The sequence below is a fragment of the Pinus tabuliformis genome, chromosome 4_1 (genome assembly GCF_031772625.1).
Source record: "Pinus tabuliformis cultivar Carrire ecotype Pingquan chromosome 4_1, CPIR1, whole genome shotgun sequence".
Lineage (NCBI taxonomy): Eukaryota > Viridiplantae > Streptophyta > Pinopsida > Pinales > Pinaceae > Pinus > Pinus tabuliformis.
In genome coordinates this window covers 502,264,406-502,408,584 of record NC_142303.1, presented here as the reverse complement: position 1 = coordinate 502,408,584, position 144,179 = coordinate 502,264,406, and the positions used below count along the sequence as shown (strand labels likewise).

Below are 144,179 nucleotides of genomic sequence, written 5' to 3'. Positions count from 1 at the left end.
GTCGACACTCTTCTTCTTCCATTCTGTTTTGCCTATACAACTCCCAATACGCTCGTTTTTCCTGCCATAAACTCTCCTGCGTTTCCTCTTTCTCCTCTTTTTCCACTTGAATTATCTATATTTCTTATATTATTTCTAGCTTTCTTTTTTGTGCTTCTAATTGTTTGCTCCTTGCCCAATGTTTCAGCTCTTTCCTCAGGCCTTTAAGTTTAGATTCCCAGATATAACTAGGGGAGTTGATAATTTGATTTTCCCATACTTTTGCAATAATTTATTTGACTTCTTCACTTCCGTTCTAGGTGGAACTGAATCTGAAAGGTACTGGGCCAAAGTTCCCTAACGTCCCAAGTGAAAGTGCCACTGGTTTGTGATCAGATGCTATGTTATGTATGATTTTGGATTTTATCTCACTGAAGGAGGTGGCTATTTTGTCTTGAATTAGAAATCTGCCCAACCTTTCCTTTATATTATTTTTACCAATTCTTTTGTTGCTCCATGTATACTTCCCATTGCTAGGAAGTATGTCCATTAATCTGCATGTTTCCATAATAGATTCTACCATTTCCCTTGATGGATCAACATTATATTTCCCACCAAACTTTTCCTCTGTATTCAATACCAAGTTGAGATCTCCTCTTAAAATTATGCCTCTGTTTTGGACCTGCAAAAGATGATTTTTTAAGGTGGTCCAACATACTTCCTTATGCCTGTAGTGATTTGGGGCATAAATATTAACAATGCAATATATCTCTTTTGACTTTTTGTTTTCCAAATCTGTTTTTATCCAATGCAACTCTTTTTTTTGAATCATTGACCGGAGAATCCACAGTTTTAACATTTTTGTACCAACGTTTCAAATCCCAAATGGGATCCATCATCAGGATATGAGAATGATAATGACAGAAGAGCAACAAAGAAATAATAAATAGTGATGAGGATAAAACTTTTAGAATAACAAACTGTCGGCTGAAATAATTTTTAATTAATTTTATATAATTTAATATTAATTTGTTTTAAATTTTTTTAATATATTAATTTGTTTTATTAATATTATATATACAATATTAATTTGTTTTAATATTAATTTGTTTTATTAATTTTATACCTAGATCTAAATGAAATTAATATTAATATTAATTATAATATGAAATTAATTTTATACCCAGGGAAATATTAATTCTAATATATTAATTTGTTTTATTAATATAATATATATAATATTAATTAATTTGTTTTAATATTAATTTGATTTAATATATAGTATTAATTTGTTTTAATATTAATTTGTTTTATTAATTTGTTATAATATTAATTTGTATTATTAATTTTACCTAGATCTAAATGAAAAAATATTAATTCTAATAGGAAATTAATTTTATACTTAGGGAAATATTAATTCTAATATGAAAGGGATTTATACCTAGGGAATATTAATACTAAAATGAAATTAATTTTATATAATATTAATTCCTAAATAATTTAATTAAATTATTAATTATATTATATTAACCATTATAAATAATTAATATTTATAATAAATTAATATAATGATTAATATATTACTCAATAGCAATAAAGAAATTAATAAATCCTAGAATTTAATGGAAATTCTATACCTAGATCTAAATGAAAACAAAGACTGAAGACACAAGAAAGGAGAGGGATAACTTACCTGCTGAGGCCTTTACCAGGGGATGCGCTTGCGATTTTTATTTCCTTGATCAAGGGAAGCCAGCTCCCGCTAATCTCCACGCCATTATCTCTGTTCAGATTATGAGGATGTTTGATAATTTCAAGCGCTTCTCTGATCTTTCGTCTCTGATGTTGCTCTTCCCTAGCGATAATTGATGCGCTTTCCAGACAGATATGGTGTTTAGTTTTTAAGGAGTGCTCTGCCAGGGCTGAAGTACGAGATCTTCCGTTCTTAATATCCGCGCCATGTTCCTTGAGTCTTGTCTGGAGGGAGCGACCTGTTTCACCAATGTAGCTTTTTCCACAGGAACACTCTATTTTATAAACTCCTTTAAGCTGATGATTGTCGATATCATCTTTAACAGACTTCAAACTTTGTCTGATAGTACCTGGAGCTGAGAAATGAGTGATAATGTTTTTCTTTTTTAGGATTTTAGCGATTTTGTTCGTAATCCCATGGATATATGGTAGAAAAACAATACCACAATTAGGAAGAGCAGCAGATTTACATTTTCTCAAAAACTGTCGGGATAACAAGATCATGCCGACAGTTTGTTATTCTAATCCTCATCACTATTTATTATTTCTTTGTTGCTCTTCTGTCATCATCATTCTCATATCCTGATGATGGATCCCATTTGGGATTTGAAACGTTGCAAAAGATTCAAGCCACAGATCTCTGAAATCCACAACTCTTTTTTTTCTTAATCAACTCCCAATTCTCTGTTTTCCATAATGTACATATTCCTCTCGAAGCTTCGATCGCTGGAATTGATGTTCCTTGATAGCTTTTTATTTTTTGGGTCATTGTTTCAATTTCATTTTCAGTTATCTTTGTCTCCTGGATTATAAAAATATCAGGCTTCTTTGATGCTATTATGTCTTCCATTGCCTTAATTTTTGGCATACTTCCCATTCCTCTGCAATTGCCGGAGACTATATTCATTATCACTTAGTGTTGTGGGTAGAGGGACCTTTCTCGCTGTTGGGATGAGTGTTTTTATTCTTGCTGTTTTCTAAAAAAAGTGTCCAATGGTGGTTGGGTGCCCAAATCCATTTCCTTTGCCGCAAATTCACCTCTGATTTCTCTGTTGGATTTTTTTCCTTCCTGTTTAGGGTGGTCGAGGGAGGAGAGGAGATCTTTGGAGAGGGTTCGAGTGATTATTCAGTCGAAAGAGGAATGAGGAGGGCTATGGGAGAGTATGGGAGAGGAAGGGGAGGAATTAGAAGGGAAGGGAAGGAGAGGAGGAGGAAGGAGGGGAGGAAGGGAGATCAGAGTCCCCAAGAGAGCCAAAGGGGTTAGCTGCCAATAGATCCGAAGAGGGGGGGGTAGAAGAAGGAGGTAAAGATGAGGAGGGAGAGGGGAGATCTTTAGTAGGAATAGGAAAAGGAGGAGAGGAGGAGGGGGAGAGGAGAGGGAGGGTCAAAGAAGGGAGAAGGTTGACAGAAGAAGGATGGGAAGAGAATTTGGTTACTGACTTTTTCTTCTTGACTTGCTTCCATTTTGGTTCCTAGTTTTCTATTTCTTATGATTCTTGTTTTTTAGCACATCTATTAGCAAAATGACCATAGTGGTGACATACCTTTCATTTGAATGGAATTTGTTCATAATAAAACTATTGAATGTGAACCCAGTTATCAACTTTGTTCTTGACTGCTTCTGGTATTCCTTTCCCCAGGTCTACTTCCACACATATTCTTGTGCAGGCGTGCATGTTTTCCTTTGACTCACTTTTGTTGATATATTTCCCCACTGCATTTCCTATTTCTTTAATAGATTCATTTCCCCAACAGTGTATAGGAAGATGGGGAAACCTCACCCACATTGGCATTGCATTTGGCACATCCAACTTTGGATCGAAGTTCGGAGTCCATCTATTGAGATAAATCCCTCTTAAATCCATTAAATATGGTATGTTTCTTAAGATTAAATCTATGTCCTCTTTCGTTTCGAAATGGAAGGTGAAGTAACCTCTTCCACAAAAACTGATGGAGATTTGCCCCATGGTAGAGGAGGCCTAGTTTCGTTCCACCCATTTGAGAACCGAACAGGGAGAGGGCTAGAGTCTAGTAAACTACCCAATCAATCCTTTTTCAGAGAGAGATAGAGCAGCACGACGAGGAAGGGAAGGAGGGAGGATTATTTCAGGTATTTCATCGATCTTCTTAACAAACTTCGATATTGATGGCCTAGGTTGTGACGGTCCAAGGGGGGAGACCAGGAAGGCAAACGCTTCTGCATTTTCTCCCAGTTGAGCTGAAGTTTCAGAAATAGAGGCAGGAATTGATACACCCATAGGAGGGGGCTCCAAATTGGCCATCGCTGGTCAGCCATAGGGTAGCAAGCCCCGGGAGCAATGTTGGCATTATGGCTACAGTGTTGTCCTTGATGGCAACCCATTCAGGTGACAGGTCACTGTACTTCAAGTCAGCAGCAGAGGTTGATGATCAGCTATCAAATATTGAAGGAAATAAGGAGGACGCAGGTATACCTTACAGAAAGTGCGTACCCGCAGGTAAACCATGCAGGGACCGCGTCCAGAGACGCAGGCCAGCCGTTCAGGAGGTGCGTCCACCCAGTGCACACATTTTAAGGCAGATAAAAGCACACGTGGGGGTTTCTTGTGTTTTACTCTTGGTATCTAGCCGACGGTATTGTGTTACTATGGTGTCGGCTCGTGGTATTGTTCCATGATTTGAGGAGGAGCTTGCCTATATAAAGCAAAGGAGATCATTTGGTTTATGTATGTCTTTGGTTGAATATCTTATGAGGCTAATTCTGGTCTAGATCTAAAAAGGCGAATCTTCTGAAAGACTGAGATCTCTTTGGCGCATGATCAGATCTGTAGATCTGACTGTTTGGGTTACTCTTGAAGTCTTGAAATCATCTATGCCCGAAGGGACGCAGGCGCAGAAGGGTTCAGGTGCATCGGGACACAGGCGCAGAAGGGTTCAGGTGCGTTCGGGACGCAGAGCAGTAACAGGAGATCTGCGTGGGGACGCAGAGCGACGAAGGTTCAGGTGCGTCCCTGGAGCAAAAGGACGCGGCGCGATAGCATTTATGAGTACGTCTCTGCAGCAAAGTACGCGGCGCGATAGTGTTTCTGGGTGCGTCCCTGCAGCAACAGGATGCAGTGCAGTTCAAGTAACAGTGCGTGGGCACGCAGTACAGCAGAAGGATCTCTGTGCGTGGACGCAGGGGAGCAGAAGGTTAGCTGCGTCGGGTCGCAGGACACAGAAGGGAAAACTGCGTCTCTGTCTTAAGATGTTCTGTTGATTGAATTTCTCTGTTGATAAGGTGTTTTGGGTTAGCTCTGTTATTACTGATCTGATAACTGTAGTGGACCGTAACTGTTATGTACTTAATGATCATTTGATGCTTTATGAAAAGAAGTAGGGGGTTGTAGCTCCCTTCCAGGAGAAGACTGGAAAACGAGAGAGAGTTGTAGCTCTCTGCAGGTTGCAGCCTGCGTACTGGTAAAGGACTGCACCAGTACAAAATCATTGTAAAAGGAGTTTCTAATTTGAAAGAAGATAGAGACATATTGCAGCAGGTGGTTTTCACCCACATTGGGTTTCCACCTTACATCTTGTGTTCTTTGGTGTGACTATCTGTTTTCTTTGTTCATGCTCATTATTTTATGGTACTGACATGCAAAAATAATTCAAAGATCAAATAAGGAAGATTTATTAAATTGCTAGATAATACTGATTCACCCCCCCTCTCAGTATTATTTCCAACAATTGGTATCAGAGCAGGTCCTTCAGAGAAGCTTGATCGCTTGAAGGTAGATCGTTCATCATGAGCAACTACGAGAGAGAAGCATCAATCAGGCCACCGGTTTTTGATGGGACAAACTTCAATTATTGGAAGGTAAGAGTTACTGCATATCTTCAATCTCTTGGTACAGAAGTTTGGGACATTGTAGAAACAGGCTATGCTTTTCCTTCAGCTACTCCTACAGATCCAGCTGAGAAAAAGAAGTATGAAACAAATGCAAAAGCAGTCAGTACTCTGTTAGGATGTATATCCCAAACGGAATTCATGAAGGTAATGCACTACAAATCCGCAAAAGAAATATGGGACAAAATTGTCACAAGCTATGAAGGAGATGAACAGGTAAAGCGTGCTAAACTTCAAACTCTCAGGATTCAATATGAGACTCTCAAGATGTATAATGATGAAAGTGTGGCTAACTATTTTCTTCGGGTAGATGAGATTGTTAATTGTATGAAAAATTTGGGTGAAGAAATAAGAGAGGCTATAGTGGTTGAAAAGGTTCTAAGATCTTTGTCTCCCAAGTTTGAATCTAAAGTATCTGCTATAGAAGAAAAAGAAAATCTACGAATTCTTACTATGTCTCAGCTACATGGAATTCTAACTGCTTATGAAATGAGAAAGGGAGGTCCTTCAGACAGAAGAGAAGCTGCTTTCAAGGCATCAGGCAAAGGAGATTATTATGAAGCAAGCCACGTCCCAGAAGAAGAGGAAGAAGAATCAAATTTTGTCAGAAATATTCAAAGGGGTTCTGGAAGGTTCAGAGGTAAGTTACCTTTTAAATGCTTTGCTTGTGGAAGAGTAGGTCATTATGCTGCAAAATGCTCTTATAAGGATAAAGGAAAGGAACCTGCTAGATGGAACAAGAAACAGAACGCAAATAAGAAAAGCTACTACACTCATGAAGATAGTGATGGTCTATCAAACAGTGATGAAGATGAAAAAGGTAATGAATATAAGTTGTTAATGGAATTTGAAGATGATGATTATATGGATGCTGTAGATGTGGATAACCTTTATGATGAAATTACTAGACTCAAGAGATGTATAGAAGAAAAGAACATGATCATTGATACTCTACAATTTCAAATTGATGAAAAGGAAAAACATCTTGAAAAATTAGAAGGTGAAATTGTTGGTCTTAGAAAAGAGATTGAGAAAACAAAAGCTATTAATCTCAAGTTTGTCAAAGGATCTGAAACTTTGGATGAGATTATCAATGTGCACCGATCTCCTCTAAACAAGACAGGTCTGGGCTATAATGGAGAAACTTCTCAAGCATCCACCTCAAAAAGTTATCTTGATGCAGCAAGAAGAAATGAGCAAAAGCAAAATGAAGATCATCAGGTAAAGCAGGGACGAATTACAAACAGAAACTATCAGGGGCAATCCATCTTAAGGGTGAACAAAAGCTACAACCAGCCACAGGTAAAATCTTCTCAATTTGGTTCAAGAATGGATGACAATAGAAATTACAATCATTTGGCCGGTAGATCTGATAACCGCAGAAGTTTCTTCAATGGACAATGCTTTTCTTGCCATAACTTTGGTCACAAAGTAGCTCAATGTGTTGCATATAAAACAATCATGACTAGGGAAGCTCAAAAACGAAGAAGTATGACAGGGATTACAAAAAGGACCTATAACAACTTTTCGGTTCTTGAAAATGAAGTTGAATGTTCTATTTGCAATAACTTTGGTCATGAAGACTCTGAATGCAGGAGCAGGTTCCAGCAGAAAAAGGAACAAGCCTCAAGCACCAAAACATGGAGAATAAAGGAACCTCAAACAGAAAGATGTGGGATAGCATTTTATGCAGAGGGACAGGAAAATCTATGGTACATTGACAGTGGATGTTCGAAGCATATGACAGGTGATAAAGAAAAACTTGAATCTTATTCTGCTCTAGAAAAGGGAAAGAAAGTCTCTTTTGGAAATGATACTCCTGCGACTATAAAAGGAAAAGGCATTGCTCAGTTAAAAGAAAAGGTCAAGGCTGGAAATGTTTTGTATGTTGATGGATTGAAGCATAATCTTCTAAGTGTCAGTCAGATGTGTGATCAAAGAACCGAGGTTATATTCAGATCGAATGGATGTCTTGTTCGTGATCTTGATACAGGTAAAACAATGCTCAAAGGCAAAAGAACTCCAAATAAACTGTACATATTTGAAGAAGGACAACAACAATGCTATCTGAGCAAGGATGAAGAGCACTGGTTATGGCATCGGAGGTTGGGACATCTAAGCTTCTCATAAATAAGGAAAGCATGCAAATATCAGGCAGTTCGCGATCTTCCAGATATTAAAATTCCTGACAACACCATATGCAAATCATGTCAGTTTGGAAAACAAACCAGAACTAACTTTCCAGAGAAAGAAGGATCAGCTAGCATGCCTCTTGAGCTAGTACATACAGATACATGCGGTCCCTTCAGAAAAAGGACACCTCGAGGAGAAGAATACTTGATATTATTCATTGACGATTTCTCCAGGTTTGTCTGGTTAGGACTTATGAAGCACAAAGATGAAGCATTCGAAAAATTCAAATCCTTCAAAGCCTTGGTTGAAAATGAATCAGGTCACAAAATCAAGTGCCTCAGATCCGACAGAGGTGGGGAATTTACTTCAAATGAATTTTTCGATTTCTGTGATGAACATGGGATAAGGAGAGAATTCTCTACAGCTAGAACTCCTCAGCAAAATGGAGTTGTGGAAAGAATGAACAGAACAATCCAACAAATGGCTCGTGCTATGCTTGATGAATCAGGAACTCCCGCAACTTTCTGGGGTGAAGCTGCACATGCTGCGGTTGTTATTCTCAACAAAACAAATGTCCGGGTGAACAGCACTCAAACTCCTCATGAGCTTTGGAGTGGTAGGACTCCTTCGGTAAAGCACTTCAAAATCTTTGGGAGCAAATGTTATATCAAGAATACTGATGAGCAGCTTGGCAAACTTGAACCCAGGGCAGATGAAGGCATTCTTCTTGGTTACTCTCCATATAGCAAAGCATACAAGTGCTACAATAAAAGACTTGGCAGAATTGTTGACAGTATTGATGTAGTGGTTGATGAGAAGGGATACATTCCTAGGCAAGTACATCATGAAGACATAGAAGAAGATGAAGGCTACCCTCAAAGACAGAATGATGAAGAAGAAGAACCTCAAGCAGAACCTCAAGAAGAACCAGAGGAGCAGACAAGAATAGAAGAGAAAACCCCATCCAGATATGTTCAGAAGAATCATCCAGAATCTCAGATTGTAGGGCAGAAAGAAGCAGGTGTACAAACAAGAAGAACAGTTGCAGAAGCCTCAAGCTATTTGGCATTACTCTCCTCTACTGAACCACAAAATGTGAAAGAAGCATGCAAAGATGAATGTTGGGTGAAAGCAATGGATGAAGAACTTGAGCAAATCGAAAAGAACAACACTTGGGAGCTGGTTCCTAGACCAAAGGATAAGAATGTAATCGGAACAAAATGGGTCTTCAAAAATAAATTGAATGAAAATGGAGAAGTAATTAGAAACAAAGCCAGACTTGTTTGTAAAGGATATGCGCAGCAAGAAGGAATAGACTTTGAAGAAACCTTTGCTCCTGTTGCAAGACTTGAGGCCATCCGAATGCTCCTTGCTCTCTCAAGTTTTCAAAACTTCAAAGTATTTCAAATGGACGTGAAATCAGCCTTTCTGAATGGAGACTTGGAAGAAGAAGTGTACATTGAACAGCCAGATGGGTTCATTCTTGGAAATGATCCAAATCTTGTATGCAGATTGAAAAAGGCTCTCTATGGTCTCAAACAAGCTCCAAGGGCTTGGTACTACCGTTTGGACAAATATCTTCATCAACAAGGTTTTTCAAAAGGATCAGCAGATAGCAATCTTTATATAAAAGTTGAAAAGGACAAATTGCTAATACTTGTTGTGTATGTAGATGACATTATTTTTGGGAGCAATGAAGAAGCTATGAGTCAAAGCTTTGCCTCGGTCATATAGAAAGAATTTGAAATGTCTTTACTAGGAGAACTGACATATTTTCTTGGTTTGCGAATCCAACAAAAAGAAGGAGGAATCTTTTTATCTCAAACCAAGTATCTCAAACAGATTTTGAAGAAATATGGTATGGAAGATGCAAAACCAGTATGTACACCCATGGTCACAGGATGTAGCCTTAGTGCAAATGATGAATCTGCAGCAGTACATCAACCAACCTACAGATCTATGATTGGAAGTTTACTTTATTTGACAGGTACCCGACCGGACATCATGCATGCAGTTGGAATAGTTGGAAGATTTAAGGCAAATCCGAAGGAGACTCATCTTCAGGCAGTGAAGAGAATTTTCAAATATCTTCAAGGGACTCAAAATTATGGCTTATGGTATCCTAGAGATACAGATCTTACTCTTCATGCTTATACAGATGCAGATTGGGCCGGAAGCGTGGATGACAGGAAAAGCACAAGTGGTGGTGCGTTCTTTATGGGTTCCAGACTGGTATCTTGGTTCAGCAAGAAACAGAGTTCGATTGCCTTGTCTACAGCTGAAGCGGAATATGTTGCTGCTGCATCTTGTTGCACCCAACTTCTTTGGATGATGCAGACTTTGCAGGATTTTCAAATCACTTGTACACCACCTATCCCCATCTTATGTGATAACACAAGTGCAATCAGCATCTCAAAGAATCCGGTTATGCATTCAAAAACCAAGCACATACCAATCAAGTATCATTTTCTCCGGGAACAAGTGCTTGAATATAAGGTCAAGTTGGAGTATGTTCCTTCTAAGGAACAAGTTGTTGATATTTTCACCAAACCTTTGCCCAGGGACACTTTTGAATACCTCAGGCAAAAGCTGGGGGTTGTTGATGCATCATCTTATTGTTGAATCTTTTCTGATTGATGGTACAGGTTCAGGGGGAGCATATAATGCATTGTTGGCATTATGGAGGATGGTCAGAAGGAGATCTTGGAAATAGCTGCAATATGTCTCTATCTCTTTCATGGTGGATTATGGTTCTTTGTTGCAGATCTGGTTCATATTCAGGGGGAGCATGTCCTTAGGGGGAGCATACCCCTTTGCCCTTGATGTCAAAGGGGGAGAATGAAGCTGAAGTTTGTGAGGTTGCCATCAAGTCCAAAGGGGGAGATTGTTGGCATTATGGCTACAGTGTTGTCCTTGATGGCAACCCATTCAGGTGACAGGTCACTGTACTTCAAGTCAGCAGCAGAGGTTGATGATCAGCTATCAAATATTGAAGGAAATAAGGAGGACGCAGGTATACCTTACAGAAAGTGCGTACCCGCAGGTAAACCATGCAGGGACCGCGTCCAGAGACGCAGGCCAGCCGTTCAGGAGGTGCGTCCACCCAGTGCACACATTTTAAGGCAGATAAAAGCACACGTGGGGGTTTCTTGTGTTTTACTCTTGGTATCTAGCCGACGGTATTGTGTTACTATGGTGTCGGCTCGTGGTATTGTTCCATGATTTGAGGAGGAGCTTGCCTATATAAAGCAAAGGAGATCATTTGGTTTATGTATGTCTTTGGTTGAATATCTTATGAGGCTAATTCTGGTCTAGATATAAAAAGGCGAATCTTCTGAAAGACTGAGATCTCTTTGGCGCATGATCAGATCTGTAGATCTGACTGTTTGGGTTATTCTTGAAGTCTTGAAATCATCTATGCCCGAAGGGACGTAGGCGCAGAAGGGTTCAGGTGCGTCGGGACGCAGGCGCAGAAGGGTTCAGGTGCGTCCGGGACGCAGCGCAGTAACAGGAGATCTGCGTGGGGACGCAGAGCGACGAAGGTTCAGGTGCGTCCCTGGAGCAAAAGGACGCGGCACGATAGCATTTCTGAGTGCGTCTCTGCAGCAAAGTACGCGGCGCGATAGTGTTTCTGGGTGCGTCCCTGCAGCAACAGGACGCAGTGCAGTTCAAGTAACAGTGCATGGGCACGCAGTACAGCAGAAGGATCTCTGCGCGTGGACGCAGGGGAGCAGAAGGTTAACTGCGTCTGGTCGCAGGACACAGAAGGGAAAACTGCGTCTCTGTCTTAAGATGTTCTGTTGATTGAATTTCTCTGTTGATAAGGTGTTCTGGGTTAGCTCTGTTATTACTGATCTGATAACTGTAGTGGACCGTAACTGTTATGTACTTAATGATCATTTGATGCTTTATGAAAAGAAGTAGGGGGTTGTAGCTCCCTTCCAGGAGAAGACTGGAAAACAAGAGAGAGTTGTAGCTCTCTGCAGGTTGCAGCCTGCGTACTGGTAAAGGACTGCACCAGTACAAAATCATTGTAAAAGGAGTTTCTAATTTGAAAGAAGATAGAGACATATTGCAGCAGGTGGTTTTCACCCACATTGGGTTTCCACCTTACATCTTGTGTTCTTTGGTGTGACTATCTGTTTTCTTTGTTCATGCTCATTATTTTATGGTACTGACATGCAAAAATAATTCAAAGATCAAATAAGGAAGATTTATTAAATTGCTAGATAATACTGATTCACCCCCCCTCTCAGTATTATTTCCAACAGAGGCCTCGGTATCCAAGGGAGGAAGGCACACTCAGTGTTTGAAATCGCCAAGGTAGGAGCAATGTAACACTTCAACTCGTATATTCGGCCAGGATAAAGTTCTATGTAGCCTTTTTATTATCGGTTGTTTATGCCCTTTTGTGTGAGAGCATAGTAAAGACAGTATATAATTATGGTTTAATTAATTTTTATTAGTAATGTCCCATTGTAACAAGTTATTATTCCTCTCGTCCTTAGGGTCTTATTAGTATATTTTCTTCTCATTTTTACATTCAATATTCTACTTATGTTAATTATTCTTAATTAAAATAGTATAGTGAGTATTTAAATTTTACTGTACAAGAAGAAGGGTATGCGAAAATTTTAACCAAAACATGTTCAGGTGATTTATCTTCCTCCATTAATTTTATAGTAATATTTTAACACCCTTGGTGTTTTTCTTTAATCATCATTTACCAATTTTTTCTAACACATGAATGCATTCATTTTATTTTTACAGGTATGAGCTTCACTCAAGAAGGCATAATCTTACAAATGTCATAAGAGTAAATGTGTTTCTTGTTTATCGACTTGTGTCTCTTTTTAACAGGTTGGGGTTCCCAATTCTTGATCCCATCTCCTATTTGGGTGAGATTTTCCTATGCTTGAAGGCCAGAGTTATGAGTGTTTTTTATTCGAGACTTTATATCATAAATGCTTTATGCCTCTAATGACATATACTGTCCTTTGACAACTTGTTTTTAGATTTTTAATGTTAGAAATAGGCTATAAGCCTATTTCTGTATTGGATTGTTTAAGTACTAGACAATAAGATTCTTTTTATTCTACATAAGTATTATTATATTTTCTAAGGATACAAAAGGGTTTTGAATTCTAAATCTTTCTTTTTTAAGTTCTTAAGTTTTTACTACCAGTTCTTTCTCAATAACAATCTGATGTTTTTCTTTTGTAAAACAAAAATTCTACTGGAACATTTCTAAAGATGTTACAATTTTATTCTAGTATGGTTTACCATTTAACTCATATCTATATAATTTTAAGTTCAAAGCTCTGTATACTAAGAAGGTACTTATATAAAATAACTTGTGTGCATAGTTCTATTTTCAAGTTTGTTATATAAATTTTAGTATGTATAAGACAAATATTCTTTTCGTTTGCCTTTATGTACACATATATTAGTATTTCACATACACTAGACTTTTACATTATAATTATGTTTTGTAAATATTCTAAAAACAACCCTGCTACAAAGTAAATCTATTTGTTCTTGTATCTATAACAGTATATACATATCTATTCAAAATCTATCTCATACTTAACATTTATTCTACAAACAATCTTTTTGAATAAGTTTCTTTCTCTAGCCAAAATAGTGAACGAATGAATTTTGATAATGAGAAAACATTTGACAACATAATCGATATTCCTTGATTCAATGATTTTTTCTGTAGAAAATATCAAATATTTGTAACAAGATATTTCTCTTCCATTTATGTTTATATACAAAGCATAAATAGAATAAGACAATGCAAAATTCATAAACCAAATATAATATATAACCAGGTCCTTCCCTCTTCATATTAAATAAGTAAATAGAAAGTTAGAGATACAGACTTGATATAAGTTTTCTTTTTCTTTTCTGGAAAATTAATAGTTGGATATTTGGCTCCTCCCAACCATGACACTGCTACACAACCAATGTCCCCCGAGCAACCAAGTCTGCAATTCTTTTATCTTTTCTCTATTTTTTTCTACTTGCTTCTCTTTAGTCTCTCTATTCCACTCTCTGAATAATGAGACAAAAATATTTAAAACAACATATATTATCCATCTACCACTCTTTTTAGTGGTTAATAACTGCCTCCACCTCACCAACATGTGGCAGGTAGTTTTCTGCTCATTAATGAGCTCCTGTTTCCCACTCTTGAGGACAATTGCATATCTTCTAGGAAACATTTAATTGACCAATATCATAATTCCTTAATTAAATCTAATCACCCATATTAGATGCCTAGGACTTGTTGATGGACAATAATAATTTTCCATAATTAAATTGCAGTGTTTTTTCTCTTTCAACCATTTGTAGCCAACCACTAATTTCCCATATATATTTTTTATTTACAAAAAAAAACAACATTACAATAAATTATTATCGGCATTAAATATCGTTGATAATTTTAATTTTTTCCAATGTCTTTCAGTTTAGCTCACATAACCAGAAATAAACTTATGCACATTTAAATACAAGAACATTTAAGCCAAGGGATACCATAGGCACTTGAAACCTTTTGTTTAATTTGTAACATGGGTTGGAAGTGATATAAGAAGATCTTCAATCATCATTAAATGAGTTAATAATCATGTTGAGGGTCGAGAATTATTGTGGCTAATTCATATTCATTGGACATGAAACTTGTTAATAAGTAATAACCCTAGTTACACCGAATTAAAAGTGTGATATGGAACAATCATTTGAGTTGAGCTTTAAATGAAAACCCCATGATATTATTTGATTAATTTTTTATTGATATGAAATAGAGTTTGCATAATTAATTTTTTTGGTTGTTCAATTAACCAAGCTTGCACATTTAATCATTTTTGTTGATTCGATTCATAAAGCCTATATATCTAATCATTTGAAACAGTGATTTATATTTATGTGAAGACTGCACTTATAACGTTTGATGGATAATGATTGCAGAAAGGAATATTGTAAGAAGGAGACATTAATTATTTGAACTATACATATGTAGCTTTGTTTTGAATAGTTGTTTGTAGGTTATTCATTTGCATCTCTAGGGTTATAGAGTACTCTTCCTTTGGTGTCTTCTTTGCATGAGCATTGGTAATATAGAGCTTCCAACATTTATGCTTGATTGAAGTAGGACATTTATTGGACTATGTATGTAAGTTTGTGAGATTATTAGACTAGTAAGAGGTTATTAGACTATTTCTAGTTAATGCATTTGGTTGAGTTAACAATTCCTTAGGCAGATTTGAATCCATTCTTGAATCTGTTTTGGTTTTACACAGAGTTGAGTGGTGATAGAACAAGAATATAAGATTAAAATTAGAGTTTATCATTCATCTTGATTTGAGTGCTTTGTATGACATAGAAAGTGCTTGGATTGTCCAGGGTTTTCATTCTTAAATTTTGAAGTTTTTCAAGACAATCTTTATGTTTGGTTTGCTTAGTTAGTCTAGAGGTTAATGATCAGATTTATTGTTGATTGCAACTTAGGGTTTGTTTCTAATATATTTCCATTTTGAGTGATTTGTAGGAACTAGATCAAGAGTTTGAGAGTGTTTGCAAGAACTTAAAAGGGTGTTGATGAACAAGTTAGAGTAGGGATTTTATTTGTAGGTTCTTAAGGTCTTTCTCAGGCATTTCTAGTGTTGCACCTCGAATTATATGGACCCCAAATTCATATTAAATGTTGGGTTACTAATAAAACAAATACTAAAACTAACAGAGTCATCTAGCCCAAATAAATGTTATTCATTTGTAGTTGTTTTAACATTTCCATGAACATTTTCTCTGCATCCTTCTCACTTGATGGCAATGGATGATAATTTTCCAACCATTATTTCTTCCTAATTTTCTAGGTTATGGCCCTCTTTAGGTTATGTTCTAAGTTATGAACACCCAAACAAGCTGTGAAGTCTTGTAGCACAGATACCATTATAATATCCCCAAATAGAGATACTAGAAAAACAACAATATTTTTTAAACAAAGGCACAACAAAATATGAAATTTTATTTTCATATAAAATGAGGAACCACAACTATGAAAATTACTTTTTTAAGTAAAATCAAATATGAAACCAACCTTTGAATTTTATCTCTAAATTGACCTCCAATCTTGATGAATGATTGCGTCGTAGAAAATACAATTTGCTAGGATCTCAAAAACTGAAGCTCTTCCATCAAAATACACTCTTTTGACTAGGGGGAGCCCATATGTCTCTCCAAAACCATGGATACTCAAGGTTTTTAGACTTTAAGCCAAAATTTACAATAGGGTAGAACAGAAAAGTGATAATATATATCTTACCCAACTATAAAAGCAACCTTTTCCTTTTATCAATTATGGAAGTCAAATTATCCATGCAAGAGTCTGCCTTCAACTTCTATGAATTTCAGTTAACTGATGGTGAACTAGGATGAGATGGCCATGCACATGGTTAAGGGAGTATAATTGAGTTCAATTGAAGTAGAAGTGGAGAGAAGAAGCATGTCCTTAGTCTAGTGGAGAGACTCTTATGGAAAACTGTTGTGAAATGGGAGATAAAAAGGCATGCACCTAGTTAACTGGACCACATGCCCAATTATTTCCCCATGCAAACACATGTTGTAGTTAAGTCCAAGAAAAGTTCCAAATCATCCCTAAATTAGTACATGTGTCCCAATGGTCTCTATTTCACTCATGCATGCACTCCAAATAACTCCCACTCACACTCAAACTTATCCATGTGCATTAATCCTCAGTTCATCCAAATAGACAATAAAAAATGAATCTATAGAAGGCACAATATATCATTCATTAATCTGATAAACATAGTTGGTGCATGTGGATAGGCCAAATGGCATGACTATCCACTCATACGAACCTTGCTTGGTTTTGAAGGTAGTGTTATAGATATATTCTTCTATGAGTTGAACCTAGTGATATATGAACTTTAAGTCTAGCTTGGTGAAGTACTTCAATTGCTACAAATGATTTGTTAGATCATCTATGTTGGGCAGGGGGTACTTGTTCTTGAGAAAAAAAAACAATTCCCTATAATCTATACACATTTGCCAAGTCCCATCCTTCTTTGGCACAATGATGATGGGTGACCCACATGGTGATGTACTTGGTTGAATGACACCTTGTTCCAATAAATGGTACAACTATTTCTACACCTCACTTGATTTTATAACACATTGCTTGTATAAACTAATGTTTGGAAATGGGGAGTCCAATGATAGTTGGATCATGTGACCCACTTCCCTCTTGGGTGGTATCCCTTTAGGCTCCTAGAACACATCCTTGTATGGCTGTAGAAATTATTCTAATTGGTGTTTATGTTTATTATTCTATGAGTTGAACCTAGTGATATATGAACTTTAAGTCTAGCTTGGTGAAGTACTTCAATTGCTACAAATGATTTGTTAGATCATCTATGTTGGGCAGGGGGTACTTTTTCTTGAGAAAAAAAAACAATTCCCTATAATCTATACACATTTGCCAAGTCCCATCCTTCTTTGGCACAATGATGATGGGTGACCCACATGGTGATGTACTTGGTTGAATGACACCTTGTTCCAATAAATGGTACAACTATTTCTACACCTCACTTGATTTTATAACACATTGCTTGTATAAACTAATGTTTGGAAATGGGGAGTCCAATGATAGTTGGATCATGTGACCCACTTCCCTCTTGGGTGGTATCCCTTTAGGCTCCTAGAACACATCCTTGTATGGCTGTAGAAATTATTCTAATTGGTGTTTATGTTTATTATTACACACCTCCAAGGATGCCTTTTCTCTCATTGACTCTTATACAATTTGGTTTTTCTTTAAAATAGTAAAACATACTTCTTTCTTGAAATGATAAATTTCTTTGCTTAGTTAGCACTTACTAGTGAAAGTTTTTAATTTCCTTTGTGCATGTTCATGGTGAATGATTCTCCATCCTTGACGAGAAGATATTGGTTGGAGCTCCGCATGAATATTTCATATTGTGTGTACATATAGGAACTTTCGAACACCACTCCACATACATCAAGGGGAACTACATCTATTTCTACTTCGTCAATAAAACCAACACTAATAGAAAATATAGTTTTGCACTATTTTGTTACTTTTATCTCTGCATCCTTATTTAACCATCTTAGTGGATATGGGCTTGGATGATCACAAATTTCCAATATTAATTTGTTGACCAAATTTTCTATAATTAGATTCACCTATAATCCTAATTCAAACAAAGTATCAATATTTGTATCCTTGACCTTCATCTTTATTTGGAAGAGTTTGGCCATTTCCTTCTCTTTCTGTTGCCAAATGATACTCAAATTCACCTCCTTTTGCATTAATGTACAGGAGATATTCTCACCCATGTTGAAGTTAATTTCAACCTAGTTGCTTGAATCAATGGCCATGATATTCATCTTCTTATTACCTTTCTCTTTTCTCTTTGGGTTAAGCTCTAGATGCAACTTCCAACACTTCTCCTCTATATGATCATCAATGCTATAGTGATTGCAGTGGTTGCTAGGATCTTTGCACTAGTGTGATGTGGCTACTGTATTTTTATCTTTCCCCCCCTTTTCCACTTGTTCTTCCCCTCCTTAGAAGCATCCCAATGCTCCTTTCTCTTGATCCACTTGATTTCCCTTTCTTCAATCCTATGTTCTCCAAATATTGTGTCTATATAGTTAGCTCTGCTACAGTTTGCATCATTTGATGGATAAAATCAGGTCAGGCAGTGATGGTTTGGGTTGCAAAGGGTTTGCAGCTGTTTATTTTATCCTTCCCTTTCATTTGCCTTATTCCCTTATAACTCCCGCCACCTCCGTTTCCACCTCCTCTACCATTCTCCTATTTCTCCCCTAACCCATTATTTCCATGTTACTCTATAGTCCTTTGTAAACCCCGCCTAAACCCTTTTTCAGGCTCCCGGGCTTCTTTTTGTTTAAAAACTATAAAAACCAAATAACTAGTTTAAACCCCGAATAAACTCATTTTTCTTTAGCCCCAGGCACTGAGGATTTAACACATATAACTACGTGCCATTGCCAAACCACATAACCCACGAGGTCTTTTCACCCATCACATCAATCCAAAGCGCGCTTTTAACCTTGGTCGTCCGATCATCCCGCGAAGATCCAACGGTGTTCGCAGCTCCCACCCACGCAATCTGCATGCATGTTAGTCCACGGAGAAGGCGGTTTCTCGCTGGACCTACCTGCCACGTGTCGCATTTTTGTTGGATCGCATGGTCGCATACGAAAACTGCCCGCCTCCGATAAGCGGTGCGGGGAAACCGCTTACCACCACCGTACCCTCCCCCGCTTGTTATCATCCGTGCAGTTCTCGCTCCCGATAGTCGTCCGATCGTCCATCCTGTGATCTGACGGCCCATGATCCTCCTTTTCGCGTTCCCTCCCGATAGCCTCCATAAACTGTTCTCCACCGTCCGATTATACGATCCAATGGCTGATGTTGTCCTAGTGTTATCTATGCCTCCCGCCATGAGATCACAGCCGTTCGCCAGTCCCATCTGACGGCTAGCATTCGTTCCTAGCTCATTGTTCGTTTTCAAAGCAATTTTCATGTTTTCGGCCTGCCCCGCGCTTCCAAGGGATGAAGGTGATCGTCCTCCAGCACTCTGTAGTTAATACTTCACCCACTGCATTCAAAGAATAGCACGACCAAGGATGAGAAGGACGATCCTCGAGCAGTTCAATGACTGCAGCATTTATTGAAATTCATTCAAATAATACTTCATCTGTTCAGGAAGGACAACAAAGTACCAGTAAATGTCAAATTGATCCATTAAAACACTCAGTTTGCAATAGAGACCATATCTAATTGTAAATGTGGTTGGTGGTCCATTATGACCCCTCCACGCATACATAGCAGAGCAATTTTGTAATCAACCTCTATATATATCCAGGAGACAGAATGTAATAGGTTGATGAATGTTATCTTGTTGTAAGCTTAAACTTCTGGAGACTGTAACTACTGTGAGACCTGCAACTTCTGGTCTTCATTTTCAGCTAATGCAAGCTTTTTTTGCTGTCAATTACTCATTTTCCACTTCTTCTTTGTTCCAAGCTGTGCCTGTTATGCATTTTTCATCTGCTCTTGATGTTTAGCATTAGAGGGGCTGTCATCCCACCTCTGTGTTAGAATCTAGTTGGTATTACTGAATGTGTATGCAGTTTTTTGTTGTTTTAATGCCAGAGAGTTGTCATCCTGTCTGTGCATTAGGAAATAGATTTACAGACCTCTTTACTGGTTGCAGTTGGCCATCACAGGGTCCTGTGCATCTGCTGGTGTGATTAGTATTCTCCATCATCACATTTTCCTTAAACTGTGAGTAATTGGTGGTCTAAAGCCTTGTAGTCTGGGGGTGCTCATCCATGTCTGGGGTTAAGCATAGTAGAAGTGGTTATCTGGCTTGAATATGCAACATTTCTCTCATTCATCCACCATTTACCAACATTTTTGTTGAGTTGTAATGTTCTCGAGCATCTCTGATATACAACCTAGGAGAGTTTCTTGGGGTGATAACATATACACAATCCTAGTCATCTAATTTGGGCTTGAATGGCATCACTTGCTTCTACATATGGTTTTGTAGACCCCACATATACTTGAGGAGTACATATATGTTCTTTAGGGAGGCACCCAACATTATGACCATATTTCTAAATTTTTTGGTGCATTGATGCAAGAGCATCAACCCCTAGGAAATTGTTTTGCCTAGACCCTATGGGGGTCATGATATTTTCCCAAAGGGGAGATATTCCCTTAAATAAAATTTGTATAAAAATTTAGAAATAGTAAATTTCCATGTAAGTACAAGTGACTTAGTTAGGTTTTTAGGGAATTTTGGTGAGAAAATAGTCTTAGCCATGTGGCACATAGTAAGAGTGACAAATGATAGGCTAAGGTGTTAGGCAATTTTCTAGAAATTAGGACATATGCCCAAATAACCACCATTCAATTATTAGATATTCTATCTAGTAGGAAGCGATATATGTATGTATACATGGATCAACTAAAACAAATTTGAGAGTGAAAATGAATGAGGAACATGAGATCCCCTACAAAGTGTGAATGTAGACTGTATCCCCTGTCAATATATTATTCTATGTAATAAAATGAATCGAGTTTAGGCTTACATTTATGGTGTGTGTGTTTGTATGTGTTTTAATTTCCTATAGAGTATGTGTTAATGCTCTATGAATATCTATGCCTATGCAATGAAGTGATAGTCTTTGTGCCAAGTACGAATGGTAGCCTTAAAATTTCAAGGATTTTTGTGTGTGTGTTTCCTGTAATTGAGTATGGAATTAGATGACTACATGGCTCCTAGTTAATCACTATAGGATATACAAATTCTTGTAGAAGGGTTTAAATTCCTTCGTAGGTCCACAAACAATGTGTATTTTTATGAGTCAAATGCCTCTCTATTGTGTTGTTATATTGAATCTTAACAAGGTGTATTGAATCAGGGAGTTGAATTGAGGAAGTCTTGTAGAAAGTATACCTTAAAGGAGAGCATTGATGCCAAATCAAGACCTTTGCAATTTGCATGTACATTCTTACCGAACGATAAATGGGTTTGAATAAGAGTGTTTTATCTTGTCATTCAAACCTGGATGTTGATCTGGGACAACATTGGAAGTGTAGCAACAGAGGCTCAATTAAGGACCAAAGTCCATTCAAAGACTAAGAGAAATAGTTAGCAATAAATAGAGGAAGACCCACAGAGTGTCGACAACCAAGTGTTCAGTGGTGCACTAAGGATAATCAGACCCATCAGAGTAGAAACCATCGATAACATCCTTGAAACATCGTTATTGATCCTTGGCCTAAGTCGCGAAGGCTTCCACCATTGGGACCTAGTAGCCCCGATACCCGTGCACAAAATCAATGATAATTGTATGGGCCAAAATGAATTCTTATGGAGCTGAATTTGAAAGACAAAATTGGACTGAAGGGAATTGTAGGGATATTGTAACCCTTGGCGGGGGGACCAAGAGAAACCCAAGGTTGGCTGTGTCAATTGTTATCAAAGCCCAATATTCAATTTTGATCGAGAAGTAAATAATGTTTGTGTTACAGGAGATTTGTAGCTAGCATAGGAAATTGAAGAGGCTACTCATGGAGGATAATATCAAAGCAAGTCAAATAACTAATGACAGTTGGTGGCAGAAGCAATAGAGAAATTAGTGGAAGAAAATACTGAGAGATATTTTAGGAAAGAGACCAGATCAAGAACACAAAGAAAAAGGATGAAGATAGATGGCAGCAGAGATAACAAAACATTTCCGGAAGACAAGGGATCAAGCCATACAATCATCTAATTCCATATTCAATTGCAGTAAACACGTGCACTCAAATACACACAGAAGGGTTTAAATCTTTTGGAGCTTTGCAAATAATTTGTATTTCCATGATTCAAATGCCTCTGCATTGTGTTATTGGATCGAATCCTGAAAAGTTGTATTGAATTAGGGAGTTGAATTGAGGAAGGCTTGTTGAAGGTCTACCTTAAAGGGAGAGGATCGATTTAAAATCAATCCCTCTACACCGTGCCTGAAAATTCCCATTAAAAGGTAAAGGGTTTTTAATAAGAGTGTTTTATCTCATCATTCAAATTATGGATGTTGATCTGAGACAACACTTGAAGTGTAGCAGAGGACACTCGATTCCTTTGAGGAACAAAGTCCATTCAGAGACCAAGTCAGAAAGTTAGCAATTGACAGAGGAAGACCCATAGAGTTCCAAAATCCAAGTGTTCAATGATGCACTAAGGACCATTAGAGCCATCAGAGCCAACAAACCCAATAACATCCCTCAACACATCACTATCAGCCTATGGCCTAAGTTGCGAAGAATTCCACCATCATCCCTCGATAGCCCCAATACTCCTACACAAAAGCCTCGATAATTCTATGGGTCGAAAGAGATTCTTATGGAGCCAAATTTGAGTGAGAAAATAGGACCGAAGAAATTATAGGTATATTGTAACCCTAGGGTAGAGGACTGAGAGTGGCTGAAGGCTAGTTGCATCAAGTGGTATCAGAGCCTAATATTTCACTTGTGATCAAGAGGTAAATAAAGTGTTTGTGTTATAGGATATATGTAGCCGGAAAAGGAAATTGAAGAGGCTACTCATAGGGGAGAAGATCACAATGAGTCAAAGAACCAAGGATAGTTGGTGGTATAGATAATAAATAATTTAGTGGCATAAAAGACTGAGAGATATTTCAAGCAAGAGATGAGAGCAAGAACATAGAGAAAAAGGACGAGGATAGTTGATGGTAGAGATAACAGAACATTACGAGTATACAAGGGATCAAAACTTCCAGAGCTAGAGGATTTGGAGTAGATTGAATAGATTTAAATCTAGTAAAGAAGTAAAAATAGAGGATTGACAGTCCAAGCACATTGAAACAAAGAATGCAATATATTATGGAGATCTCAATGTTTATGAGACTTGGTAGGTAATATGGTCTTTGAGTTTTATTCTAATCTAGAAAAAGAAATTGTTACTTGCAGGTAGTAGCATATAGAAGAAGGTTGTGAGAGAGAACCTTTGTAACAAAGAAGTTATTTCAATCGCAGTTGGAAAGTGAAGAGGACAGAGGAAGTCCTCAAGATGACTTAAGAGACAGGAGGAGTTCTCAAGAGAGGTGAGTAGAGTGAAAAAGCCAGAAGAGCAGAGGAATATCAAGGGTTTCCATATGAGAGAACTTGTGATACCAAAATACCATGTCTAAAGGAGAGAAACTTGGTGAGGTGTCTTTTGAAGGATTCTTTGCAACTCATAGTGAGCATGGAAGAGTTCATGGAGAAGGAGATGACTAAAAATAGTTGTGTTAAGGGTTTAGAGAGAAGTCACAACAAGATAGTGATGAGGAATTTGAAAGAGAAACCATTGAGTTAAAATAAAGACTCAGTATGGTGAATATGCTCTACAAGAAATGGAGAATGAAGATCAAAGATATGGATGGGATCTGGAAAAAAAAATTAAGTGCCTTGTTAAAAGGATGTATGCCAAGAAGTTGAGAAAGAAGATGAGGCACATGCTAAGCTCCCAGTTAAGGGATGAGGAATTCATGATAACTAAGTATGAGTGTAAATAAGAGAGTGTTCACTATTGTGAACCAGAGGAAGGAGGATTCCTGGTATAAGAAGATATCATATATTATGGAAAAAGGTTGATTAAGAGTCTCATGGATTATGTGAAGAATGGGAGTTTGAAAGAAGAGACATCAAGTGAGGCTAGAAATCCTTATGATTTTAAAATTGATATTTTGTGTATGGTTGTAGGTCACAGGAATGATGAAGGTGGAAAATCATCTATAACTATCATAATGATAGAGGGAAATGAAGGAGTTCCTTTTCAAAGCCTTTAAAAAGAACAAAATCTAACAAATATTATAATGGGAGATGAGGCAACACTATCTCATAAAGGAAATAAAAGGGAGATCGATAAATTGTAGGAGGAATTGATGATGGAGATACCAAAAGAGGCTAGAAATCTTCATGTTTTTAAAACTACCAAATTTTGTGTAAGATTTGTAGGTCATGAGCATGGAAAGAGTGCCCCAAAGGAGGGAGAAAGTGCAGAAATAACTTCACTGAAGAAAAAGTACGAGGAACTAAGATTCTCCTATGAGAGCAATCAAAAGAAATCTTGCAAACCACTGACAAAGGTAGCCATGATAGTCAAATACCTTTGCATTTCATTATTGGATTAAAGTGTGACAAGTGTATTGAATAAGGAGGAAGGCTTGTTGAAAGTCTACATTAAACGGAGAGCTTCAATGCAAAATCAAGCCCATTTCATTGTGCATGTAAATTCCCACTGAAAGGTAAAGGAGTTTCAATAAAAGTGTTTTACCTTGTCAGTCAAACTTTGGATGTTGATCTGAGACAACACTAGAAGTGTAGCAGAGGAGGCTCGATTCCTTTAAGGAAAAAATTGCATTTAGAGACCAAGTCAGATAGTTAGTGATAAGCAGAGGAAGACCCACAAAGTGCCAATAACTAAGTGTTATGTGGTGCACTAATGACCATTGAACTCATTGGAGCCAACTCCCTCAATAACATCCATTGGTACATCACTATCATTCCTCGGCCTAAGTCGTGAAGACTTCCACCATTGGGCCCCGATAGCCCTGATACCCCTGCATGAAAGCCTTGATAATTCTATGGGACAAAATGAATTCTTGTGGAGCCAAATTTGAGTGAAAATGGGACTGAAGGGAATTGTAGGGATATTGTAACCCTAAGGGGGATCGAGAGTAGCCCAAGGATGGTTGCATCAAGTGTCATCGTAGCCTAGTATTCACTTTTGATTGAGAGGTAAATAAAGTGTTTATGTTACGGGAGATTTGCATCCAAAAAAGGGAATTTAAGAGACTAATTGTGGAGGAGAATATCATAATGAGTCAAAGAACCAAGGATAGTTAGTGGTAGATACAACAAAGAATATAGTGACCTATAAAATATTGATACATGTTTCAAGTAAGAGACCAGAGAAAAATATAGAGAAGGAGGACGAGGATAGGTGGTGGTAGAGATAGTATAACATTGTAGGAAGACAAGGGACTAGGCCATTCAATCATCTGATTCCATACTCGATTACATGAAAAAAACACACATAAATCCTTGTAGAAGGGTTTAAATGCCTTTGGAGGTCTGCAAACAATGTGTATTGTCACTAGTTAAATGCCTTTGCATTGTGTTGTTGGATCAAAGCTTGAAAAGCTGTATTGAATAGGGGAGTCGAATTGAAAAAGGATTTCTAAAATTTTTCCTTAAAGGGAGAGCATCGATGCTAAATCAAGCGCTCGACATTGTGCATGTAAATTCTCGATGAAAGGTAAAGAGGTTTGAATAAGAGTGTTTTATCTTGTCAATTGAACTCCAGAGGTCGATCTAAGACAATGTTGGAAGCATAGTAGAGGAGGCTTGATTCCTTTGAGTAACGAAGTCCATTGAAAGATGAAGTCAGATAGTTAGCAATTGACAGAGGAATATATGCCAAGTGCCAAAAACCAAGTGTTTGGTGGTGCACTAAGGACCATCATAGCTCACACCCTAGATAAAATCCCTCAACACGTCACTATCGGTCCTTGGCCTAAGTTGTGAAGACTTCATCAGGCCCTGATAGCCCTGATACCCTTGCACGAAAACCATGATAATTCTATGGGCCAAAACTTATTCCTGTGGAGCCGAATGTGAATGAGAAATGAGACTAAAGGGGACTGCAGGGATACTATAACCCTATGGGGTGGGGGGACCAAGAGTATCCCAAGGTTGGATGCATCATGTCCTTCGATACACTCCGCCCCTACTTCTCCCTTAAGTAGTGCCACCAAATCCACTAGTCCTCTACATAATTGATAGGGTAAAATTGTGACTTTATGAGGGTTTAAAGTCCTCTCACTTAGTCACTAGAGAATCTATCTATAAACTTAAGGTCTCTGTGTGGATTTCCTACCAAATCAAGGAACGACCCTCTATTTTTTATTGCACAAATGAAATACTATGTTCTTCCTCTGTATGATGAAAAATGAAATAAGCTTACAATTTGTACATTTTAACCTTGTAAAAAAATTACCTACAAACAAATTCTTAAAGTAGAAAAATAAACAATGGCGAGAACAGAAAATATACACATATTTTCTCCTAGAACCCAAACCAGGAAAACCAAATTGATTTTTCATTCTATTCCTTTCAATGTTACAATCCTTTATATACATGGTGAAGCATTCATAAACCCCAATCCATTAACACTGGATTATAACATAATATAGTTCCCTTGATTAGATCTACAAATACCATGGGAAAAAGACCATCATTCCTAAAACCATGTGTGAAAACCATGGGTGGGTCCGTACACCATCCTTGGGTCCACGCTTGGGACTAGTCATGGAAGGAATATAACACATACCTAACATACTTGCTGCAACAAGTGATTTAGTTTTAGATCCTCAAGCTCACCTTGATATGACTTGATATCAATCTTTGCTTCCATTTTGAATAGGGAATGTTGTTGGCATTGTAGTGTTGGCATTGATGTCAACAAGCTCTTTGTGTTGCTTATCATGTGTATGGTGATGCATGTTTGGTGATGGTCTTGTTTAGTTGGAATTGATGTCAACATACTTATGACTAGACCTAGTAGTTGTAATGAGTTGTGGTTGTTGACTTGGAGATGGATCCACATGTTGTGGTTGGAGATGTTGTTGTAGGATGATGGATTGCTACTCTAGGTGCTACATATGTCTCTACATATGTTGGAGACATTAGAATGCTGCTATATGTGTTCAATTGTGGCTACTTGTTTTGAAGGTGCTTCCACCAGTATTGGAGGAAGTTGTATGGCATGTTTTTGATGTTGCAGGAGTTGGTGATGCTACTACAGATGTTGGAGATGATGTTGTAGGTGTTAGAGTTGATGAGGTTTCTTCTTGAGGAGCTGGAGGTGTTGGTCTTGGTCCTAAAGTTGGCAGAATAGGTCTAGCATGTCATAGAGTTGTTACTTTCTTATTCATCAATTTCAAACCTATTGCAGAGGCTTGGAGGAGTGTACAAGAGCAAAGGAAGATGATGGATCAGGTGGCAGAGGTTTTGGACTAAATAACAAATGTTTTACTTGAGTTTTAGGCCCAATTGTTGAGTACGATGTTTGGATATAAGTGGAATTTTTAGCTTCGATTTTCTGGGAAAATGAAGATGAATATCAAAATTCCAAGACATGGGTTTTGTGCAGAACAGACCAAATTAGTTTCCCATTGAACATTTTTTTTTTTAAATCCGGTCTAGATTGAGAGAAAAGGAAGGTTCTTTTCCTAGACGCATGCACAAAAGGCTCTGGGAGCATCTCGAAGTCTCTAGATGCATGCATGACTAGCTCAAGGGAGTGTCCAAAGCCTTAGACACATGCACAATGTGTTATGGGAGCGTACAGGGAATTTTTCAAGTTTAGCTCCACATTCCTCGCGTTGTTGAGCTAATTTTTAGCTTGTGACGACTTCCTTAATTAGAAATTTTCGGTTTATGGTTGGAAAAGTTTGTGGGACCTCTAGTAAGTGATCAAAGTTGAAAAGATCAAAAGGACTAGTGGAGTTAATGGCTGATTGGGTCAATGAGCTAAAATCTAGTCTGAATCAACCACGTGAACATGATTGTTGAGCTCAGTAGTTCTGAGTAATTATTGAATTGAGCACTTGAGTTCATATACATATTGGAGGAAGCTCATTTCGAGTTGATTATTTGTCTAGTTGAGTGGTGTGTGTGAGAGCTTGGAGAAGAGCCTACAAGTTGTATGTTTTCCTAGTGCAAAATTTCTAAAGTAGTTTGCAACAGTAGCAACAATGAGTTGAAGTATGTTTCAACCATAACATTATGCAGTGAGCAAGTTGTTGATGTGTGGTTTGGAGAAGTGATTGAGGAGATTTCTTTGCTGTTTGTGTGGAGATTTTGTATGGAGGTTTTGATGGAAGCTAGAGTTGCAAATTTATTAGAGATTTGATGTTATGTTGCTGCCGTGCTCAAGTTGAGAAAGTTTTCAGTGTCCAATTCGAAAATAGATTAAAGGAGGCTCGCATGGAAGTAGTGAAGACATGGAGGCTTTAAGTATACAGTGAGTTGGAGAATTCAGTAGATGGAAGAGATTTCTCCATCTAATGGTGGTTGGATAGTTCGACATAAATTGGGTGAGGCTCATTGGGCATGGTGGTGATCAGGAAATTGGAGCCTATAGTGTCAAATGTTTAGTTCAGGAGAAACCGGGCAAGGATTGTTGATTGTGGTGGCTTTCAATGGATGGTAGTCTGTAGATCTATGAGACAAACAATTTCCTGCCTGATAGTGCTAACATATTGTGAAAGAAGCAAGTCTTCAAGGCTCATGGGAGTGAGTTGATCCATGTATAATTTGCTTGACTATTAATGAAAGAATTGAGCAATGCAGTAACAACGGGGTGGTTTTTTTCCCGAGATGGGTGAGTGTTTCTGGAGGGTTATTCATAGATTCATCGACAATGACTAGGGTTTTATGAATTTTGGCTTAGCCGATCTAACTCCCTTGCAAATATCCACAATATACTCAAAGAAACCTTCTTCTAATACCAATATGATCTGCAAAATGATGTGGATATTCCACTAGATAGTTCGTCCCAACGAATTTACTAAAATATATTAGAAAATTAAAAAACTACATTATGAGGATTTATTTCTCCTTAGGTTTTCATATTTGTTAATTATTGTTTATTTCATATGCATGCAAATTATAAACATGCAAAAAAAAGAATACTGAAATAAGAACTCACAAACCATAATTGACACAAGATATATAATGGGAAAACCTTTTGCGAGAAAACCCAACTGGAAGGTGAGGTCGTTATTCTCTCTTTATACGAATAGAAAAAGGCTACAAGCACACATAAGTAAGGTTTGTGTCTTGTGGTCTACTATAGTGCACAAATCTTCTCTGTGTGCTCTATCCCTATCCCTCCCAACTACTTTGCTCGTCCATGCAAGAAAATGCACTCGAAAAGAATGGAACCCTTCTTCCTCCTAGTGGCTTGGTTACAAGGGGGCTTCACTAGGGGAGCAATACCATACCACATGTGTTCATATTGGGGGATATATATTGAGGAAAAAATGACATAATATATTAAGCATATAATAGGCGGTAAAGGGTTTTTATTTTGGAAGGTATAAAAAAAGGAGCTCAAAGTTAATGAAAAAATATAAAGGGGTATAGAAAATGTTAATGAAAAAATGGATACCTACAATATCTAGTGAAAGTATGGGGTTTTTAAATTGGGAAGGTGTATTTGGTTCATATTGGTAAGGGGTTAAATAATGTGTTTTTTAGTGGTATTTTCCAATATGTAGTCAAATGAAGGGTATTGTTTAGTATGCCATGAATGCACGTGATATGTCAGAGATTCATTACGTGAAGCCCTTGTGCTTGATTATAACACAAATTGATAGCCTACTAGTGGTTAGGTTTGACCTCTTTAAATCTTAACTAGAATGACAATATTGGCTCTTCTAGAGCCTTCTTCATCATGATTAGATGACTAGCCCTTTTCCATTAATAACGGGGGCTGACATGGCATCCTCTTAAATGGTGGTTAAAATAGGAAGGCCAAAGTTTGAGTGGCATAGCTTTTTCATATAGACTCCAATTAAAGTAATTATTTGTCAATTGGAAAGGTTTATGTGTGTAGAATAGCAAAAAAAATTGCGGCGCTAACGCAACAAAGTTTTACCCAAAAAAATGTCGTTTAATGCCTCAAACATCTCTTGAAAGGTTTTAGACACCAATTTTCTAAACTAGGTCTCATCGGTAAAAATGGTCCTGTGAAGTGTTGCCTCCACTTTTTCCATTTTGAAGGCATCGAGATAGATGGAAATAATATAATGATCCAATGTAGATCAATCATTTCCCTTTCCCTACCTTTTCTTGTGGCTTTTACCCTCATAGTGAACCTAAATCTGAGGCTTACTTCGAGGTTGCTTGAATGAGATATGAACGCAATAGTTATTTTGTGTAATAAGATTGTCTCATAAAATCCCTCCAACCATCTTTCTTAAGTTTATTGTCCAGAGAACAAGTTCCCTACGAGTTTACTTTTAGTTGGCTTTGTTTGCCATGTTATCAACAAGTGATAGGGTAGAAGTCCATCAATAATTTAACCTATGTGCATACAATGTAGTATCTGGAAGTTTACGAACATCCTGTTTGATAATTTAATGTCAAATACTTTAAGAAATTAAACCGATCGACAAAGTGTTTTCAACTATGTGTGATTTAAAAAAAAATGCATGATATACATAGTGGTAGTGGTATAAAATATTCTCCACTCATATGTATAATTTTTTTATTTTTTCAATTGGGTTTATTTTTGTGTGTAAGAGAAATGATTGTTATTCTTTCCACCCAAGTTCAGTTCCTACAATAGAGTGATAGTGGTGTAGAATGCTTTTGCTCATATGGATAAACATTGTCAAGACTTTTTCAATTGCATTTATTTTTTGAGATTCAATTCCCACATATGACATTTTAAACTCATATCAAATATATTATTGCAATAACTTCAAGCCTTATTGTTAAACTACCTTAAATATTAACGTTATTCCTACTTATAAATATAAAAAATTTACAATTCTATACTTTAACTATATAAACATAAATACAAAATAATTAAAATAAATTTAAAATAATTGTTTTTATAAATATTTTATTTTCAAATTTAATAAATTAAAACAACTTTCTTCTTCCACCATCTTAGTTTTAAATCAAATCACCCAAAATTTCCCCTTGTTTAGGGAAAAAAAGTTTAAGAATCCACTAACTTTCCCTTATATCCAAATACCCACCGTGTTGTCATCAAATAGGGGTTTACATTGTTCCTACTCATGGTCTTAGATAAGTGTCAAGTCACCCTATGTTTTAATGGGTAGGTGATAGGTTAGGAGTCTCAAAGTTTTCATTTTTCATATCCAAATAAAGTCTAACATCTTTTTTCCATGTTTCATGAGTCTTACATTCTTTTTAGAAACTCATAGCTTAAGCCATTTTGAAAATTTTTGGAATTAGCCCCGAAACCACGTTTTCGTAGCGCAGACAGTGTAAAATGTCTGTTTTGCGCTACAAAAACGCTGCTCTTTTCGTAGCGCTTTTCCTTGTGCACTACAAAAGCGCAGATTCGTAGAACAATCTTGTCAAACATCAATCCGTTAATATTCCGTTAAAATTTTCATTATTAGGTGTCAGCTAGGAGTCAGTCCTTAAGCATGCCGCCATCCAAACTCATCATTTCGAATTTAGGGCTCATTATGAAATATAATTTCAAATTCGAAAGGGTTGGCTAGTCTCATTATTTTAGTTTGCATGCAAACCCTCAAATAGAATTATTTTCGAACAATAAGCTTTTGTAATTTTTCACCAAGGTCTTCCTCATCCATAAGTCAGGCGAGGCTAACCACCATTGGCAAGCGAGGCTGATTAACAGATTTCAAGCAAGGCCGGTTTTGTTACAGGAATTCAAAAGGAAAGATGACAAAGGAGAAGAAATGTCATAGGTCTGGTTATTGTTTAAGGACAAATCCTGAAAGTACCGAGGTCTTAGTCAGAGACAAATTAGTTGTAGAAGCCTTCAAGAAAGCAGGATGCTGGAAGTTTTGTAAGAAATTGCAGGGAGGACATACTCAGGTGACAAAGGAGTTTGCACTACATTTCACTAGCTCAAGCACAAAGGTTGGAATGCTGAAATTGCAAATTTCTCCATAGGTCATATCTTTGGTTACAGAAATTCCTAAGGGGCAAGATACATGGTTTAGATTCGACATGGAACCATGTAAGGTGTTTCTAAAGCCAGAGTTTGTAGAAACCGACTTAACCAAGGCAGTTCCCAGAGACTACATCAAGGACAGCTATTCCAACTTGCTCTTCAATATTCAATGTTATTTTACCTGTGAAAGCAGATATCAAAAGGTTTATTCATATCATTTTAAACTCCTGTTACATTTTACTGGTATGATTTCTTTAGATTTGCCTTACTTCTTATTTCGAAGTGTAGCTAAGATGGCAGATAAAGTACAGTTGAAATCTCAAGGATGTGAAACTTCCTTGTTTCATCATGGTCTAATTAAACTGATAATTCTACATGAACTCAAAAGGATCAACAAAGAATGGTCTTTGTTTTTGTTTTTATGTGACTTTGGAGCAGAAAAACAAGGTGTAGACATTAGCCCTAGGGTTAAAGGAACTCCATCAGCAGAAACCAGCAAGTCTGTAATGTCCAGGGCAAAAAGGTATGTTAAGTTGAAACCTAGGAAGCAGGTGAAAGAGAAAGTAAGAAAAACACCAGTAGTCATTCTTGAAACTCCTAAATCTACAAAGGAAAAGATATCTAAGGTTAAAGGAATGACACAAGAATAGTCAACCAACAAATCAGTTCAAAGGAGATTGACTAGAAGTCAAATTGTAAAGGAGAAAGGTAAAACAGTGATCTCGGGAGAAGGTTCAAGCTTGAAGGGTGATTTAAATGATATTTTAAAAGCCATTGATATTGCAGAATCCCCTTTGGTATAGGCAAACGTGATAAAATTTGATCAAGGAAAGTCGAAGAAATGAAAACCTCCAAGAAATTGGAATTTGCGGATGATGTTACAACATTTGTTTTCAAACCCAGAAAACCCTTAACCAGGCAATCCAAGAAGATGTAGGAGTCCAATATTGAGTTGAGAAGAACAGAAGAAGCCTCCGCTGTTTAAGAAGAATTGATAGATTTTCCATCTCCAAGACTTAAAGGGGATAAAAACACAGTTCCTGCCACTCAAACAGAAAAATCCAGTTACGAGGTAATGGAAGAAAGGTTAAAAGCTGCTAATAATGAAATTGCTAGACTAAGAGTGAGAGCAAGAGGGCATGTTGCTGAAAGGACAAATTTCAAAAGGATGAAGGCTCTCTGGGAAGCTGAAAAAGTTTCCAAACCAGAAATAGTAAACAGTGAAACTCAGTACTTTACCTGGACTGTTCCTGCAATCAAAGAAGCCAGATTTGTAAGGAGGATTAATGCTCAGTTGAGAGCTACTAATAGGAGATTGAAGAGACAAATTGAAGACCTAGAAATACAGTTAACCAAATCTAGAAAAGGGTCTATAGCAATAATGAAACAGGGTGATGAAAAAGGGCAGTGAAGGATATATCTTAAAATAGTTTTGGCACATAAAAAGAGTTTTGGCATATAAAAGGAAGGACAGCTGTGAAGAAGAACATCTTATGAGGGTAAGTGGTTTTGATTTTTGGTTGATCATATCAGTCTTCATGGAATTTTGAAAAACTCCCAAAATACAGATTTTTGAAGGCCGTGTTGAAAAAAGAACATACACAGCAGTTTCGTAGTGCGCTACGAAACTGCTGAAGATGATCATTTAGCACTTATAGATGCTTTTCAGAGGTAAGGTCTGATTAATTTCAAATTTTGAAGTTGCTGGTAGACATGGGATCATATATGAAGTTTCAGATGGTAGTGGTGTAGAAAGAAAAGTTCAAAGAATTATTTAATGGATTATTAATGCATGCCACATATACACCAACAAAATTACTCGAAGATAAGAATAAACGATTAAGGGGCTTAAAAGGAGGAACTTTGTCTCCTAGTTTTCAGGACAGTTAGGTCATGATTTAGCTGGTTTTGTAATAGCACTGTGGACATCATCAAGCTCGAAGACATGGGTTGGCAGCTGATTAAAGAATGTATTGAAGTCATAGATAAGGTTGTTAAAAGCATGTTTTAGGAGTTTCACTCCTATTTTTATTAAGACTCTTAAATACAGCTAGCTGTCAAGTTGTAATTAAGTAGTTTGTTTTATGAATAGATAGGTTTCAAAATTAGGAATTCGAATTCCCTAAAGATGGATCATAGTATCCAAGATTGTAAAACTCTATATAAAGATTGAGAATCGAATTCCTCAGGGTTGGTAATTTCATTAGCAAAAGAAAGTTGTGTTATTATAAGAAACTGTGGTTTTTCAAACATAATACAGAGATCAGTTTGACTACTCAAGATTCACAAGGAGTTTATGTGTTTGATGTTCTTATGGCCTTTTTTCAATTACTTATTTGCAGTGGTATGAGCTTGTGATACTTAGAATTCATTGGAAAATTCTCTATCTTCCTTCACATGTTTGTAAACTATGTTGATTCACTATGTTACTTTTCCATTTATAAACCTAAACTCTAAGTGCCTTGACTTCCATGTTTTTTTGATCATGTTGTTTTGTTGAAGACTATCTTGACTCCATAGCTCAATAGATGTTTGCTAATCTTTGATTCAACTAGTCAAACAATTATACATTTATCCATTTTGTTCCTAGAGTTAGCCATCTAATCATTAATCAAAAATATTAAACCTATTGAGAGAGCCCTCTCAGGTTGAGGAGGCTAAGCCTCAACCAAAAGATTGGTTTGAAAGAGTTACTTAGAGTCTACTTTATCAGCAGCCTATCAGGGTTAGATTTTGTGATAACACACCGTATTTCATTTAGATACCATCATTGACAAAGAAATTGAAAGAGCAGCCATGGTACATAGATCACAGACAAAATAATTCATATCTTCTCATTCAAAACCAAATTGCATTCCACATATATAGTGCTTATGAGATCCAACAGATTCTAAACAAGGAGATTTCTTGTTGAGAAAATATCTCAACAACTCAACCAACCAACAAACCAAATATACATATATACTAATGTAAGTGTTATTTCCAAGTCCCTCCATTAACACTTGAATTACAAAATTAACATTACATAAATAAAAAATTACATTTCACAAATAAGTAACATTTGTCTGATATGGTCTTCACTGGCACTTCTACCCACTCTGAAATGTCATGGACAATGCTCTTTCTCCACCACAATATTTGAGCTTCCCACTTGACTCATTCAAGGTACAATTGTCTATGACCATCATTTATGAACTTATGCGATCAATAATATTGATAGACTCGGCTCATCGGGGCTTCCACAATTAAAGCTGTCAAGTAATGAACCACTCTATGGACCTACCACCATTTGTTAGATATTTTTCTTTCGACTATTCGTCAATTGCTAGGAAGGCGATTTGGGTACTGAATGTGTTCAAAACTTCATCATACAACTTGACATCTCTAATACACAAGGATCTCATACTATAACTTATAGTCGTTATTCAAAGGTTTTTGAGTGCCAAGAACAACAAACTGTAACATTATATAAACATAATCAAACTAGTGATGTGTTTGAGGGTTTTCGAGTGTTAAGAACCAGTAATTTGAATTTTGCAACACTGTTCAATAATTGGTTTTGTACTTTTTACAGACATAATGAAAAACTACTTAACAAAGAAACTGAAAAATCTCGCAAGACCAATAATCATGAAACTAGGGCCTCTGTCATCCGAGCATAAACAAGTCTCCTCATCGCTCCCTAGCACAAGCCAACGATTGTTCATATATAAGTGTCTTAATGTTTCATCTTGGTTCACCTTATCTTGGAGTTTCTCTTCTTCAGAAGCTAATTGTTAGAGTGGTAAATTCTAACTAACTTGAACTCACCTATTGAGTTGACCAGACTCAATATGTCTAAAATAAAAACTCTAAATTAAATTTAAAACATATTTCATTTCACTTCGACCTGCGTGATTCATAAATGACAAGATTTGTAGATACAAAAATGATGCTTGACATGCTTCAACAAGGAAGGACAATCTGCTTCAACGAGCTCTTCAAACAAGCAATGGCTAGGCTTGACCCTTCCATGAGATCAAAAAGATCAACGACCTACTTCTCCTCCACACGTGGCCTGTCTTCCACAAATACAATGGCTTGCGCTAATAAAATACAACATTGTAGTTCCAACCAATAAGAAAGGGCCTTGCATCTCCATCAACACAATAGTGACTCTCAATGCATGCTTAGAGATGTGATTGCATGACATTCAACACAAGCTCTTTTGCATTCCAATACACCTCCATCCAGTCTCCTCTCAGTGATTTGTTTCACTCAACTTTCGTCGACTTCAGGCTTAAGGTCATAGCAATTCCTTCACACCCCAACATGAGCTGTTGTGACAAAGCACCATACACCAAGGTTAAACAACAAGTTCTTCCTCTAGACGTATGCCAAGCTCGACCAGGGTTTCCACCTTCATGTTCGGTGCCTATTCTTCTTCGATTTCCACATGAGAGAGTTGGATGAAGCGAATGTTGGGACCCCATGAAGATGTTATGCAATCAGAGTAAGCTTGTTGTAGGTGGCTTCTTCACATGCAACAATACTCTTTAACAAACCCCACGCGCAATCTTACGCACAACAAAAAACAAACACAATGTTATTCTAATTCTACATATGTACCAAGGATTAGCTCTCATGCCTCCCACATCATCTTGGCCTTCCCATGAGGGAATTAAGGCAGAACAAGCTTTGATACCAACAAAGAAATTGAAAGAGAAGCCATGGTACACAGATCACACACAAAATAATTCGTATCTTCTCATTCAAAACCAAATTACATCCCACATATATAGTGCTTATGAAATCCAACAAATTCAAAATAAGGAGGTTTCTCTATAAACAGGTTATTCCTCTATTATCTAAAAAAGAGATTGCTTCAACAACTCAACCAACCAACAAATCAAATCTACATATATACAAATGCAAATGTTATTTCCAAGTCATTGACAATATTATATAAGATGGTGTAATTTGATTAAGTAAAGTGTGAGGTCATAATGACGAAATATTATATAAGATGGTGATTTGATTAAGTAAAATGTGAGGTCATAATGACCAAGCTATTCTAAAATGTAGAGTGTAAAGATTCTGAAATTGATTAAGCAAAATGAATTTGTTAGATTGATTTTGAATTCAAATGTATACCAATAACTCTATTTTTAATAAGTCATCTTTTCATTTAATTTGCAATTTAAATTGGATATTGTTTCATTTTTATCTTTCCTAAATTTTATTATTATTTATAAACAAATTTATTTTTCTTTATTTTTAATGAAAATTATATTTCAAATTTGACATAACTTTGTTTAGAATAATGGTTGCACGTATACTCAATACTTCACAAAATTCATAATTTTTTGAAAATATCTGCACGCGATAAAGCGAGAGAGAGAATAAAGAAAAACCACCCGACTTAAGACCACCATAACGAGTCTTGATAAGTTTAAGAACCACTAATTAAAGTGGTTTTTCGGAGAGGAAAACACATAGGCATCATAGTATAAAGCAACGGCTAAAACTAAGTAAGAACCAAAATGATTGTTCAATGGCTACGGTTATAGATGACCATTATGTGGCTATGGTGATTGCAGTAATCTTTAAATATTATTTTTAAATGTTTAATATAAATATTTATATATTAGTAAATAAAAGGTTAAAATTAATACATAATTGATTATAATGAAGATATTACAGCGTAAAGGCTAAATTAATAATAAAAAGCTAAATGTAATAAAAACAATAAATTTAATTTGTTATATTGTAATTTTGTTTTATAATGTAGTTTAATCTTTTTAATTTAAGTTAGAAATAATGCTTTCAAAAAATTTGCATGAATAATCATAAATTATATTGGTCAATATTAGATTAATAATGGTTGATAGACCAATCCTCTTATAGTCTTGCGTTGGTAGTACCTAATAAATTGAAATGTAAAGTGGATAAGTAAATTGCTTGGTCAAGTAGAAGAATTTGCATAATTTTTGGTAGTGAATCTACACATTTACAATTTTACTTTTACATAAGTATTTAAAAAAACATAAATAATTGAAATGTGAAGTGGATAAGTAAATTGCCTGGTCAAGTAGAAGAACTCGCATAAATTTTTGTAGTAAATCTACACATTTACAATTTTAGTTCTACATAAGTACTGAAGAAAACATAAATAATGGCAGTACCTAATAAATTGAAATGTGAAGTGGATAAGTAAATTGCTTGGTCAAGTAAGAACTTGCATAAATTTTGGTAGTAAATCTACACATTTACAATTTTACTTCTACATAAGTACTGAAGAAAACATAAATAATGGCAGTACCTAATAACTTGAAATGTGAAGTGGATAAGTAAATTGCTTGGTCAAGTAGAAGAACTTGCATAAATTTTGGTGGGAAGTAATTCTTGTAAGTATATTTTTTACATCTTATTTCTATCCATTTTTAATGCAAAGACTTGCTTAAATTATGGTGGGAAGTAATTGATGGTAGATCTGTTATTTACTTGAGTATAATTTATTTTTGGATGGTTTGCAACCTTAGAATAAAGAAGCACTATGCAAATATCTAAAAATCATGCATGAATATTGCAACCATATCCATAAATTATGGCATAAATATGAAATGCCATTATCCACATGGCATTATACTGTGCAAAGGCTACAATAAAACCTTCAAGTTATGGTCCAATCAAATGTTTGAATTTTTTTTAATAAATGGAAAAATAAATATTTATTTTTCAAAGTTAAGCATTATAATTTGCATTGGTCAATGCTAAACTAATAATGTTGAATAGACAAATCAATTGTTAGATTCCTTCTAGGGACTAATAATGATTCCATAATAAGCACATAAAAACTTAAAACCATAAATCATTTCACAATAAAAATTAAAATGTAAAATATTTAAGACATTACATATAGCATTGATTACATAAGGTGAAAATTCTCCATCATATGGATGTAGAGAGAGATGGAGCAGGGAGAGAGGGGGTAGGGGGGGAGAGTGAGGTAAGAAGATAGTGAAATAGTTGGAGGGTAGAGAGGAGTGATGGGGAGGAGAGAGAGGGAGGTGTAAGAGAAGGAGAGAGAGGAATGAAGAAAGAGCCAAGTGAAGGGAGAGGAGAGAGGGAGGGAGGGAAGAACATAGACATATAGAGATAAAGGTAGAGGGAGTGAGAAGAGAGAGATGGAGAGATATGGAGAGAGGAGAGGAGGGAAGAAGATGAGGGAGGTGGGAGAGAAGGGAGAGAGAGGACTTGAGAGAGAAGGAGAAAGGGAGGGAGATAGTAAAGTAGGAGGGAAGAGAGAGAGAGGAGAGAGAATAACCAGTCTAGATCCATTTTATCCAAAAATCTATCAAATACTCTCTTTTCACTTTACAAAAAATTTAATTAATATAAATCTTTATATAATCCATTATATATATAAGTTAAAAATATGTATTTTTTTATAATTATTATAAATTTAAATTCTCACTTTTATTGATGAAATCATTAAATTATCATAAAAGAGATTTCTTATACGAGAAAACAAATAAAAATTTTATACACTAATCTAATATCTAATTTAAAATTTATTTATTATTTTTATTGTGGTTAAACTTCAAAAAAATTGCTTTCAATTTACTCTTCCTTTTCATTTCGCAAAACAATAAAAATGTACTCCTAGTAAGCTACGATTCACTATGTGCGAAATAAGTTTTTTTAATCCACCCTGGTAAATTATGATTCAAAGGATACAACTTTATCCACTTGGTAAACTATGATTCAAAGTATATAACTTTATAAAAGTAGAAAAAGGATTCCTTATGATTCGCTGTGTGCCAAACATGGTCGCTTAGAAAAGGATTACGTTCTGCTGTGTTCGGTTACATGGAAATCTGATGTATCTTTAGTTGAAGTTGTAAATTGTGGGAGAAATTAGTTTGATGACTTTGTATTGAACCCTGTTCATTCTTGGGGAAATTGTGCAATGCCAAAGTTATTCAGAGTCACAATGCTGATCGATGGAAAACTTTATGCCCCACTCCAAGAATTCTCCTCACTTCATTAGCAAGCTTGTTCACCTCATCGTCTGCATGGCCTGTGACATTACAATAATAAGTTCAGTTATGAATTCCACTCCAACCATAGAGAAAGGTTGCATTGAAGATATAGATGTATGAAGGGTCAGTATTCTATGAAAATAGAGTTCAGATATACTCACCAATGCTGAGCATGGTTTCTTCCAACTTGAAAAGATAGTCACAGTTATTTCCACATGGACCAACTGCTTTTAAAATTTCCCTGCATACAGTATGATGTCCATTTATATGTTGATTTTGGGTATGGGCAATCTTGAATAAAGAAATGTTTGGTTGTTATAAGATGTTGTCGCTAAGATTGTGAATAGTCCATTTATATGTTGATTTTGGGTATGGGCAATCTTGAATAAAGAAATGTTTAGTTGTTATAAGATGTTGTCGCTAAGATTGTGAATCTTGTTTTTAATAGGATGAGATATAATAAAAAATAATCTCCACATAAATTAATTAATCTATACTTTATAAATTAAAAACTAATAACAAATATAATTTACATTATAAACTAAACAAACTTAATAAGTTAATTAATCTGCACTTTATAAATTAAAAATTAAACAAACTTAATATACCTGGCCATTTCTTCCAAAGAAGCTGGGCCTAAATAGTACTTGTTTATGTTTTTGTTTGGGGTTGATGTGAACCTGCAAGCAACAAGAAAACAGATAAGTGTCATCATTTTGTCTAAAATGGAAAGGTAAAATATATGAAGCTAAGCTAAGAGAAATTAGGGCTATAGCATCAAATCTGTTGGGAACTCACACTATGACTGCAGTGAGAAATGGGGTTGTAGAGTCTCCTTCCTCCTACAATAATAATCTTTAAAAAATTAGGCATTTGATTTTCTACTTCTATCAAAAATAGATGAAGTGCTTCCATATTTATCCAATAAAATCATCCACAAATATTGTATAGCATAGCATCTTACTGTGTAAAAATCTACATAGGCCTTGAGATCATACTCGCATTCTCTCCTTTCCAGATACTGAATAACACATAATTCAGTTCAAACTCATCAGCCCTTTTCTCATAATTTGGGAAACAAAATTATACTTAACAGAACAGTGAGCCTCTGAGTTCACCTCACCTTCATAGCTGAATTTTCCTTCTCTGGTCCTCCTTTCACACAGTACGCTCTACCCCACTAACAAATCAACACCAAATCACTGTGAGTACATGCAGAAAAAACAGTGAACAATTCATAAGACAAATAAAACCAAACAAAACAAAGAAAAATGTAGCACAAAATGGTTACATTAAATTCATGGATGATATATTTTTACATAAAATAAGATTTATTGTAAATGAGCGAAACCTTCACTAACATTAATAACAACAAATGAACTTATTATATATGTATGAAACCATCCTCATTCTACTTACACAAATGGCTCCTTCCTGTGCTTTTAATGTGCATATTCGAGCTGGAAACTCTGCAGTCCCACGGTGCTCAATACAAGCTACAAGCAGCAGCAGGAGAAAAAACCATTGAGCTTTAATTAGCCTGTGTAGATTTTAATATCTAACCAATCTGGGACTGGTTGAATAAATCTAATAGGCAATTAACATAAAATTTAATATAAGAAAAGTAAATATGGTAGTTTCCAGTACAGTTAAAATTAATAAGGAAAAATATTATTAAATAATTAGATGAGTCATTGTAAACACAGATTGATATCAGTTTATACGAAATATTAAAACACTTTATTATATTTCTAATTTTACTAAATAAAAAAAATCATAAAACTAATTAAATTAAACCTATAAAAGTTAAACATATATACAATAAAAATAAGATTTTCAACTATGGAGATTTATCCCATTTTATTATAGATATTTTTAATTTGTAAATAGGCTTTGTTATAATATTATAGGCCAATACCATGGCTTATCAATACCATATACCCAAACAATGGTAATCCACTTCATATGACACTTGTTTATATGATAATTTTTTTATTAATCAATTTAATTAAAAGAACAAAAAAAAACATAACTACTTTGGAGACAAATTTCAACCTTTGATTTGTGTATATTATTATAAATATTCTAAAATATTCTATGGAAAGCCTAATTATTGATAATTAAATTAAAATTCTAAAAACCCTATTTCTAAATAAACACGTCTTATTACAGTCACTTATGTCATTTCTAATCTGTTTTTGTTAAATTTTCAAAATTAAAATCTAATTCCTATTTCAATTATTTCATTTTCTAATCTCTATCAATTTTTTAATTTTTCAAAATTAATATATCTTAATTTAATTATTATTTGTATTGGTCAAAGATTATTTATTATTTATAAAATTTTGACCATTAATTCAAGAATACATTATTCATTTTCTCCTATTAATAAACTGTCCAGCACTCCTTTACTCATAAGACTCTCTTTGGTCCCCTGATGATAAATGAAGTTACCATCAGAAATATTAAACACAACACACATATTACACAGTGTTATGGCTGAAACTTCTGACAATAAACACCCCTACTAACTAATCTTAATTTATATTAATAGCAGATTTTAGCAACTAAACAGTTTGAAACAAAATCCACAAATTAAAAGTAACAATAATGCTCTATTAACTAACTTCTCATTTTTTTCCCTTAATGAAAAAACCAACCTAAATCAAAAACTCTTCGGTAATCCTTAATATAGCCAACGATTTTTTCACAAGCGTTAAAACCTGGATTCCACACTAAGGAACCGTAGCCGAAAACCCACAGCACCATCCTTGATAATCTGTGTACACAGCGACACAACATTTAAAATTCCAACCAGAGAGGAACTCGAATGTTGAAACTGTTTTCTGATTTATCAAAAAATAAATTTCAGCAGGGGCACTAATACCCACAGGACAAAAGTTGCAGAGAACAATATGATACATATAGCTAAGAATTATTTTGCTGAACAAAGTTGCAGAGAACAATATGATACATATAGCTGAGAATTATTTTCCTCAATAGACCGTTTTGAACTGCAGGAATGTGGGTCAAAGTTCTGTCCTGCCTTAAACCTAAGATGCCCAGTAAATCAACGAAACCTAAGTGAGAAATTTCTACTTTAAATTCACAAGTTCCCTGAAGTCTGAGCAGCAAACTTGTAGCTACAGACAATTGAAGAAAAACAAATTGAAATAACTAATGCCCCCAGAATGTGCCCACATCTACAGAGAAAAATGGAATTCAACTCAGACAACAATAAAAATTTAGTAGGAAGATGATAACCTTCCCAATAGTCTGTATCCTCGGATGAGCTGTAACTCGCTGAGTTCCAGAGCTCTGGTTTTATAGGCCGGGTTCTCCTCTCAGCCTGAATTTTCAATGAGCTGTGGAAGGGCAGGGGCTTCTTCATATAATGCATTATTCATGGATTCCCCATGGTAATGTGATGAATCATGTCACAGCAGTGGAGACCACAAAAAAGATAGCAGGGATCTTAATATGATGTATCATGTTATGGTCATCCTTGAGTTGTTGTGATGGTAATGGAGTCCACGATAGTGATCACAGGGATATTTGAAAGGTCAGAGGTTAACCAGAGGAAAATTGTACCCTTCAAAAACATTTGGAAGTAATTTTGATAGTTAATTTTTTTACCAGGGAATCTTATTGTTAAAGGTTTTGGTATCATTTTTCAAAAAATTCCAAAAGACATGCAAGGAATATTGCTAAATGTTTGTGTATTATTTAAAAAAAACTCAAACTACATGGATTGGAATTTGTATGGTCTATTTTTTTTTATTATAAAACTTTTATTATAATAATTTGGATTTTTTTTTAATGAAAATTTAATATAGTCAACAAAGTCTTGGATAGTGTAAAATTTTAAAAGTAAAAATTTTTAATAGATCTAGCACATTTTAGCATTTTAAATCAAAAGATTTAAGCAAGAAAAAAGAACACAAATGAGATCTCAAAATGCAAATTTTGATTTATATTATTAATGGAAGAAAATAGTGCATGTCCTACAATAATATCAGAACCCCTACAATGGCATGCACGATTTCTCATCAAATGAGATGGATCCACCAGATAATTACAACCACGGGTCTTTGTGATCCAAATGCCTAGCTCCTATTCCCTTTAATAGGCTTGATGGAATCTCTATAAACCTTATTGTATTATTTTCCCTCGAAAAATGAAGATAAATACAATGAGCAGATCCCATGGGAAAATACCATGTAAATACCATGAGTAGATTTGTCAATTTTGATCATATCAAGAATATAGAATATTACAAATCCTACTACCCAAAGATTGTTTGCCCTCAAGCAATCCACTTCTATCCACAACAAAAACATTTGTATAAGCATACCAGGATCCCTTACAAACCAGTGTGTTATTCCATGCCTCCATGCTAAATGATCCTGAATGGATCCTTTAATACCTGGATCCCAAACAATCCCCGGGCCAATCCTGCCCTCAATAGATTCACCTAGATCCCAATGCGACATAAGGCCTGGGACCTATGGGTTATGATGCTATCTCAGCCGCCCATCATTGTCCGTGTCTAAGGGTCCAAGCTGCAATATTCCCTTGTCTAAGGGTATCTTCATAGGAATCATCCCATCAATAGAGTTCCAACTCATAATCTCTGGCCAATCCATCCCGTGGGAACGATCTAATGCATGAATGTCTACACATGGAATAATTCTACTATGCTGATGTTGCCTGATACTCAACTCATGCTGCTCCACTCAGTCACCCAACATGATCCATTTGGAGAACTCTGCCCTGCTCTCCCCAATGTATAAAGTCGGGTTGGTAGTGTTGCAAGCCTTATCTATGTACTCCTATAGAGGGCTACTTTGGAACTCCCAATTGTACTCCTCTTTTTGCCTTGTGAGGGACTTGAGTTGTTCCTCAACACTAGACAGCTTGGCTGTTGATTCAACACATACCCCTATGAGCTCCTCAATTTTCCTCAACACCAGACAACTTGGCCGTTGATTCTACACATACCCCTATGAACTCCTCAATTTTCCCATTCTCAGACTCAGGGAAAATTTTAGGGGCTAATATTCCCCCATGGTCTAATTTTCTATACTTTTTCCAAAAAAAAGATTCGCTAATTTCCATTTTTTTGTAAAAATGATTCGCCCAAATTTTATAGAATATTAAGTTTGAATATTTTTACAAAATTATCTCCAAACATTTTATACATTTCATATTATGGACTAGTGAGATTCGCCAAGGTTTCTAGACTTAAGATAAATTTCCATCCTTAAAATTTTCCCTGCAGTTAAGACTGTCCAAACTCCCTACTTCAACATCATAAGATCTATCTTGAAATGCATGATCTTTTCCTGAAAGTCCTGTACTGACAATTTTGGTGCTTTGTTGAATGCCTTTGTATCTGTGTGCAGTGGATGCTCAACTATCATAGCTCCAACTTGAACCTTTGACCCACTTGGCTTATCTTGCATACTTTATTTTTCATGTTGCCCCTCATGATCATGCTCATCATGCACATAAATTTACAATATAACAATATGTTAACCATGAATAGTCACATCCACTTTGTTATAGATATTATTAACTTGTAAATAGACTTTGTTACAATACCATGAGCCAATATCATGGCTCATCAATACAACATGCCCAAAAAACATCCCCCATGAATACCACATGCCTAAAAAACATCCCCCATTTCACAATCAAAATAATACTTACAATTAACAAGATTTTTAGCCATGGATACTCACCCCACTTTACCATGGATATTATTAACCATAATATACCATGGCTCATCAATACCATATGCCCAAAATCCATCTCTCATTTAGCAATCCATATATATATATATATATATATATATATATATATATATATATAATTTTATTTCATTTTTGGGCCAAGAGACGCTTAAAATTAATAATTAAACCAGTGTAGATCCATCTTAACTCTGGATCTATCATCCTCCGAGAGGGATCAAATTTACAAACCTTTCTTCAAGTTTTACACTCATAAAAGAGGTTTGCATCTTGTCTGCCACTTGGTAGAACTAGAATTAAAATAGATCTAAGTTAGTTTATTTTTATATCAAAATAATGAATAGACATGAGAAAGAAAAGTCTTTACAAGTTGTAAAGACAAACCATGTACTCTTATGTGTAAAACAACCACCCACAATAAACAAATTAATTGAGTTTTTACTATCGATCCAATATTAATAATCAAAACCATTCAACTTAACCCAGTAAACTATTATTATATATAATATTTGAATCAAATTATTACATAAAAAATTCCTTATTTCATAAACAAAACATATCATACATCAATTTAATATCTTACTTAATCAAACTTTAAATTATTATTTTTAATATTAAAACCTTCCGAATTATTCTATTATCATTTTAAATTCTATTCTTTACCATTTAATAAAAAATATAGATTCATTCATTCTCACTGTACTTTCCATGATAAGAGCAAAATGGAATATAACAAAATACTATCCTGTGAAGCATCCTATTGATTTGGTAATGGTCATTACTACCAAAACAAAGTACCTTAACAGAAAGGCATCCACATTCAATGAACTCTATTTTAATCTTGTGTTTTGATGGTCATTATTACCAAAAGCAAAGCACCTGAACAGAAAGGCAACCACATTCATTGAACGCCGGTAAATTCTGATCCTGTTCTGATGGTCGTTATTACCAAAAGCAAAGCCCCTGAACAGAAAGGCAACCACATTCATTGAACCCCCTGTAAATTCTGTGTTTTACTCAAACTGATGGACAGCAGCGTCCAATGTGGATGAATCTCACTAGCTGAACGTCCAAGACCTTGATGGTTTTGGCGTACATGGTACCTTTATGCATGCATGGATAAACTCATCATCTCTTTAAATATATATATATAAATTTTCTTGGCGTTCATGGTATGTGTATGCATGCATTGATAAACTCATCATTTTTATGGATATAATTTTCACATATGACAAAATATTATATATTTATTTAAAATAATTTTTTTCCAGGAAAATTGGGATTATAGTTTAATATTGCAAATTTTATATTTAAAATGGGTATAATGTAATTGTTTTATAAGTTTGGATTTTTTATCAAATTATAACCATACAAGTTTTCTAGAGATTGTAATATTTTGTTATTTAAATTGTATTTTTGAATACATAACGAATTAAGCACCATGAAAAGACATCTTGCAAAGTTTAAATTCAAGTTAAACTATTTTATTTTAGTTTTTTAATTATGGTGAATGGGTAACTTAACCATTGGGTAGTCTTATGAGGAGACTTAAATTCAACTCAAACTTGAAACTTCCCTTGAATGGGGTGCTAAGATCAAGAGAGGGTGTGGATGGGCTGTCACCATCCCACCAGGCCACATGCCAGTGGGATGTGGCAACATATCCCCATAATGGCTCAGGTGAAAGCATGCAAAGGGCACGGGAGAGTCATCCATAACACTGTGTTGCAATTAACACGACATATTGGTTCAACATTTGGAATCATCGTTTGATGGATTCTTGTACAATAAGGGAGGATATCACATCCCTTGAGGCAATTTATCCTCCCAACATGTTTTTCACTCAGTTGTGGCTCATTAAGGAGGCACTTAATGATTGTCAAGTGGAGAAGGAATGCAATTATAGCTCACGACTCAGACGATTTAATTTGCATTACTAGCCCGGTGGCTCTCTGCTTAGACTGAAGCTTCATAACATTCACATGGGGATGAGACTTTAACAACTTGCTTGTGTTAGGAGTGTTCTATTTATTCATTTCATGTGGATTTTGAATATGCCTCTCATGTAGTTTAATAGGTTGTTATTTTGGGCTTAATTCTGCTTCGGTGCCTACTTGGGGGGTCTCATTGGAAAAGCAAGCAAGTTGATGTTGTTTTCCCTCATCCCTTAGCCTCTAATCTCGAAAGCAGACTTTTGCAAGTCTTTCTTGCGCCTTGGTTGAGGTCCAAAAAAAACCTGTTCAGTCAGACTCAATGCCTGCAAGCTTTCCATGCCTGGTAAAGCATACAAGATGCAAACAATTCAAGTTTGATTCCACTCTTTCTGTGCAAATTTTTAAATTCCTTATAATTATTGGTTTGGTGCTAGTTGTTATTTCAGGTAAAGGTGAGTGAAACATGTCCTCTTCTGAAAGAGAGTCTCTCCCCCATCTCAAGGCTTCTAGATTTTTGTTTCAAGAAAAGAATCTTTGGCTTCTTTCAATGGAAAGGGCTCTCCTCGAGGACCACATTTCTCAAAGGTTCATCATTTTGTCAAGGTTTTGCCCTGGTCTCAGATAACCCCTGTCTTCCATTAGGCTTGAATCTTATTTAGGATAGCTAGTATGTCACGTTAGAGCATTTGGGTTCATCATGGGGTGGCATATTATTAAGAATGAGGGGGCACACAAGCTCAATTGAGGGTTGAAAGCTCTGCTACATAGTTTAGAGAGATCACTCCTCAACCCATCCAAGAGGAAATTGCTCAAGTTGAACAAGAGTTGACACACCAGTGACATACCCTCACAAACACTAAAATATTAGCAAAAATAGTAGATTGGGTTCATGATGTCAGATTCGAGGGCATTATAACCAATACATGTATACACTGAACCTATATTGGCATCTCAAATTCCTACTTTGTTGTGTCTTGGTGGACATAAATGAAAGAAGGGAGGACATTATCCTCCCTTTGGATTACATGGAGTGAAAAATTATAGCTTTGGAACACATGTTGGGCAATATCGAGAAATACATAGGCATCCCTCTTGAACCAGGTTTCTCTTCAGGTAGCAAAAAGGAACCCATTCCTATTGAATCCGTAATGTTAGGTCCCTATAATACTAGTGTAGTCCCATTATTGTTATTGCTAGTATAGCCCCTTTATTGTTATTGTTGTGCCCTTACATTACTATTGTTATGTAGGCTTTGATTATATTATGACCCCTTAGACTCCTATATATACAAAGGAGGTCTTGTCATTTGTATCATTCAAGAATTGTTCACTTATGTAATGTAAAAGAGGCTTCCCCCCCGAAAAGGATAATTTTTAAGTCATTGATCTATCTTTTCTATGCGTTGGTTGCACAGAATTTGGTATGAAAGCTTTGGATTCTAGGGTTTCGCTTCTTCAAATAGGTCATCTTGGATTTTTCACTATATATATATATATATATTTATTTATTTATTTTTTTGCGAGGCTTTAGAAGCCGAAAGTTTGACCCCATGGAGAGGAAATCTTGGTGAAATTCGTGTACGAATTTCAGATTTTGGTTTGCTATAATTTCATAGATATGATCTGAGGAAGTTAGGGTTTTTGCAGGATCCATAATTAAATCTCAAACAAGTGACCTACGAAACATCATCATAAATTTCTCTTTGAGCATCATATTTGAATTTCGTAAAAAGTGGCTAAAATTACATGGACAATAGTTTTTCGTGTATCATTTCCAGGGTTGAAGGTTGAAACAATGACATGTGACACACTGTATAAGTTCTCTTTACTAAACTAGTCGATAATCAGGTCATTGTGGGAGATTGGTCATATCTCTTTCTTGAAGAATCTAATATCAATCTAACTTGTGGGGTTGGAAAGAAGACTTGAAGGGATACCACAAGACGAAATTTAGGACCTTGGAGACCCAAAATTACAGAGATACAACAGGTGCAATATCAAGCTCCTAAAAAGTGAGAAAAAGGTGTGTATTTTTAATTTTGCATAACTTTTGTTTTAGAAATCAGTTTGAAGTGATTCAAAAGGAATATTGAAGCATATATATCAGCATTCGGTTCTAAAATGTCTCCCAAACAAAATAATTCTACACTAATTAAGCCCTCAGAAAGCTCTACTATGACACATGAAGAGGAAGAATTACAGGATGATATATCAAAATTACGGGACGAAGTGCAACACATTTCGCTCTCAAAAAGAAAAACCAAAGATGAACTAAAGGGGACTTCGATGGCTTAAAAGGGGACACATATGGTATAAAATTAAACATGGAGGTTTTTAAAGTAGACATGGATGCGATGAATGTCAAGTTGGAAGGGTTGAAAAAGTTGTTGCAAGAAAGGCTTCGCAATGGTGACAAGGTAATCCATGAAAATCATGATGGGGACAAGGAATATGAATTATGTTTTAGAGACTCCAATGTGGGGTTTAAGAACCACCACATTCCAAAGATATATATCAAGAATTTTGATGACAAGGATCTAGTAACATGGATACTATAAATGGAGCAATATTTTGATCAATAGGATGTGCAATCCTCACAAAAGTTACATATTGCATCTTTATATTTAGAACGCAATCAGTTTGTACAGTATATATGGATTTGTTCTTGTAAAACAATTGTCACCTGGTCAATTTTTACGGAGGAAATGATAGCAGATTATGAAGATATAAAGAGCAACACCTTCTCTAGCCAACTAATAAATCTCAAACAAAAGGGTTCAATGGAGAAGCACATTAAAGACTTCTAAGAGTTGAATATTAGGGTAATCGATATTCCAAAGGAGCATAGGATTGATGTCTTGATATGGAATTTAAAATATAACATCCAACATGAGTTGTGCTTTTAGGAACTTGATTCATTAGAGAAGGCATTTAGGGTGGCAAGAAAAGTTGCAAGCAAAATTATGGAAACAAGGAAGTTTACGACTGACAATTATAAATATGAAAGTGTTGTTTCTCCTAGTCTTCCACAACCTACAAGGTTGACACCCAATAATTGAAGGAAAAAAGAGCAAAAGGGTTTTGTTACAGTTGTTTCAGAAAATACACTAAAGGTCATAAGTGTGTTGAGAAGAAATTATTCTACATAGATTGTGAAGAGGAGGAAGAAAAGGAACACGAAACATCAAAATAGGAGGATATACACGAGGAACCAACTCTATATAAAGAATAAATGAATCTGACCATACCTTGTAATGCATTGACAGAAATTACCACTCCTCAAACTCTTAATATAGAAGGCTATATCAATAATAAAAAGTTAATAGTGTTGATTGATTCAGATAGTACCCATAATTTTATTCATTGTAAGATAGCCAAGGAATTGAAGTGCTTCCTATATCCAACACCAGAGTGTCAAGTGATGGTTGCAAATGGAGGAATTATAAATTGCTCAAAAAAGTGCCATAATATCAAGATAATCATGGGGGAATATGTATTGAATAAGTGCTTTCCATTCCAATGGGTGGTGTTGATTTGTACTAGGAGTCCAATGGTTCAAAATCTTTGGGGACGATAAGTTTCAATTTTCAAGAACCTTTTTTGATTTTTTTTTTTGGAAGGGAGGGAAGTTGAAGTAAGGGGTATCACAGGGAAACCAGGAAAGATAATAAACTCTAATGGCATGAAAAAGCTTCTGAATAAAGAACAATGGGGAGTAATTGCACAATTATGCTCACTAGAGGTTCAAACATTGAAATCATCTATTTGTCCAGATCTCCAAAAAGTCTTGGACAGTCATTCCAAGGTGTTTGAGACTCCCAAAGGCCTCCCACCTATTCGTGATCATGATCATGCTATTCATTTGATTCCAGGAAGTGTTCCTCCAAACATCAGGCCTTACATATATCCTTATGCCCGAAAGAGTGAAATTGAATGTATGGTTTTAGAAATGCTAGAGGTGGGTATAATTCAACCTAGTCAAAGTTCTTTCTCTGCTCCAGTAGTATTGGTGCACAAGAATGATAGATCATGGCGCATGTTTCCGGATTATAGGGAGCTCAACAAGATCACTATTAAAGATAAATTTTCCAGTCTTGTCATTGATGAATTGTTGGATGAATTACATGGAGAAATTTACTTCACCAAGATGGATCTTCGTTCACGATATTATCAAATTAGAATGAAGACTGAAGACATTTAGAAAATAGCATTTAGAACTCATGCGGCTCATTATGAATTTTTGGTCATAACTTTTGGCCTTACTAATGCACCTTACACATTTCAAGGTTTAGTGAATTCCATTTTCAAACCCTTCCTTAGAAAATTTGTGTTAGTATTTTTTGATGATATACTAATCTACAACAAGTCTTGGAAGGATCATATTCAACATGTTGACAAGGTGCTCCAACTATTGGAGGAGAAACAATTATATTCAAAAACCTTCAAATTTTCATTCATGAGGGGATTTTTGAGGTATAAAATGGATCTCCTAAAGAAATTATAAAATGATAGTGGAAATAATAAAATAAGATTAGATTACATCATCAAATTTTAGAGGGAAAAAAGACAAAACTATTTTTTCAACTCGTATTTTCAACTTATCTATGTATGGGTTTACTCAAATTTCAAGTGGAAACACCTGTTGGATTTAGAATTTGATTCCTCGTCCAAGGAGTACCCATGTTATATACTTTCGATGGACCCCCCTACACGAAAAATGAGAAATACATGAAAAACATGATTACAATCACGTTTTTTCATGTATTTCTCATTTTTCATTTAGTAGGGTCCATTGAAATATGAAACATGGGTACTCCTTGGATGAGGAATTAAATTTTGCATCCAACGAGTATTCCTGCTCAAAATTTGAGTAAAAAATTAGGGAAATAAGATGAAAATAGGTGTTGAAAAAGTAGTTTTATTATTTTATTAATTTTTAATATTTGTATTTTTTTACTCCAAAAATGGTGAATCATCCCCCATGGTTGACATCATCATCTTGAATCCTATTAGTTCTTATAAAGTCTATTTTGGCTGTACATTTTTCATAGGAGGCCCATTTTAGATCTCAAAAATCCCATAATGTAGAGTACAAGAGATGGACTATTTGGGTCATACTGTATCTCACGAAGGTGTTAAGGTAGATCCTAACAAAATTGAATGCATTAAGGAATAGAAAATCCCAACAACCATAAAGAATATTCGAGGATTTTTTGGCTTGACAGGGTATTATCGTAAGATTGTTAAGAATTATGGGATAATATCAACACTTCTAACATCATTACTAAAGAAATATGCATTTTCTTAGACTCTAGAAGCAACTTAGGCCTTTGAACATCTTAAAGAAGCAATGTGCCGAGCACTGGTCTTAGTTGCACCAGACTTCACAAAAACCTTTATTGTGGAATGTGATACCTCAAGAAATGGAATTTGTGTTGTTTTAATGCAAAAAAGAAGACCCATTGCTTTTGAAAGTTATCCAATCAAAGGAAATTATTTACACAAACCTATTTATGAGAAGGAAATGTTGGCAATACTACATGCACTAAAGCAATGGTGACCTTACCTAGTGGGAAGACACTTCAAGGTAAAAAAAGATCATAACAATATTAAATAATTTTTGGAACAAAAATTATCTTTAGAAGAGTAGAAAAAATGTGTGACAAAGATGTTGGGTTATGACTTTGAAATCATCTACAAAAAAGGGAAGAAAAATGTTGTAGCAAATGCACTCTCAAGAAAGGATGAAGATGTGGAAGCATTTCTTTGTGCCATTTCTAGTATCTGACCTGAGTGGGTAACCAAAGCAAGGGATGAATGGAAGAAAGATGAGGAGGTGTGATAACTCATTCAAAAGTTGCAGCAAGATCCTAGTACATCTGATACATTTAGCTAGAAAATGATTCATTATTGTACGAAAATCACTTATATGTTTGTAATAATTCCCAACTCAAACAAAAGATTCTTTTGGAATTGAACACATCTCCTTTAGGAGGGAACTCAGGATTTTTAAAAACTTACCATAGGTTAAAGAAGGATTTTTTGGGATGTCTTTAAATCTGATATTCAAAAGTTTGTGGATGAATGTTTGGTTTTCCAACAAAATAGAGTTAAGATAATTAAGACCCCAGGTTTATTACAACCTTTAGCCATTCCAATTCAATGTTGGGAGGAGGTCTCAATGGATTTTATCATAGGTTTACCCAAGTATGAACGAAAGAGCGTCATCATGGTGGTAGTTGATAGACTTACCAAGTGTGCACACTTTTGTGCATTATATCATCCTTTTAGATCCAGTACAGTTGCTACTACATTTATGGAAACAATTCAAAAGCTTCATGGAAACCCAAATATTATTGTAAGTGACAAAGATCCCATTTTTACTGGAATTTTTTGGACGAAATTGTTTTCTTGTCTTGGTACTCAATTAGCTCATAGCTCATCTTATCATCCTTAATATGATGGGAAAACTGAGATAGTGAATAAATGTTTGGAATGATACCTTTGTTGCTTTATATCTGATATACAAACACAATGGGTCAAGTGGTTACCTCTAGCTGAATGGTGGTATAACACTTCCTTCCATACTGCAGTAAAAATGACCCCATTTATGACACTTTATAGATATCATCCACCATCCATCACATCATATTTAAGAGAAAATTCTAAGGTTCAAGTAGTGAAAGATCAAATCGAGCATCAACAACAAATTCTCCAACTCTTAAAGGATAACCTCACTTTGGCACAGAATAGAATATTACAATAGGAAAATCAACATCACAATGAAAGAAATTTTGATGTAGGTGACTGGGTATTCTTACAGCTACAACCATACAAACAAATTTCTCTTAAACAAGCTAAGAAGAATAATAAGTTATCACCCAAGTACTATGGTCTTTACAAGGTATTGCAAAATATTGGTGCTATGGCATACAAATTGGAGCTGCTTGCATCTTCCCGAGTACATCGAGTTTTCCATGTTTTACACTTAAAGAAGGTTATCAGTGACAAGCTTCTAGTTCAAACAGTGTTGCTAGAACTTGATGAAGAAATAAAATTCATATTTGAGCCTAAACAGTAACAAAAACAAAAACCCGACAAATACGAAAGCGATCAATTTCAGAGTATCTCATTAAGTGGAAGAACTTACCTGTTGAAGATTCCACATGGGAGGATGATACTTTTATACAGAAGCATCCAAAACTACTCAAACGTTGAGAACAACATTTTTTTGAAGGAGAGGGGCATGGTAGGTCCCTATGATACTAGTGTATCCCCCTTATTGTTATTGTTGTGCCCATGTAGCACCCATATTGTTATTGTTGTGCTCCATAAAAGCCCACTATTGTTATTGTTGTTTCATTACATTATTATTGTTATGCAGGCTCTGATTATATTGTGACCCCTTATACTCCTATATATACAAATGAGGTCTTGTCATTTGTATCATCCAAGAATTGTTCATTTATGTAATGTAAAGGAGGTTCCCCCTCGAAGAGGATAAGTTTTAAGATATTGATCTATATTTTATATGAACTGGTTGCATAACACATAGATTCAGATAATTCCTCTTAATTGTACTTTAGTCTCCTATGTTTGCCTTTTTGTGTTTCACTTCTGGAAATTCTCAGCTTAAAAATGTCCCAGGGAGCCTTGATTCTAGCATATATTTTTTGGTTTTTGAAACTATGTGAAAAATATTATCTTCCTCACTTCACTACCATCTAATGCTCTTTTCCCAGTTTTTTCATATACCTGCTTACAACTCCCACTACACGTGCAATACCAGGTCTTGTTCAAACCATTACATACATTAAGCTTCCAACAACTGATGTGTATGGAACTTTACACATATAATCCATTTCTTCCTAGGTCTTAGGACACATATCCTTACTTAGTTTGAAATGGCTAGCCAAAGGTGTACTAACTGGTTTTTCATTCTGCATGTTAAATATTTCCAACACCTTTTCTATGTACTCACTTTGAGACAACGCTAATTTGCGATTTTTCCTGTCTCTAGTTATTCTCATACCAAGGATTTGTTTTGCAACACCTCAATCCTTCATTGCAAATGAATATGCTAATTTTCCTTTGAGCACATTTATTTCCTGCATGTTAGAACCTACAACAAGCATGTCATCTACATACAATAGCAATATAATATAGTTGCCATCATTTTCCATTTTAAAATAAACACAATGGTGAGAGTGTCACTTAGTATAACCTTGTTCAGACAGAAACCTGTCAAATTTTAGATACCACTGCCTTGGAGCTTGCTTTAAGCGATACAAGCTCTTCTTCAATTTGCACACTATTTTTTCCTTCCCTTTGACCTCATACCCTTGTGGTTGGTGCATATATATTTTTTCCTCCAAATCCCCATGGAAAAAGGTTGTCTTTACATCAAACCACTCAAGATACAAATCTTTTGCTGCCACCAGACTTAAAATAGTTCTGATTGGAGTCATTTTAACAATAGGAGAAAAAATTTCTTCAAAGTCTATACCTTTCTTTTGTGAAAATACCTTCATCACAAGTCTAGCCTTATAACTTTGTTTACCTCCATCTTCTTCCTTCAACCTGTATACCCATTTATTCTACAACGTTGTTTTACCAGCAAACAACTTCACTAAGTCTCAAGTACAGTTTTGCATCAAGGAGTCTATATCTTCTTGCATGGCTTGCTCCCACTTATTCCTTATTTCTACCTGCATTGTTTCTTCATATCTTTTCGTTTCACCAAAATCAGTCAACAATACATAATATAATGAAGGAGAATAGCGTTCAGGGGGTTTACTTATCCTGGTATATCTTCTAATACCACTTTCAGGGGTTTGAGGTGCTTGTTGTTGTTGTTGTCGCTGCTAATCATTATGATTTTCAGGCACCTTTACATTCTATGTAATCTCATCAAGCACTGCATATTCTGTGTTTTCTTTTTCCCTTTTCTTTCCCTAAATTTGATCCTTATACAATACATTTTCATTGAATATAACATCTCTGCTCCAAATGATTTTGTGATTTTCGTAATCATATAAGCAATATTCAAAACCTTTTACACCATATCCAATAAAGTTACATTCATTTGATTTTTCCTAAAGATTTGTTCTATTTTCTTTATTGATGTGGACAAAGGCTTCACAACTGAAAGTCTTTAAAAATGACTAGTTTACCTTTCTACCTATCCATGCCTCCTCTGAAATACCACCATCCAAGGAACTTGAAGGCCCTTTGTTTATTAGATAAAAAACAATATCTACAACATCTGCCCAAAATGGTAAGGGAAATCCTGCGTATAACCTCATGCACCTTGTACAATCCATGATTGTCTTGTTCATCCTTTCTAACACACCATTTTCCTGTGGTGTTCTTGGAACTGTCTTATCTCCCGAATTCCATGCTCTGAATACTAGTTATCAAACATTTTGTTGTAGTATTCACCTCCATTTACTAATCTGAGACACTTAAACTTCTTTCCTATCTCATTCTCAACCAAAGATTTTGATTTCTTGAAAGTATCAAATACATCAAATTTATTTCAAATAAAATAAAGACAATTTTTCCTAGTTGCATCATCAATAAAAGTAACATAATAGCGAGAGGCATAGAGATGATACCTAAGAAGGTCCCCATACATATATATGCACAAGCTCCAATTTTTTGCTCTTTTGTTTCTTCCCAACTCTTATAAATTTGACTCTCTTTTAATTTCCATAAACACAATTTTCATAGAAATCTAAAATCAACATGCTTCAAACTTGGCAACAAATTTCTTGAGTGAAGAATCTGCATCCTCTTCTCACTCAGTATATGTTCCTATGGAGGTTAAAGCATTAATAGAATTAGAAATACTATTGCAGAAATACAATGTGGCAACCTTTTCTCCTTTTTCTATTACTAGGGCTCCTTTTGTGACCTTCCAGGTTTTGTTTGTATAAGTAGTTACCCAACCTTCACCTCCTAACTTCTGTGTTGAAATTAGATTTTTCATCAAATCTAAAACATGCCTTACTTCTTTCAATATCAATTGGTTTCCATTTTGTTTCTTTATAAAAACCTTTCCCATTCCAACAATTTTACAAGGTTTATCATCAACTAAACGAACCTGTCCAAAATATCCTTGAACATAGTCATGAAAATGTTTCCTATCAGGTGTGGCATGGAATGAGGCCCCTGAATCTACAACCCAGTCATCAATAATATTATCTAATGAAAGAATCAAATCATATTACAACACATCACCTATCACATTCACTTCATGATTTTTCTCTTGTTGTCCATCTCCTTCTTTTCCCTGATGAGATTTACAGTCTTTCTTCAAGTGTCATTTCTTCCCACATTTCTAGCACACTATCCCTAATATGGATTTGAATCTGCCTTTCCTTGACTTACTATGATTTCCTGAGCTTGTTTGTCTTTCCTTTTTTCTTTCCCTAGTCTTTGCAATCAAAGCACTACTTGATGTCTCACTGGAGATTTTTCGCCGCATTTCCTCGTTAAGGATGACACCAACAACATCATCAAACTTTAAAGTACTAGATCTAGAGACAGAGTTACTAATAGCCATAACTAGACCATTCCAACTTTTGGCAATGAGCATAGAAATAACCGATCACTAACTTCATCATCAAAATTTACCCCTACAGAACTTAACTGGCTGGTAACCGTGCTAAATTCATTTAAATGATCAACAAAAAATCCACCTTCTGACATTTTCATATTAAATAGATGCTTCATAAGAAATACCTTATTTGAGGCCAGGGTTTTTTCATATAGTTTCACCCATGCCATCATTAAACCTTCTGCTGTTGTTTCTTTTGAAATGTTGAATGTCACTAACAATGCTATACATAGTCATATTGTTCCTAGTGCCTTTCTGTCTAGAATCTCCCATTCTGCGCCCATCATACTTGTTGGTTTCTTTGATTTTATGCTCAATGGTAGGAACACCTTTCTCATACATATAATATTCCATCTACATCTTCCACAAATGGTAGTTTTTGTCATTAAATTTCTCGACCCTAAACCTACCATCTTCTTCCATTGCTCCCACTCGAACTAGGAACCCTTCTCTCCTGTGAGTTTATCAGCGAGATACACATTTGGCTTTGATACCAGTTATAAGAAATTAATTAATGAAGAAACAAATACACAAAATATTACGGAAACATAAATACAAAAATGCAGAGAACAAGAGAGGCACATATATATGTGGTTCACCCAATTTGGGTTATGTCCACAGTGAAACAGTTAATCCTTCCTTTTATATTATCCAACAAAATGACGAGATACAACCTACATCAAATCCACTGTAATTTCCCCTTCGATCTCACATAATCTCCTCTCCCTTTCTCGCTTAGAATAATAATACAAAACTGCAATTCAATTCCCTCATATAAATTGAGGGTTGCATTATAGGGAAAAAAAACCTAAATTAACATAACTTCTAGTGTTAGATCATCCGCCTAAAGAATTACCTAGATTGACTATGTAATTACAATTTTTACAAGGCAAATTTTCATCTATATTTAGCTTCAGGGGTGTTTCCCCCGAATCCTCGCCAAGGTGGGGGATCCAAACAAGCAGTTTCTCCCCCTTGGACCCCCTCGGCAGTAATATGGGGGGCAAAATCCGCCCGACAGCCCCCGTCGGGGATTGGGATCCAAACATGACTTAAGCAAGACCTCTAAATTAGAAAGATAATTAGGCTCCATATCCAACAAAATAGTTTTCTTATAAGTGCAATTATGTAATTATTAGTATAATTTTTTTAAAGGTAATTATAAATTAATATATAGTCAATTATGTTTTTATTTTGAATAGCTGGGAGAAATGATTATTATTTTCTCTATTTAAATTCATTTTTCACAAATAATATGTGAAATATTATATGGAGTATATTATTACAACACTTTAAAATTTCTTATTTTGAGACCTAAAATCTTGAAGAATATCTTACTCTTACTTATAAGTGAGAGAATGAAATACCTAATTACAAAAAAAGTCAACTATTTTTCTTTTTCCCAAAAAAAAATTGTATTTTCAGTAGAAAAAACACATTGCTAGGACCTGATAAGGTATATTCATAGAGTTTGTCCAAGAAAATGGATCTCAAAACTAAATAGAAAATAAGTATATGAAAAACAACAACAAAATAAACCATAGAAGTCTAATTCTCTAGATTTGAAACTCCATGGCCATTGTCTCGTGGCCATCTATAAATTCATACATATACAGATTTCCTAGATGATTGCACAACTTTTTTGGATAGTTGGTCGACCTTCATATTGAGTTCCCTATAGATATGTTTGCATGTGAACCATTCCAGTGAACTCATTTCATCTTTTATCTTACGTAAAATATGATCAAGGGAGTACACAATAATGTGAATACAATCATAGACCCAATCGACCACTAGATTTGAGTCTCCACATATTTGAAGTTTTTTATATACTTGAAATTTGCAACACATATTAGTGTCCAAAGTTATGTAAAATATTCTTTGTTGTATGATCCTATACCAGTGAAGTATTTGATATGCATATAATGATGTTTATTTTTGTATAAAAATGCTCCAAAGTTGAACAAGGCTGCCGACGAAATGGAAAATCATGGGGTTATTTTGGGAATTGGGAGATATGAGCTGGATGGGAGAATCGGAAACCACCTTCCCATTTTGTAAATTAATAATGGTTAGATCCATAATTACTATCGACGTGGCTCCCAAAGTTGGAAAGACGATGCATAGGAGCGATCTCAGAAGGTAAAATAGGTGGAGATCGAATATGATGCATGGCGCCCTCCCGGATCTCAAGGACAAGAGATCGCCAAATTGGTGTTTGGAGGATGTGAATATCCCATCATCTCAAAGAATGTTCAGGACTATGAACAATAAGGGAGAATTAATGGCGAGGATGATTTCTGTTGCAAATTTCTAGAGAATTTGGTTTTCCAGATCCTTGGGACAGAAAGAGTATTTAATGGGGTAAGAACTCGAGGATATCCATGGGATAATGGCATGTGCAGTGGAGTTTGGAATGATAGAAGAATGTATTCTATATAAGGAACCACCACTCTTTGTTGTGATGTTCCCAATTAAATTCTTGGTGAGAAGTGGTGATAGTAGTGAGAGTTGGTAGAATAGAGACATGAGTGTGTCTGGAGGTCACGGTGGGAACCCTCCCAAGGAGGACCTAGCATGATGGAAGAGGGTCGTCGAATTCTAGTTCAAGCTGATTATGGGGAGACTTGATCTCATCACCCATCAAGTGAAACTACTGGAGAAGGATTGGGCTGCAATGCTAAGAGAATTGATGTGAAATTTGAGGTTGTGGAGGCGTCCTTGGAGCGAAAAATAGTGAAGATGGAGATAATCCTCTTCACCGCCAACTCGGAGTTGGTTAGTAAAAAAACATTCGTTAAGGTTAAGAAGTTAATTTTAGGATTGCCGAAGGAGGTTGTGGCTCAAATTCAGAGCGATGGAGGAGTTTGCGACTCTGGTGCAATACCAAGTAGCCAAGGCGATATTGTCAACGAGGTCCAACCTTGGATAATGTTTATTTATGATTTGTCAATGTATTTTGATATTAGGACTATATTTCTAGCTTTATGGTATATTTCACTGTTTTCTAATAGTATATAAGGCTAGCATGAGAAAGAAAATAACTTCAAGGTTGTACTGGGACATGGAAGCATATGCTAAGTTTGAAGCAAGTTTTGTTGATATGATGTAAAACGGTTTTGGCCATGAAATCTAGATTTTGAATACAAAGTATGTGTTCTGTTTAAAAAAAAAAATGCTCCAACTCCATTAATGGAGGGGTGTCCTTGGTTGGCACCATCAAAGAATCCCCATTGGATTTCTCAATCTATGTTTGCATGATTAAGATTCTATTTTTTTTCCTTTTATTTTGTTATTTAAGTTCTAAATGCTTTGGAAGTGGAATCAATAATCCTCATAACAACCTCTGTTGCCATCACTTTGTCTTGGAAAATAGCTAAGTTCTGGGCCCACTAGAAAAAATGAACATAAGAAGCAGGGAAAATTGGGAACTCACTAACAGATTGGTTTGAGACCTAATCTAGCACACAGCCACTTAGAGTATTCTTATCCCAAAAAGAAACAGAAGGAGTAAAATTGGATTTTTCTAAATATAATACTTGAACAAAGAAAGAGCATGTAATAAATAAGTGATATATGGACTTGTCCTTCATTCTGCAAAGAAAACACCTTCTAGGTCCAATCCATATCCTTTTCATTCCATTGTCCCATGTAATTAATTTATTGTTGAGAGCCATCTGTAAGGCTAGCTAACATTTTACTAGACCATTTTGTTTCCAAGTATATTTCCACCACAAACAAATTTCACCACTAAAAGAGGCTTCAACTTGTCAGTGCTTGGTATCCTAAATTTGCTGTAAATTTTTCAAAAGTTGGATAGACAATCATGGATTAGATGAACAAACCGACATATGATTCCATTCTTGAACATCAACTATTTCCATATAACTAAAACATTAAATATATATATATATATATATATATATATATATATATTACATTACTTCAATATATTTCCACTATAGAGCACATAATACAAATATTTATTATTTTTTAATTCTATAAACCATTCGCGTTTAATTTAGAAGAGAAATATAAATAAGGTATGCATGAGAGATTTATTGTTTAGGAAATTGATCCAAAATGTACCTCCTTCACCACTAGGTCTCAAACTTTCTTGACTAGTCTCATCGAAGAAGCCTCATGCTCTTAACTGATCAATCTCTAATACTCCTATCTTTATTCATGGTTTCTATTTTATAGAAAACTTTCCAAGGGTGAGTAAGACACATTCTCAAGAAGAATTGGTTCCTAATAAGCTAGAGTGTTCAATACAATTCCATAGGAAGAGAAATGTGATTTACTGTGAATGGTTCATCCATACACTTTTTATTCATCAACTAGAGATTATGCATCCTAGATTTCCTTTAGAGATTCTATCCACACCTTCAAAGAAAGAAAGACCCATAAGAATATGCTATATAGTTACCCTGTTAGATTTATAGGGAAAGAAATACCTTTGTATAGACCAAGCTATTTCTCATAGAATGTCATAGGTTCAGGATTTATTTCTCATAGCTAACAAGAAGAAAAGCCTAAACTTCATATCAACTTTATGCTTCTAGACTAGATTCCATCACAAGAATTCTTCATTAGCATATGTCATGAACATTTCTTTATATCTAGACCTGGGTGCGAAAATCAAAATTTGATTAACCATGATTTCTCATTGATTTTCCAAATTACCTTCTAATTCTAAGTCCCTTGCTTTCTTCCATCCATGATTTTATAAAGTGTTCATACCAACTGCTTATTCATTAACCAAAGAAACTATCCCTTCGAATATAAGGATCTTCACTAACTCATAAGATAATATATGTTCCAAATTGTTTCCTATACATGGATAATCCCATTTTCTACTTTTAGATGGTTCCTCACCTTCCATGCAAGCCAATGTCCAATGAGGTAGAGAGTTAAAATTAAGGATTCCCAAATAATGGATACCCTTGCTATAGATTTGGTTCTTGAATGAATTTAATCTTCAATTTAAAGGAGTTGGATGTATTTTTCTTCAAATACTTATTGTCATATAAGTTTAGTTTTGATAAGTCTCCAAAGACTCTTTACAAATGATGACTTTTCAAAATATTGGATGTTTTCCAATCCCCAAACCCTTAATGCTTTAGGCTTTCCAAGCATCTACATTTTACTAAGGGAAGCCTTGCTCTATATTTTCTCCAATTCCATGGAAATTCAAGGCATATTTTTCTAATACTTTCTAGGATGCCCACTGAAATTTAGATTGAGTGTCGATAAAATTGAGTTTCCTTTCACATACATTTGGCTAAGGTTAAAGGATTGCCTAAGGAGATCCACCTTGTGCACCATCTTCTGATTCTTTTTCCACTTTATGGTATGGGCACATCCAGTAATTGAACATGTAGTCATTTGACATAAAAGTCAACAAAATGCTCAAATGATAATGTAGAGGATGATAACACTTGCAAAAATTATAGAAAATCATTGCAACATAATAATATCTCAAATTCATAAATTCAAAGTAGGTCAACTAAAATAAGAGCATACACATACATAAGGAACCAAATGAACCAAAATAAAGACTTATAACATCAAGACTACATTTCTTATAAATAAGAAAGAAAGGTAATTTTTTTAACAAAACATAGATAAGACCAAATTGTAGAATTATCAACAAACACACTAACACATATCAACATCAATATGCATTTTCTTGTGACATAAATGAGACTAACAAAATTCAATGGGGATAAGAAATGTCCAAGATTAAAAAATGTGTAGTTTTTGGTTGGATGCATATTCACATGGCTATGTAACAATTAAAGTGAATATCTAAAACAATTATTTATAGAATGGAAAAGGTTATAATAAATGAAAACTTGGAAAAAAATGTTCATCAATAGAAAAGATACATACAAAATTGAGACCAACAATGAAATATTATGCTACAATTTAGTAATAACTTCCAAACAGTTAAGATAGATACCATTGCATGGGCCAAATATATAGATAATGACTCTCAAAATGGCCTATTTGAGGTGGAGAAGAGCATATCTTACCAATTTAAGTAGAACAATTAGGGAAATTTCCATAAAGAAGACAAGGTTTCTTTTAGACTTCATTTTTTGTAGGGTGGGGCATAAAAAAGGTAATTTTATTGCCATTTTTTGAGTATTATTTTAGTTCAAACTCCATTTCTTACTAGGAATATGTGGTGATAGTAATAACTTCTACATGAATTTCTTCATGTGTAACTTTCTAATTTTCAACTTAGTTGAACTATAACTCAACCTATTGCTACTCCAATTTCCAGACTTCGAGATATTTCATGACTTTTCCTATGTCTTTCCCCAATGTCTATATATATTTCTATTTATTATGGGATTCCCTGTGCATCGTTCTTAGTTCATTTTGTACTTTGAAAGGCATATATGATGAACTCAAAAACTTACTAATTATTGGATTTATAATATTCAACTGGTCCTTCATGCTTTAGTAATCGTTCATCATTGGTAAATGGAGAATCACTCTGTTGTGTACTGCCTCGGGTAGCTAGGGTTTACCTAGCCATTGTGGAATCTATCATCGTAGAGAGTTGTCGCTGAGGTAATTTTGTTGTAGGAGTTAGGTGAGGTTTTTGCAGTCAACTAGGATCTGTAACAATAGAAGTTGTCATTGATTGGATCTCATGGAGGTTCACATTTGCAAAATTTATCTAGGATCCATGATCGCAGAATTTGTCATTACAATTGAATATATCCTCTCTACCTACAGATCACTGACCTATTCACGGTTGATTTGGGTTTAGGGAAAGATGGGATTAAGGTCATTGTCACCGTGGTGATGAAACCCTAGATTTTTTCTCGAGATGGTTTCTCAGATAGGGTTGTCTCCTCTCTACAAGATGAAGTTAGGGCCTTCCAGGCCCTTGTAGCTTCACTTTCCAAAAAATCTAGATATAAGGAAGAATAGAAAAAAATTATGAAGAGGGCAAATATCATCCCATCAGTGGCCCTTCCATCAGGGTTTCAAGGAACTACCTTGGCATTTTTAAAGATAGGGATTTAGTGGGGAAGTTCATAGGAATGTGGTCATCCCCGAGATTTATGGAGTTATTGATCCATACTTATGAAGGAATGCAAAAAAATATAGATATACACATAAACACAAAGATGCAATAGAAATAAAACTTCATTTCATTAATATCAAAGAATTGAAATATGCTTACATACGGAAATGGAAATAAACTAGTTTGGGCCATGGTAGCTTATCTCTGAGAAGAGATGTGGCAGCTACATGCCTCTAGATTGTGTTACAATGAGGCTGAAAGGCCTATTTATTATTGAGAATAATGGAAAACCCTAAATATCCAAAAACCAAACCCTAAGAGATGAAGCGCCAAAATTGTGGGCCCTATTTGGGTAAATTGGTAGATCAACTTCCTTGGGTCGTAACTTTGGCATACGATCTCAATTTGGTTATCGTAATACCTCGTTTCGAATATCTCGAAGAGGAGGCCGAAAACAAGCTGGTGAACCTATTTGGGTCTTTTCTGGTTTCTCTATTTCCCTAAAAATGTCTTTTAGTCCCTCAAAATGGCTCCAGAAGTTTAGGACCCAAAAAACTGCCAAAAATAGTAAGTTGTGCTACAATTAAGGAAACTAAAAAGAAGTAACAATGGGGGTCCAAGTGGAATAGACGGGTGGCCACCAATAGAATAGCAACAAGAAATGCTAAAAATAGAATTGCTAAAAATAGCACTGTTATAAATAGCAGTTCAGCCAGTATTGATCTTAGCAACAATGGATGGAAAAATGGAAGTGCTAAAAATAGCATTCTATAAATATCATTTCGAGATACGTTCCTATTTTAGTCAGTCCCTAAACTAAAATAGTGAAGTAAAATTTGAATTTGATCTTAGCAGCAGTTTGTAAAATAATTAATTAATTCATCTTGAGTTAATTAGTTAGGGAAAATCAAACTTGAAGTCTATGTGGGGACATGCAACAGTTTCTCCATTAATTGAGGAATTATCCATTAGTTAAAGAGATAAGGATGAGTTGTAATATTGAGTTGTAATTAGTTGACTTAGTTAACTGAGTGAAGTCCAGTTAGATTAATTCAAATAGTTTGTTGAATTAATGTAAGTTCAGTTAGTCAATGCTTGCATGCATGTAACTACTACACTTCAGATAACTGAGTATTCTCTCATAAATAACTCATGCATGTCAGTTCAAACAGAGACCCGATTGAGATCAGATGGAGGGGCAGTGTACTATTAGTTGCTAGAATATTCCATTGTGAATATTCCTTGCATGCAGAAGGAACTCTTTCCTTGAGGATTGCGCTGTTACTTCTTCAGGTTTAGTGAGTGTGATGAGGCCAATTCACACATGTGACATCATTGGACCCCAAGAAAAATTGCAAAAGGAAATAGGAGGCTTAGAGGGCTTGTGGAGGACATATACAATGTCTATTCAGTCTGTGAGCTGTATTGTTTGATTGTAGAGAGAGCAGGATAGCTTGAGAGCTGATTCTTTTTGTAACTTGAACAAGATTTCCATTTGTATGATAATACAAATATTGGGGTTTTAGTCTGAGGCTTTCCTGGGGTTATTTCTTCTGTGTTACGTGTGATTGATTTATCATTCTCAGTTATATGTGTTCTCTTGATCTTGCTCAATTCGATTAAGCTTCCGCAAAGTGTTGTAGAAGTAGATCTTGTATTGTGTTTTAGTATATTGTATAATCTGTTGATCTATGGTGATAATTTCTACATGGTATCAGAGCAAAGGTGATCAAGGCAAAGAACAGTATACAAGAAAGAGAAGTTCGAAGTTTGTGGTTCCTGAATATAGAAATCGAGTTCTTATCACATCTCAATTTGTTATGAAACCAGCTCAAGAAAAGATAGAAAAGATAGATCAACGCCTTAGAATTCAGCCTCTTCGAGGGGGCAACCTCCTTTACATTACATAAATGAACAATTCTTGGATGATACAAATGACAAAACCTCCTTTCTATATATAGGAGTCTAAGGAGTCACAATATAATCCAGCCGACCTAACAATAATAATATAAAGCCACAAAAATAACAATAGAGGGATTCTATGGGGCACAGAAATAACAATATGGGGGTAATAGGGGCACAACAATATAAATAAGGGGTATAACTACAATAGTAATGGGGTAATCACTAGTATTATAGGGACCCAACATGCCCCTCTCCTTCAAAAAAGTGTTGTCCTCAACGCTTGAGTAGTTCTGGATACTTCTGCATAAAATTCTCATCCTCCCATGTGGAATCTTCAGCGGATAAGTTCTTCCACTTGATAAGATACTCTGAAATTGATCGATTTCGTAGCTGTCGAGTTCTTGTTTCTGTGACTGCTTCCGGTTCCAATATAATTTTTCCTTCCTCGTCAAGTTCTGGCAATATTGTTTGAACTGGGAGCTTGTCGCCTATAACCTTCTTTAAACATGAAACATGGAAAACTGGGTGCAATCGAGAAGCTGCAGGAAGCTCCAATTTGTATGCCATAGTACCAATCTTTTGCAACACCTTGTACGGACCATAATACTTTGGTGATAATTTATTATCCTTCTTAGCTTGCTTTAGGGACATTTGCTTATATGGTTGTAGCCGTAGGAATACCCAATCACCTACATCAAAACTTCTTTCACTGCGATGTTGATCTGCCTGTTGTTTCATTCTATTTTGTGCCAACACGAGGTTATCCTTTAAGAGTTGGAGGACTTGTTGTTGATGTTCGATGTGATGTTCCACTGCCTGAACCTTAGAATTTTCTCTTAAATATGATGTGATGGATGGTGGTTGATACCCATAAAGTGCCATAAATGGGGTCATTTTTGTTGCTGTATGGAAGGAAGTGTTATACCACCATTCAGCCAGAGGCAACCATTTGACCCATTGTGTCTGTTTATCAGATACAAAGCAACGAAGATATCCTTCCAAACATTTGTTTACTATCTCAGTTTGCCCATCAGATTGAGGATGATAAGATGAGCTATGAGCTAACTGAGTACCAAGACAAGAAAATAATTCTGTCCAAAAATTTCCAGTGAAAATGGGATCTCTGTCACTTACAATAATCTTTGGGTTTCCATGTAGCTTTTGAATTGTTTCCATAAATGCAGTAGAAACTGTACTGGCTTTAAATGGATGTGATAATGCACAAAAGTGTGCATACTTGGTAAGTCTGTCAACTACCACCATGATGACACTCTTTCCCTCAGACTTGGGTAAACCTGTGATAAAATCCATTGAAACCTCCTCCCAACGTTGGCTTGGAATGGATAAAGGTTGTAATAGACCCGGTGTCTTAATTGTTTCAACTTTATTTTGTTGGCAAACCAAACATTCCGCCACAAACTTTTGAATATCTGATTTAAGGCCATCCCAAAAAAATTCCTTCTTAACCCTGTGGTAAGTTTTTAAAAATCCTGAGTGCCCTCCTAAGGGAGAAGTGTGCAATTCCATAAGAATCTTTTGTTTTAGCTGGGAATTCTTACAGAGGTATAAGCGATCTTTGTACCATAACGAATCATTTTGCCAGCTAAATGTATCAGACGTACTGGAATCTTGTTGTAGCTTTCGAATAAGTGCCCACACTTCTTCGTCATTCTTCCATTCCTCCCTTGCTTCGTTTATCCAATCTGGTTGGATAATAGAAATGGCGCACAACAATGCTTCCACATCCTCATCCTTTCTTGAGAGTGCATCTGCCACCACATTTTGCTTCCCTTTTTTGTAGATGATTTCAAAGTCATAACCCAACATCTTTGTGACCCACTTTTGTTGCTCTTCAGAGGATAATCTTTGTTCTAAAAAGTATTTAAGGCTATCATGATCCGTTTTTACCTTGAAGTGTCTTCCCATTAGGTAGGGTCGCCATTTCTTAAGTGCATGGAGTATTGCCAACATTTCCTTCTCATAAATAGCTTTGCTTAAAAACTTTCCCTTGATTGGACGACTTTCAAAAGCAATGGGTCTTTCATCTTGCATTAGAACAACACCAATTCCATTTCCTGAAGCATCACATTCCACAATAAAGGTTTTTGTGAAGTCCGGTGTAGCTAAGACCGGTGCTTGGCACATTGCCTCTTTAAGATGTTCAAAGGCCTTTGTTGCTTCCGGAGTCCATGAAAATGCATCTTTCTTCAATAATGTTGTTAGAGGTGCTGCTATTCTCCCATAATTCTTAACAAACTTGCGATAATACCCTGTCAACCCAAGAAATCCTCGCAGATGCTTTATGGATGTGGGGATTTTCCATTCCTTAATGGCTTTAATTTTGCTAGGGTCTACCTTAACTCCTTCATGAGATACAATATGACCCAAATATTCCACCTCCTGGACTCCAAAGAAACATTTGGATCTTTTTGCATATAATTGTTTCTCCTCCAATAGTTGTAGCACCCTGTCAACATGTTCAACATGATCCTTCCAAGACTTGTTGTAGATTAGTATATCATCAAAAAATACTAACACAAATTTTCTAAGGAATGGTTTGAAAATTGAATTCATCAAACCTTGAAATGTTGAAGGTGCATTGGTAAGGCCAAAAGGCATGACCAAAAATTCATAATGACCCTCATGAGTTCTAAATGCCGTTTTCGGAATGTCTTCAATCTTCATTCTGATTTGATGATATCCCGAACGAAGATCCAACTTGGTGAAGTAAATTGATCCATGCAATTCATCCAGTAATTCATCAATGACAGGAATGGGGAACTTATCTTTAATAGTGAGCTTGTTGAGCTCCCTATAATCCGGACACATGCGCCATGATCCATCCTTCTTGTGCACCAATACTACTGGAGCAGAGAAAGAACTTTGACTCGGTTGAATTATACCAGCCTCTAGCATTTCTGCAACCATACGTTCAATTTCACTTTTTTGGACATAGGGATATCTGTACGGCCTGATGTTTGGAGGAACACTTCCTGGAATCAGATGAATAGCATGATCATGATCACGCATAGGTGGGAGACCTTTGGGAGTCTCAAATACCTTGGAATGATTGTCCAAGACTTTTTGGAGATCTGGAGAAATAGATGATTCCAATGTGGAAACATCTAGCGAACATAATTGTGCAATTACACCTCTTTGCTCCTTTTTTAGAAGCTTTGTCATACCATTAGAGCTGATTATCTTTCCTGGTTTCCCTGCAATACCCCTTAATTCAACTTCCTTTCCTTCCGTAGAAAATTTGATGAAAAGTTCTTGAAAATTAAAAGCTATTGTACCCAAGGATTGTAGCCATTGGACTCCTAGTACAACATCAGCACCTCCCATTGGAATGGAAAGCATTGGGCTAGTCAATACATATTCTCCCATGGATAGCTTGATATTATGGCACTTTCCAGAGCAATTTATTGTTCCTCCATTTGCAATCATCACTTGACACTCTGGTGCTGGATATAGGAAGCAATTCAATTCTTTTGCTACCCTACAATGAATAAAATTGTGGGTGCTTCCTGAATCAATCAACACTATTACCTTTTTCTTCTTGATTTGTCCTTCTATCTTGATGGTTTGAGGAGTGGTAATTCCCGCCAATGCATTACAAGATATGGTCGGATTTATTTGTTCTTCATCTAGGCTTTGTTCCTGGAGTATATCTTCTTCTTTTGACCTTTCTTGCTCCTTTTCTTCTTCCTCTTCACAATCTATGTAGAATAATTTCTTCTCAGCACACTTATGACCTTTAGTGTATTTGCTATCACAACTGTAACAAAGCCCTTTTGCTCTTTTTTCTTCCAATTGTTGTGGTGTCAACCTTATAGGTTGTGGAAGACTAGGGGCAACAACACTTCCGTCTTTATAGTTGTGAGTGGTATGCTTCCTAGTTGCCATAATTTTGCTTTCCATTTTTCTTGCTAACCTGAATGCCTTCTCTAATGAATCAGGTTCCCAAAGGCGAACATCATGTTGGATATTATCCTTTAAAGACCCTATGAACACATCAATCCTATGCTCCTCTGGAATATCTTTTACCCTTATGTTCAATTTTTGGAACTCCTCAATGTGCTCCATTACTGAACCCTTTTGTTTGAGACTTATCAATTGGCTAAAAAAAGTGTTGCTTTTTGTATCTTCATAATGTGCTATCAATTCTTCCGTAAAAATTGCCCAAGTGATAAATTTTTACGAGAGAAAAGCCATTGATACCATACAAACTGATTTGGTTCCAAATATACAGTTTCCATACGTACCTTTTGTGTGTTTTGCACATTATTGAGATCGAAGAATTGCTCCATCTGTAATATCCATGTGGCGGGATCCTTGCCATCAAACTTCCTCATATCGATTTTTGGAATATGGTGGGTCTTCGATCCAACATTAGAGTCTATGGAATCATGATTAACATTACTTTTGTTCACATCATGAGTTTCCTTTACACCCTTTTCACCATTAGTAAGTATTTCTTGTAGAAAATTTGTCAAATCTGTCTTCAAATCTGCTATGTCTGTCTTTAAATCTGTCTTCAAATTGGTCTTCAAATCCGCCATGTTTGTCTTCAAATCCGTCTTCAAATCATCCATCTTAGCTTCCATGCCCTTTATCTTAGATTCCACGCCATTTATCTTAGATTCCACGCCATTTATCTTAGCTTCTGTTAGCTTTTGTGAGCGTGACATTTGTTGCACTTGTTCTTGTAATTTTGATATATCATGTAGCATTTCTTCCTCTTCTTCATGAGTCATGCTAGAGCTTTCAGGTTCCTTACTAGGTGTTTGCATTTTCTTTCCTCGGGGCATCAGTTACCGATAATAATGCTTTACTATGCCCTTTGAATTCCGTTAAACCAAGCTTACACAAAAATTAAAAAAAAAACTACACACCTTTTTTCACTTTATAGAAGCCTGATATTGAATCTGATGTATCTCTGTAATTTCATATCATCCAATTCTGAAATTGAAACCTGTAGTAGCCTTCTGCGTCCTCTTTCCAATGCCACAAGTCTGACCCAAATTGGATTCTCCAAGGAAGAGTTATGTGAAATCTCCCACAGTGACTTGCTTTTAGACTAGTTCAGTAGAGCGAACTTGTACGACGTGCCACGAGTCACTGTTTCAACCTTTGGATCTAAAACTCGCACAAAAGAAACTACAGTCCGTCCTCTTTCTGTACCTTCTTACAAAATTTCAATCCAATCTCCAGAGAGAAAGTTATGACAATTTTCCCCAGGTCACCTGTTTTGAATGTAATTCAGGAGTCTGCAAAAAGACCAACTTCCTCAGATCATATCTCCGCAAATATCGTGCGAAAAGCTCTGAAATTCAGACCCAAGGTTCAGCGCGATTTCTTCTCAAATGGGTTTTTTTTGCGACTTCTGAAGTGTTACAAAAAAAAGTTATAGTGAAAATGCCATGATGACCTGTTTGGAGCAGCGAAACCCTAGAATCCAAAGCTCTGATACCAAATGTTATGAAACCAGCTCAAGAAAAGATAGAAAAGATAGATCAACGCCTTAGAATTCAGCCTCTTTGAGGGGGCAACCTCCTTTACATTACATAAATGAACAATTCTTGGATGATACAAATGACAAAACCTCCTTTCTATATATAGGAGTCTAAGGAGTCACAATATAATCCAGCCGACCTAACAATAATAATATAAAGCCACAAAAATAACAATAGAGGGATTCTATGGGGCACAGAAATAACAACATGGGGGTAATATGGGCACAACAATATAAATAAGGGGTATAACTACAATAGTAATGTGGTAATCACTAGTATTATAGGGACCCAACACAATTTCACCAATGGCATTCAATGGTTTAAGACTCGAGTATGCCCTTGATGGCAGGTCGAATTATATAGCCTGGAAGAATCAAATGGAGGCAATATTAGGGGATAACGGTCTAAAGGACTTCATTGATCAAGAAGTCCCCAAGCCGACTGATGCTAATGAACTGGCAGAATGGAAGAAATGTGTGGCTAGAGCAAGGAGAATCCTCCTGGAGGGAGTTCGAGACCACATTGTCTCGAGCCTCCATGGGAAGGAGACACTGTTTTCAATGTGGAAAACATTGAAATATTTATATCAGAACAACAACGATCAGAGGAAGCTAGCGCTAAAAGACAAGCTTCGTAAGATCAAGTGTGAAAAGGGCGACATGATCTTTACATATCTGAACAAGCTCACCACCTGCCGGGATGAGCTTGGAAGTGTAGGGATCACTACCGCTGATGATGACATGGTGAGTCTTGCACTCCTCGGTCTTCCTAAGAGCTAGCATAGCTACCAGGACTCGTTTAATGGAAGAGAAAAACTGCCAGATTGAGAACAACTTTGGTCGGATCTGATGCAGGGGGAAATAAGAAGAAGCACTAGAGATGGATCCTCATCGAAGCAAGATGATGAGGAAAATCTAGCCTTAGAGAGTAAGGCGAGGAAAGGGAAAGGGAAAGCATCCCATTCCAAATCCGGTTCTTCCCATGGTGGGAAGAAGATTGACAAATCGAAAGTGCGATGCTTTCATTGTCATGAAGTGGGCCATTATGCTACGAATTGGCCACAGAAGAAATCCAAGAAGGGTTCCTCGAAGGGATCTGATGGTGAGGCACTCACCTCACAGTTTGAGCTGGATTTCTTGCTTATAGCAGGCATGGTTTCATCCATGGTGGGATGTGTGTGATACCTGGATAGTGGAGCTTCATTCCACATGTCAGGTGACAAGAATCTTTTTAGTACCTTGGAGGAGAAGGATCTCCAGATGTGGATCGAGATGGGAGATGATGGAAAGTACTGTGTTTCAAGTGAAGGTACGGTTGTGTTTTAGAGGGAGAATGGAGCTCCCCTCACCCTGACTGATGTAAAGTATGTACCAAGCCTGAAGAAGAATCTTGTGTCTGTCGCTATGCTAGAAGATAAAGGCTATGATGTAGTCTTTAGCAAAGGAAAGGTATTCCTGAGGCATATCAGTATTGGACAGACAAAGCGAATAGGGATTCAAGTCAAGAATATCTACAAGTTGGAGGTAGACGAATGTGCTGCTTTGAGTTCCAAGGTTGAGATGGTGCAGAGCCAAGATGTTGGCGAGCTATGGCTTAGAAGACTGGGCCACTTACACCATGGAGCCCTAAAGATCATGCAGCAGATTTCTATCGGATTACCCAAGGGAAAACTTGAGAAAATGACTACATACAAAGGTTGTACCTTGGGTAAGTATGTGAAATCTTCCTTTCTAGATCGAGATAGTAAAGCTGGAGCAATCCTGGAGCGAGTTTACTCAGATGTTTGTGGACCTTTCTTTACAGCCTCCACCGCTAAACAAAGGTACTATGTTATTTTTATTGATGATTTTTCTTGTAGATGCTGGATCTACTTTATGCAAAAGAAGGATCAGACCTTCTTGAGGTTTCGTGAGTTTAAAGCCTTGGCAGAGAAAGAATCTGGGAAGAAAATAAAAGCCTTGTGTAGCGACAATGGTGGGGAGTATGTCTCCCAACAGTTTAAAGACTTCTGTGCTATAGAAGGTATTAAATGGAATTGATGGCACCCCATAACCCACAGTAGAATGGGGTGGCCGAAAGGAAGAATAGATCGATTGTGGGAGTAGCTCGAGCGATGTTGCATGACCAAAGCCTACCACTGCATTTGTGGGCTAAGGCATGTGATACAGCAGTATACTTGCAGAACAAAAGCTGCACCATATATTGGGGATGAAGACACCTATGGAGGCCTATTCCGGGAAGTGACCTCATGTAAGTCACTTCTGAATCTTTGGATCATCAGTTTATTGTCATGTGACCAAAGATGCTTGGAAGAAGCTAGACCTAACAGTTGAGTTGGGAATACTTGTGGGGTACACGGATACACCTCACAAATATCGGGTGTACCTGCCTTCCTCTTAGAGGAATGTGGTACGTAGGGATCTGAAGTTTGACGAGCAGAAAGCCATGCGCTTATCACTTGATAGGGAGCTCAAGTTGCATGAAGATGAGGAAATTTCAGTTCCTAAGGATGAGGAGCCTTAGATTGATGCGGAGCAGCCACATGTAGAGGATTCGGGAGTGGAGACATCCACTCATGCTGATACTTCCAAAGATGGGTGGAAACGCTCAAGGGAAGCTGACAGGTTGATGCTGGATGCGTGGGAGAATGTGGGACAACCATCTTCTCAGTGTAGACAGAGGAGGTCACCCGAGTGGTACACTAGGTACATGGCCCTGGTTGGGGAGTGTGTAGATACCGAACCTTCTTCATTCGAGGAGGCAGTGCAACAACTAGTTTGGGTTGATGCAATGGTAGAGGAGTACAACTCTATCATTCGGAACAGTGTGTGGGATGTTGTCCCAAGGTCTCAGGGTAAGTCAGTGTTGAGTTCCAGATGGCTTTACAAGGTAAAGCAGACAGCTGATGGCAATGTTGAGAAACATAAGGCAAGGTTTGTTTCCCAGGGTTTCTCACAGGTCAAGGGGATTGACTACGATGAGACTTTTGCTCCTGTAGCAAGGTACTCATCGATTAGATCGATATTGGCACTATCAGCTCAGATGGGGTGGAAGATCCACCAGATGGATGTGAAGACAACATTCCTCAATGGGAAGATTGAGGAGGAGGTGTACATTGAGTAGCCAGAAGGTTTCGAAACCTTCGATCGTGAGATGCATGTGTGCAAACTCAAGTGGGCTCTGTATGGGTTGAAACAAGCACCCTCTGCTTGGTGCACTAGGATCGACAACTATTTCACTAGTTTGGGCTTCACCAAGAGTGAAGCAGATGCGAACCTTTACCACATCATGGTAGAAGGTAAAGCATTGATCATTGTTTTTTATGTCGATGATATGATTTTGATGGGTGATGATCAGCTGATATAGTCTTGCAAGGAGGACCTTGCAAGAGAGTTCAAGATGAAGGACATGGGCCTTATGCACTACTTTCTAGGCATGGAGGTGTGGCAAAAAGATGGGGAAGTATTTGTGTCTCAAGGCAAGTATGCCAATGAGATACTCAAGTGCTTTCACATGGAGAAGTGCAAGCCCATGCAGACTCCTCTAGCTAGGAACTGGAGGGAGGAGGATGCTACTTCAGGTGAGGTAGTAGCTGCTATTGTTTATCGGTAGCTGGTGGGTTCACTTATGTATCTGGTGAACACACGACCCGACTTATGCTTTGCAGTGAACTAGCTGAGTCAAGCTATGGTTTAGCCTACCAAGCTGTTTTGGAAGGCAATGAAGCATGTGCTGAGATACCTCAGAGGCACATCTCAGTTCAGATTGTGGTACAGATGAACAAAGGGAGTAAAGCTTCAGGGCTTCACAGATGCAGATTGGGTAGGGAGTCCATCAGACCAAAAGTGCACTTCTGGAGGAATCTTCAACCTTGGTTCAGCTGCAGTTTCCTGGTACAACAGGAAACAGAGATTAGTTGCACTTAGCTCAGCAGAGGCTAAATACATGGCTGCTAGTCAGGTTGCATGTTAGGCCATTTGGATGTGGAAGATTCTAGTGGGATTGTTTGGTCAGATGATGGATCCTACAGTGATATACTGCGATAACCAGAGTTGTATTTAACTCTCGGAGAATCCAATTTTTCATGATAGGTCCAAGCACATAGATATCCGATATCACCATCTTCAAGACTGTGTGGTCAAGAGTATCATGTTGCTGCTGTATGTTTTGACTGAGGAATAGGATGCAGATATTTTGACTAAGGCATTGTTAGGATGAAAATTTGACTTCCACAGAGACAGGATTGGGGTTACTGATAATCCCTTTCTTGTTGAGAGGGAGTGTTGAAAATAGCAACAAGAAATGCTAAAAATAGCACTTCTATAAATAGCAGTTTAGTTAGTGTTGATCTTAGCAACAATGGATGGAAAAATGGAAGTGCTAAAAATAGCATTCTATAAATAGGATTTCAGGACACCTTCCTATTTTAGTCAGTCCCTAAACTAAAATAGTGAAGTAAAATTCAAATTTAATCTTAGCAACAATTTGTAAAATAATTAATTAATTCATCTTGAGTTAATTAGTTAAGGAAAATAAAACTTGAAGTCTATGTGGGGACATGCAATAGTTTCTCCATTAATTGAGGAATTTATCCATCAGTTAAAGAGATAAGGATGAGTTGTAAATAGTTGACTTAGTTAACTGAGTGAAGTCCAGTTAGATTAATTCAAACAATTTGTTGAATTAAGTAAGTTCAGTTAGTTAATGCTTGCATGCATGTAACTACTGCACTTCAGATAACTAAGTATTCTCTCATAAATAACTCATGCATGTTAGTTTAGATAGAGACCTAGTTGAGATCAGATGGAGGGGCAGTGTAATATTAGTTGCTAGAATATTCCATTGTGAATATTTGTTGCATGTAGAAGGAATTCTTTCCTTGAGGATTGCGTAGTTACTTTTTCAGGTTTAGTGAGTGTGATGAGGCCAATTCACACATGTGACATCATTAGACCCCAAGAAAAATTGTGCAAGGAAATAGGAGGCTTGGAGGGCTTGAGGAGGACATATACAATGTCTATTTAGTCTGTGAGCTGTATTGTTTGATTGTAGAGAGAGCAGGATAGCTTGAGAGCTGATTCTTTTTGTAACTTGAACAAGATTTCCACTTGTATGATAATACAGAGATTGGGGTTTTAGGCTGAGGCTTTCCCTGGGTTATTTCTTCTGTGTTATGTGTGATTGATTTATCATTCTCAGTTATATGTGTTCTCTTGATCTTTCTCAATTCGATTAAGCTTCTGCAAAGTGTTGTAGAAGTATATCTTGTATTGTGTTTTAGTATATTGCATAATCTGTTGATCTACAGTGGGAATTTCTATAGGGGTCCAAGTGGAATAGATGGGTGGCCACTAATATCCACTTGGATCTGTCCTCCCCCTTTAGGAAGCAACAGTCCCCATTGTGTTGAGTGACTCCATGAGATGGGGAAACTTCTCCTGAACTTGATCCCTGGTGAGCCACTTGCCTTGGTACAAGAGTTGGCCAGCTTTGACATCCCGATAAAGTTGGATCTTCTACTGGTGAGCATTGTTGATTTGCATGTCCATGATCTAATCAGTTGTGGCCTATTTGATGCAGTTTGGGTTTAACTATGTTGGTGTGAGTTGTTCTGCAATGTCGAATGTGTCCAACAATGGTGGAAATTATGGCCAAAGGTGGTCTACATTGAAAACTGAGTGTAGACCAAGGAACGGTGGAATGTTGAGTTCCAAGAGCGTTTGGTATGTGTTGCCAAATTCTAGATTTCTCTTGTAAAGATGTGGCCACCCCACAATCTTGTGCCCATAAGAGTCAAGCACATTGGTCAGTGCCATGACCGACATTCGGCTGAGGCAATTTGCAACAATGTCAGTGCTTCCCTTCTTCTACTTAATGTTCAAATGGAATTGTTGCATGTATGTAGACTATTTCTAATGGCGATCGTTCTGCAACTTCCCCTGTGTCTATATGAACTATAGGGGTTGGTGGTCTATATGGATGACCGTTTCCTTTCCCAGAATGAATGCTTCCATTGTCAACACGACTACACAATGGAATACATCTCTTTTTCATAGGTGGGATACTTTCAGATTGTGCCTGAAAGTGTCTCATTGTGATATTCCACGAGATGCCCCTATTGAGTAAAAACTGCACCAATAGCATAGTCGGAGGCATCTGTCTCAATCTCAAATGGTTGCTACAGGTCTAGTAATGTGAGCAATAATGCAGAGCAGAGGTGATGCTTCAACTAGAAAAATTCCTTTTTTTGGGATTCAAACCAAAAGAACTTTTCTTTCGCTCCTCCCTTGGTGACTTGACTTAAAGGCCAAGTGATATGAGAGAATCCCATCACGAACCTGCAATACAAGTTGGCAAGACCCAAAAAGTTGTGGAGCTCTATTAGAGTGGTTGGGGTTGGTCAATCCTGAATGACTTGTATCTTGGCTAGGTCCACATGCACACCCTGCTCATCAATGATGTGTCACAGATATTGAACTTGGGTTATACCAAAAGTGCATTTCTCCAAATTGGAACACAACTTGTGTTGTCGCAGTGTTGCGACAACTTGTGTTGTCATAACTTGTACCTGTTGATGTAATTAGTATATATAGGAGAAAAGATGTAAGTCTAAGTCATGAATAAGGTAGTAATGATATGAGCATAATGAAATATCTCTATAATCTGTGTTTGGGTCGTGAAGGAAAGGCTCTGCAGCTGAGTACGCGGAGACCTAAACTCTGTAGTTGAGTGCGCAGACACCTGCAACTGGGTGCACAAATCGAGGAATTGTACGCTTTTTTAAGGAAGTAATATAAGAAGTGCAATTTTGATGGACATAACTTTTGTATGATTATAATGTATCTTTTGCTTTCTGTTCAATATTTTGGTTATATTTTACTTCCACGTAGTATTGTTTATGGTTGTTAATGACATGGTTAAGTAGATAATCCGACCATACGAAGTAATCTATGTATGTTAAGGATAAAAGAACATATAAATACCACACCACATCATCCATCAAGGTTTCAGAAATCTGGTTCTGCATCCTCCCATAATCACTTTGGGTGAGACTGCAATCTGCTTGCAGATCATTGGCGAGAGGGTCAGTAATTGAGGGTTTTGTTGTTGCACAGTAAAATTTGAACCTGGGTCATGGCATTAACAACCATAAACAATACCGTGCATAAGTAAAATATCCAATATACTGAATAGAAAGAAAAAGATATAATAATCATACATAAGTTATATCCATCAAAACTACACTTCTTATATTAATTCCTTGAAACAACGTACAATTCCTCGACCTGCGCACCCAGCTATAGGTGTATGTGCACTCAAATGTAGACTTTAAATCTCCATGCACTCAGTTGCAGAGCCTTTCCTTCAACACCCAAAACATATTACAGAGATATTTCCTTATGCTTGTATCATTACTATCTTATTCATGACTTCGACTTACATCATTTCTCCTATATATACTAATTACATCAACGGGTACATCCAAATACCATGGTCCTCCTAAAAACAATCAAATATTTCCCAAACACATTACAAAAATAAGGGACTTCAACCCACCATATAGCCCTTAAAACATCGCGCGGTACATAGCTTCGTGGTACGGCGCACTCCGCTCCATAACATGTGGAGATTCACCAAAACTTGGGACAAGTTGGGTTGCACCCAACAACTACTATGTGATTTACAATGTTCCAGTGTCTCCAATTTCAAGAATAAGGTTAACCTAAGGACCCTATTAGGTGGGTTCAACCTCTAAGGGAGTGACATGTCTATGGTACATCCATCAAATGGTAGGTGGTATGTGATATAATGATGAAATAGAGTGGGACATTACGGGAAGGTTCCAAGCCACATGTCACAGTACAAGGGTAGATATGATAGGGGAATCCCACACTTTGGTGTATGAATGTAGGAGGGAGAAATCGTGGTACATGAGTAACCTCGACCCTTTTTTTCCACCCTTCTTCATATGCCTTTTTCAGTTTATTGATTTTTCTTTTATAACTGCTTGGGGCTCTAGGGGATGGGAGCATAATGTGTAAGATATAGTAGTGAATACCCCTTAGGTGGGGTAGTTCATCACCCACCAGGGGTTGGGACAATCATGGGTTCATTATTGATGTAAGGGGGCCAATATAGGAGGCCCTAGGAACTAGGGTGATGGCAATAATGATGGGCGTAGAGCTCATGTTGGATTTTTCCCACATGCTAAATTTGTATGTCTTTACCATCTTTTGAATTTTATGGTACATTTCTTGTTGAGAGTGGGAAAATTATGCTTTTTTACTTTATTTTTAGTTGCATCAACCTTTGGAGCATCATTGCAGGGCCGAACCAAAGTGTGGACAAGGGGAGGGGGAGGCTAACTCCTTATGGACCCAATGGATGAATGTGGACTTGGATGGGAAATGTGTGAAAAGGGCTGTAATGAGAAGAGAGGAGTGATGTATATGGTGTCGGGAAGTAGCATCACACAACCAAAATTGAGATTTCCCATGTAGTGCAATCCCTAAAGCTAATAGCCAACAAAGGAGATCCCACAAAACTAGGATACAAGGTTAACCACCAAATTAGATAAAGGAGACAAGAGTACAAACCAAGCTCATTCTTTATTTCAAATCCGCCCACTAATCTATGCCCAAAGTATCCATGATAAGTAAACAAAAATATCCTACTACATAATGAAAACCCATACCTTCGGGGTTGGAAGGCCCACCTTCAAACATATGATCATAATAGATGAGTGAGGGAGCATATGGTTGGCTCAAATGGTAGAGATAGTGGCACATCGAGCTATTTGGTGGTTGCAATGGGTTTTTGGCTGTCGATTGAGGACCATCTAGGATAAAAATTCCCCCATATGGATATCACCCAAAGATGGTGGGTAACAGAGCCCACAACTCATCAAGAAGAGTTGAGCCTTTCTTAGAGTATATGCTTGTTGCAAAGCTGCTCCATTTCAGTGGCAATGCATTTAGTATAGATATGGTCATTTTCGAATCAGAAATTGTCTCCCTAAGCCCCTACGTGATCTCTTATTTGAGATATCTTAATTAGAAAGGAATCCATAGCCTCATCCTTTGATTTCTTAATTCTATATATCTTTTTCCTAAAATACATCTTCTATCCTAATGTACTTATAAAGTACAAATTCACTAGCTTTTCATACATAGCCTTAGAAGTTTTCAAACTTGCGACAACTGGAACAAGCAGATCCTTAATGGATACAACAATGATCCTTTGTGCCCTTAATTCCCCTTTCTTGTACTTATTTCTTGAGTTTCGTCTTTTCTCGGTTAAGTAATTTCACTAGTAACATATTCTATTACTTCATATTTGGTAAGTGCCAGGTCAATCATTTTCTTCCATACTAGGAAATTTGATGAGCCAACGAGCTTATTTCTTTCCTTGCAAAAAGAACCCATATGACCTTTAGATTCAAACATAGAGTAATAATATGATACTTACTTGATGATCAAGAGTCTTCCCTTTTTAATGATGTCTCAACTATCTTGAGGCTTTCAAGATCTTCAAAGAGACTTCAATGGCTTCCAAAAGTAATGATCCCAAAATCCTTCGATGCTTCCTTCATGGTGGTCTTTCAATGAGTCTTCAACTAGATCCTTTGCTTAAGAGAGAACAACAATATTATTGTAGTTTTCTTCAAGCTTTTCTTCTGATGAGACCCTTCTTCTAGATCAATAGGTCTTCCTTTTCCCCTTAGAAAACCCTCCTTGTGTCCACAAGATGATCCTTCCAACTCCCTTCTTTTTCACCTTAGCTCTGATACCATGTTGGAAAATGCAAACTGGTAGCTATTAAATCCAATTTTCCTTAACCTTAATACTTGTTTGTGAACTTTATTATTCTTCTTGTGTTTATTTATTAGATATTCTTCATCAAACAAGTGTCAAGAGAAACAATAATAAAGACAGTGGACACGGCTCCAAGCCAGAGAAAAACCCCTCCAAGGGGAAAAATCAGAAAAAATCCTCTCTTCTTATCAAATCTGCTTCAAATGAGAGATAAAGACCAAAAACCTAGATTAAGGCCACTTCCATGTACCAAGTCATCCCTTCCAATATCACAACTCAATCCTACATCAATCAACTTCCAGCGGCAACTTCGACCATACAACTTCAACCTGCAATTTCATCAAGCAACTTCGACCTACAACTTTGGCCCTATAGTTGTTGCAAAAACTCTAATTCAACTTCTTTAAGAGATCCTTTTTAGATCAAGAAAACTCCTCCTAAGGTCAACAAAATCAAGGTAGAGTATTTCTTCTTCCAGCAACTAGATCCTACACTTCACTCTACTACAATTCAGACTTATAGTTTCAATGCTCTTTGTAGTTGCAGAAACCCTAGAATTTTGTACATGTGAGAGAGATAGAGCCTGAAAACAAGTTTTCTTCTTTCTAGACCTTCACTACATCTTCCTTGTCTCTTCTAGCCTTAGATCAAACTTTTTATCTTGAGATCAAACCTGATGATGAGTGAATCTCAAATGAAGTCAAACTACTCCTTCATATAGCCTTTCTAAGGGGTAGAATTCCCTCCTTTAGGATGACTTGAAGCTTCTAGGGCCGAATTGTACTTTGAAGGTTTCCAGGATTTATAGACTCAAAATCAATTCTTTTACAAGATATATTTTTCCCGAAAGGGTCGTATAAACATGATGTGGACTCTCTTGACTCATAACAATAAATCCTATGACCTAACAAACCCTAGAAACCTTATAGGGTAGATAATACCTCGATGATAATTTATTGTCCTCCTTTTGTTTCTTAAAGTACATATGCTTATATGGTTGTAGTCTCACAAATACTTAATGCCCAACTTCAAATTCCCTTTCACTGTAATACTAACTTGGTTGTTGTTTAATCCTATTTTGTGTTATAACCAAATTGTTCTTCAATAGTTTGAGAACTTATTTTTGGTGCCATATGTGGTTGTCTACTATTTGAGACTTTATAGTACCTTCCAAGGCCGATGTGATGGATTGAAGATGATATCCATAAAGTTCCATAAATGGTGACATTTTTTATGTAGTATGGAAGGATGTGTTCTACCACCATTCTGTTAAGGCAAACCATTTGACCCGTTATGCATGTTTAATAGTTGCAAAACAATGTAGATACCCTTTTAAACATTTATTCACAATCTCAATTTTCCCATCAAATTAAGGACATCTAGATGATCTATAAGAAAATTGTGTACCCAAAAAAGAATATAATTTAGTCTAAAATTTCCAATGAAAATTGAATCTCTATCACTTACGATAGTATATGGTATTCGATATAGCTTTTGGACTATTTCCATGAATATTTATACCATTGTAGTTGCTTTAAAATCATCATAAAGAGACTGAAATGGACATACCTTGTCATTCGATCTACCACTAGCATAGTGACACTCTTCCCTTCATATTTGGGTAAACCTATAATAAAATCCATTAAATCTTCTTCCCAATCTTGACTTCGTATAGCTAATGGTTGTACGATCTTGCGGTCTTCATTGTATCTACCTTGTTTTGTTGGAATACTACACATTTAGCCAAAAAACGTTTGCACACATGCTTTAAGACCCTCCCCAAAAAATATTTCTTGGTCTTATGGTATGTCTTCAAGAACCTTAAATGTTCTCCTACAAGAGAAATGTGTAATTCCAAAAGGACCTTTTGTTTGAGTTGAAAATTCTTACATAAGTATAAGCAATATTTATACCACAACAAATATTTTTCCCACATGAATTTTTCTATTGTATCGAGATCCTCCTGTAGTTTTCGAATTATCTTGTGTACCTTATAATCTTGCTTCAAATCTATCCTTGCTTCTTCTGCCTAGTCAAATCATGGAATATAAATAGATAATAGTAAATTGTTTGTGTCTTCCTCTTTCCTTGAGAGTACATCTACCACAATATTTTGTTTCTACATTTTACAGATAATTTCAAAGTCATAACCCAACATATTTGTAACCCATTCTTATTTCTCTTCTAAATATATTATTTCTCCCAAGAATTACCTCAAACTATCATGATCTATTTTAATTTTGAAGTTTCTTCGAACGCCATTTCTTCAATGCATGTAATATGGCCAACATTTGTTCTCATTATGAGTTTGAGTAAGTTCTTTCTTTTAATTTTTCTACATTAAAAGTCAAGTCGCCTTCCTTCTTGCATCAAATTTAAACCAATGCCACGTCTTGAGGTACCACACTCCACAATGAAGGTTTTTTCGAAGTCATGTCTCGCTACGATGAGAGTTGTACACGTAGCATCTTTAATTTTCTCAAAATATTTGGTTGCTTCTTTAGTCCAAGAAAATGAATCCATCTTCAATAATTTTGTTAGAGGTGCTAATATTTGTCCATAAATCTTGGAACAATTGTGGTAATATCTTGTCAATCCTAAGAATCCTTTCAGTTTTTTCCAAGGTATTAGGGATTAACCATTCCCTCATAGCTTTTATTTTGTTATTATCCACTTTGACACACTTTATTTACTATTATCTTTTATTTCATTAATTAATTAATTAGTTAATTATTTTATTTTATTTTATTTATTTTTTAACTTGGAAGGATTTTCATATAGTTTTTTTTCTCTTCCAATAGTGTTAAGACCTTGTCAACATGTTGTACATGGTCTTCCCAAGATTTTTTGTAGATCAATATGTCATCAAATGATAATAACACATTTTTTAATGGTGGTTTTGAAAATAGAATTAATCAAGCTTTGAAATATTGAAGGTGCATTTGTAAGTCCAAATGACATAATAAAAAAATTATAATGAACTTCACATGTTCTAAATGCTACTTTAGGAATTTCTTCTTGGCTCATTCTAATTTGATGATAGAAACAATGGAGATTCAACTTATTAAAGAAAATTGCTTCATGCATTTTGTCTAATTATTTATAAATGACATAAATAGAAGACTTTACTTTTATTGTCATTTTTTTGAGTTGTCTATAATATGGACACACATGCCATGAAACATCCTCTGTTATAACCATCACTGCTAGTGAAAAGAAAGCACTTTGGTTAGTTGGAATGAAGCCAACCTCTAAAATTTATCGAACTACATGATCAATCTCACTCTTTCATGCATATGGATTCCTATAAGGCCTAATGTTAGGTTTTTTACTTCTAGGTTGTAAATGCATAGCATGGTCATGATCTCAAGTAAGTGGAAGACCCTTAGACATATCTGTAAATTCCTAGGAACGATGGTTTATAATTTTTCAGAGATCCACTGGAGCAAAGGATATAGATGTCTGAACATATAATGAAAACAATTGTGTGATTACAACATAACATTTTTTTTAGTAATTTTGTAATTCTATTAGAGCTTATCACTTTAAAAGGTTCCCCATGCGTATATCTAAGTTCAATTTCCTTTCCTTCTGAGGAAAATATTATGAAAAGATATTGAAAATTTAATGTTGCTATTGCTAAAGATTGTAACCATTAGACCCTAATACACCATAAACACCACTCATTTGGATTCCAATCACGGTGCCATCCAATAAATACTCCCCCATATTCAGCTTAATACTATGGAACTTCCCTACAATTTATGGTACCTCCATTTGCAATCAATGCTTGAAATTATAGCATTGTATATATAAACAAGTTAAGAAGTTTTTACAATTTGTAATTGATGAAGTAATGGGTACTACCTGAATCAATTCAACATTGTTAAATTTTTATTTTTTTATGTATCCTTTTATCTCGAGGGTTTGTGGAGCACTGATATCAACCAATGCATGACAAGATATTGTTGGATCAATCTCTTCTAGCTCTTAATATTGTGATAGTTCCAATTATTTATCTTCTCAATATTCATAGTCTATGTAGAATAAGTTCTCTTCACCACATTTATGTCCCTTACTATATTTTCTATCATAGTTGAAACATAATCCATTTTCTCTTCTTTGATCCATTTACTAAGGTGTTAGCCTTGTTCGTTTAAAAAAGGGAGCATGATTTTCTCTATAAGTATTAGTGATTGATTTTCTAGTGGCCATATTTTTACTTCAACTTCCATGCCAGATTGAAGGCATGCTCTAGATATTTAGGTTCAAAGAGATGCACCTCATGTTAGATTCTTTCATTTGAAGTTCCCATAAATGGGTCTAGAAAATTATCCTCTAAAATGTTATTTACCCTGAGACTCAACTTTTGGAATTATTGAATGTTCTCTATAACTAGACTTTTTTCAAAGATTTACTAATTGACTAAAAAACATATTTCTCTTGATATCCCTATAATTTGCTAACGATTCCTATGTAAAAATGGACCAAGATATAACATAATCATTTTTCATTTCAGAAATCCATTGATACCATACCTATTGATCTTGTTTTAAAAACATGGCTCCATAATTTACCTTTTCTAAGGCTACCACTTGGTGTAGATCAAACTATTGCTCCATTTCGAATATCCATGTCATAGGATAATTATCATTAAACTTCTTCATATTGATCTTTGGAATGTAGTAGTTCGTTGGTGCCAACTTGAAGCCCTGATGATGAGGAACTTGGAGAGAAAAATCATAGTCATGGTTTTATGCTTCAATATATGTGCTCTCCAATTGTGATAAAACAATTCCCATATGTTATTGAATTCCAATACAATTTTTCTCGTTATTGTCTTGATTTTACTTGGATCTCAATATGCCTTTTAGGAAGCCTCTCCAAGGGAAGCTTTTCCATGAAATTCATGGATTTTTTTATTTATTCCTTGACAAATTTATGTATTTTTGTCTTGATAGGTTTTTTTTTTTAATTTCTTCCCTATTTTCCTCCTTTTTCTTTTTCATTTCATCCTTCATTTCTATTTTAAGGTTTTCTTGAGAGATTTCCACATACAACCATCCATTTCATTAACATTCTTCTCTAATTGGGAGAACCTAAATGGTAAGTATTCACTTTCTTCATGGGTCTTGAATGAGCCTTTAGGAGGTATAATTAGTGTAGCAGCTTTTTTGGGAGGAATCTTGGAACATAATAATTGTACCACTCCTCATTACAATTTTCAGTCACAGAAAAAAATGGATTTTTCCCATCAAAAGTCATCTCACTTGTAAATTACATACCTTTAAAACCTTAATTTGGAGAATATCTACATAGAAAACCCTTTTTTTGATATATCTTTGAGTTTTGAGCCCTTCTTTTTTTGAAATTTTTGTCTATAATCCTTTTATGTGTCTTTTCTACATTTCCATAAATGTGACGCAAATTTGATGTTTCAGGTAAAAGTTATGGAACTTTCCCAAAACTTGTTGAGTTTTGGCCTCTTCCCAAGAGAAAACTTGTATGAGATGCCACTTTTGCAATTCTTCAAATATGGCTATGAAATTTCACCTGAAGTATATCATTAAGTTTCCTCATATCTTTGAAATTTTCATAATTTGGAGTGTACCCACAATTCCCTCTCCCCCTCTCTTCCCCACACACATGAAAAAAAAAAATTATAGTAAAAGTGCTAAGATCACTTGTCTGAAATTGATTTCAAGACCACTCATAAACCGCAACTTCCAGAAGGTATTTTAGAAATTATAGTGAAGTAGAATCTAAAATTTTACCAAATGTACCTTGTGAAATTTTCTCAATATGCTCGAAATTTCATAGTTGGAAATATCATAGAAAAATAATTATAATGAAAATGCTGAAATACCTCATCTAAAATGGATTTTAGGAATGATCATAAACCCTAACTTTCATAACGTATATCTCTGAAGGTATAAAAAACATATTATGAAAATTTAACAAGATGTTTCCTGATATCTCTCCTGAATATGCTCAAAATTTCACCGTTTGAAGCATCACATGAAAGAAAGTGATAGCAAAAATACCAAGAGGAATCATTGGAAGTAGCAAAACCTTAGGATTATATGTTCTGATAGCAAATGATATGAACCTTTCACATTAGAAATGATAAGAAACTAATAATTACAATCCACTTTGAGGGGGAAACCTTCATTTACAATGAATACAATGTACAAGACAAGATCCTATGATGTTAAGACTAGGTCTTCTGTGTGTGTGTGTGTGTGTATATGTGTGCACGTGTGTGTGTGTATATATATGTGTGCGTGTGTGTATGTGTGTGAGAGAGAGATAGAAAGAGAGAGAGTGAGAAATGGTACAATTATAATAAAATGAGACCATGAAAAGTTATATGCTACATAACTATACATTAATAGAAATGTAATCACACAAATTTAAGGCTTAATAAGGGGTTTTAGGTTAACATGGAGCTTATATAGAACTTAACATAGAAGAGGTAGAAACAACTTAGGCATTAACACTAATTCATGCACTAAGAACCCTATTAGAGCAATGAAGAAACTTCCCTATGAGTTGAGAGAGTGAAAATATCCACAATTATTCATTGTGAGAAGATTTCTAGAAAGAACTATGAATCAAACTTATAATCTATCCAATATTTTGGGTAAACAATCCACCAATTATAAATTTCTAAAATCATTACTAAGAATTCAAATTAATAAGTTACTATTAATTTACTATAATATTTTATAAAAACATTTCTAAAACATTACATTATCTCTCCTCTTAATTCTAATGAGGTGTATAAAAAATACAACAATCCCTAAAGAAAACCAAATATGTAATCTCATGAAATATAATAGATTACAATTTTCCAAAGTTATATCAATAGTAGTTTAAGTATTGATTGTAAATTTGTTATTTGTAAATTTTTTGTTCCATTCTTTTTCCTTTTAATTCTATTGATGTGTATAAAAAGTGCAACAATGCCTAAGAGAGTCAAATAAGTAATCTCATGGAATATAATGGATTACAATTTTCTAGAGCTGCATAATAATAGTTTAGTATTTGTAAATCAATGGCAATGTTGTACATTCGTTATTTGTAATTTTTTTGTGTTAGTATTCAATTCATTTTGACATACTTTGGTGTCTGTGGAATGCTAATCATATAATCTACTAAATCACACTATAAATATAGCACTTATATTTGTGATAATGAAGTTTTTAATGTTCTAAGAATATTATCTAATTTTATGTAAACATAATGGTTAGAAAATTGATAAATTCATTACATGTAAAATCACTAACTTTATCTACCAACTTAAACATATCTCATTTAAATCACTAACATGTGAAATACATGTGGTAATATTGCGTTTAAGACCCATTATTTCAATTTGCAAGGTCGTTGTTTACACTTGTTTAGTGCATTCTTCATTTCACAAAATGTCCTCTGTTGCAAACCAACAACTAAGAGTATTACCACAAATCACTATTCAATCTTTCTATAGATAAGGGATGTAATGAAGACCTAAATTATGTTTATGGAATTAAATTAAGGAAAAAAATTGTAAACCATCAAGACATTCAAGATGATGCATACTCCATATTTCTAAAATACACATTCAATTTTAAAGTATTGAGTACTGTGATTGATATTAAAGTCACACAATCATCTCTATCAAGCTCAATAATTTAGTGAAAACAATATCGATTCATATGGCTTAACTAATTTTAAATGAAACTATATATTACAAAGATTACTTATGGAAATTCTAACCAATCATAGTGAGAGCTTTACTAGTTTTGAATGGAGATATATATTACAAAGATAACTTATGGAATTTCTAACTAATCACAGTGACCATGTTTAAATAGGTATCTAGCAAAGACATTTGGATAGGTATCTACGAAAGGATACCTATAGAAATTAGGTATCTAATTGTAGAAATGAAAAATAAAATTCATTCTTAATGGGAATAAATTTAAAATTATGATTTTTTTTTTTTTTTTTCAAATCATTTAGTTTGTTAATATTTCTTTTTGTTTTACTAATTTATAATGATTTTTTTCATATTTATGAAAAAATATAAATATAATCAAAATTGTATTTTATATTTTAATATCGGTCATGTTTTTGTTTTTTTTTAATTTATTATTTTATTTATTATTATGTGAGTAATTTAAAAAAAAATTAGTCCATTTGGGGTAGCTCAAGTGGGGATGGCTGTGGAATGAAGTCTCACCTAACCGGAGATCTTAGGTTCGAATCCTGTGCTACCCTCCCCATATTCATAAAATATATATCACATTCAAATATATAACATATAAATACTAGCTAACTATAAATTAAGATCCATTTTATCATATAAATTAAACTAATGATTATGCAACCATATTTAAATTTAATTAATAAGCACATAAAAACCTATACTTAGAAGAAACTTACAATATAACAAGATCCTTAATTATGGATATTCACCCCACTTTACCATGGATATCATTAACTTGTTAGATTGAGAAGTCTGCTCGAACTTATTTTAGAAGAGATGTTGTAATGTTATGTAAAATATTTTGAGTCAATCAAATTACTAATTAAGATTTTGACAATCCAGAGTAATGTTATGTAAAATATTTTGAGTCAATCAAATTACTAATTAAGATTTTGACAATCCAGAGTTTTTTCTATAGCGTTCTTTTTGTAATATAACTTATTTAAAAACATAAAATTCCAATATATATATATATTTTTTTTTCCAAAAATTAATTTGATTAGAAACGAACGTGTACCCTACCCTAGTGGCAAAGACATTGACACCTTTATCTACACCATTAATGATTCCACCCAAATTCAATATGGCACAGTCTTCTTCTTCCCATCAATCTGTGGATAAGCTATGGTTTTCAATCAACTATAATATAGGTGAAGGCAGAATCAACCCAAGTATGGGAGCACTCCATTAATGATGCCGATTATAGGAGCACTCCACTAATGATGCTCTTTGTCAGGTTAGTCTCACCACAACTGGCCTCTATGGTTTTCATGAAGTTTTCAGTGCAATATACTCATGTACCTATAATTTCGCATTGGCTAAAAATGTGAATGTTGCTATATATATTGCAAAAGACAAGACCAGATTTCGCATTGGACAAAAATGTGAATGTTGCAAACTATATATATATATTTATTTTGCAAAAGACAAGACCAGATTGTTGTTGCGATGACTATATATCATTAAAAAAATCCATGAATATACCCTATAAAACAATTGAAAAAGTTAATGATGACTAAAACATTTTAATTTTATTATTTTATATTTTATCTTTTTTTCAAAGTATTTTTTTAGGTTAATTCTATTTAAAATCTAGTTAATATTTTTTGGTTAAATAAAAGATTTTAATTTCAACTGTGTATATTATATTTAGTTAAAAAATCCAGAAATATATCATATAAAATAATTGAAAAAGAGAATTATTATGATTAAAACATTTCAATTTTATTATTTTATATTTTAGTTCATTTTCAAGTATTTTTTTAGGTTAATTTTATCTAAAATCTAGTTAATATTTGTTGGAATTACAAGATTAAGTTTTGTAGATTACACAATTCAAGTGCCCAAAAGAATATTTTCAAGTATCCCAATACTTGACATGTTTTCAAGTTTTGTATTGTAAAAGTGATTTGCACCTAAAAGGATTCGATCCCTCTAGGTGAGTGCTAAAGGATTAAGATGAACCTATACAGGGAATTAACTAAATCATAACTTTATTTAAAACAACAATACTTGTTATTAATCATAAAAATAATTAACATATAAATTAAAATATATATGCATTTAAAAAAATATGTAACAAGATTATTGATCATGGAGATTCATCCCTACTTTATCATGAACATTATTAATCTATAGATATACTTTGTTACAATACTATGGGCCAATAAGATGATTTATCAATACCACCGGCCCAAAAACTCATAACTTATTTCATATGACACACATTTTTTGACTTAATGAATTTAATTAACATGGCAAAAAAGGACATAACTACTTTGGAACAAATCTAAGCCTTTCATTTGTGTATAGTACTAAGAATATTCTATGGAGATTAAATCTCTACCATCCATCTAACAATTATAGATAATTAAATTAAAATTATGGAAGCTCTATTTCAAAATAGGCATGTCTTTCAATATAATGTGTTTTTATAATATATATATATAATTTTAAGGTTTTAGACATCAAATTGGTGTATAAGATTTTCTTTTGGTGGAATAAGGGATCCCCATCTGCAAAAGAACATGACTGCTAAAGTCTATGAAAGCATACATATTCTACTTTTGTAGATTTGTTTTTGAAAAAAAACACATGCTCTTAACTATTAAAATAATTTTTCTTCACAATAAAATAAATATTAAACTTCAATATTGATTATAATATTATTCTAGCATGGAAGGACTTTTCAATTTTGATAAATGTTACTCTTGGGTACGCCAATGTCAATTTTCAAAGCTAGCTATGGTGTTGATTTTCCCTCTCAAGGGTGAGGCCAATGTCAAGTTTCAATACTGGCTATAACGTTCTTGTAAATATGGAATAACTATTCAATTTAAATGATCACACCCAAATGCTTCGTGTTGCTCCCTTCTCCCTTTCATGAGTTGGTCTAGAGTCGAGTAGTCATATTTACTTATGTTTGATCCTTTCAGTAGTTGCAATGTATCACTTTGGAGCCTATCAAATTGCTCTATGCAGTGACATCCAAAGCCATCAAAGGAGTTTTGAATGTGACAACTGATTTGAATGGGCTTTTCTTCCCTGTAATGTGCTTGTAGTTGGGAGGGATGGAAATATGAGTGTCTTCCTCCTTAGAAGAGGAGTCCTAATCCAATGTGTTTCAAGACAGTCACCCTTATGCTGGCCCAACCTCCTAGTTTGCCTATTCAGAGTAGGAAGTTTCACCATAGGACTGTAATTGTAAGTTTTGTTTATTTCATTTATGTTACTTTGCCCTTAGCCTGTTTGGGATGAAAATCCATGATTTTTCCTTTATCACCCTTCCTCCATTCTAATTCCCAATTTTCTTTCTGGTTTCCCACTTAGGTAGGAAGTAGCATAATCCCACCCCTGGACCCTTCGATTTGTTGACTATTCCCATGTGGAAATGGGATGCGCCTTTAAAGATTAAGTACCCTTCACATCAAGATTTTGACTTGGGAGAATCTTATGAAAAGGGGATTGTGAGGTCTGGGTTGGTGTCATCTCTCTCACTCTACTCCAAAAGATGCTTTCCACTTTTTTATTGAATGCTCTTTTGCGAAGGCCATTTGGGTTCACGTGGCAAATTTGTTAAATATCTAGTTTGTCGAGGATTGGTCCTCCATTTTCCACTGCTTAATGTATTGGCCTTCCTGTCATAGGCCCTTTCATGCTCTCCCCTTATATGTCTTTTGGGGGATATGGAGATCCCGAAATGCATTCATCTTTGAGGATCGGTTCCAGATTATCATTCCGTTAGTGTCAAGGTTGTCAGTTATTTCCTTGAGATCGGCCCTTGGTTCCCTATGCTTTCTTAGTGCTCAGTCCAGCTCCAGGACTTGGGATCTTTTTTCCCAATAGGCTATTTTGATGGGGCCTCTGTTGCTCGGGACTGTGGTTGTGGGGAAATCATTAAAATTTTCCCCAACAGGACTTACCATTTCTTTTGGAATGGTGGAGTTGGTTCAAGTTGTCAGGCAGAGGTAGTGCCATTGTGGGGGTTACTCCAAAGCATTGTCTGGTTGGCTATTGACTCCTTGAAGGTGGTTGGCGATTTGTTGTCTATCATTGAGTGGATGCATGGATGCAGGGGTGGAATGCCCTCCAGGTTCCTTTGTTATTCCATTGGATGGATCGCATTTTCGTGCTTCGTTCTTCTTTCTGCGACATTTCTTTTCTCCATATCTATCGGGAGCAGAATATTGAAGCGGATGTTCTGTCTAAAAGAGGGGTTTCCCTTTTTCCTCACAGAATGTTTTTCGTACTTCTGATTGATGGATCCATCTCACAAGAGGCCTTTTTTGAGTTCTGATTACTAGATGTCTGTTACTCTGGTTTTCTCATGATTTTGGCTCTCAGTAAGCTTAATTTTCGAATGTTATATGCAGTGTAGCCACTTTGTATTTGCTCTGTAAGACTTTTGGCATCTTTAATTTTCGAATGTTATATGCAGTGTAGCCACTTTGTATTTGCTCTGTAAGACTTTTGGCATCTTTTGACTTTGTTCGCACAGGTGTTTTTTGTTTGGTCTCTTTATTCTCATATGTAATTTTTTTTTTTTTAATATGAAAAAGCTCTGTTTTTTTCTGCTGAAAAAAAGGAAGTAGCATAATCACATTCCTAAGGGATTTGCATGTTCGTTTTGTTAGTCCGGCCCCTTTCTTCCGGCTTAAAGACTGGCCTAAATTCGTTGGGTTTGGCTTATCGAAGGAGAAGGTGGGCGATATTACTGATTTCCCAAAGTGACGTTTCATGCCTTATTGCCAGTGACTTACCCTACCCTCTATTTCCCTGCAAGAGAATCTCTACGGAACAACAGTGTAAGGATGGTAATCACATGACACAAAGTAGTGTAGCACTAACAGAAAAATTGGGATATATATATTTTCAAATCTTAAACAATTCAAAGTGAACTGTACATTGTATTAATAGGCCATTGCACAGTGCAGAATGTTTTCCGAGACATTACAAAAACAAATCAAGAGGGTTGAAGAAGGAGATCTAACTCTTTAGCAAAGGGTTTTAGGAATTTTTGAATAAATCTCATGAATGGACTTACAGGTTGGGCTCTAAGCTTTCCTCCAAAAGATGGCATCGCTTTCTGGAAAGTCTGAGCTTCACCTTGATTGTGTTGGACATCTATGAGTGCCCTCGAGCAGTTTCTCTCAAACTTGACCTCCTCAGTAGCAACTCGCTTTCTGTTGACGTTCATGGCGTAACTGATCTTTGGGCGGATGAGGCTGGAAACCACGGTGCTGTTCGACTACGACACATTAATGGAGGGAGGCAATTTGTTGAAATAGATTCTCCATGAATGGACTGAGAAGAAACAGCAGTCACCAGGTGAAGAGGGCTTGGAAATGCTGTGTTTGTTTCGGATGGCGGGCAGCCGTAATTGCGTCCAAGGGGAATGAATCTCACTCTTTTAACTGTACGTTTTGAACACCACAAACTCGATCGTCTGTGCATGGATGGCTGGTGACGGATGTGGACAATTGTTTAGGGTACAGCACAATTTTGTTTTATTGATTGGTTGCTTCCTTTCTGTTTTTTTGGATTTGGGTTTGGGTGATTTAAAATTTTTGAATTATTATGAGGTTGATAAGTGTGTTTATTTTGCAGTAGAGTTTTTAGAGTTTTAGTTTAATTAATAAGTGTTGTAAGATAATTTAATCCATGAAATTCAAGTTACAAATTATGATTTTAGAAAAAGTGCAAATTGATATATGAAAAATTAATTGTTTATTAAAGAGCAAGAAATTGCATTAATTTTGATGGGTACTAACCACTAGTAAGTTTATACATTTAGATTTTTATTCTTACTTATTAAAGTGTTGAAGTGATCCAGATTTATGAACTTAACAAAAAGGGAAAATTTGTAAAAATTCAGAATGAAACAAACTAGGTGGTAGCTTTATCTTTAAAAAGAGATGTGATGGCTACATGCTTTACCAAACTCAGTTACAATGAGGCATAAAGGGTTTTTTAACATAAGTAATGAGGAAATCCTAAACATCTAAAAATCCAACCCTAGGAGATGAAATGCCAAAAGGCTTGTGCTTGAAATTTTTCAAATAAACTAACCACATAAAAAAACATCATTTAGGGCCTCAAAACCACCCCTAAAGTTTAGTACTTGAAAATTTGTAGAAAAAATGCCAAGATGAAGCATTATACTTTGAGCTAGTGGAGTAGTAGAAAAAATACCAAGATGGAGCATTATACTTTGAGCTAGTGGAGTAGGTAGCCCACTTATATTCACGAACACATAAATAGTAGTGGACAATAACTTTATATTTATTTACATCTTGTTCCTATCCATTTTGTATGCAAATAATTGTTTAAATTATGGTGGGTAGTAACTAATGGTAAATATGTTTTCTATGAAAATTAAAAATGAAAAATCATTGCACAAATATTTAAAAATCATGGCATAAATATTGCAACTGCATCCAAACATTATGAAAAAAAAATTGAGGCAATTATCCACATGTCATTGTATTTTAGAAAGGTTCAAGATATGGTTCAATCAAATATTTGAAAAATATATTTTTTTCAATAATATTGAAAAATAAATATTATTGTCAATGTTGAAATTAAAAAACAAATTATGAAAAATAACTAAATTATAACTTTATTTTTCAGATTTTTAATTTAATTATCCATAATTATTAGTTGGACTATAGGGATTAACTTCCATAGAATACTATAAAATATTATTACTAATATAATAAATCTCTAGGTGTCAAACCAAGTCATAATCAAGAGTAATTGAACCTTTGATCTTTGAATTTTCATAGATTTCACAATACTTCAATCACCAATGAAATGATATTTTAAGGTTCATGAGACTAAAAATAGACTATCAGACCATTAGTTCCCTATTTTCCACCTTTTGCAATTCAATCCTTTTCTTATTCAAATTGATGACGAGCTGGACCAACCTGATGCTAACATATTCCCATAACTTTCTTTGATGTCTTTGAATGTGTCACATTCGAAAATGAAATGATTTTTCGATTCCACTGCACTAGACGTGCAAAATGTACACACCCATTCTTCCCAAGCTTCTTTCGGCCTTTTCCACCATCTTGTTTCACACTGAAGTTGATGCGAGTTGGTCATTAATTGAGCAATAAGAACCTTTGCCCTCCACGAAATGCTAGCTCCAATGAACTCTTTTTGTTGTAGATCACACATAGGGTTGAATTCCTCAATGTAGTACTTCTTCTTTCTACCCAACTCTTTTCTCCATACCCTTTTATGAAACTTCTCCATAACAAAATTATTTAGCTCCTTGCTACTTGTGGGACATGCCTTGAGGTAGATATTTTATTTTTGCACCCATGTGTAGTTTTCTTTCATCCATGTTTTCTTTTTTTCACTCATGTCTTCATTGAAGTAACATTAGGCCATCTACGTACTCCCATTGTTATGAAACCAACTCACAAAAATATAGAAAAGATAGATCAACAACTTAAAAATCAGTCTCTTTGAGGGGTCAACCTCCTTTACATTACACAAATGAACAATTCTTGGATGATACAAATGACAAGACCTCCTTTATATATATATATATAGGAGTCTAAGGGGTCATAATATAATCAGAGCCGACATAACAATAATAATGTAAGGGCACAACAATAACAATAGTGAGCTTCTATGGGGCACAATAATAACAATATGGGGACTACATTGGCACAACAATATAATAATGGGGTTGCACTAATAATAATAAGGGGTTACACTAGTAGTATAGGGACCTAACATGCCCCTCTCCTTCAAAAAGTGTTGTCCTCAATGCGTGAGTAGTTCTGGATGCTTCTGTATAAAATTATCATCCTCCCATGTGGAATCTTCAGCGGGTAAGTTCTTCCACTTGATGAGATACTCTGAAATTGATCGATGCCGTAGCTATCAGGTTCTTGTTTCTGTGATTGTTTCAGGTTCCAATATGATTTTTCCTTCCTCATCAAGTTCCGACAATATTGTTTGAACTATGAGCTTCTCACCTATAACCTTCTTTAAGCATGAAACATGGAAAACTGGGTGCACTCGGGAAGATGCAAGAAGCTCCAATTTGTATGCCATAGTACCCATCTTTTGTAACACCTTGTATGGACCATAATACTTTGCCGCTAATTTATTATCCTCCTTAGCTTACTTGAGGGACATTTGTTTGTATGGTTATAGTCGTAGAAATATCTAGTCACCTACATCAAAACTTCTTTCGCTGCAAAGTTGATCTACATGTTGTTTAATTCTATTCTACGCCAAAGTGAGGTTATCCTTTAGGAGTTTGAGAACTTGTTGTTGATGCTCGATGTGATATTTCATTGCTTGAACCTTTTTCTTCTTGATATGTCTTTCTATCTTGAGAGTTTGAGGAGTGGTAATTCCTGCCAATGCATTACAAGAAATGGCCAGATTCATTTCTTGATGCTCGATGTGATCTTTAACTTCTTGAACCTTTTTCTTCTTGATATGTCCCTCTATATTGAGAGTTTGGGAAGTGGTAATTTTTGCTAGTGCTTTACAAGATATGATCGGATTCATTTCTTGTTTCTTTTGGGTTGGTTCCTGGTGTATATCCTCTTCTTTTGATGTTTCTTGATCATCTTCTTCCTCCTCTTCACAATTTATTTAAAATAATTCATTCTTAGCACACATATGACATTTAGTGTATTTTCTGTCACAAATGTAACAAAGCCCTTTTGCTATTTTTTCTTCCAATTTTTGGGGTGTCAACCTTGTAGGTTGTGGAAGGCTAGGGAAAACAACACTGCCATCCTTATAGTTGTGAGGGGTAGGCTTCCTTGTTTCCATAATTTTGCTTTCCATTTTTCTTGCCAACCAGAATTCTTTCTCCAATGAGTCAGGTTCCCAAAGGTGAACCTCATGTTGGATGTTATTCTTTAAAGTCCCTATGAACACATCAATCCTATGCTCCTATGGATTATCTTTTATCCTTATATTCAATTTTTTGAAGTCGTAAATATGCTCCATCATTGAAACCTTCTGTTTGAGGTTTATCAATTGGCTACAAAAAGTGTTTCTTTTTGTATCCTCATAATGTGCTATTATTTATTTTGTAAAAATTGTCCAAGTGACAATTTGTTTACAAGAGAAAATCCATCGATACCATACAAACTGATTTGGTTCCAAATATAAAGTTGTTGCGTACCTTTTGTGTGTTTTGCACATTATGGATATCGAAATATTGCTCTATCTGTAGTATCCATGTTACGGGATCCTTGCCATCAAACTTCCTCATATCAATCTTTGGAACATGTGTGGGTCTTCAATCCAACATTAAAGTATATGAAATCATGATTAACATTTATTTTGTTCTCATCACGAGGTTACTCTACTACCCTTTCACCATTAGTAATAATTTCTTGTAGCAACTTATTCAAATCTATCTTCAAATCTTCCATCTTAGTGTCCATGCAATTGCGTTAAATATGATGAGTCGCACCATAGAAATATGATGTGATTCAGTGAAACAGGAGCAACTCCCATCAAAGCAATTGCTATGGTGCGGCTCATCAAATGATCTTCCATTTTAGATATCTTATGAGCCGCACCATAGCAATTGCTTTGATGGGAGTTATTCCTATTTCACTCAACATTATCTCATATGGTACCAAAATTTTTATTTTGGACTTGCTCATGATCAAGCATTTTTTGGATTTTCTTAATTTGTTTCCATTTTGAGACGGGGGTGCCGCTAGCCCACAATTCACACCCATATAGCATCATTGGACAAACTAGGAGTCCAAAAAGCACTTCAATTGTTTTTCAATCCCATAACTCTATCTCTCTACATCTGTTTTGAAGAGCATATAATGCTCTCAACCCTCCTAAAATTCTCTTCTTTCTGTAGTCCTCTCAATTAAGTGTGTTGTTGAAATCAATCTAGAGGTACTTGTACTAATTTATTTCTTCAAGAACGTTGCCTTCAAAGAAGAAAGTATGTTGGCTTTGCTTCCTTTTATTAGAGAAAATAATTATTTTGGTCTTGCTAGTATTGACTCGATTGAGTTGCTCATTGAGGACAATTAAATCTTGATATTTATTTCCAAATTAGATAGTCTTTTTTTCCCTTTTAATGAAATTCATTAATTAAAAAAAAATGTCATATAAGACACGGTATTAGCCCATCGTATTATAGCAAAGCTTATTGATAGATTAACAATCTCCATGCTAAAGTGAGGATGAATCTCAATGGTCAAAAATGATAATAATAATTATTATCGTGTAGTAGTTTTCTTGTCCGATGTTTTGGGTAGACACGCCATTAGGGACCAAAAAAGTCATGTATGGTAAGCATGAGAGCTAATTGGCACTATAAGTAATAAGAGAACAAAGATAAGAATAGCGGTCACAAAGATGAAAAAATAATAAAATAAATTGTGAATGAATAAAAGATAAGGAATAATTTTTTGTATTAAAGTAAAGGAAAAATAAAGACTTAATAAGGTTAAAGATGTAATGATCTAAAATTGGATTTTTATATTGATTTTCAATTTATATGAATATAAATAGAATATTTATTTATTATAATATCAAGGTTAGAGAGATAGATTAAGTCTAAGGATAATCGGTAAAAGTTGAATAATATATTTAATTTAACTTACACACAAATAATAAGAATTTTTTTAATTAGTAATTTTTATGTGGTTAATGGTTAAGAGTGTTTAACAAATCTAAATTTTGAAGATAATGTTAATTTGTTGTAAAAAATAATATCTATATCAATATATATACAATTTATTAATTTATTTATTAATAATATAATTAAGAAAGGATGGGATGATTATGATAGGGAGTTAAATAAAAAGTTATTAAAAGATTTTTTTTTATGTGGTTAATAGTTAAATGAGTTTAACATATCTAAATTTTAAAGAGGGGTGAATCAATTTAGTTCATTCATGGACGTTTAATTTTTTTTATTAATCTCATTAACTCAACATTACATGAGCAACTTAACAAATAATGACCAACATATTGAATATGTGAACAACAAGTAATTAGCAAACCAACATCACATTAACACATAATAACAACACATATTGACACCAGATATAAGTGGAAACCCATAAAGGGAGAAAACCACGATTTTATTATTTGTGTGATACAAATGCAAGCTCCTATTCATTACATCCAATTTTTTGTAGGCCCCAACCTACAAGAGGATGCTACCTCAATTTTTATGCAAACTATAACATGCAAGGAAGCTCCAACTCCCATATATTTTCTACAGGCTACAACCCACAAGAGGCTCCTACCTCAACTAGCTCCAAATGGTTATTTATCAAGCCACAATTTGAAAGGAGACTACAATCCCCTAATACAAACAAGAAACAACAATGTGCTGGTTTACTTGGTCATAAATTTTTCATATCTCCATCTTCATTTCTGCCTCTTCTTCCCTTCAAATTTGCTTCACATAAACTTCATATGTGCCAAGTAACTAATGCATAACACCTCAATCAACTCTCACACATTCTCCAAACCTCTAACCTCCTCTTGTTTTCCAAAATCACATATTTTATAAAGATAATTTTCTGGTTGTTTGTATCCCACATAATAATATGAAGTGAATAGGCTTGACTCTTTGTCTTTCACTCATTTGTTTCCAAACTATTCATATTTTGTATATTAGAAAACAAAAATAAATGCACCATAAGAATATAATTTTTCATCCTCATGTAATTATTAAATGCTTCAACATAATGACAACATCAAGTAAAGTTATAGGAATACCATATGATTATATAATTGGACATTCATTCCTCATGATCAATAACAACATTTTCCTTTAAAGCATCACATCTTTGCCTTTCCTTGTCTCTCATGGAGTCCTACCTTTGTTGTCATGGAGTTTTTCCTTGCCTTTGATGTCATGGAGTCTTTCCTTTACATCACAACAATTTTCTCCAACAAACTAGTCTTCAAATCTGCCTTATACACAACACATGCGAGCATCAATGTTTTGCCAAGCCATCTAGGTATTTGTTGCTCATTTGTTCTGGTGTCATCAAGCATAAGTTGGTGCTTTGTCTTGATCATAACCATACATGCTTGTTGCTTCTCCTTTGTTGTCACCTTCATCTTTTGTTGTCAAATATCCCTGCACCATACCTTAATGCTCCTATTCCTTTGTTGCTTCTTTGTTTTCCCTGCCCTTGCGCTACTCCTTTACCATCAATAATAATAATGTAATCAATCTCCCCCTTTTGCATTAATGGAAAAACAAGTTGATCCTCCCCCTTTTGCCTTGAGAATTGATAAATTAGTCTCCATCCTTATGCTTACCTCCCCCTTTGACATCAATGTCAAGGGGTTGCAACTCCTTTAGGTCTCCACAACATTGTAGGCTTAATCTCTCTAAAGCATACAACTTACCTAAAATCTCAAGAAGGCATGTAATGTCATATAAAAAAAAATTATCTTCTTTATTGTTTTAAAACTCCCTAATTCTTTCGGTAGTAATGTAAGTTTCTCCACCTTGCATCCATTCCCTTTACAAATTTTGAACACTTTCAATTTTGAAGGGATCTTGTATGAACTGAAAATCACATTCTCCTTGGAATTGTCATGCATGAAACTTAAATATTTTATCTTTCTAATATCGAATGGCAGAAGCTCGAAGAAATTTGATTCATTGAATTGTTTAATGCATTTTCCATTTACCATGGTCAAGTTCCCCAAGGCTGCTCTCATATTAAACACTCTCATATGAACAATTTCCAAGGCTGCTCTGCAACACAATAAAGAATAATAAACACTCTCCAATGCTACTTTCCAACACAATAATCCTATGAATGCAATGAATGCTGTCCACCATAATAAATAATGTTAGCTCTTTAATGCTGGAATTGAGAACAATGTATTAGTTCTTAAACGCTGGCAATGTATTAGCTCCTTAACACTGGAATTGAGAGCAATGTAATAGCTCTTTAACACTCGCAATGAATCTAATGTTGGAAATATATTAGCTCTTTAATGTTGGAGTTGAGAGCACATATATTTGCTCTTTAACGCTGGCAAAGTATTAGCTCTTTAAAGTTGGACACAATTTGAATATTGGAAATATATTATCTCTTTAAAGTTGGAATTGAGAGCACATATATATTAATTGCTTGAATATATACTATGTATTAATGGCATTAACATCACAACATTGTCAACACTGCATATGTTTCACCGACAATATTTGTCTTGAGTGATGTCATACACTGCATACAATATTATTGAATGCTCTCCATAATAATTGAACGTTTCAAACAATATTATTGAGTACTCCCTATAATAATTGCTTTCCATATTGTTTTGACCGTTGCAAACAATATTATTGAATGCTCTCCATAATAATTGAACGCTCTCCATATTGTTTTGAAAGCTGCAAACAATATTATTGAAAGCTCTATATAAGAATTAACGCTCTCTGAACAACATGTAACACTCTCCAAAAAATTGTAGCTCTCAAATAACATGGCAACGCTCTCAAATAATATGTTGCTCCAAGTATAACCAAAGCATAATGTTGTTGTACGCGATAAGGAAGGTTGCTCCAATAAAAAATAATATGTTGCTCCAATAAAATAATACACTGCTCCAATAAAAAATAATGGGCTGCTCCAATAAAATAATAGGCAAAGCCATGATGAACTTTTAGGAAATTCAATTAAATAGTTGTTCTTCATCAATCAACACTACATAAATCATTTGTCACCACTGCTTCCAAAGGAATTTTAACGCTTCTCCAGAAGGAATATAACCATGTACGCAAAGATAACGTTGTTGAAAGAAGATAACATTAAATGTGCGCCAACCATTATGCTAATGTTTCCTCCTTAAATATGTGAACACTGCCTCAAACATTAGATATTCTATCACTGCTTCACACATTAAATATGCTTTCGCTACTTCATTCATTAAAAAGAATAACGCTGCCTCACAAGAAAGTCCATTCAAATGTTGCAATTATAATGAATGTATGTTGGAAAAGGTATGTTGCAATTATAATGAATATATGCTGGAAAATTAACATTGCGACTCCATATATTTAATATAAATAAATGTAGTATTAAGGATGAGAAATAACACTCTCTGCAAGGTTCTCTCCAATAATATAATAAAACTGCTCCAATATAATAATATAAAGCTACTCCAATAATGTAATATAACACTGCTCCAGTCACTCCAGTCACTGAATGAATGATTCATAATGATACTGATACAATACTCTATTCATAAGCTACATCTCCATACAATCGTTGGGCTCTCTATATTAAAAACCCATATAAAAAAAAAATTGTTTGGCTCTCCATACAATGCATTTTATAAACCAATTATTGGGCTCTCCATTGCACCATATTGTAAACAAGAAAAGGCATGGCAAGGCATCGTTGCTCGAAGAAAAATGTTTTTCCGACCATTATGTGAATGTTGGTAATAGAAATGAATTGTTTTGCAAACTTTTGAACATTGTTTCAACCATTATTTGACTAACCATTATGTGACTGTTGGTAATGATAAGTACTCATGCAGGAGCATCCAATTAGGAAGGCGATAGCTGGACAAGCTGTTAAAATTAAATTCACTTTTAGTTTATGTTTAAAAGAAGGCTTTCACGGCCAATGTTTTCCTTTAATTTGAATAGTAGCTAGATTAGAAATTAGTTTTAAATAAGTTAGGAAACAAACTGCCAGAAACTGGAATGTAACTACATTGTAACTGAAGGTAGTTCCTCAACAGAGGCTACCAATAACTTAAATAGGCAACCCAAAGACAAAGGTGGGGTTGCTGCCATCCAGAAAAAAAGAGATCAGAGAGCATAGCTCTAAAATATATTTTTAAAAAGTAAATTGAAGCTTACAGGTATCTATTATTGTTTTCCATAAATGACAAGAATTATGTACTGTGCATAGAAATTAATGACAGAATTGAATGACTGTTAATCAAATTGCGCATCAAACTGAAGGAGCCAAACACAACAGAAGAAACCATCCAGGTATTTCACAAAAGCATGCTATTGATTTAACAGTGAAAATTTACAATATATATATGTGTGTGTGTGTGTGTGTATAAACATTTGTCAAAGTCCACAGTAGCACAAAAAGATAGCATTCTGTAACCCCATGCAGGTCCGAGGCACAAGGCTTTCAAAAACCATCCATAACAGTCCTCATACAATCGACACAAGCCAAGAAGGGTTCCACACAACCCAGAACAAACCAAACTGAGCAGAGACCAAAGCATTACCAACAACCAGAGACGGGATACATAAACTTTTTCCCAAATTCATAAACAAAAGTTACAACAGAGGACACGGTGCATAGGAGGCCACCTATCGATAGACCAACTAAGATCGAGAACAGACAAAGGCATAACCTAACTGCTACCAACAAAATATATATGACCACATAGCGAAAACAGGAAGGACCCTATCCGGTTTGCATAAAGCTAGACCAGAAGGACAAAGATCCCAGCATTTTCCCCAAAGACCAAACCCTTGCAACCACCGTGACAAGGGCCGAGTACCTGCATAGACAAACAGAGAATCAGTGAGGCCTCATAACCATAAAGCCATGATAAAGATAGAGAGAGGGTAGGATGAATACCCATAGCGGATACCTGAAGAGGAGGCCGGGCTCCATAGACGAGCCACAAAACTGAGACTAACAGAGCATAGCCAACAGCACCAGAGCCAAGGAAAGCCGAGACACAACAGAGCGCAACCAACAGCCAGAGGGCTAGCAAATACCGAGACCCAACAGAGCATAAACCACGACCACAGAGCCACAAGACCACCGTCTTCTCACCAGGAGCAAAGCTGTCAGCGAAAGTAAAAGGAAACAGAGAATTGAAACTAGAGCAGAGGAATTACCTCGAGTAGAAGCCGTCAAGCCATTGCCGGGAGAGTTGGGCAGAGGGCCTGGTAAAACAATGCAACCACTGAAACAGTTAAAAACAGTGCCGTCAACCTGGTAAAATAAAATATCCATGAACAAATACAGAGAAGCCAAGGCATACCCAGGGTGACCACAGAGCCTAAAACCTCCTTGAAAAACCATGCAAGAAGCAACCACCAGGTCCAACGAAACACCATCACACAGTTAACAAATGACAGAGGACCAAAACCGAAGAAGGACCAAGAAGACAGCGAGAGGCAGAGCACCATCCTTTCCTTGCAGAATGAACCAAGTAAGAACGCAGGGGAGCAGAACCAAAACTGGCAGAAACATAACCAACTCAACCACAACAGACCACGCCATAGAGCCGTGTCACACAAACCGAGACCACCTTGGGATGAAGGAGAATTAATTGCCCATTAAAACCTTACCTAAAACCCCAAGCAAATACGAGCACGGGAAAAGTTGAACGCAGGCCAACCGCCACATAGGCTTGCCACCTCAGCGTCTTGGGGATTGTCACCAAATTTTGGTATCAGAGCAAGTTCTTTCCTTAAGGAAGAAAAAATATGGAAGTAGGAAGAAGAGGTCGAGGTAGAGCTATTCAGAGAGTAGCCGACGAAGGATTGCACGAAGAAATCAGGATCCTAAGTGCCAGATTGGCAGCAGTAGAAGCAGGGAGGCGTAGGGATCCAAAAGGTGGTGACGACAGTGAAGAAGAAGTTGTAGCTACGATGGATGGATCCGATGAGGAAGGGCCAGAGATAAAATTATTGAGGTCTATTTTGTTAGCAAGTAGCAAACCGAAGCCAGAGCTTTCGAACTATGATGGCAGTTTATCTACAGAAGTATTGTTGGACTGGATTAGCGAGTTGGATAAATACTTCGAATGTGAAGAAATTAGTGAGGATAAGAAGGTCAGGTTTGCAGCCACCAAACTAAAGGGACATGCAGCACTATGGTGGGACAGTGTGCAGGAAAAAAGGAGAAGGTCAAATAAGCCACCAATTAAAAAATGGAACAGGGTGATCGCCAAGATGAAAAGTAAGTTTTTACCCAAATACTATTAGATTGCTCTATATAGACAGGTACAAAAACCGAAACAAAGGGCAATGACTATGAAGGAATCTACAGAAGAATTCTACAAATCGAATTTGTGAGCGGGTTATGTCGAAGATACCCCAGAAAAGACAACGAGGTTTGTGAACGGATTATGAATGGAGATACTGAATGAGATTAGTATTCTCTCCCCCAAGTCCATAGAGGAATCCTATCAAAGTGCTTTAAAAGCAGAAGAGAAGATCACTAGGAAGTAGAATGCTAGAAGAGGATGTGGATCTGGCCGAGGAAGAGGACAGTCTTTTGGCAGAGGCAGAACTGCCAACAACAATGAAGAAGGCAGCAGTTCAAAAACTGCAGGACCAACTGATAAAGAAGGTAACACTAGAGGAGGAAGGCCTTACCAGTGAGGAAGAGGTAATGGCAAAGGCAGAGGAAATGCCTATCAGTGTTACAAGTGTCACAAGTGGGGACACCAATTTTTTGAATGTCCTGAAAGTGATCAAGCAGGACAAAGAGGAGCATATGTTGCTCAACCGGAGGAAGCTGAGGCACCACCTCAAGAAGTGGAGAACATGCCTGAGACAGGAGAGGCCTTGGTGTTGAACAAGGTATTGTTGAAACCAGCTAAAGAATTAGCTGACCAGACACAACGGAAAGCACTATTCCGAATTGTGTGTAAATCACATGGGAAATGCTGTAAATTGATTATTGATAGCGGAAGCACTGACAACCTGGTAGCCACTGAAATGGTAGAGAAACTGGGTTTAAAAAGATTGAAGCACCCAACCCCATACCGAGTGTCTTGGTTACAAAAAGGACATCAACTGTTGGTTGATGAGCAATGCGAAGTGGAGTTTCATATTGGTAGGTATAAGGATAAGGTAACTTGTGATATTATGCTGATGGATGTGTGCCATATACTGCTGGGTAGACCATGGCAGTATGACAGGAAAGTAGTCCACGATGGGAAGACAAACTATTATAAGTTTGCGAAAGATGGGATCAAGCATATGCTGGTACCCATGAAAGAGGAGGATACAACAGAAAACAATGGAACAAAAGCGTTATTGTTAGGAGGAAAAGAGTTCCTACAGTAGATTGGAGATGATGAAATAAAGTTTGCAATTGTGCGAAGGCCAAGAGCAGTGTTAATCCACACTGAGATTACTGATTTTCCTGAGGAGATACAAGATATGCTACAAGAGTTTAGCGACATTGTAGTGGATGATTTACCAGATAAATTACCACCAAGAAGGAGTATCAGTCACCATATTGATTTCATTCCAGGAGCTAGTTTACCAAACAAAGCTGCTTACCAAATGAGTCTAAAGGACAATGAGGAGATCAAGAAGCAAGTACAGGAGTTTTTGGACAAAGGGTTGATTCGAGAGAGTTTAAGTCCTTGTGCGGTTCTAATAGTCTTAGCTCCCAAGAAAGGAGGAGAGTAGCTAATGTGTACTGATTCTCGAGAAATAAATAAGATTACCATCAGGTACATGTTTCCCTTACCATGGATGGATGATATGATGGACTGTTTGAGTGGAGCGGCGTATTTTTCGAGATTGATTTAAAAAGAGGATATCATCAGATTTGGATTCGAGAAGGAGAGAGTGGAAGACCGCTTTCAAGACCAATGAAGGCATGTATGAATGGTTGTTCATGCCATTTGGATTAAGCAACGCACCCAACACATTCATGCACTTGATGAATGAGATGCTGAAGGAATACATTGGAAAGTTTGTGATTGTGTATTTAGATGATATCCTTATCTTCAGTGAGACAAGGGAAGAAAATTTCCGACACGTCAGGTGTGTATTGGAAAAGTTGCAGCAGAATAAGTTGCTGTTAAATTTGAAAAAATGTATGTTTTTTAAGAAGGAGTTAATTTATTTTGGGTTCATGATTTCAGAAAACGAATTAAAGATGGATTTGGAAAAGGTTGCAGCCATAGTTAGCTGGCCATCCCCCAAGAGTTTGTTTGAAGTACGGAGTTTTCATGGGTTGGCGAGTTTTTATCGAAAATTTATAAAAGATTTCAGTGGGATTTGAGCACCCATGGTGGATATCGTTAACAAATCAAATCAACCTTTTCATTGGACGGAGTCAGCTAAAAAGAGTTTTCAACTGTTGAAAAAGAAGATCACTGAAAGACCCATTTTGAGGTTACCAGATTTCAACAAAATTTTTCAAGTTCATTGCAATGCCAGTGGGACAACCATTGGATCAGTACTCAGCCAAGAGGACAAACCAGTGGCCTATTTCAGCGAGAAGTTGAATGAGAGTAGATAGAAATATACATCCTACGACAAGGAGTTTTATGCAGTGGTACAAGTGCTGAAACATTGGAGACATTACTTAATGGGAAATGAATTTGTTCTGTTTTCGGACAATTCCGCTTTGCAATATGTCATGCAACAGCATAAGCTGAACCATAAACATGCGAAGTGGGTGGAATACATCCAGAGTTTTATGTTTGTGCTGAAATACATCAATGGACAAGCCAACAAAGTGGCAAATGTGTTAAGCAGGAGGAGTTTGATTTTACAGGAAAGCAGAGTGCAGGTGTTAGGCTTTGAGCATCTCAAGGATCTGTATGAAATAGATGCAGACTTTAAGGAAGCATACGAAGCTTGCCAGAATCTGCTGTTGAGGGACAACAGTGTGTGGCTAGAATATAATATATAGGAAGGATTGTTGTTCATAGGAGGACATTTGTGTATCCCAGAATGTTCAATGAGGGAAAACTTAATTAAGGAGAAACATAGTGGGGGTCTAGCTGGACATTTTGGCATAGACAAGACTTTGGACCAAGTCACTTCTATTATTGGCCAAAGGTGTTGCGAGACATATAGAGATATGTGGCTAGCTGTAAGATGTGTCAACTTGCAAAGGGACACAGTCAAAATACGGGATTGTATACGCCCCTACCTATTCCAGACAGACCATGGCACTCAGTTAGTTTAGACTTTGTCTTAGGCTTGCCAAGGACACAGAAGGGGTATGATTCAATCATGGTAGTAGTGGATCACTTTACTAAGATGACGCATTTTATTCCCTGTAAAAAGACCAACGATGCCATACATGTAGCCCACTTGTTCTTCACATAAATTGTTAGACTACATTGCTTGCCAAAGTCTATTATTTCAGATAGGGATGTGAAGTACACAGGTCATTTTTGGCAGACTTTATGGAAGAAGTTAGATACTAAATTAAATTTTAGCTTAGCTTATCATCCACAGACCGATGGGCATACTGAGGTAGTGAACCGAAGTCTGGGGAATCTGTTACATAGTCTGGTTGGTGAAAATTCACAACAGTGGGATCACGTACTCACACAAGCAGAGTTCTCTTATAATGATTCACCCAACAGGAGTACGGGTAGAAGTCCTTTCCAGATCCTATACAGAATTCACCCCCGTGGTGTGCACGAGTTATGGGATTTGGGTCGGTTGGAACGAAGGAGTGTTGATGGTGAAGATTTCGCAAAGGTGATCAACGAACTTCATGAACATGTGAAAACTGAATTGCAGGACAACAACCAAAGATATAAACAGAAGGCGAACTTAAAACGACGGGAAGTGCAATTCAATGTCAAAGACTTGGTATTGACACATCTACAGAAAGAGAGGTTTCATAAAGGGGAATATAACAAGCTCAAATTGAAAAAAATAGGGCCTTGTCGGATATTGCAAAAGTTCTCTGCCAACGCATATGAACTGCAACTACCCCCGGGTATCGGGATCTCTCCCATTTTCAATATGGCAGACCTGTACCCTTACATTACTGCTAATGTGGAGGATAGTTCAACAGAATACACATGGGACACCCAGGGAGAAGGAGAGACAGAGACGTGGGTTAGACAGATGCCCCTAGCCAAGCCTCTAGAGATCAAACAAATATTGGATACTCAGGTAGCTAGGCAGACACGACGAAAGGAGTACTTACAGTACCTGGTTAAATGGAAGAATTGTCCAATTGAGGACAGTTCCTGGTTGGATGCCGGACAGATTCAAAGCGTCGAGTATTCGATTGAAGAGCTCATGGACAGGAGCCATGAGATTCATTCACCCCTAGAGCTTGATGCAGGAGCATCAAATTAGGGAGGCGACAACTGGACAAGCTGTTAAAATTAAATTCACTTTTAGTTTAATTTTATTTTATGTTTAAAAGAAGGCTGTCACGGGCAATGTTTTCCTTTAATTTGAACAACAGTTAGATTAGAAATTAGTTTTAAATAAGTTAGGAAACAAATGCCAAAAACTGGAATGTAACTACATTGTAACTGAAGGTAGTTCCTCAATAGAATGAGGCTACCAACAACTTAAATAGGCAACCCAAAGACAAAGGTGGGGTTGCTACCATCCAGAAGAAAAGAGACCAAAGAGCGTAGCTCTGAAATATATTTAAAAAAAGTAAATTGAAGCTATATATGTGTGTGTGTGTGTGTGTGTAAACATTTTTCAAAGTCCACGGTAGCACAAAAAGATACCATTCTGTAACCCCACGTAGGTCTGAGGCACAAAGCCTTCAAAAACCATCCATAACAGTGCTCATACAAACGACACAGGCCAAGGAGGGTTCCACACAACCCAGAACAAACCAAACTGAGCAGAGACTGAAGCATTACCAACAGCCAGAGATGGGATACATAAACATTTTCCCAAATTCATAAACAAAAGTTACAGCAGAGGACACAATGCACAAGAGGCCACCTATCGACAGACCAACTAAGACCGAGAACAGACATAGGCATAACCTAACTGCTACCAACAAAATATATATGACTGCATAGCATAAACAGGAAGGACCCTACCCAGTTTGTGTAAAGCTGGACCAAAAGGACGAAGATCCCAACATTTTCCCCAAAGACCAAACCCTTGCAACCACCATGACGAGGGCCGAGTACCTGCACAAACAAACAGAGAATTAGTGAGGTAGCATAACCATAAACCCATGATAAATAACAGAGAGAGGGTAGGATGAATACCCATAGTGGATACCTGAAGAGGAGGCCGAGCTCCATAGCCGAGCCACAAAACTGAGACCAACAGAGCATAGCCAATGGCACTAGAGCCAAGGAAAGCTGAGACACAACAGAGTGCAACCAATGGCCAGAGGGCCAGCAAATACCGAGACCCAATAGAGCATAAACCATGACCATAGAGCCATAAGACCACCGTCTGCTCACCAGGAGCAAAACTGTTAGCGAAAGTAAAAGGAAACGGAGAATTGAAACTGGAGTAAAGGAATTACCTCGAGTAGAAGCCGTCAAGCCATCGCCGGGAGAGTCGGGCAGAGGGCCTAGTAAAACAATGCAACCACTGAAACAGTTAAAAATAGTGCCATCAACCTGGTAAAATCAAATACCGTGAACAAATACAGAGAAGCCAGGGTGTACCCAGGGCGACCACAGAGCCCAAAACCTCCTTGAAAAACCATGCAAGAAGCAACCACCAGGTCCAACGAAACACCATCACATAGTTAACAAACGATAGAGGACCAGAGCCGAAGAAGGACCCAGAAGACAGCAGGAGGTAGAGCGCCATCCTTTCCTTGTAGAACGAACTAGGTAAGAACGCAGGGGAGCAGAACCAAAACCGGCGGAAACATAACCAACTCAACCACAATAGACCACGCCATAGAGTCGTGTCACACAGACTGAGACCACCTTGGGACGGAGGAGAATTAATTGCCCATTAAAACCTTACCTAAAACCCTAAGCAAATACGAGCGCGGGAAAAGTTGAACGCAGGCCAACCGCCACGTAGGCTTGCCACCTCATCATCTCGGGGATTGTCACCAAGTACTGACGTTGGAATACATATATTAACATTGTTGCAATGATAATAAATAATTTTGAATAGATATATTGAACGCTCTCCAAGAATGATAAATGTTGTCCAAATAACGCTCAATGTGCTTTGTAGAGTTTGAGACTAGAATTTTATTGCCCAAAAATAATTACAATATTTCTTCACAAGACTGTAAATCAAGGTTCTAAATGAGGCTCACATCATGTTTGTCTCTATTGCAACATTGTATTTATTTTCAAGCAACATTATACCAATTGTATAACATCGTTTATTTGTAGTGTTATACCAAATGTAATTGCTTGGAACAATCATTTATTTGTAGCATTGTATTTATTATGATTGTCTTAGTAGGATAGCATTGTATTTATTATATTTCCCCACACCAAATATTATATTCATGCCCAAGTAACATTCCATACCAAGCATTGCAATATTGGTTCATATTGTTCTATTCTACAACACCCTTGTATTCAACTCTTTGTATTGGGCCAACATACAATGATTTGGAGATGCAGTTCCATATACCACCACAATGCAAAATACACTGCCACAATGATAATTACCAATGTATTCTTCTCTAAACCAACATATTGTCATATTAATTCAACCAACGCATTACAAGACATGGCATTCATACCTCTGACATCCTAATTCTGGCATATGAAGACTAAGTAACGTTAAAATAAAATCTGGACATATGAATACTAAGTAACACCCTGATCCAATTTGTCCCACATCTCGCAATATCATTCATATTTGAAACTACCTAACATTGTCATTTACACTATATCATTTCTCTGTCTGTCACTAATTCCTTCTAGCCCCGACAACGTTTTGTTGTCATATCTTTTCATATTTGTCCGCAGGTGTATCCAACGCATATAATGGATTTGATAATTTGGCATTTCTGATATTATTTGTCTCAACAAAGACTTGTAATGCTCCTTGTAGCACCAATCTGTCCAATAGTTGTCATGAATCATTAACTCTTAACACTCTATCAGTTCATTAAACACATATTATCACACTTTCTCAAATTCATTTCTTTGTAATGCATATCTAATAGCTAGCGTAGGAATAATTGAAGGATCTCAGGTCCTAACACATACATGATTCTTGACATCGAACCCCAGTTTTCTCCATTTCACATCATACTCTAGAAAACCCTAGGATTGACATTGTCACACAATTCATCACTATGCTAAGACCTAGAATTTCATTGCACGCTACTAGTTTACTGTCCAAAAGTGACTTGATGATTTTGCAAAAATAAAAATAAAAATCACCTTGTTATTTTGCATGAAAGAAACATCATTGTTTATGTGATTATTGTTTGCTTTTGTCACTGCTATTAATTTTTAATTTTGTATGAATATATGAGTTCACCCCTGAAATCCATGAAAATATCTTCATAGCCTTCATGTGCACCATTCCTCTTTTTTTAAGGATTTGATCCATGTGTCTACTCATATGGTCGCTACTTTCACATTTGTATGGCCACATATTGAAGAGGTCAACAATTCAAAAAAAACTATGATTGCGGTGACATTGAATGTCTTCGTTTTGTAGGTTTCAACAATGTACATAAATTACCTACATACAAATTCTAAAAAATAAAAAATAAACAATGGCTAGAGCATAAAACTAAAATAGATCTACAATGAGATTTTCCCTTGGATCCCAAAACTGAGGCTACCAAATTAATTTTACATTTTATTCCTTTAAATGTAACCACACACACACACATACACATATAAATATATACATGTCAAAGCATTCATAAACCCCAATCCATTAACCTTGGATTATAACATAACCATAGTTCTCTTTATCAGATCTAAAAGAACCATGGGTAGGAAACCATCATGCCAAAAACCATATGCAAAACCCATGCACAAAACCATAGGTAGCTCTGCCCACTTAATATAGGGTCCAAAAAAATAATTCCTAGGGCGTTGCCTCGGACCCCATAGAGGGGGGCTACTGCCACCCACTCGCTGCACCTGGCGCAACAAATGGGGGCTACTGCCCCCCTCTAAGCCCTCGCTTCACGTGTGAGGCTAGTCATGGAAAGAATATAACACATATTCAACATTATCCCACTTATTGTTTTCTTTCCACATACGGGGTCATAGGAGAGCTTAGTCATTGGTCCAAGCCAGAAATGCCCATCATTTCGCGACACCAAGAAAACTTCTTATTGCTCATAGACTTTGTTAATGCATCTACAACATTCTTCAAAGTGTTCATCTTTATGAGCAACACCTTTTTGTCCTCAACCATATCCCACACAAAGTGATACTGAACATCAATGTGCTTTGTCTTTGAATGATAAGCAAGGTTCTTTACTAAGAAAATTGCACTTTGGCTGTCATAGTCTATCCTTATAGCTCGTTGTACTAACCCCATACTTGAACACAATTTATGCAACCAAACTGATTCCTTGCTTGCATGAGTTGTTGCCATGTATTCTGTCTCTGTTGTCGAAAGTGCCACTACATATTATCTCTTTCTCATCCAACTAAATGCACCTCCAAATAGGTTAAACACATACGCACTTGTAGATATTCTCTGATCCATATCTCTGGCACAGTCTTCATCAACAAAGCCACGTATGTACAAAACACTATCCAATCCTGGTCTTCCTTGGTAGCACAGACCATAATCACTAGTTCCATGCAAATACTTGAAAACCTACTTCATTGTTGTCCAATGCTCCTTCCCTGATTTTGACATAAACCTACTCAATACTCCCACTACATGTGCAATGTATGGTCTAGTATAGACCATTGCATACATCAGGATACCGACTGCACTTGCATATAGAACATGAGACTTGTCCTCTTCCTCTTCTTGTGTCTTGGGACATTGTTTAGTAGATAAATCTACAACTACATGAATATGAACCTTCACCGGTTTACTATCCTACATATTAAACCTCCGCAGTATTGTATCAACATATTTCCTTTGGTTTAACGAGATCTTCCTCTTTGCCTGATATCGTTTAATTTCCATGCCCAAAATATAGTTTGCAGCACCAAGATCCTTCACGTCAAATTTGGAGGACAATTGGTTCTTCGAAATTTGGATATTTTCTTTGTCATTTACAACCAGCAATATATCATCCACTTACAAGACCAGATAAATAACACGATGACCAATTAATTTGAAGTACACACAGTGATATGCTTTGCTTCTGGTTAAGCCAAGTCTCCGTATAAATGTATCAAATTTCTGATACCACATCCTTGATGATTGTTTTAACCCATACAAATACTTTTTTACCATGCATACCAGTTCTTTCTTTCCCTTCACCGCAAATCCTTCAATTTTCTTCATGTAGATCTCTTCTCTTAGATCCCCGTGAAGAAATGATATCTTCACATCCATTTGTTCTACCTAAAAATAAAAAACAACAACAACAGATAAAAGTAATATAATAGAAGCTACCTTGGCAACAGGAAAAAAAATATCACCAAAATCAATTCCCGGCACTTGTGAATAACCTTTTGCTACCGAGCTTTGTATTTCTCCACCTTGCCTTTTTCATTCATCTTCTTTTTAAACACGCATTTTCTTCCAATGGATTTCATTCCAGCCGGCAACTCCACCATATCCAAAGCCTCATTTTTGTCCAAAGATGTCATTTCATCAATCATGGCCTCTTTCCAGATTTTTCCATCCTCTGAATCTACTGCCTCCCTGATAGTTCTGGGATCATCATCAATAATAGATAAAGAAAAAATTGAACAAAAAATAGATGAATTATACCTTTCTGGCTACCTTCTTTCTCGAACTGATCTTCTCACAGATGGAGTTTGTGGCTCTTCATCTTCTGATTCCTCTTCTGCTGTAGAGTCTATTTATTCCTCATTTAGCTCAAACTCTATCTTCTCAGGTTCCTTTGGTAGTACTTCATATTTAATAACATCTTTCATCTCTCTAAACATCAAATCTTGGTTGTAGACATGTAGTATCCATTGCCTCTACCCATAATTCTTGTTCTAACCTGACACCACTTAGCATGCTTCTTGCCTTTTCCATAAATGTCTTGTTCATTCTTTTTGCAACTCTATTTTGCTGAGGTGTGTATGGAGTAGTATTCTGTCGTGCTATACCACACTTCTTATAGAACTCTTCAAATTCCTTCTTGCAGAACTCTCCACCATTATCTGTCCTCATCAACTTTATCTTCTTCTTTGTCTAGTTTTCTACTAGAGAATTAAATTCTTTAAACCTGTCAAAGACTTCAGATTTCTTCTTAAGGAAATATATCCATGTATTCCTTGAGAAGTCATCTATAAATGATACATAGTACACAAACTTACCCAATGACGGAACTGAAATAGGTACAAACACATCACTGTGCACAAGCTCTAATACCCCTTTTTCCCTCTTAGCACCAGAGGGGAAACTCACCCGATTCTGCTTCCCATATACACAATGTTCACAAAAATTGAAATCCAAAGAGAATTTAGACATACCTTCTGCCATACCATTACCATGAAGTATTCAAATGCCCTTATCTCCAATATGTCCAAGCCTTTGATGCCATAGCATGGTCTTTTCTCCAGAGACCACTATATTTTTTGCTCCACTTTCAAGAACCACATAATTGTTGCACCCATTAATTACAATACCACCTAGAAGCTTGTACAGAGTTCCAATCTGAACTCTCCGCATAAATACCAATGCTCCCCAACCATAATGTAGGTATCTTTCTCGAACACTATTTTTACACCCGCATCATCCATCTTTGTTACAGAAATCAGATTCTGGGCCAATGCAAGAATATGTCGAACACCCAAAAGTGTTCAAATCCTTCCACCTTGCAACTTCAGCTTGACTTTTCAGTGTTTGACGATTCTAGCCTTCCTTCCATCCCCTAAGAAGAAGTCACCACCATAATATTTATCATACTCACAGAACCACTCCCTATAGGGAGTGAAGTGAAAGGATGCACCTAAGTCAATTAACCATGCTTCATGATCTACATGTGTACTTGAAGAAGAATCCAAGTACACATTCCCACCTTCATATGACGTGGTTTTTTCCTTTGCAGAAGGACCATCATCAGATCCATTTCATTTCTCGAGAGATTTATATCTATAGTCCTTTTTTAAGTTCCCTTCCTTTCCGCATTTCCAGAACACATTTACAAGTTTTCTTGGAGATTTAGATCTCCCTCTAGATTTAGATCTCCCAGCGAAGGAATTATTTTTGTTTCTGTTCTAGGACCGCCCTTGTACAGATAAAGCATCTCCATTCTAGCCCTCCATAATTTTCCATCACATCTCCTCTGACAACAAGGATGAGACTATTTCATCAAACTTTAAGGTAGTTATATTGCTATCTATTGCAACAACCATACTATCCCACGAATTTGGTAGACAACACAACAAACTGATGCACTTATCATCATTTGAAATTTTTATATCAACAGATAACAACTGACTTACCACAGTATTAAAGGTGTTCAAATGATCTATCACCGAGTCTCCATCCTTCATCCTTAGGTTATACAACTTTTGTCGTAGGAACATTTTATTCACCAGAGACTTAGATTGGTACAAAGTCCCTAACTTGTCCCATAAAGCCTTCACCATAGTTTCCCTTGATACATTCAACAATACTGAATCTGAGACACAATATCAAATTGTGCTCTTTGTTTTCAGATCTAACTTCATCCAATCTTCAGCTGACATTGTTGTTGGTTTAGTACTTGGATCTACCGCGATCCACTGATCTTTATCCACTAGAAGATCCTCCATCTTGAGTTTCCACAACTCAAAACTTCGACCATTAAATTTCTCGATCTCTATCTTTCCATTTCTCAACATCTTATTTCACCGTAAGAATCGATCCTGTAGATCTCCCACTGAACAGGGTCTACCACAAGCTCGAGCAAAAACCCTCAACAACAAAGGTGTCCCCTTGAAGACGAAACAAATTTGAAACCAAATGTAGGTTTTAACCTTGTACATAAATTACCTGCATAAGAATTCTAAAAAACAGAAAATAAACAATGGTGAGTGAATAAAACATAAAATAGATATACATAGAGATTTTCCCTTGGATCCAAAAACTAGGACTACTAGATTTATTTTTCATTTCATTCCTTTCAATGCTACACACACACACACACACACACACACACACACACACACATATCATAAACCCCAATCCATTAACCCTGGATTAGAACATAACCATAATTCTCTTGAACGGATCTACAAGATACAATGGGCAGAAAACATCATGCCCAAAACCATGCATAAAACCCATGCACAAAACCATAGGTAGGTTCGCCCACCTGATATAGGGTGTAAAAAATAATAATCTTGTGGTGCTTCCTTGGACCCCATAGAGGGGGGTTACTACACCCCTCAAACCCCCCGACAGGGCAACCTACCATCCCCCCTGTAACCCCCATCCCCCCACCCGCTGCGCCCAACGCAATGAAGGGGGCACTACCACCCCCCCTCTAACCCTCTTCTTCGCATTCGAGGCTAGTCATGGAAAGAATATAACACACACCCAACATGTTTATGGTAGTGGTCCCTCTCTCATGTTTCTTTTCAACTTGTAACACGCATTTATTTATGCTATTTTTTGTCTTTTCAATGGTTGCAAAGATCATGAGGCAACAAATACATTGATTATCATAGCACTAGATTATAGCCAATTACTGGAAAGCCTAATATCCATCCACCACCGTACAAATGGAAAGTGATTTGAAGATATTATTCATTTTTAACTAAAGAACATTTATAACACCACCGCTAATAATATAAAGCATGCTTTAACAGATCTACGAATTATCATAGCATAGTTTGTGAACATATCTATTACTTTTTGTTTTTATGGTGGAAAACATGGCTTTTACACACATTTATTTTTCCTTTGCACTCATTTGATGTGAACCAACACTACCAATGTTGAATCTTATCTCCATCTTCGCCTACATTTCATATAGATAATGCTATTACAGCTAGTGTAACTGATCACTCAAAGTTATTCCAAGTATTAGTTACCCGTCAGGATCTGTATACACTTCTTTTGTTGCTTCTCACATGATTGTAGAGACTTCAAATTTCATAATTGTTGGCGTAACACTGATAAGATTTTATTTCATGAGCAATTATCCATGAGACTAGGCTAAATTCACTTTGTCATTGAAGTGATAGGCTGCTCCTTTTTCTTCCTCTTTCACACTTTAGTAGATTGCCTACTATTATGTCCATTTCCTTCATTATTTGGTTTTCTTAGAAAATATTTTATCCTTTGTCTAGAGTTCTTCCGGGTATAGAGAATCTTGCAATCTTTGGCTATGTGGATATGATTGTTACACTTATAACACCTTGTATCACCAAGAAATGAAAGAAACTTCTTCTATTTTTCTTTTCAAAATGTTTGCAATAAGCAACCTTATGTCCAAATGCATAGCACAAGAAAGAATATCCATAGAATAAATTTGTGTACCTAATGATTAAAGGTTTTCTCGTAAGTGGAGGCCTCCTTTGATTGCTTACTTGAGGTAGCTTCTTTGTTTGCTACATCTTTCGCTCATAATATTTGGTTTTATTTCTCCTACAATGTGTTTCTGCATGACAGAGTTTATAACAATGGAGGCACGTGACATTATTTCTCCTTTGAATTCTTGAAGGCTTCTTAACCTCGTATTTAGGAGCATATTGAATTTTCTTCAATTCATTCTTTTCATTTTGATTATGCTTCTTTCCTTTGTTTGTTTCCTTGTTAATTACATTGCTTGTCCCTTCTGCTACATGTCTTTTTAGGGTTGTTGTGTCTTCTTTAATGGTTGATTTTTCTAAGTTCTTCATGGTGACATTCTCTTCTCCTAGTTGTTTACACAATCTGTTCTTTTCTTCTAACTCACTTCTAGTTGAATTAGTCTCAACCTCTAACCTTTCACATTCTTCTTCTTTCTCCTTTAGACGTCTGCTCATTACCTCTTCTATTCTTCTTGCTTCTTCAAGTTGTGTCCTTAGGCTAATGATTTCCTCCTTGTATTCATTCTCTCTTTCATCACATATTTGCACCAATTTTTTCAAATATTTGTTTTCATTGCTCAGTCTTTCTATTTCAGTAGGATTTGAATCAAGCTTGACTTTTTCTTGAGTTAACTTTTTTCCAGGTTCATTCATACATACATAGGCCTCATTTGACTGAATAGTTTCCTTTTGGCAAGGCTTTTTCTTCTTCCTCTTACCCTTCTCCTTTTCAATAATGTTGATACTAGTATCTCTTTCATGCATGAGCTATAACCTATCCCAAATTTATTTTGTAGAAGTTAAACCTATCACTGTATGAGGATGCTTATTATGAAGATTATTATACATAACACTTTTTTCCTTAACATTCCACTATTGTTCTTGCAAAGAGGGAGAATATTTGTAGTAACCATCACATACAAGCTTCCATACATGAGGTGCATAAGCTATCATATTTGTTTTAACCTTATCTCTCCATTCATGAAAGTTTGATGTACTAATCAAAGGTACACTTTGACAGTCCATGACTCAACCATGACAACCTTCCAGCTGTTACACTTACACCAAAGGAACCTGCTCTGATACCAATTGATGAAAACTTGACTAAAATAAGAGGGGGGGTGAATTAGTTTAGTTCATTTATGGATGTTAAAATTGTAACAACTCAGGTGAAAATTTCATGTAATAAAAGTTAATAAAGGAAAAATAAGACCACGGTTAAGGGACACGTATTCCAAGCTAAATGTTGGGAAAATATATCCTAGTGGGCATCACTAGATGTGTGTTTTGGCTAAGGAAAATTGGAAAAGGCTAGGGAAGAGGCATTAAAAGGCAAAAAGGGATTTTTGGCACATTTATTTATGAAAATAAAGGAAATTAGGAGAAAAGGAAGGTAAAAGGTCACATGTTGCATGTGAGGAGGAAATTGAAGGAAAATAATGGAAAATTAAGAAATTAGAGGCATCATATATAAAAAGGCTTCTGAAGATCGATTCATGGCTTTTGTCAAGTTCAAGTTTGGAGCTCTCTCATTATTATTTATCTCTCTCACTCTCTTGGTCACTTAGAGTTTTCTTGGAGCACTCTAGTTTGGATCAAGTAAAGGAAGGTAAGGAAAGGAAAGGAAAAGAAAACAAGGAACAAGGAAAGGAAAGAAGGATCAAGAAACTACACCAAGAATACTTGCAGGTAACCTGTTGCATGTGTGATTTCCTAGCTGGACATGCATGACTTTTCATGTTGGTGTATGGTTCTTTTGCTATCAGTGGCATGGTTTTGTCAGGTTATGACAGTGGTTTTTAGCCTAGCCTAGCCTTTTTCTAGGTGCCATGGTATGTTGGGATGTTTATTTTAGTTTTGGAACATTGGAATTGCCAAATGGATTTTGGAATCTGGGGCAGAGGTGGTCTCAAGGTTCATTCCCCAAGGCCTAGGAATACCTTGACCAGTTTTAGCGGGATACACAGTAAAGACTGAGGGAGAGGTCACGGTTTAGGGCCTAGTGATCCAGGTTTGGATTGCAGTAAAGCTTGAGAGACAAGGAGATATAAAATTCCTTAAGGATAGTGATGGATTCTGGATGGAATTCCAATTTCTGTTCGGTTGTAACTGGAGCACCGATTTTGGTGTGATCACGGTTGGAAGAGGATGGAGGTGGTTTAACCTCTGGATTCCCTTGATTGTTCTTGGATTGGTTTTTCTATGAGATCCCACATTCATGCTTGAAATATGGCATGGGGGTGACTGGAGGAAAGAGTGATTTGGTTCAACCATGTCTATGGTCGGGTGGTACATGGAAGTCCTCAACCTGGTTGGATTTGCCTATGATTAATAAAAGCTAAGTTCTCTTCCTTTTTCACTGATTTATATGTGGATTTAATGGTTGTCATGTCTCTGATATTGATATGGTTTTATGTTGGTTATAAGCATGTTTGAATGATTGGTTTATGTCATGGTTATTTCATATATTTACTTGTAACAGTTAAATGGATGGAGGCACGACCTAATTGATGATGTAGTAATTCAAGAGAGAAGGAGGTGATCCTTCTAGTTATGTTTCATAAGTTGTTTAAGTCATTTATGCTCTGTCTTGTATCCTAGACTTGTAGGTTGCATTGATGCCAAGTGTTTGATAGAATGTCAGTCCTGGTTGGAGATGCTCAGGCCTAGTCCCGAGGGTGATTTTGATTGATCAACATGATTATCATATTTTTAATGATTTCTGAAAGTTACAACAATTTTTGGGCAGAGGCCAGGATTCTGGGCTAGAAAAGTGGCTCAAATCCTGGAATCGCTGGCACAAAACTGGAAATTCTGGACCGTAGTCATTGGCAGGCAGGCCTGTGAGAGGGACTTTAGGTTGCTGGTCATGCCCTTGTCCATAACATGAGAGCGACTATGGCCTAAAAGTTGTAGAATAGCAGTGGAACCCAAGGATAGGTTGTCTAAGTGGATGACTTCTCTCATGAGGGGTTTGTTTATGATGTTGGATGACTGTATGTGATGTTCCGTCGATTCCACTTCCTTAAGGTGACATAGGAGGTCGAATTTGATTGTAGTAGCATCTCTCCTCATGTTTACCCCAATTGGCATGGTTACTTTGGGTAGACCTAGGAGGGGGTGTTATATATTGGTATCAGAGCATGGTTATGCTCTCTTTGGGTCATATCTAGTGCTACAGATATGGGTGAATGTGTTGGTCATGCATGCATGTCAGTTGTGTGTGTGGCTCTTACGCTGGTGTTCCATTTGCTTATTTCATTGCATCATATTGATCATGGTAGAAGTAAGGTTGTCATGAGTAACTTGATGTCAATTTTATGGAATGCATCGTCATGAGTATATGACTGGTTATACAATTATATACAACTTGACTAAATTCTTGTATGTTGGATTGCATTTCTGGTTATTTGATTACATGCATCAATCTTGTAGGTTGATTACAAGAATTGATTGCTTATGCTTGACTACATGAGGTTATGCGTATGTGCAGTTGATTAGGCATTGCTTATGTAGGTGGATAGTTGCATGAGGCAATGTGTATATTGGAATATTAGTTGTTTTCATGCATGAGGTCATAACATGCATTGTTGTTATGGCCTTACATATATGACTAGACCTAGCTGGTATGATGGTTATGCATTGATGCACTTATTGATATATGTCTATATGTTATTATGGTTATGTTGTACATGCATCACGCTTATTTGATGATATTGTAGACAAGGTATCCTCCCCGAGTATGCTAAGGTATGCTAATTTATGGTGATTTGGTTTAGATGACATAGTATGCCTTGCAAGAAAGAGATAAAATGGCTAGCAAGATGGTATACTACATAGAATCTCCCTATGAATCAGATGGGAAGCGTGGTGTGGGACACTCTTTTGAATTAGCAGACACCTTGAGAAGCTTGCTAGAATAAATAAGGAGTTGCAAAATAGACAATGACAAAATCATGCAGGCACAAGAGAAACAAGCAGAGGTGAATGCGATATTACTTTAGAGTTTGTCAAATTTGCAGTGATAGGGACCTCTTCGGATCAACCATGGACATGAGGATAGAACTAATGGGGCATATGGCAGCACATCTCATAGTAGACATAGGTTAGATAGATCTGACACTATCAAAGAAGGCAGGTTGTTGGACACTCCAGATAGGAGAGGTACTGGACACAAGTATTACTCTAGTTCTAGTTCTGATAGACATCATGATCGTCATCATTATCATATGTACAGGAGGAATGATAGGGGATATTTTCCAGATGAATTCAAGAAGGCAAAGGCACCTATCTTTGATGGAGAGATGAATAAATTGCAGGATGCGGGGGCTTGGTTGCTTGGCATGTGAAAATTCTTTAGATTGCATGATTACTCAAAAAACATGAAAGCAAGGATAACCCTTTTCAGTGTCAAAGGTAAAGCGGATATTTGGTGGGAGGACGTGAAGAATGTCAAGGACATACATAAGTATGAGTTGACTTAGCATGCATTTGAAAGGCTCTTCAAGAAGAAGTACTTATCTGAGAGGTATTATGATGACAAAGCTAAGGAGTTTTATGAGTAGCATATTTTTGAAGTTGTTGAGATATGTGCCTTACCTCAAAGAGGAGAAGGCCAAGGTTTAGAGATTCATTAGTGGATTTCTAGTTGGATACAGAGACCAGATTGAGTTCGATGATCCTAGATCGTTGGAGGAGGCCATCCGAAAGTTGAAGCATTGTTATGATAAGTTGAGCCTAAACATGACTTGAAAAGAAATGACAAAGCTAAAGGAAAATGACCACCAAAAAGAGGAATACCTCAAGATGTAAGTGAAAAAGATAATGCAGTTCCTTACAAGAAATTCAATACAACTAAGAAGGGACATGGAGAGAAGTAGGCTAGAGGCGGTGGTAAGGAACCATTACAGTGTTGGATATGTGGTAAGGATCATCGTAAGAAGGATTGTTTGCAGTATCAGAGTGGTGGTAGACCCTAGATCTACAATGCTGAGGAGGTGCATACAGTTGGTGATGTTGTCCATAGCATTCCTAAGATCTATGCAGTTGTGGACAACAGGCAGGTGGATCATCAGACATTGATCATTGAGATCGATGATAAGCTTTGTGATCAAGTTGTTTCTATTTTGATTGATCTTGGATCTAACTATAGTTATATTAATCCTGACTTGGTGGATAAGTGTGGTTTGAGAAAAGAAGTGCATGCAGAATCTTGGTTGGTATAGTTGGCTACAGCTACAAAGAAGTGAGTTCACCATTGGGTAAGAGCTTGTGCATTTGAGTTAAATGGTATGCCTACATCAACATATTTGAATGTATTTCCATTGGGATCATATAATATGCTTTTGGGTATGGATTGGCTATACCTTCATAAAACCAAAGTGGATTTCTTCAACAAGTCCATTGAGTGTGTGGATGATAGTGGGGAAAAGAGGACCTTGCAGGGAAAGAAGAAGGCTACATCAGTAAGGATGGTTACCGCTAAGAGTAGTTTCAGAAACGGTTGTGTGATGTTGCAGTACACATTTCTAGTGACAAGGGTAAGGAGGTTGAGGATGTAGAGGTGTTAAGAAGGTACCTAGTATTGCAGCAATTTCAGGATGTATTTCTTGAGGACATTTCAGAGTTACCACCTCATAGGGAGGTAGAATTTTCTATCGAGTTGGTACCAGGGGCAGCTTCGAAATCGAAATCATATTATAGGATGAGCATACCTAAGTTGGTAGAATTGAAGTTACAGCTAAAGGAAATGTTGGAAAAAGGATACATCAAACCAAGTGTATCAGCTTGGGGTGCACCAGTGGTGTTCATAAAGAAGAAATATGATAATCTTAGATTGTGCATTGAATACAGGAAACTGAATAAGGTAACGATCAAGAACATGTACCCTTTGCCGAGGATTGATGATTTTTTTGATCAGCTAAAGGGAGAAACAATGTTCTCTAAGATCGAGTTAAAATCGAGATACCATCAGGTATGCATCAAGGAAGAGGATATCTTCAAGACTACGTTCAAAACCAGGTATGGGCATTATGAGTTTGTTGTTGTTCCATTTGGCTTAACTAATGCTCTAGCTACATTCATGTGTTTGATGAATAGCGTGTTGCATCCTTATCTGGACAAGTTTGTTATTGTATTCATTGATGACATACTGGTATATTCTAAGAATGAGGAGGAACATGCCGAACATTTAGCAACAGTGTTGAGATTGCTAAGAGAGCATCAGTTGTATGTTAAACTTAGCAAGTGAAACTTATTTAAAACTGAGGTACATTACTTGGGACATATTGTCTCCAAGGAAGGCATAGCAGTAGATTTAGAAAAAATAAGGGCCATCATGGAATGGGCAGCTCCTAAGAATGTAGATGAGGTGAGATCATTTATGGGATTGGCATGTTACTATAGGAGGTTCATTAAGAACTTCTCACAAATTGCATATCCTATCACATCATTGCAGTGGAAAGGCAGGAAGTCTGAATCGATGGTGGAATGTGAAGATAGTTTTCAGCAGCTTAAGCAGTTGTTGACACATGCACCATTGCTAAAGATTGCGGATCCAGACCAGGAGTTTGTTGTGTGTACAAATGCTTTTAAAAGGGGACTTGGGTGGAGTTATCATGCAAGAAGGATAGGTAGTGTGCTATGAGTCACGAAAATTGAATGAGCATGAGCAGAATTATTTGACGCATGATCTTGAGATAACATCAATTATACATGCATTGAAGATGTGGAGACAATATATTCTTGACAGGAGGTTCACATTGATGAGCAATCATAGTGGGATGAGGTATTTGTTTGACCAGGCGAATCTAAATGCCAGGAAATCTAGATGGTTGGCCACCCTAAGTGAGTTTGACTTTGGGATTAGATAAATCAAAGGGAAGGAGAACTCGGTTGCATATGTTCTTAGTGGGAAGGTACATGTAAATCATATAATAGGTACAAGATCTTATGGGATAGAGTTACAGGATAGGATTTTTCACGTAGGACAACAGGATGACAAATACATGGAGATTATGCACATGTTACAGTAGCATACAGGTACAGGTGTAGGTATAGGTACAGGTGATTAGGATGCATACTATCGTCTCACAACAGATGGCTTGGTGAAGTTTCGAGATAGGGTCTATGTGTCGAATTACAGTGAGCTCAAGAAACTTATCTGTAGGGAGTTTCACGTGAAACTGTATTTGGGTTATCCAAGATATCAGAAGACATTGACGACGATAAAGAAGTTCTATTATTGGTCTAATCTGAAGAAATAAGTGGTTGATTTCATGGCTAGATGTTTAGATTTTTAGCAGGTAAAGGTGGAGTGCAAGCATCCAGGTGGTTTACTACAACCTATAGCGATTCTGGAATGGAAATGGGAGGTCATTTCCATGGATTTAATCACAGGCCTTTTGAGGACAGTGAAGCAACATGATTCTATTATGGTTGTGGCTAACAAGTTGAGAAAGGTATCTCACTTAATTTTGGTAAAGACTACATATTCAGCCACTGAGGTAGCAGAGGTGTTCATCAGATAAATAGTGAGGTTACATGGTGTTCCAAAGAAGATTGTGTCGGACAGGGATGTAAAGTTCACTTCCAAATTTTAGAAGGAGCTATTTGCAAGCTTGGTTACAAAGTTGGCCTTCAGCACAACTTATCATCCGCAGACAGATGGTCAAATAGAGAGGGTTAATAGGATCTTGGAAGATATGTTGAGGATGTATGTGATTCACCAATAGAGGAAATGGGAGGAGTATCTTCCAATGGTGGAATTTGCATACAAAAATCGTTATCAAGAGTCATTGAAGATGAGTCCTTTCGAGACATTGTATGGGTGGAGTTGTAACACACCCATCAGCTGGAGTGATCTAGTAAACATGGTACTTATTGGAGCGGACATGTTGATAGACATGGAGCAGGAAATGCTGGTTATAAAGAAGAATCTAAAGGCAACACATGATAGACAAAAGAGATATGTAGATCAGCACAGGGTGTTCAAAGAGTTTTAGGTTGGGGAGCATGTGTATTTGCGCATCAAGCCCAAGAAAATCTCTTTGAGGATTGGTTCATGTGCCAAGTTGGCACCACGGTATTGTGATCCTTTTGATTTCCTTAGGAGGATTGGACTAGTGGCATATCAATTGGCACTGCCTCCAACAATGAATGTCCATGATGTTTTCCATATTTCATTGCTTAAGAAGTATATAAAGGAGATTGATCATGTTTTTGATTGGTCTGTATTGTAGGTGGACCAAGAAGGAGAGTTCTAGTCGGAGCCTTAGTGCATATTGCAGCAGAAACATCTCATGCTTAGGACCATATCCATAGAGAAAGTTGAAGTGCAATGGAAGAACTTTGTGCCTGAAGAAGCTACATGGGATATGGCAGATCAGATGTGGGCCCTGTATCCTTCATTGTTTGTCGGTTGAGGTAAAGCAGTTTTCGTTTGATGTTGGTTTATGTTGGTATATGTTTTTCTAATGTTTTGATATGTGTAAATGTATATGTATAGGGATTTAAATACTTCCATGAGATAAGTTATAAAGATCCAATAATCAGTATAGATATTATCTTGTCATGTTGTCATGATGTTTTTCTTTTGAGCAAGTTCTTCATTGTGAATACTGCAACGAACTAAGTTATAAAACTCCATAGGAAGTATGTTTTGTTTTCAGTGGTTTTGTTGAGGTCTTGGTGTGGTTTAACACCAAGGATGGTGTTCCCCAAGGGGGGGGGGGGGGGGGGGTTCTGTAACATCCCCAGTAAAAATTTCATGTAATAAAAGTTAATAAAGGCAAAATAAGACCACGGTTAAGGGATAGGTATTCTAAGCTGAATGCTAGGAAAATATATCCTAGTGGGCATCACTAGATGTGTTCTTTGGCTAAGGAAAATTGGCAAAGGCTACGGCAAAGGCATTAAAAGGTAAAAAGGCATTTTTGACACATTTATCTATGAAAATAAAGGAAATTAGGAGAAAAGGAAGGTAAAAGGTCATAGGTTTCATGTGAGGAGGAAATTGAAGGAAAATAATGGAAAATGAAGAAAGTAGAGGCCTCATGCATAAAAAGGCTTCTAAGGATCAGTTTATGGCTTTTTTCAAGTTCAAGTTTGGAGCTCTCTGATTATTCTTTCTCTCTCTCACTCTCTTGGTCACTTAGAGTTTTCTTGGAGCACTCTAGTTTGGATCAAGGAAAGGAAAGGAAAATCAAGCAAGGAACAAGGAAAGGAAATCAAAATCAAGTAGCTACAATAGGAATACTTGTAGATAACTTTTTGCATGTGTGATTTCCTAGCTGGTTTGGACATGCATGGATTTGCATGTTGGTGTATGGTTCTCTTTGTTATAGACATTTTTGGGCACTGAAACCCCAATAAAAACATGTCCATAATCCAAGGGCTCCTAAGTCCCTAAAAGTGTTGTTCCGACCCCTAAAAGAACAAGGTCAGCTGATTACATCATCTCCCAGAAGTTCTCCATGAAAAACTACTCAAAACTGGTCAAAACTGGACCATCTCACCTGCTCCATGGTCAAAGTGCACTGCATCCCACCTAAATGCACATGGGAGGTGCGATGCATATTGAAAAGCCCTTCTATGGGGTGTGATGGGCGAGAGTGGACAAATGGCAGAGTCAATTTGTGAGGTGGAGGATCATGGAATCTTCCAGAAACTTCTCCTGTGACACTTGCCTCTCTGCATTCGCCCAGGGATGAGTAAGAGATCATCAATCTCCAAGTGGAATCAAGAACTATTAGAGAGAGGACACTAATCAAATCTCAGAAGCTGACTCACCTCCCTGCGATCATCTATATATGGATCCTTCATCCCAGAGATCCAGAGGCTGGAATTTTGTATCTTGTAAGGAAGTGCTGCTGGTTTCTTGGTGTAACATCATAGTGTTGGGTGATCTAAGCTTTTCATGAGGTGAAGAAGGGCTTTCTTGCTGAGAGGATGACGCTGGGTCAAAACAATTGGTTGTAATCCTCTTTGCTATTCTTGATATTAATAAAGCTATTCAAGTTTTCCTCCACATTCTTGTATGATTGATGATATATGCATTTGTGTGGTCAATATATATCTGGTCCTATATTGTTTATGATAGTAGATCTCTGTTCTTGGATAGTGTTATGCTGCTTTGATTCCACAGCTGCTCTTTGAAGCTGGGTAGACAAGGAAGTGAGTGGCAAAGATCTATTAGAAGGGAGAGGAATCAAGCAACTAACCAAGTGCAAGACAGAGGTTGGTCTCCTTTGTTCCGCTCTTATCTACTTCTCATAAAGGAAAACGAAAGTAGTTTTAGTTTGTTTGTTTCTAAGATAGCTACCAGTCTTAGTGGGACTAGCAGCTCTGCATAGACACTAGATTTCCTGATAACAAAATGGCGACTCCGCTGGGGAGTGAATAGATTGTTTGTTTGTCTATATTTGTTTGTTTTATAAACTTACAGACGAAGCCTGAAGTCAAGGCAGCTAGCCTTCGAACCACATTTGCTATGCAAGTGCAAAGTAGATCAATGCTGCTTTAGTCTATCTTCGGGTTTTGTTTATGAACTGAACAATCGATTTACAAACTCTCTAATTGCCCTTGTGGTGGCTCTAGTAACCTCCTTAGATCTACCCCTATGATTTATTTATTGATTATCACTTGCTCGGCCTAAATCCCTGAACTGTGCTACAAACTGTGATCAAGAACTGGATCAAAAGTATCACACTGTACCATCGCACCCTCTCTTCAAGGATATCAGTATGCATCGCACTTCCCGTGTGCTGTAGGTGGGATGCATACTGGAATCCCTGTGTAACAGGTACGCTGATCAGAGAAGGCTAATTTTGCCTCCAGACTCTGGTTTTTCTTCACTCTTTTCAACTCTATTCAGGAGTTTTGCTGTCTGTAATCAATATACCTCTATTGGAAACCCCCTCCTTGCCGTTATTCCGCCTCCATTGTGCAAAGAACTATAAATGTTTTTATGTATTGTGAGCCATTTTCAGTTCTCTTTTACAAAGAAGTAGCATAATTGAACTGTCGTTTCTTGATTTGGAAGTGTCGCAAGTGTCATTTTCAGTCATAGAAGTGAATCCGATTGTTCTTGATAGTCGATTACATTGTTACTCTTGTATTTGATTTGAATTAGTAGTTTTTCAAGTGTCGAAAGCAAGTTTCCCATTCCAAATCGCAAAGTGTCGTCATTATCTTCATTTTGTCTTGAAAAGAAGCTTGTTAGTAATGTCGCTTTGAAAAATAATTCAGATTTGCGCTTAGCTTTCTTTTTATCATTCACACATTAAGAAGGCTGAAAACAAATACATGCATGTGCATTTGCATTTAGACTGTTTGTTGGTTTGATTTAGGATAGTGCATATAGTGTGTTCTCTCTGCTCTATGTTGAAAGAATATCATCTCTCTTTCTTTAGTAGCTAGGATTTTCATTGCAAAAAGAAGATTAAACGATTGTTTATCATCTTAGATTGCATTTTAGGAATTGTATATCTACATCACGCAGTGAACCTGAAAGGCAAATTTCTTAAGCAAGATCAATTGTAAAATAAATTTAATGAATCTAAAAACGATTTGGAACCTAACGCACAACATTTAGAAGTCTAGGCTAGAGACGTATTCCGGCTTCGTAAAGCCTGGTAACTGTTGTTTTCATTGCTGGTTGGGTGATTCCTCCACTTTGAGACGACAAGTGCCAGTACGGACTTGTGCTCCCACGTACCGTCGAGTATATATTGGGAGACCACAATAGGCTATATCATTTATCCATAGGAAGCCGTGTCTGCCACCCTATTGTTCGCAATGCACTGAACACAACATTCAGGAAGATTGATTGCCGTACCGTAAAACATATTCTGCAGTTTTGCGATCAGTTTGGTAATCCCTCTGTCTAGATTTCCAGAGTAGTCTCTTTCATTCCTTTTCAGACTCCTTAAAGGAAAAGGTCCATCTGAGCACTTGTCACTTCAAGCTCATTAAAAATCGAAGGCGACTAGAGTCATCTTTTGTTTTTTCTCGACTCTTAGAAATTGAAAAAACAAGTTGTGTCAAAGCGTCTAAAATTTATTTTAATCAGAATAAACATCACCTTTCCTACGTTGGTCTTAGGTTGAGAAAAATGGAGTCCACCAACCAAGGATTTCCCCTTGGGGGAAATCCTAGTCCTTTCTCCTCTTGGGGAGATGTTGGTGCACCCCATATGGCCACATTGTCACTTCAAGGATTGACAATTGGCCTGCCCGTATGGCTCTTCTCGACCTCTGTCGTTCAGAACACCGTGATACTAGAGCAATCAAGTAAGCAATTAGATGATACCAAAGCTACCCCCCAACCTTCTACCTCGTCCGGTTCTCCCTCTCCTCCTTCCTCTTCGCTTGATGAAGCTGGTAAAGCCAAAAATCAAGAAACTAAGGAGGAGAAGAAGGGAAAGGAGAAGAAAGAGAAGAAGAAGAAGGAGCCAAAGGCGAAAAGGGGCAACCAGGCATCATCTAGTGAAAATCCACGCACTGCACTGTCAAAGCCTAAATCTCCATGTATCATTTGCAAAGGAGATCACTATCATCGAGATTGTCCCTACATCCCTCGGATATTAAGGGACTGGTCTCATCCTTTGCACAATCTGGTGTCAACAACCTCTGATGATCATGTTGAAAGTACACTGTCAACTAGTGAAAGCAAAGCGTCGGGACAGAAAAGGAAAAGTAAATTCCCTTGTAAAATGTGTGAAGGCGATCACACTGTCCACCGTTGTCCCTTCCTAAACGAGGCTAAAATAGTTCTAGACGATTGTTTGGTTTCACCGTTACGGCTTCCTCCTGGATATAAGAAACTCTTGCCAATTCCATCACTAGTTGAAAATCTGACTGACACGCCATTGTGGTCGGTCGAAGCATCTATCATTGAAGATAAACCATCTGAATTCACACCAGACGAAAGTCAAAAGGTCGAGGCGGCAGTTGACCCGGTCTTGCCTTCAGAAGGTCCATCTTCAGATGATACAGTCACCAGAGAGAACAAGAACGACATTGTTCAAATTCTCTTCGTAAACACAGACTTTGATGAACATGGGGGTAGTCTACCCGTTCCTTTACCGCAGGAAGGAAGTTCGTCAGAGTCATATCCGGCCATCTATTCGGTCCCACCTCCAAGCAACCTAGTTGTTTCCTTCGATTGGAATCTATTAGGCAGACCCCGTTTACCGGCTAGTGTACCATTTCGAATCATTGCACAAATATGTAGAATGGTCATGGCCAGTACCATCATAGATGAAGGGGCTTCTGTGAGTATCCTTTCCTCTACTGCTTGGAAAGCACTTGGTTCGCCATCACTTTTGCCTGAAATGAGAAATCTAACGGGCTTTGATAAAGGAACCAGTCGACCGTTAGGGATCCTTCCCAATGTGCCGATAACATTGAGAAGGAAAACTGTTCACATGAACGTAATGGGAGTCCAAGGATCCCTAGATTATAATCTACTCCTTGGACACGACTATATTTATTACATGGGAGCCATTGTCTCCTCGCTCTTTAGAGTAATGTGTTTTCTACATGAAGGAAGAGTGGTCAAGCTCGTAGACCAGCTTTCATTTCCCGACTCACATATAGCAAAGAGTCAAATATCATCCCTGAATGGTCTTTTCACGCAAGGAATGTCTCATCAATCCCCAGTCCATCCACCTAATGAGTGCGAGTGATTCGGGAGGACATGACTGAAACCCAGGGGGCATGCACCCTGGTCTATTTCGGCAGGAAAACCTTGGGCATAGGGTAGGTTTCCGTGAAGGATATATGACTGGTTTATGAGATTAGACTGGAATAAGATTCCTTCGTCAAATTTATGTGAGTGGAGGCAAGTTGCGCCACTCACCTTTGTCTATTTCAATAGACATCGCCAAGGAAGTGTTTTGTCTGCACTGCGGATGGAACAATATTTGGTAACTTGGAAATTTTTCGCTATACCTAGGGGCATGCAAACCTTTTGCCATGCAAGTGAAGAGCGACCATTTATTTTTTAAATTTGTAGCTTCTCTAACCCTTTAAACTCGTAGGATTGGTTGTTTCCTAACTTGCATAAAGAAAGGATGCGGGGCAAAGTTGTGTAAGGTGCAAGCTCCATAAAAAATGGTATCTTAGATGAGACATCCTTATTATACGATTGGATCGAGCAGTTTTTATGTGGAGTTCAAGCTCGTTAAAAATTAAACATAAGCAGTGAGCAAATGTTTCCCCCAGAGTTTAAGCTCATTGATTAAAAAATGAACCAATTTCCGGTAAATAACCATTGTGAACGCATTATCATCAGCTTTTGAAGCCTTGGTCGTGTTCTCATCATCACCTCCACTCTATATTGGCCGATCATTCACATCCACTTGATTGTTTACCCTTTTTGAGGAACAGCTGCAAAGAGTGATCCTGTTAGCCATCCTTGTGACACTGCCGTGATTGGAAAATTCCAAACTTTACTTGGAATTAGCTGCTACCCAAATTTATCACTCGTTCCTCGAAAAATGAGTCTCCTTTATGCTCTTTTCATCTGACTCGTAAAATATGAAAATATTTCCAAGTAATTGGCCTCTCCAGCTCGTTAAAGTGATCAGAAGTGTTATCCCTCCTTTAGATTTTAATCTTTTTGGACCTAAGGGATTATTACACAAAAAGATCGAGCGCTTGTTTTGTTCGGCTCGTTAAAATTACCGAAAATTCATCCCTTTTGTATTATTTTATACTTTTTTCGGACTTAAGGGATTATATGATGAAAAAGGATTGTTGGAGTTTTCTTTACGTCCCTTTCAGACTCTCTAAAATTGAAAAGGACCGAGTTATCTTTGTCGTTAAACTCGTTAAAACCGAATAGCGACAAACTTGTCCATACAGATAAGAACGAGTTTCACTATCGCTAGGCTCGTTAAAACATAGCGATGGGTTTGCCTGAAGGGAAAATTATAGAACAAGCATATTTTATCCTCCTCAAGCTTGACAAAAATAAAGAGGTACTGGTCAGCAATGACTGGGGAAAAATTGGGAAGAAAACTTGAAGAAACTTTATTGTTAGCAAGTCGCTCTTGAACATGACACTTTCACTTCGCATCCGAGTTGGGTTGGGTTGTTCTGTTCACTGGTCATATCACCATTGGTCCATCACACCATCCATATTTGGGGTTAACGCTACCAATCCATCATGTCAGTGTCGCCGGTATGTTCAAGAGAAGTCGCTCAGAGAATTCACCCGTGTCTCATCCACTGCAATACATTTACGCTCCATTCTTTCATGACCGTCACCCTGAACCTTATATCATCAGATTGTTTTCACCTCCAAAATCATTTACTCCGTTCTGTGCCATAGATGTGGGATTCATTAAGGCCCTCCTATGGCAGGTCGCTTCTTGTCGACATCAGCTCATTATCCAAGAAGTCAACTTAGGGACAACCCTTTCAGTACTTTGAAGCTTGCATGCCTCAATGGCACGTTTCTCACTTCCGGCGACAGGTTTACATCAATGGCCTTCGACCGAAAGATTTTGCGTGGTGTTCGACCCCAAGTCCCTTAGTCACACCACGTGAATTGTACTGTAATAACTTGAGGGTCATCATCATTATCGGTGATTCCTCTTGTGCCTGTTAACAGCTTACATCACTGGCTGGTAATCAGGCGATGTCTTTCCATGTTCGACTCCAGAACATCTCTCACTTTGATCGACTTGTACTTTGAGTGAAGATCGAACAAGATTGAAGACCCCGGATCTAGTTTCATCCATCCGGGCTACGATATATATTCAGGAAAATAAAGACATCAAATGTACATCATTGCTGCACAGATAATCATCCAATCTAAGGGATGATGTCTCTACCAGAATGATCAGTCTGCACACAGACGATTGCCTATCTTATGTACATGAAAATGAATTTATAAAGCTGAGCATGGGAATGCCCACCTTAGCTAGATCATGAAAATATTATGAAGATAATGTATTGCAGGTCTCCTTCCAGCTCAAAAAAACTTCGGATCCTCATGATAAAGCATTTCACCTGACATCAAAAGATTAACGACCTCATGCTTTAGGGGGCAACTGTTATAGACATTTTTGGGCACTGCAACCCCAATCAAAACATGTCCATAAGACAAGGTCTCCTAAGTCCCTAAAAGTGTTGTTCCAACCCCTAAAAGAACAAGGTCAGCTGATTACATCATCTCCCAGAAGTTCTCCATGAAAAGCTACTCAGAACTGGTCAAAACTAGACCATCTCACCTGCTCCATGGTCAAAGTGCGCTGCATCCCACCTAAATGCACACGGGAGGTGTGATGCATACTGAAAAGCCCTTCTATGGGGTATGATGGGCGAGAGTGGACAAATGGCAGAGTCAATTTGCGAGGTGGAGGATCATGGAATCTTCCAGAAACTTCTCCTGTGACACTTGCCTCTCTGCATTCGCCTATGGATGAGTAAGAGATCATCAATCTCCAAGTGGAATCAAGAACTATCAGAGAGAGGACACTAATCAAATCTCAGAAGCTGACTCACCTCCCTGCAATCATCTATATATGGATCCCTCATCCCAGAGATCTAGAGGCTGGAATTTTGTATCTTGTAAGGAAGTGCTGCTGTTTTCTTGGTGTAACATCATAGTGTTGGGTGATCTAAGCTTTTCATGAGGTGAAGAAGGGCTTTCTTGCTGAGAGGATGACGCTGGGTCAGAACAATTGGTTGTAATCCTCTTTGCTATTCTTGATATTAATAAAGCTATTCAAGTTTTCCTCCACATTCTTGTATGATTGATGATATATGCATTTGTGTGGTCAATATATATCTGGTCCTATATTGTTTATGATAGTAGATCTCTGTTCTTGGATAGTGTTATGCTGCTTTGATTCCACAGCTGCTCTTTGAAGCTAGGTAGACGAGGAAGCGAGTGGCAAAGATCTATCAGAAGGGAGAGGAATCAAGCAAGGAACCGAGCGCAAGACAGAGGTTGGTCTCCTTTGTTCCCCTCTTATCTACTTCTCATAAAGGAAAATGAAAGTAGTTTTAGTTTGTTTGTTTCTAAGATAGCTACCAGTCTTAGTGGGACTAACAGCTTTGCATAGACACTAGATTTCCCGATAACACTCTTGCTATTGGTGGAATGGTTTTGTCAGGTTATGACAATGGTTTTCAGCCTAGCCTAGCCTTTTTCCTAGTGCCATGGCATGTTGGGATGATTATTTTGGTTTTGGAACTTTGGAATTGCCAGATGGATTTCGGAATCTAGGGGGGAGGTGGTCTCAAGGTTCATTCCCAAAGGCCTAGCAATCCGTTGACCAGTTGTGGAGGGATACATGGTAAAACATGAGGGAGCAGTCTCGGTTTAGGGCCTAGTGATCCAAGTTTGGTTTTCGATAAAGTTTGAGAGACAAGCAGACAAAAAAATTCCTGAAGGATAGTGATGGATTTTGGATGGCATTCCAATTTCGATTTGGTTGTGATCAAAGCACCAGTTTCGGTGTGATCATTGTTGGATGAGGGTGGAGGTGGTTTAACCTTTGGGTTCCCTTGATTGTTCTTGGATTGGTTGTTCTATGAGATCCCACATTCATGCTTGGAATATGGAATGGGGGTGACTGGTTGAAAGAGAGATTTTGTTTAGCCATGTCTATGGTTGGGTGGTATGTGAATGTCTCAAACTTGGTCATATTTTCTTATGATTATGTTGTAGCGGCTACAACTACCCTCCAAAATTTTTCCTTAGCTTTGTTTTGGAGCCTCCCTACCAACCTTTCATAACACCTTGCCTTGCTTCATCAAGTACACAAGCTTCAGTGTTTTCTTGCACAAAGGTAGCTTGTTGATTGCAGCTTGATGCATTGCTCTCACATGTTGTTCATAGGGACTTGGTCCAGCTGCAGGCTGAGAAGCTCCCCCAAGAAATTGTGCATTTATGGACAGAAACCAATCCTCCCTCTAGAAATTTCGCAATCCTATCTGGCAGCCTGATGGGCTCCAGAATTGCAGATTCTGCCAATCAACCCTCACAGTGAAAATTACGCAATTTTCCCCAGCAGGGTTGCTCAGCCCAGAATTTGTGCAAATCTGGGCAACAATCAGTTGCTCTACCCAGAAATTGCACAAATCTCTTGGGCAGCCAACCCAACTCTCAACCATAAATGCGCATTTCCTTCAAGCAATTGAGAAACTTCATGCATGAGAAGTTGGGTTGACCAGTTCCACCTGCGACAAAGGAAACTTGACTTGCATGCATGGATTGCTTTTTCCTGGAATAGTGGAAGGCAACATGCAAAAGGCATCCCATGATTCAGGGAGCTATTTTTAGCAGCTGGAGGTTACATGCAAAGTTTGTTTAGGAACTTTAATCCAAGTGTTGCTTTTTCCTAGATTTGTGGCATGCGCGTCATGAGGTCAAAACTTATTTATCGACGCATCATAGCTCATTCTTTCACATCGAACTTGGAGCTCTAATATCCCTTAGCACATGCAGGATTCTTCGACACATCCAGCGCAGTTGTTCATGGGTTAGTGGCCTCAACTTGTTTTTTTCAACATTTCTGTCCCTTTTTGTGTTTTCACTTGTGTGAGTGATGTTTTCTTGACTTATTTGAATGCTTGCTATCATTTACATGTATACTAGCTTGCCCTAGCACTGTTTCAATTTTCGTTGCTATCTCACTGCTTTCGCATGCATGAAACTATTTTGCACGAATAGTCACGGATTCGGCAACTCGCTTCACCCACATGCATGTTGATCTGTTTACTGAATCTTTCATTCATGTTTGCATGCACTTTCAAACACTTCTAATTTCACTTAGTTTTGCCATGCATTCACTTTCATATTTGCTTTCAATTGCCTGTTGGCGAGTCTGGCCAACCTTGGCTCGGACTCCGCCTTCAACGAGATAGCATTGCACAATCTAGGGAAGGAAGGCTTTGCCTTCCTCTCCAAAAATGCACATTTTTGCCCAACCACTGTCCTCCAGGACTTTTTTGTACATTTATGATGGATAGTGACCACTGGCTCTGAAAATTGTGCAATGTAGTCCCTGAGCTTGCAGTCGCTCCCGGTTGGAATTGCACATTGCACAATCCCAACAGCCAACAACTAGTTTGGATTGCGCATTGCGCAGATCCAATAACCAGTCTTGCCTCCCAGATAGACCAGACTACCTTTTGCGTAGTTTTGGTAACCAGTCACCCAGCCTCCTAGAAGGAATTACGCAATCTTGCCTATCAGTTCCCCAGGTATGTGCTATGTCATTCCCCGAATTTTCTTTGGTTTTTGCTGATAGATTTCTTGCCATGCATGTTGCTTGTCTCTAGATATTTCATGTGTTCATCCGCCTCTTAGAAGTATAGGATCAATGGCTTCCAAGAGAGCTAGATCACATGATACTGATGGAAATGCAGCTGGAGCAGCAGTTGAGCGAGTGTCCTCTAGTCTACCGATCTATGAAGATACCAAAATGTTTCTAGAAAAAGACATCAAAGTGAAGTGGCAAGAGGTTAATGTGTTGGAAGATGTGCAACAAGAAATGTTAAATTTATAATGTGCTAAAAATAGGACTCATAAAAATAGCATGTCTAAAAATAGCAATTTGGCCAGTGAGGTCATTGGCCACCTTGGGTGAGAGGTGAAACTGCTAAAAATTGAAAGTTCTAAAAATAGCATTTCTCGGTCCCTTCCTATTTATAGCAGTCCCTGGTCTATCTATAGGAAGTAAAAACGAATTTGGTCTTAACAGCAGTTTAAAATATTAATTAATTAATCTCCATGAGTTAATTAGTTAAGGAAAAACAAACTTGAAGTCTATGTGAGGACATGCAACAGTTTATCTATTAATTGGTGAATTTATCCATCAGTTAAAGAGATAAGAATGAGTTGTAATTATGAGATGTAATTAGTTGGCTCAGTTAACTGAGTCAAGTCCAGTTAAATTAATTTAACAAGTTGTTAAATTAATGAGATTTAGTTTGTTAATGCTTGCATGCATGTAACAACTGAATATTATAGCTTAAATAACTCATGCATGTTAGTTCAGACAAAGACCCAGTTGAGATCAGAGAAGGGACAGTGTACTATCAGTTGGATGAATATTTTTCCTATAAATAAAGCTCATCCATGATGAGGATTTATCTCCTTCAGGTTTGTGCAGTTATTTCAGAGGTCAGTGTTGTGTGTGAGGTGAGAATCACATAGGTTGCAGCTGGATGACCCAGGAAAAGCTGTGCATAGAAATAGGAGGCTTGGAGGGAAGAGGAGAAGGTTTGTGAGAAGCCATTGACTATCTATGAACAATAGAGGGATTGTACTAAGAGCTGGATAGCTTCCGAGCTAAGGCTTTGTGTAATCTGGACCATATTTCCACTTGTATGATAATACAGAGATGGGGTTTTAGGCTAGTGCTTTCCCCTGGTTATATCTTCTGTGTTATGTGTGCTTGATTTCTCCATATCAGTTAAATGTGTTCTTATTGATGTTACTCATGGTTGATTAAGCTTCCGCTAAATTGTTTGTAGAAGTAGATCAAGTGTTTTGCTTTAGTACATTGCATTACCAGGTTGATCTACAGGTGGGAAATTTCTACATGGTATCGGAGCTAGCTGATTTGTAGAAAAAATTCTACATGGTATCAGAGCTAGCTGATTTGTAGGAAAAATTCTACAAAATTCTATATCGGTATCAGAGCACAGGTGATCGAGCAAGAACAATATATTGAGAGGAGATTTCAAAGTTTTGAGTTTTGGGCCAAGAATTTGCAGAGAAGATCTGAAAATTTCTGTACAAAATTTTCAGAAATAAATAGCAGATTTGGATTCCTTGCGGAAAAATACCAAAAAAAAATAAAAAAAATATCGGCTGAATCGGAGTTCATATGAGGGAGATATCGCTGATTTAAAATCAGCTCTTATTTTAGAAAATTTCGTGACGGCGGGAAAGTGGAAATAGATTGGTGTGCTAGCCAAGAACTTGTATGCACTTGAGGTACAAGATGTATGCAAAGCATTGAGGAGCAAGGCAAAGGTTAGAGACTTGGTGGTTGAGAGGGAGGGTATATTACCTCTCAACATGCAGCGCCAGAAGAAGTCTCAGACAATTATGGAGGCGCCACAATTGGTGTAGCAACTTCAGGAGGTTGTGGAGTAGCCACAACAGGGGAAGCTGAGTGGAGATCGAGTAGAGAAATCTACTCAAGCAGAGACCTTCGGTAGGGGAAAACTTTGAGCCAGGTGGGCAAAGGGATCACATGCAGCCATACCTCCAGGTAGGAGGTGGGGTGATATGGAGTGATCGTCCCAAGGAGGAGGAGCAGGATCCTTGAGCTACCCAACCTCTTGGATGAGACCTTGCTACAGGAGCCCCAATGTGGAGTAGTAGGAACTCACTGATTGGGTAGAGACAGATGTAGATGGAGCGGCAGAGAGAGCGACAGTGCAGGGAATCCCAGGACAACGCATAGCTAGCAGGCTGCAGCAATGCGAGAGGCACAAGTGTTTTGCACAGTGCTAGGTGGCACAGAGAGGTGTGTAATGGTGCGAGATGCATGGAGATGTTGCAGTAGCACAGATGTTAGAAAGGGAGTACTTGTCAGCAGTAGGTATAGCTTCAGCATCAGAGTATGTTCCTAGCCAACCAGAGTGGTCAGTTTGGATTGTTTTTGTTCCAAGTGTTGTTGGAGTAAGTGGACCAGGTAGATGTGTTGCATGTAGAACATTCTAGAGTTGTAGGATCGGGTTCGAGAGGACGCCTTTCTTGTTGAGAGGGAGTGTTGAAAAATGTGCAACAAGAAATGTTAAATTTAGAATGTGCTAAAAATAGGACTCCTAAAAATATCATGTCTAAAAATAGCAGTTTGGCCAGTGAGGTCATTGGCCACCTTGGGTGAGAGGTGAAACTGCTAAAAATTGAATGTTCTAAAAATAGCATTTCTGGGTCCCTTCCTATTTATAGCAGTCTCTGGTCTATCTATAGGAAGTAAAAACGAATTTTGTCTTAACAACAGTTTAAAATATTAATTAATTAATCTCCATGAGTTAATTTGTTAAGGAAAAACAAACTTGAAGTCTATGTGAGGACATGCAACAATTTATCTATTAATTGGTGAATTTATCCATCAGTTAAAGAGATAAGGATGAGTTGTAATTATGAGCTGTAATTAGTTGGCTCAGTTAACTGAGTCAAGTCCAGTTAGATTAATTTAATAAGTTGTTAAATTAATGAGATTCAGTTTGTTAATGCTTGCATGCATGTAACAACTGAATATTATATCTTAAATAACTCATGCATGTCAGTTCAGACAAAGACCCAGTAGAGATCAGAGAAGGGGCAGTGTACTATCAGTTGGATGAATATTTTTCCTATAAAGGAAGCTCATCCATGATGAGGATTTATCTCCTTCGGGTTTGTGCAGTTATTTCAGAGGTCAGTGTTGTGTGTGAGGTGAGAATCACACAAGTTGTAGCTGGAGGACCCAGGAAAAACTGTGCATAGAAATAGGAGGCTTGGAGGGCAGAGGAGAAGGTTTGTGAGAAGCCTTTGACTATCTATGAGCAGCAGAGGGATTGTACTAAGAGTTGGATAGCTTCCGAGCTAAGGCTTTGTGTAATCCGAACTATATTTCCACTTGTATGATAATACAGAGATGGGGTTTTAGGCTGGTGCTTTCCCCTGGTTATATCTTCTGTGTTATGTGTTTTTGATTTCTCCATATCAGTTATATGTGTTCTTATTGATGTTACTCATGGTTGATTAAGATTCCGCTAAATTGTTTGTAGAAGTAGAGCAAGTGTTTTGCTTTAGTACATTGCATTGCCAGGTTGATATATAGGTGGGAAATTTCTACATAATGAAGCATTCACAGGCACTTTTGAGGAAGATCTTGAAGACCACCAGGTTTATGTGAACATTCACAAGTCTGGCTTGTATTGGATTGGATGCAGATACCCCATATTCCCATCCGCATAGATGATACATTGGATCCTCTCACACCGATCCCGAGATGATGACCTTGAGAAATGTCAGTGGGATGAAGCTTGCAACCTTCTGGGCACGATACTATGATGAGATGTATTAGCTGTTAGAGCCCACGACTATTATGAAGAATCCCTTCAGCTTACCCAACAGTCGAGCTAACTCTAGAGACATTTTGAAGAACTGGGTAAAGGAGCTGGCTCGATTCAAGTTGACACCCAACCAGATCTACAAGACGAAGATACTGTGGAAGGCATACTAATACTTGGTCAGATTTTCATGTCGACTGTATGGCCAAGAAAGCATGGAAACCTTCTCACAGAGTTGGGTGGTCATGCTGGACCAATTGGCTAGAGAAGGAAAACCATGTAACTGGTTCGACATTTTGGCTCATCAACTGAAGGAACAAGTAACAAAGGCTCAATAGTCACCTAGAGGTATTCATGTAGAGATTTACATGTTCCCCTACATCTTAAATGAAATCAGTGCTCGACAGGAGTTCCTGGGCTTGG

The 144,179-nt window shown here is 36.6% G+C and overlaps 1 protein-coding gene across 3 annotated transcripts; it reads right to left on the bottom strand.

Annotated features, from left to right (window-relative positions):
- Positions 1-39,796: 39,796 nt before the first annotated feature.
- On the bottom strand, positions 39,797-95,766 carry LOC149176736 (gamma-glutamylcyclotransferase 2-1-like). Of its 3 annotated transcripts, none has more exons than XM_089419953.1 (9): positions 95,465-95,766; positions 42,737-42,855; positions 41,496-41,572; positions 41,200-41,256; positions 41,041-41,097; positions 40,875-40,918; positions 40,685-40,756; positions 40,238-40,317; positions 39,797-40,114 (listed from the first exon to the last, which is right to left on the bottom strand). In XM_089419953.1, exons 1-9 carry the CDS (start codon positions 95,542-95,544, stop codon positions 40,023-40,025), a joined length of 678 nt encoding a protein of 225 aa, XP_089276079.1. In that variant the 5' UTR covers positions 95,545-95,766; the 3' UTR covers positions 39,797-40,022. The 3 variants fall into 3 exon arrangements, with proteins under 3 accessions (XP_089276079.1, XP_089276081.1, XP_089276080.1); XM_089419955.1 differs by lacking the exon at positions 95,465-95,766 and adding an exon at positions 43,341-43,479; XM_089419954.1 differs by lacking the exons at positions 42,737-42,855; positions 95,465-95,766 and adding an exon at positions 43,341-43,491.
- Positions 95,767-144,179: the final 48,413 nt, after the last annotated feature.

Excerpts from the sequence above, each read along its gene's own strand:
- LOC149176736 (XM_089419953.1), bottom strand. The coding sequence starts at position 95,544 with ATGTCCAACACAATCAAGGTGAAGCTCAGACTTTCCAGAAAGCGATGC. Across the intron at positions 42,856-95,464 it reads GAAAGCTTAGAGCCCAACCT|ATTATCAAGGATGGTGCTGT; the intron begins GTAAGTCCATTC and ends CTGTGTACACAG. Across the intron at positions 40,757-40,874 it reads TTTCTCACTGCAGTCATAGT|GTTCACATCAACCCCAAACA; the intron begins GTGAGTTCCCAA and ends TGTTGCTTGCAG.